Genomic DNA, 144,179 nt, shown 5'->3' with positions numbered 1-144,179 from the left:
ATAACACAACACACCAAATCCGAGGTAATCCGAAACATGATCGTAAGGAAGAATGATGATTTGGGCCTTTATACTGTCACTAAGAATGCATGTAAATATATATATATATGTATTATTTTCAAATAAAGAAACGCTCATTGGTCAATATTTATTAATTGTTAATGACCTCTTTATCCGAATATGACCCTGATCAAAGTGCATTTGCCTAGAATATCATCAACTTAATTAGACCATATCAAATTGATAATAGGAGAACTAATCCCCTTCACAGAAGCACCAACAGCTGAACCAAAAGTAGAACCAACAATGAGAGCTGTTCCAGCAATATCAATAGCTGCTGTACCACCCGCAACACCAACAGCAGCGACACCACCAGTGGCAACAGCAGCAACACAACCACCTACAACTGCTACTCCAGTCATTATATTTTTTGCCTTTTTATTTTTTTTTTTCATCTTTAATCGACGACTCGCTAACAGTTTAGCTTGTTTTCTGTCAGTCATGTTTTCAGTGTTAAGAATATGTTCCATTTCCTTTCTGAGCTCTTCATTTTCTTTATCAAACAATATATTCTTGTAATACCTTTCACCATTTTTCTGAACAAAGTCTTCTATCTTTTCAACTACCTGCTCGGTAGCTTCTTCCAGTTCAGCCCGGTTTTCAATTGCTAGATATCCGCCTTTACACGAGTTTATAAAAGCTTTGCATGTATCTGGTAGATCAGATACAAAATGATCCAGAGTAACTTCACCGAGGCATTCTTTGGCAGTAAAAACAACTATGGTATTGTCTAGAAATTCCTTACCAAACATCTTCGTTATTAGGTCAAATGTCTTTTCATCTTTTCCCCCGATGTCACGGTCTCCTATTTTCATCAGGAAAAGGAAGGCATGGACTCCAGGACATGCTAGATGGGTGCATTCTTTCAGCATAACTTCAATATCCTCATCAGACATTCCTGTATCTAATACGCCGGGAGTGTCCACCACCACCAGCCTTGTACCGAATCTGTCTACCTCAGCAACGCTACATTCTTGTGTACACGATTTCCGGGCAGCAGATGGCGCAAACTTCTTAGTACCAAGTAACGTGTTTCCTGTGGCACTCTTCCCTGTTCCAGTTGTACCAAGTAAAACAACTCTTAACTCAGGAACTGAAAAAAATAATAAGAATAACATAGACGCATCCATTTTTTCAGCAGCTGTTACAACTGCCACAATAAGGACTCGGATTCTTATAAAATAACAATGTATTTAACAACATGAAACTTTGAACAGAAATTCGCAGACGTTGGAATCAAACTTGTAAAAAAGCTTATACATGGGATAATCGAAAACCTTGGCTAGTGTAACATATGGATCGAAATCCCTATGGCTTAGGCTATCTGTAGAAGTGATGCTGATAATTGCTATGATTCCGTCTGAAACAATAATGTGTATGATTCTATTTTCAGTCGCACGATTTTGTTTATTCTGACTCAATTATTACAGGAAAAAACTGACACCTATTTACTAAGTCCAAATATATTCAGACACTCTTTATATCAAGGGAACAATGATAATAATGGTTTATGACAGCCTACAGTGAAATAGCACTGTAACATTGGTAACAGACCATATCAACAAATATATAATAGTAACATTTATTAGGAATATAGCTCTCTAGTGACCCTTTGTAAGCTCTTATCATGGATACAAGTATTGCATTGAAATATACTTGTTAACTCCAAATCCAATAGTATAAAAGATAAACTTTGAAAATAAAAGGAAAAAAGGAGATAACATAGGACAAGACTATTGATTATATACACTTTAGCTATTCGATTCTAAAATCAAAATTCTTGGCACAACAGTGACACGCACAATGCTACAGCTCATTTACACCAGATAGGAAACACTTACAATATGAAAGCAAAAGTACACGGTTCAGCTTCTGTTTTTAGTCTACTTATTCTATCTTATTACCGCTATTTTACAGAAGAAATATACCTCAAACATATATAGTCTTCCGTTGGGCCTAAGTTATATGCACATTTATTACCTCAAAAAGGACTAAAGCGTTCTACCTAATGCATTTTGGGAATGATTAGTGAACAACATGGCTGATAAGCAGCTTAAAAATCTATGTAAATATATAAGTAAATTGTTCGATTGTTTTCAAAACAACACAGTAAACAAAAACAAACAGTAAAATGCGTACCAGGTGATTTAAAGATTAATAGTGCAAGGTCGTATTTCAATTACTATATTTGTGATAAATGTTCTTTAGTACTTCTTTAAGACATATGTTTAATGCTTACTGTTTCTATGGATATATACAATTGGATATAGACATATTCAATATAGCGCGTTAGCGCTGCATGTAGAATATGTCTGTATCCCATTACGTTCATACAACCTTCATATACGGATAAAAATATAAATTAGTATTAACGAGACAATAAGTAAACACAGTGAAAAGGTATAAAAAAGTGAAAATCTTTGCAAAACCTACCGGCCTGTCGTTCATCCAGCGCTTCCCTTGTAGCAATGTCCGGTGTACGGGTATACACAGTGGTACTATCTGCCAAATTAATTATTTGTACATGTAAATCAAGACAAGCATTGTAAGTATCATAATTCTCAAAATATTGCTAACTTCTGGTGGATAATATGATATAAAAGGCCTTTTTAATTTGATAGTAAGTATGAAAATTACAGCACATATAACTTTAAAGTCGTATTTCCTGTAATTTTCTCCACCACAAACTGTCAAAATTCTTGTCACAACAGTGATACGCACAATACTACAGCCCATTTACACCAGATAGGAAACATTTATAAAATGAAAGAAAAGTACATGGTTCAGCTTCTGTTTTATTCTACCTATTCTATTTTCTTTTCATACGAAGGCACCCCCAGTTATGCATATTGAAAATAAGCATTTATTGCTCTGAACGTAAGGTCACTTCAGTTCTGTCGATTGTATTTTGGAAAGTATCAGTAACCAACACGGCTAATGAGGAGTCATCTTGGATTGGGACAATTTAACGAAAAATACAAAAAAAATATTTCTCATAATTAACTTTTATTCTGCTTAGTCCTTAGTTCTGCCTATCCCTTTTGTACCAAATTCAACCACAACATAACTGACAGTAGCCATATTGAACTTGATAATTGAAGTATGTTGCTGTTATGCAGATTTTGTTTCCCGTGTGTAAACAATCTTTAAAACGGAAAGATCATCCTATAGCGAGGGTAACGATCACACTGAGGTCTCATACAAAAATGAGGAGACATATTATGTTAAGTATTTGAGGATACATCAGTTGGAACAGTGGACTGTTGTCACTTTAATAGCAGTTGATCATGATGTCGTGGTTAACAAAACCAAATGTCGGTAGTTTGACCGTATACGCGGATTTAGGGCGGCAGCTGAAACTATTAAATGTCATTATTTATCGCTAGTAAGAATACTATTTAAATTGCTCGATTGTGTTCAAAACGACAGAGTAAAAAAGCAAACGGTATATGATGAAAATTTCAAACAGAAGGAAAATTAATATTAATAATCCTCAAAGAAGAGGTACCATATCTGTGACTTATGCTATTTTGCAATGCTTCATGTTTTGCTGATGCTATACATCAGTTATACATTTTTTATATGAGTCCAAATTCTAATATTTTTTTTTACCTTGATACGAATTCAGCGGTGCCCTTGAAGAAGTCGTTGTAGTCGCTATCTGTAACAAAACAAGTTTTGTAAATCAAAACAGTTTATTTTTTCACAAATATATGATAATACGCCGAAATGAATATAATTAACGTGTATAGGTTAATGCCTACCGGTTAAGTAAAATAAAGATATGTAAATGCTTAATTTATTACTTTAAACATGTTTATTGTCACAACAAAAGGACCAGGCAAAACAAAAATTATTTCAACTTACAAAAGCCCCTCTAACACACCATGAGAAACATAGACCTAAACAATATTAATACAAAACTTGTTTTTCCATAAAATTAAATCCCTTTACAGGACTTGATGTATTGATAAGTGTTTTTGTTTATATGAACTGCATAATGCTCACTACTACCCAATAAACTCACAAATTTGCAACATTGATGTATCTATCAAATAAAATAATTCTACCATTCACATACATATTACATTGGACAGAAAAATAATATGCACATTATATGGTAGTGTGTTTTGCTTACTCCTGAACTTTCCCTCGATACAGCACAATATTCAACAGGAAATTCCAAAATATGCAATGTGACCTCAACCGAGGTTGATATAAGATTCCAAAAGATCAAAGTCGTACCCAAACAGAACTAATCAATGTCGAAGAGAGACTACTCAAGAAGAGGAGATACATATCTGTATGTTTACTAAAAAGGGATACATCATGTAAATACCATATTATAAAAACAGATATCAACCAGTTTTCAGGTTATTACTGCGATTTATCATCCCTCGAAAATGATGTAATCCTTTGGCCTCAGGTGATACAATGTACCTTTAGTTGACAAATCACCGTATCTACATACAAAAATGTCGACATTTGTAAACTGATTATCACGAAATGAGTCAAAATTTAACTGGCTTCATCAATGTCTTAAGTATGTATGTGCAATACTTGTATATTTGTCACCACAGTTGTAATAACCTAAACATTTTTATCAGAATTAGCGTGATTTATATTTTTTTTTAATTTGCCAATGAAAATGGTGAACATATGAATAGGATTAAGGTAAAAAGGTTACAAAATGTCTTAACCGAACTAGTTCGAAACAGGTAACGTGTACATTCTTGTACAAAGTCTATTGAATGGATGCACACTTATCGTTTGAAAGAAAACTTGCTCGCTAACTTTATCATTTTGTTGTTTTACAAAAAACATATTTGTACTTATATATTCGGCCATGGATCAATAAATATAAACAGTAAGTCAATGCATCAATATACACATATGATATAACATTTCATCGGATACTAGGCCTATATCAAGATATATTCTTTCCATCACTTTGGTGAGGTTTCTACATCATCGCTAGATTTAATACAAAGAACACACAGAGGTCCATTTCGATCCTATAAATACATTTAAAATTGTAACACATCTTTGAGCTTTAACAACTTAACTTGGGCGTAACAATTATTATAAACATATAATTTTCACTCTTTGTTATTCTTATATGCCACAAGTTTCATAACCAATATCAACAAACGACATTTTTTCTATACACGTAAGTCCAGTTCAAATATAATATACATCTACAGAGCATAACTGGCAGAAAGAAACATTTAACTACGGTCTCTGTCACTCAGCTGACTGACCTTCTTCGAATTTCACCCCGGATCCCCGTGTTAGATTCTAGGGCGAGGAAATCGACGGCAACTACGATTAAAACAAACTACCCTACAGGTAATTTCAAAATGTTGGCGTTCAGATATAAACCCAATTTACACCTGGAACGGAGGGTGATGTGTTGAAACTATTTTGGCAATCGTGGCAAAACGTGTGTTTAGTTTGTTATTCAAAACTGACTTTGTGTTTTAATAGATGTTTTTTACGAATTCCCAAAAGGCATGATTTTCTATGCAGGTATTGCAAACATTTAAACAAAACCATAAAAGTCAGGTACAACTTACATGTGGTGCCTGCGTCTCCGATGATGCGAAATACCTCAACAACACCTGGACGACATTCCATAGACCATACACGGCCAGCAAGGCAAGGACAGCCTCAAACAGAACGGCCATATCTCTTTAAGATAAATACATTATTGATTTAAATTACATTTTTATATTAATTATCAAATATTATTTACTTAACGTGGAATTCCCAAAAAGTACGCATAAGGTAAATCATTTAAGGGATTAAACAGTATTTTGATTGTATAAAAGGAGGTACATTAAATGAACGCAATTGGATTTAAATATATTCAATGTAGTGCGTTAGAATACGTCTGTTTCAATTGCGTTCATACCTCCTTTAATGCATTTAAAACACTGTTCAATCTATATATTTACGTAAAGGATCTGCTTTTGTATGTTCGTCGTCAAATTAATCGATAAAATGATAACTTTTAGATGTTTTTTTAAATCAATTTTGTCAATTTCATAATTTGATCCTATATTAATTAGGTCAATTTCGAAAAGAGTTGGAGATCAACATGGAGGAACGGAAAAGTACCGTTGTCAGAGTAGTGATGCGGTTCGAAGTGAAGCGAGGCACCATGTTTAATTTTCAACTGAGGAACATTAGTATGGGATATTAATGGTATGGTCGTTGGTAACATAGTTTGAAATCCCTTCTCTCCCCGAGCTGCTAAATGCATGTCCTCGATGTATCGGTCCCTTCTCTCCCCATTTCCTTGTACGGAGGATAGAGAAATACGTTGTGTATTGTAATTGAATGCAAAAGAGGAAAATTACGTAATCCGTTACACAGCTTACCTATTGTTCGCTGGAAAGCGTTGCACCAAAAAACAGGTGCCCCGCCGTCTAATTGTATTTTGGAGTGACCCGTAACGATGTTTGAACACGTATTCTGTTTTGATATCAATAACATATTTAAGTTAAATAGAATATTATCTCTTAATTTTTAATCTGAATTATACGTCAACTTTTGATAAGAGAATATTTGCATTTCATCGTAAACATTCCTCCTTCCATTTCATAGCAAATTTGAACGCAACTCCTTTTCCGTTGTAGTCCGGAGGCTTAAGCATAAAATCTTGCATTTTATATAGTCAATATTATGGAGACTAAACCTTATTTTTGGCCGAATCGTGATTTTTTCTATACAAATACGAAATAAGGCACATTGTTACATTGACCTAATACAAGCTTTATGAGAACGGGAATTAGAATTTAAACATTCCTATATCGGCCATTTTGAAAACCAAGATGGCTGAAAACAGCATTTACCAATTACTAACGTTCATATATGCGTTCAGTATAGGTATAGAAAAAATAGGATTATAAATCAATTACTTTTCAAGATACTATAATGTTCTACATGCATATCAATAGTTTTCAAGATGTGACAATTCAAACATTTCTACGTCGGGCCATTTCCAAACACAAGATGGCCGACAGCTTTTACCAATAAATGCTCATATTTGAATTCAGTAACCATGGCATATAGGTATAGAATAACAAAGAAGATTTTACATCATTTTTAGTCTTCAAGATATTAGACTTTTAATATTCTTATGGCGGCCATTATGAAATATGGCCTTAATGGCTGTCAGGAGCAAGATCCGGTTGGGGTCCCGTTCTCACATAACTTGTATTAGGTCATACATGCAGTAATGGTGTACCAAATTTCCTACATGTATCACAAAGTGCATGATTCGGCCAAGAGTGGGGCACAAGCATCCAGACTATTTAATATATAAGGATATATGTAAATGTAACGCGTGTTAGGTTTAAAGGGTCTGACATGATGATAAAAAAAATACAATGTACCTCCACAGCACTTGGACGACATTCCACAGGCCATACCCGACCAGCAAGACCACTAGAATCTCAACCCACCTGGTCATATCTCTGGAATATAAAATATCATTATCAATTTTTTTTTAATTTTTGCTTGCTCGTCGTTAAATTTAAAGCGGTAACGGTTGCCAAATTGTGTGTAGGCTTATTTTGAATATGAATGTATTTTTAAAATATTTTGAGGATCAAAGCGGATAAGAAAATTCGGACAACGTTAGTTTTTCTGGAAATGTTTACGTGATATGTTAACAAATGTTTTGCTTTGAAACATCAAGAATTGTTCTTTAATCAGATGTCCTATTTATTGGGATGAGTCGAGTGACCGTAAGCTCACACCGACGTCACTATGAAATTCCCCGAACTTTCCACGGTGAAACCCTGGTTGTAGTCCAGACCAGCGATTCACTTTATTGTTTACTACTGTAACGGTACTTGAACACATATTCTGTTTTGATGTCAAATACATATTAAAGTTCAATCTAATAACAATTTTTTATCATTTTGTTAAATCCCGCCAACGGTTATGAATAATAAGTCGATTGTTGACGGACGACGGACGCGTTATCTAAATGTTCGTATATTACTTTGTTTATATAAACACGGAGTGTATCCTTCTGTTAAGTACAAATTAATAAATTGTTTGTGTATATTAGATTATCTTTGGAAATAGTCTATAACGCACGTCATGTATGTATATACTACAATGTTTCAGTATCTAAATCGATCTATTCAAGCCATTGTATTAAGGGCGGATAGATATTGGAAGCCGTCCTGACAGTGATCACTGTTGAGATACACTTTGGTAGACCAGCGGAGATATAGGAATACCAATGTTTAAAATACTATGATATTTCCGTACTGTAAACCACTTTATTTACGCGATTCTGATGTTTCTATGTAATGTTTTATAATTATATTATCATGTATATATGAATATATGGTTATCAATACGAGTCTGTCGTCGCGAAATTATGTACTCGCGAATACGTTTGAAATTATCGAAGACGAGAACTGGTTTATATATGCGACATTACAGTGATTCAGCCATTACAAACTCATGGAGATCTTCTTTGGGGTGTAGGTGATACCGCGTTGCCATTGGATTGTACGCCCTGTAGACTCACCTCACCGGTAATCTCAGTAAAAAGGGCAACAGTTCCACTATACAAGAAGACGGAATACAAACCTACCGCAGTCCCCCAAAACACACACCCCGCACTACACGCACACTACATACACACCGCATACATGGGAGGCCGTCCTTACATGACCATAGCTGTTAATAGGACGTTAAAATAATCAAACAAACACTTTACGCATGTCTTTTATTTCAAGCTTTTTTCAAATATCGCTGTGAAATGTTCGGCTCATAGACTAATGATACTGTAAACAAATTACTCCACATATCCCCAATAATGTAGTAAGATTGATAAGTTAAAGTAAGAGTTATTACGAACATCGACATGATATCTTTACAATGCGAGTTATTATGAACATCGACATGATAGATTTACAATGAGAGTTATAACGGGAATGAACGTATTATGATTACAGTGCATGTTTGATTATTACAGGAGATGTCTACAGTCTACCTGTAGCTTAGCCTGTGTATTGTTAATGACTAGGCGTATACACCTGTTATACTTACCTGTTCCCATATGAACAGGTAAGTTCATCCAGAGGCCGTCGGTTCTGCTCTAATGACCAATGAGCCTTTGTTGTGAATGACATGCCCGAGGTCAGTCAGCAGGTTTAACAGGTTTTGAATGAATTTAAAAATACCTGTGTCGCTTCAGTACACACGATGCTGAGTATTTATATCCTACCGATGTAGTACGAGATTAATATCGTTCTCACAAATACCTTAGTTTAGTTCTGATTATTTATCTGACATTTCAAATGAATTGTTCTCATGATTTCAATTCGATACCCCTTATAAAATGCGGCTATTAATTTGTTTTTGAAAATGTGAATTTTAGCCAACTAAGCAGTGTTATGATTCATTGCAATTGGTATTGATGTAATTGAAAATATCTGGTAGTAATTTCACGATGTCCCCATAATCATTGAATATGCGCTCACGTTACAGATGGGTGCGGACGCGGTCACGTAGCGCTTAGCCGACAGTCTCACTATGCACAGGTGTTATATTATCCAAGTCAATTCACTATGTATATAAACCATTGTTTACTGTTTGTGAAAGCATATTTATTTGTTACATTTACACCATAATACACGGAAAACCCCGAGTGTTTATTGAGTCCATGTCTTTGTCAATATGCCTAACACAAGATATGAAACTAAAAATACATTTTCAATGATATATAATTGGAATAACCCCCACCCCGACATTTATAACAAAAGTCACAAAATATTGACAGTCGATTCTTCACAGTAATTAATAGCTACTCTTTCATCATATCGAGTGATATGAACTACAAATCTAATGAGAAAACATATCAGCACTATTCCTGTATTGTGTTATACCTGGTATGGCGGCCATCCCCTCAGGCCGATGATCCGCTGACCTTTAAACTACCCGTATATAAATAATGTCACCTACACAGGTATGCATGGGTTGAGTCTTAAACGACAGGTCGTCACAGGTAATATATAATAAAATACCACTTCGTCTTCATATATTTCTACTGCTGCTGTGAATTACGACTGATATTCTGAGGTGAAATTATTAGAATCGGTTTTGGGTAGTTTAGCTGATAAGATTTATCAACAAAGCATATCTTAGGTTTGTTTGATATTTACAAGTAACGGGATCCGAATATGTAGGCTAGCTATAATAGTAGGACTAAATGTTGTATGAACTATCGACAACGCCCTACCGAGATAACAATTTTACCGTTCAGGCATAACGACAGTGTTATTTAGGCCACACGGTTTACTTATTGTCACATTGCGATAATAATGCGTTTTTCTGCGTACTATTGATAAATATTATTTGCCTATTCATGAGTTTCATCAAAGAACATATTTAAACACATTGTTGAAATTACTGACAATAAAGGATTCGGCAACATTTATTATAATGTCTTCTCCCAGAATTTATAAATAGCTATTTACACACTTATCGCATTACAAATTACAAGTTACCATGCATTTTATTATACTCATTATCTTTACAATATATACTTGACAAAATCGTATGAATTAATGTTACAAAATTTTCTCACATTTAAAGATGCTCCACCGTTTTTTGAACAATAACATATATGTGTCTAGTTAACACTAAATGTATATAAGATAGCTGTAAGAACCTCAAACTTTTTCAATTGCGGTAATGGTGTAAAGGAAATATATTTCAGAGTTATAAGCAACATAAAACTAATAGTAAATAAATTAAACAGCAGACATATTGTTTTACTTACATATGTTTTGAAATATTCCATTATAGTTTTGTAATAAAATCAACAATGCAGTACGGGCGATACTTGTAATTACGTAAAAATTTTATCTCATTTAAAGATGCTCCACCGTCCAACGATACCCGTTATTTGAACTATAACATATTTATAATTGTCTTTAGGTGTCTAATTAACACAAAATGCATGTAAAATAACTCGAATTAATACAAATTGTTTTCGCTATGAGGACCTCAAACTTTACAATTGGTGTAATGATGTAAATAAAATATTTTTCAGAATTATAAGCAAAATAAAAATCAATCTGATTGAAATACAGATTCTTGGAACCATTCCGTTCAATAGAGCATCTGAGAAAATCAGATCAAATGCATGTTCCGCACGTCGCTCTGTCAATTAACAACGCCATTTCGCCCTAAGATATAAGCTTTATTGTGCTCTTTGGGCGAGATGACTACGTACACGAAAATAATTCTGACAGATTTTCAAACTATTTCGTCCCCTAAAATTCACTGTAAAAATTTTGCCAGCAGCAATTTGATTGGCCATTTCCAAAGGTCACCTGGATACGACCCCTAATGGGATTTTCTCAGATCCTCTTATCAAACGTAGTGATAATAAGGATCTGTATTTTAATCAGATTGAATAAAAATAAACTATAAGTGAAATAAATTAACAACAGATATAGCGTACAACCGTAGGACATAATAATGTTGTACTTTCACTTTTCCTTCATTTTGTTTCACTTTCATATGTTTTTAAATATTCCATTATAATTATGTAATAAATCAATAATGCGGTACTACTGGCGATACTTTTAATTACGCGTTATTCTTGTTTTTAATATTTCAAAATCTTAAAGCCCTACATAGAATCAATTAAATTAATTTTCCATCCTGTCATTGACAAAATTAGAATTCAAGAACCCATATCCATTTCATTTGATGTGAAATATGATCTATCAATCAAGCAACCAGGGATCGTTTTGGCTTACACGATGGATGCGTCATATTCAACGGTTTGACTATTGTTAGGGTTTTTTTGTTATTAATAGAAGAAATGTAAAGGAATTTTGTGGAACATACAAGCAGCATGTATGGTACTTTGCTGCCGGAAGTGACGTCATTGATTGCACAACAGGATGTAATTAAGTGTTACATATGGTAACATACTGTGTATGTAGATATTCAAGGTAAATCAACAATGTTCGCTGATCTTGCAGAATTGCCTTACAGTGTTATAATGAATGTAGTAAATGTATGTCTCATTGGTGTGATTGATTTAAAGGCAGTTCATGTAGTGACCAAAAAAAAGGTAAAATCAATACTTTCAGAGTGATCAGGGAACATTGATAGTCAAGGCGGGGAAAACATAAGACGACCTGTGTTATACAAATTAATGTTTAATTGATTTTCATTAAATTGTCTCGAAGGTGATGATTAGTGTGTTATGAACGATAATTAAGCTTAATGTGTTTTTGACAAAAAATATAAACAGCTAATGTCATATTGTGTTTTAAATTTGAATAATCTTTTATTTATTCATTCCATTTCAAGCATGTACATGTCATAAAATATAAACAAATATCAGGTATATGCTTAAATCATATTACAACTTAATTCACAATAAGGAATTTGAAGATGATGATAGTAATTATTTTCGGATTGAAAATGATTACAATATTAAGCTGCCACAGTTGAAAATTACTTCTTTTTTTCACACAATTCTTCTCCTAGACTGTTTCCAGTTGAAATGATACATGCATGCTGACATTCTGTAAAAACATAAGGAAACAATAAATGTATTAACAGAGTAATTACTGAAAAGGCTAATATCATATAATTAAACATTTTAAACATAATTAGCAATACCAGCATAAAGGAAATATTATTGAAGTTTAATTCCCGCTGTTCTTCAGTCCTCCTGGTCTTACATGTAAGAGTTTTGTCCTTCATAAACTGATTGTAATATAGCAGTTGTTATATAATGTGCACAAAGAAGTATAAATGTACACACGTATCATATGCATGGGTACAGTGATAAATTAATAAGTTATGCAGAAAATGATGGTGCTGATCATGGAAAGCGTAAAAGTGTATTTTGTTGAGTAAAAAGTTAAAAAAAACTAACATCGTTCACACCTTAAGATGTAATCGCACTACAAACAGTGATCATGTGGGATTTAGTGCGATTGCATTTGTAAGACTGTGCCAGGTGGTAGAGATTAGTTCCGCTCGAGTGATCACACAATGCAAGTGAGAGTCGGGAATATGTTTATGTAAGTTTTAATTGCTAATCTCTGATGCTTGTTGGTAAAATATAACTCAGGATAATTGCTAAACAATTAACAGTTTTCTCTACATTTTTACAGATTGAAGCAGCTTTTTAAGTGCCGTTTTACGGAAGAATTATGAAAAAGAAATCGACATTTTCGTCGATCTAGTAGTTCAAAAGATATCACTTCGAGTTATATGAACATTCCATATATGATTTATGTCATTCGGCCAAAAATTTACTTCGTATTACCTAGTTTAATTGGTATTTGCTCCGAGACAAATTTGATTCAAATTACAAAATTCATTAAGGTATCAATTTTGATGTTCGAGGTGAAATATTGATTTCATTTTTTTCCGTTGCGTGATAACTGTCACTAATAGGGAGTAAACGTCTGGGGGGAACCAGCTTCGGAGCGAAGCATTTTTTGGACGAAACGTCTTCATTCATTGTAAACACCATTTGTTTGTTTGTTTGATTAATTAACGTCCTATTAACAGCTATGGTCATATAAGGACGGCCTCCCATGTATGCAGTGAGTTGCGTGTATGTTGTGTGAGGTGCGTGTTTTGGGAGACTGCGATAATATTCATGTTGTGTCTTCTTGTATAGTGGAACTGTTGCCCTTTTTATAGTGCTATATCACTGAAGCATGCTGCCGAAGACACCAAGCACCACACCCCACCCGGTCACATTATACTGACAACGGGCGAACCAGTCGTCCCACTTCCTGTATGCTGAGCGCTACCACTGAAACTACCGCTTTTATAGACTTTGGTGTGTCTCGGCCAGGGGACAGAACCCAGAGCCTTCCACCAGAAACATATATACATAGAGATTGGCAACTTCGCCATTTTTACGATAGGCAGATGTACCTCTGTATGTCCCTAGGGCCTTTTATAAACTCTTAAATAGTTAAATACAGCAGAATAACTTCGATATATTATAAAAGTTAAGTAATTTTCAGATGGTTTGAGTACGATTTTGGAAAGAAAAAATAATATTTTAACTTATATATTAATAAAACAAAATGCACTTCCGGTTTTGAATGCCTGATTTTCGAAAAACCAGGTAAAATTGCTCATTTTCATACTTTCAAAAATCATATTAAATAACATCAATTGGGAAAACTGATCACATCAAACCATGATATAATGTTTAAACTTTGTGTTGATGCAAAAACTTCATGTTTAAAAAAAATACACTTAAAAGTAGTTAGCAAAGGGAAAATGCCTATAAACTGGAGATCCCTCTGCCTGTCAACATAGACAAAGGAGTTTCCAATCTCTATGTATATATGTTTCTGCTTCCACACAGGGGCGAACGCTCAACTCAAGGCCAAAAGTGCGGCGGTGCCAAGGAAGGCATTCGGAAAGATAAAGTGAGTTAGAAAGAAGAGAAAAGATAAGATCCGAAATTTAGTCGCCATTTACGATCATGCAATAGGGGCAGCAGGTACAATTCTAACGCCCTACCTGCAGGGCCGAAAACACCATTTTGGGGACGAAAAGTCTAGATACTTTGTAAACAATTCAGGTGAAAATTTTCAAGCAGAAGATCTTTTGTGGATAGTGTATATAGTAAGGATATGAAAGCCGTAATATACTAATCCTATTTCAACGTTACAGATACGCTTATTTCAGTGACTTTCATATTCAAAATTTGCTATTTAAAATTCCCGGTTAAATCAGAGTTGTTGAATACACTGCCGCTAGGAGCGCTAGTATCTGCGATCAATTTCTAAGCCAATCATATTGAGGAAATTGACTGAAAGAGAATTTTGCAACCACGATCACAATGGCGAGGGTCACAATAACGAGGTGACCCTCGCCAATAATGTAATATGTGTTTATATGAACACTTAATTACCTCGTCATCCAGTAAATGAAGCTTATTTTCGGTAGCCTCCTTCACGTGGCAAGGTTTTTCGTATTCAGCATAATGTATACTAATAGAGTTCCCCACCCTCTTGAAATGTGTACATAAAACTCGTTATTCCCGTCACGATAACGAGTCACTGCAATATATAGTAAAACATACATATCTAAGTGCTATAGAAGCCTATATATGATTTAAATATGAAGCTACATAAAGGTGTAATAAACTTTATTGTATGGTTGTAAAATAAAATTTAGTTTGTTACTTTTTGCATTTGTTTTTTGTTTTTGTTTGTTTTTTTTTCTTGTAAATATCTTATGTGTAGCAGGTCAAGTTTACGAGATTTTCAAATCTGCGCCAGTGACTTACGATCTTACAACTCTTTACGGCATGCCAGAGGATCGCATCCTGTTCTCCACATCTCGTATTATCCTTAAAATAGGTGGTGTTGCGGGTATTGGTGTACCCGATTCTTCAGACGGCATGTGCTGTGCTGCAGGTATCGATGTATCCGATTCTTCAGACGATGGTAGTGTTGTGCTCAACACTGCTGGATTCACTTTAACATCAACATTGGATTGGCCTGAACTGGGCACAGACTAGAAAATATATATTTTAAATCGAAACTTGTATAGAAATATATTCCTTCAATTGTATACAACACATTGAAATGGAGGATGTTATGTTACAAAGTATTTACCCATAAATCTATGTATGTACATAGATATATATCTAATGCTTTAAAATGCACATTTAATATAAAACACTTACCATGTCTAACAAGTGAAGCTTTTTATCGAATGCCTCTTTTACAAGGCATAGCTCCTCAAATTCGTAATAGTGTAAGCTTACGCTTACTCCCCATCCTTTGGAAATGTGTATATACACCTCATTATCACCCGTGCGATATTTCGTCACTGCAGCCTACAGTTAGAAATAGTGTCAAACTTTATACATGCATACAAGTAGAATATATATAGGAAAACCGTTTACAAGAATATAAGTAGCAATTAATAAATTAAGCCTAGGTTTATATATAGGATTAAAACTATGATGTAACGTAAATGCTTCAAATAGAATTTAATAAAAAAAAGTATAAGTATAATGTTTGAAAATATATTATAGATCAAAAATTAAATATAACGTATAATGTACAAACACAATTTCGTTTAATACTCCTTAATAAAAGACAAAATCATCCAGCTGCGACTGTGGCAGCTGTGGTTGTGGCTGTTGTGGCAGCTTTTGTTGCTGTAGCTGCTGTGGCTGGTGTTGCTGCAACAGCGGTCTCTTGTATGGATGCATTCTCTATATATACAGAAGAAGTGAAAAGAAAGAATAGAGTAATATGTACAAAGAGATAACAATCAATAAAAATAATATATACATCTACTTGTATTATTCGAATAAGAAGACTATAAGTTAAACTTACCAATTCCTGCTTGACTGGCTATAATAAGAGATTATGATTAATAATAAGATATAAGAATAATATATAAGATTAAGGTTATGATATATATATATTGATATATAATAGGATTAATAAGATACATAAGAAATAATATTATGATAGATCAACTTACCGCTTCCTGCTCTTGTTTAACCTGTACAAACAATATATATTGATATATAATATAAAGTAATACATAGTATGATATTATGTACAATATAAATGATTGATGATTTAAATACTTACATTTTCCTTTAACCATTCCAAGTCTTTTTCTGTAAACTTGGCTTTTAATGGAGAGACGATGTTGTCCGCCTCCCCCCATGACAGGGGGAGGTAGTACGTTTTTTCATTCTTTTTTTTAATGTGAATAAAAAAATCGTCACTCTTTTTAAAGTAAGTAAAATTAACACCTAACACGCTTCTTAGTGTGAGAGCAAGCTTCCTCACTTTTTCACCGTCTGTTTTTTCGTATTCGAATCTTTCTATAATGTTAAACAGACTAGCTTGTGCTATGATGCCCGCCAAAAAGTACCCAAGTGCGATAGAGCCGCACTTAGCGCCGAATTTATAAGACCATGTTAATTTGCATATTACCTCGTCAGCATCATACCACGGTTCATGGGATGTTCACGTGACACATCTACCTCTGTCTGACCTTATGATGATATGACAAGTAATGCATGATTAGTTAGTTGATAATGAAAGTTACAACGATATGAAAAGTAGTATATCAAATTGACGCTAATCAATGTAATACTCACAGGTACCTGTAGAGCAAAAGTAAAACTGGTCAATTGCCTTTGTTGGTCGTTTTTTGATAGATATTCCTCCACATGCACATTTACCAAGAGTCCGGTTCTTTAAGTGTAATTGCACTATAAATGGCACAATCTTGATTTAATCTATTTTCAAATGCAAACTTTTGTTCGCCACCATCGTTTAGTATCAGATTCATTTTCAGGTTTTTTTCAACAATGATATATCAATGTCTAGTATTTCGTAATTGACCAAAATGATTCAGGTAGAAAACAACCTTTACGTGAACATATAACAGAAATGGGTCGTTACCAAATTTGGTAATGATGACAATTATAAAATGTAACCTGACAATGAACTTTCTGTTTCGTAATTGGCCAAAATGATACAGCTAGAAAACAACCTTTATGTGAACTAAGTATTCTATCACAAAAATGGGGAATCGTCAAATTTGGTAATGATGACAATTATAAAATGTAACCTGGCATTGAACTTTCTGTTTCATAATTGATCAAAATGATACAGCTAGAAAACAACCTTTACGTGAACTCATAACAGAAATGGGTCATCGTCGGATTTGAGAACGATGACAAATACAAAAATGTAACCTGGTGATGAATTTTTGTTTGGTAATTGGTTGAAATAATACGGAAAGAAAACAACCTTTATCTGAACTTAAATCACAGAAATGGGTCAGCATCAGCTTTAATACTGATGACAATTACAAAATGTGGCCCAGACGTGAACTTTCTACAACACTGTATTTTCGCATGATATGTTTTGCTTGGTTACATGTCTGAGTGTTTTAACTTTCATCCTCTCGGATGTACCACCATGGCTCATTCAAACACCTGATATCAATTTATCTCTACATGAGAGGGCAAAATCCAGTGCATTACCCGAAGAACACAAATCCTCCTTTCGGGAATGCATTAGGGCTTTCCCTGACCATGTTCAGATCTACACTGACGGATCAAAAGATGGTGATAATGTTGCGGCAGCATGCTGTACATCTAATCACTGCTCCTCTATCCGACTCCCGGATATTGCCTCCATTTTCTCTGCGGAAGCATGTGCTATCGGCCTGGGTTTGACCATATCGAAGAACACCGCATTGAAAAGGCAATCATCTGTTCAGACTCTCTTTCGGTTCTTCAGGCTTTGTAATCAAGAAGCCCTAGAAATACTCTAATCCAAAATCTTTTAATCCGAACATTTCGATTATCTTCTAAAACTCAAATTACTTATCTCTGGATTCCCAGTCATGTGGGTATAAAGGGGAATGAACAGGCTGATAAAGCAGCTAAGACTGCTCTTCGCCTAGCACAAACAGATTTGAAACTACCATACACCGACATCAAACCTTCCATTCAGTCAGCCATCAAACACCATTGGCAACAAAGGTGGTCTACCGAAACAAACAATAAACTGTTTAAAATTCAACCTACACTTAATCCTTAACTGTCCAGTCGGAGAGACCGCAGAGAGGAAGTTGTTCTCTCTCGGCTCCGAACTGGACACACATATTTTACACATTCCTATCTATTGAGAGGGGGGATCCTCCTACATGCCATGCATGTGATTCTCCTCTCACAGTGGAGCATATTTTATTGCATTGTATTGATTTTAAACACATACGAGATAAATACTACGATGTCTCCGACATGTACACTTTGTTTCATGCCGTGAGACATAATCGTATTTTTAATTATCTCAAAGAGATCGGTATTGTAAGCAAAATATGAACGTTTTCTCATCATATATCGTATCAACTCAACATTTCATCGTTTCATCAACATTGTGCATGAGTTTTCTCATGTGTTTTAGCCAAATTTATTTTATCCCATGCAAACCTTTTTTTTATCAAATAAACGTTTACAATCTGTGTTTTAATCCTTACTTGCCTTTTCTTACCCTGATCTTTTATCCTGATATTAATGCCTGACTTGTAGTTTGGCCCTAAATGACCTTAGTTGTCGATGGGCCGTAAAACTCAAACAAACAAACAAACAAACAAACAAAATCCATCTAGACTTTCCGACGGCAAAATTGTAAAGCAACACTAAGGATGGGTACATTCTATTGTTGGATTCAGATATAAAAACGAACAGAGTGTTATATGACACTAACATCTTAACACTCACATCTTAACACTCACTAACATCCTAACACTGTCGCGTCTATCGGAATAGCAGCACGATACCTGACACCATTAAATCTATTTTGGGTACGTCCTATTGTTCCATCTAGACTTGCCGGCGGTGAAATTGTAAAGCAATATACTCATGCTATTGTCTGATATTGTAATTTGATCTAACAGGCATCTATACAACATTTCCACACATTCCGAAACATCAGTTAACAACAAGTTTTGTGCTTAATTTTACACCATTAAATCTATTTTTTAGATACGTTCTATTGTTCCATCTAGACTTTCCGACGGCAAAATTGTAAAACAACACTAAGGATTGGTACATTCTATTGTTGGATTCAGATATAAAAACGAACAGAGTGTTATATGACACTAACATCTTGTATCAAAATCTACGAATATTCTTCGTATGACTTATCTAGCTAAACAGGATACCGACTATTTATCTGAAAGGTCTATGTACATCCATGCTATTCTTCAATTTAGACTTGCTAGCACCTGGTAGTATATCGTAACACTGTTGCGTCTGTAGGAATAGCAGTATGATGCCTTGACTACAATATAAGCTCGTTTTACCTATAATTAGCGTTTGAGCATCAGAACTGAAACGTGTTACTAGAGTTGGACTTTAAACACTTAACGAATATGTGTTAGAAAATGGAAACCTGCATGCACTCCGTTTTAGCACATTGATCTAAAAGTGTCCCGTACGTAATTGTCTCCTATCGTTTCCCATCTCCGAACCAGGTAGGGCGTTAGAATTGTGCCTGCTGTCCCTATTGCATGATCGTAAAAGGCGACTAAATTTAGGATCTTATCTTTTCTCTTCTTCCTAATTGACTTTATCTTTCCTAATGCCTACCTTGGCACCGCCTCACTTTTGGCCTTGAGTTGAGCGTTCGCCCCTGTGAGGAAGGCTCTGGGTTCTGTCCCCTGGCCGAGACACACCAAGTCTATAAAAGTGGTAGTTTCTACTCCTGCTTGGCGTTCAGCATACAGGGAGTCGGACGACTGGTTCGCACGTTGTCAGTATAATTGTGACCGGGTGGGATGTGTTGCTTGATGTCTTCGGCGGCATGCTTCAGTGATATAGCACTATAAAAAGGGCAACAGTTCCACTATACAAGAAGACACAACACGAACATACCGCAGTCTCCCAGTACACTCACCTCGCACAACATACACGCAACATACCGCATACATGGGAGGCCGTCCTTACATGACCATAGCTGTTAATAGGACGTTAATAAATCAAACAAACAAACAAACAAACCGAACCAAATAGATCAAACCCCTGTCCTTTATACGCTACGTCATTTAAATCATGAAAATTATCGTTCACTGCTAAATTGTTCTGTAAATGCTTACTGTATGATCTAAAAGTTTCTTATTGCTACAAAGAATAGCTGTTTTAGCTCAATCTGACCAGTTTAACTTAATCAAAAGTGGACTTTAACGTACATGTTAACACCACCACCACGACCGTTGGGAAATTGAAATCTAAATCGAACTTTCCCTTCCGAAACTCACTCAACAAAAATGACAAAGGGGAAAATAGAAATCTGAAAATAGATGTATGGGATAAAGGACCCTTCTGACCAGGCTGACTAAGAAATGGCACTTTTTACTACTGATCAGAACTCAGCGTATTAAAAACAATTACCCTTACCTTATTAAATGACTGGTAGTAGTAGCACCCGCTTTGAAAGGACTCTTCTATTTGTACTCGTCACTTGATCCGTCCCTCGTAAGATTTATAACAAGACGAGTTACACAGAAATAGATAATTGGTCTTTTGTTAGTTTCCTCTGATATTTTAACTTGGATCCCGAACTTGGTTCCGTTCCTGCCTCCAACTTACAAGTTTTTTTCAATTTTATAATTTAAATCCAACACAGGTTGTCTCCCATGCTGAATGTCCACAAACTTCATCTCTCTATACATATGTTTTCGGAAAATTCATCCCTGTTCAATATGTTTTCGAATAAATCGCAATCCAATTTTACAAGGCTTTTCCTTGTGTTGTAGTCTATTTTCACTCTCAATTCGCAACTTTCTCCACAAATAGTAAACGATAACTTAACATTTCCGTATGCTTCCATTGTTCTGCTCATCTATATTCTAATAAAAAGTACAGCCACCGCCCTAAGAATGCTTTGAGCCGTGACAAAAGGTTACATACTGACAAAAGGTTATATACCCTAAATGTAACGATCTAGGTCAAGATTTTTCTTTCATTTATGTTAAAATCGCGTTTTTTTTTATTATTATAGTAACGAGCTTAGGGTTACAACGAATGCTATGTATAGCCTACAATTTGGTCATGGTACACCAAGTCGTTTAAGTGATCTTTTTTTTTATGTTTATATTTTCTTACCATCACATTACATTTGTAATTATAATTGTACAAATAAAGTGAATTAAGTAATTAATAACTGTCGAAAACACGGGTGTTAATATCTATGATCAATTCTTTATTTGTTCTTTTAAACTTTATATGTATGATAAATATCGACTTAGTATCGTTGCATTGAACACCGAATTATTCCCGCGCTTTACAGCCAACCTGGTACAGATTACACCGGGTATCTAATTTCACATGCACCGTTTCTCTCATGCTTAAAATTTATGATCGATGTTTTATTTGTTCTTTTAAACTACGTTTGTATGATATATATTTATACATCGACAATTAATTACTATTGCATTGAATACCGAATGATTCCGAGCGAACTCGTTTTCAGTCAACATGGTACAAATTGCATCGGGTATCTAATTACACGTGCACCGTTCCTCGTGCTACTTCCTGTTACAAACTGCGTCGTTTCATGAGAAGACACAAGGCAAGATGAACTCTTTAGGCTTAATATTGTTTGTCTTGAGTGGAGTTACATGCGAATCGCACATCGTAAGCTTATGGTGGGCATGTGATTTTCAGGATGGCGATTCTTCATTTACAGACTCTTATGTATGCCGAATGAATGATGATTTCATTTCGAGACTAGATGTCGCACCGTCGTTTTCTGCATGTTCCAATCAAGTACCGAATCAACCACATGTCGTTGTGAAAGGGTGGAAATGGGGCTATTCCCTTATAACCAATTGTCTTCCCGAGCTTCATCATTCTGTTCTTCTACTCCCGAAAGACATGGCTGATTGTCGGAAGATAGACCTTACTCAACTTCGAACCAATGTTGTTAATTGTCAGGTTTGTTATTTACCTTTGAGTGTGTTTTAAAACAGAATAATTTGTCTGGTCTGGAAAGTAGCCTTCTAGACCCGCAGCCATGGAGGTTATTCTCACGCAATATGATTAGTTTGTTTGTTGATGTTTAATGTTATGTTGACAATAATTGTTATTAAAATGGCTTGGAGAGAAGGTGGACGAATTGTCTTTCTAGCATTGCTCTAGGTCCCTTTATTTATTATGAAAATTCTTGTGCCCTTTTATAATTTAGACCCTGCATCAGTGTTATGGTAGAACTTGCAAAACCAAGAATTTATTTATTATGATTAGAAGGATGATTCAACTGGTATACTGAAATAGTGGACAAATCAACATTTGTTGAAGTAGATATATAATCTATAGGTTTGCATTTGACATATCATTATTTATCAATTGATAGTTCATTGTCATTAGTCATTGTCTTTCAACAACATTGAAATTTGATGATTATAATTAAGGATTTTTTTTTTATTTAATTTCTTGAAACCACATCATTTGCTTCTTTTATTCTATTTATAGAAACAGGCCATGGTGTCCATGCAACAGACTACCCCCACAACAGACAACAGCTCAACAGACCATGGGCGCAGCAGGCAACAGTGCAACAGACCACAGCGCAGCAGACAAAGGTGCAACAGACCACAGCGCAGCAGACAAAGGCACAACAGACCACAGCGCAGCATACAACGGTGTGCAACAGACCATGGTGCAGGCGCAACAGACCACAGCGCAGCAGACGACAGTGCAACAGACCACAGCGCAGCAGACAACGGTGCAACAGACCAAAGCGCAGCAGACCACGGTGCAGGCGCGACAGATCATGATACAGCCTACAGCTACAACACTAGCAGTGAGCATATCTGGTAGGTATTAAAAGGAAGTATACTTTGCTTGGCATGAGTTAATATTTTGAAAACTGGACTATAAATTGATAATGTAACTGAAGTTTAAAAATGGTCAATTTTCTTAATAGACTGCATGACTTGATGATGAATCTGTATTTGTTTTTATTTTTATTTTTATTTTTTTTTTTAATTATTAAGTAATAGCACACCATGAGTTCAATATTATGTCTTTTACTTTTAGAACAAATACAGTATATGTATACACCTGCAATGCTTCATCAACATTAATGTATCAATCTGAAATGTTGTTTTCTGTTTCCCATTAAAGGTACTGCCTGCTTTCTGTTTCTCTGTGACCGATTCGTTTTACGACTTCATATCCAATGCATTCCCATGTCATGTTAAATCTTATCCACAAAATCAGAATTGTTGTTCTGTAAATAAATACATTAAATAGTCAAGACTTTTGTGTGTGTCGTCATTTTCCATTTGAGCAATGGCGTGGTATGACAAAGAGAGCTTGATCAAGTTTCACTCGCCATGCAGAATCATGGTGTGTGGAGCGAGTGGAAGCGGTAAGACATTTTTGACTAAACAGATATTAGAACATGCCGATGGTATGTTTAGCGAATCGCCCATCAAAATCATTTTATGTTACGATACTTGGCAGCCCATGTTTGACGAGTTACGACACAGTCTAAAGGAAATCACATTTCACCAAGGATTGCCAAACGAAGATCAATTTGAGGAATGGGGAGAAATAGCAGGTCACAAGTTATTAGTGATCGACGATTGTATGGCTGAGGGTGTAGATAGTCCACATCTAATGAAGATGTTCTGTGTGAAATCTCACCATCAAAATGTTACTGTTTTGTTTCTAGTACAAAACGTTTTTCAAAAGGGTAAGGTCATGCGAACACTCAGTCTAAACACACAATATTTCATCTTGTTTAAAAATTATAGAGATCAGTCGCAAGTGGAAGCTCTAGGAAGACAAATATTTCCGAGACAAAACGCCTATTTTAGAGAAGCCTATCAACTAGCAACATCGAAAAGATATGGCTATTTGCTAATCGATGTCTCACCTTCGCCACCCGACGTACATATAACCAACGTTTCATCGTCATTACCCCCACTTCGGAGTAAAATCTTACCAGGAGAGGACGCGATATTGTATTATCCTAGATAATGAAAAGTTTAATCGAATTTTGGTTGGTCACCTCGGACAAACAACAGAAGGCGATTTTGTTAACGCTAAACGACCAACAACTCAAGTTTTTGATCGAAATAATCTATAACATAGCAGCAGATAACATTGTAATATCTGAAGAGGATAAAACGAAGCTGACCAAACACAAATTGAGCATACGTAAAGTCTTAAGTGAAGGAATAAGTCGACGTCAGCGACGGCAGAGATTGTTATCGCTACAAAAAGTGTTACCGATTTTTTTTCACGAACTACTTGAAATGGCAAGAGAATTAGTTTTAATAGCAAAAGCAAAGTACGAGCAACTTTTATCAAAGGAAATAAAAGACAACGATATGAAAACAGACAACAATAGTAAACCAAAGACTATTAGTGAAAAGGATTAAAGAAGGAGAAAATACAAAGGACATCATGGAAAAGGGTCAGACAGAGGACGACCAAACAAAGAACGCCATAGAAAACGATCAGGTAGAGAGAGAAAAGCCGCCAAGTCAAACAAAGGGTCAAGAAAAGGTCAGACGCAGCTCACGTCGAAACAAAGGACAACACAGAGGTCAAAAGGGTGGGCGACTGTACATAAGCGAGACACCGGGACAATTCATGCAGAACACTAAGCGTAAATGGTTGTCTTTTAAAATCTAAGACTGAGCATGCGTCGACGAAAAGGCGCAACATATAAATCCAGGTGTATGAACAATAGATATAAAGCAGACAGAAACTCGACCATGGAGGGTGGATTTTTTATCCAATCTACTAGATAAATTTGCGCGCGGGGAGACGAAAGCGCCAAAAAACAACTCACGGAATTGAAACGAAAAATTGGACAGTATCGATGTTTCACCGAGCAAAAAACAAAAGAAGTCGAACAAAAAAGAAGAAAAGGAAAACAAACAAAAAAGTGAATTATCACGCAAGGAGCTAACAAAGGATGAGACTCATCAGTGTAGCGAATGTGGACGAAAATTTTCTAACCGGAGTACATACAGGAAACGCTGCAAAGGAAACATATTTAATTCAGGGGAGTTTGCCGTGTGATAGTGTTCATGTGTGTGGGAAAAATATTTAAAAAAGAAGAACGACTCATTTACAAGCGCCACAAAAAATGTCCGTCCACGGTAATACACCAATATTTCCTTGTGACGATTGTTGTGCTACATTTACGTCAAGGGGAGTTTAACCTAAAAACGCCATCGCAAAAGAATCCACGAGCAATCAACTCACCATTCACCGATTGCTGGAACCGGCACACATCCATCTCCCGCGCCACCAATCATCACACGATCCAACAAACAACCCAAACGGGTCTAGCTCGGTCCTCTGTTATCATCAAGATCCGCGAGCCCTAGGATGTAGGGAGGACTCTGTCGGATTGTACGAAGTAGAACCGTCCATGAACTCGTCACATGATAGAACCGCTCCACGACATCCTTCCGCAAAAGATGCGGGAATCCACCCGTTAGAGTGTCGGATGTGGAACCGCCCGCAGTGTCGGATGTGGAACCGTCCGCAGTGTCCGATGTGGATCCGCCTGCAGTGTCGGATGTGGATCCGCCCGCGGCATCTCCGCCGGATGTGGATCCGCCCACAACGTCGGATGGGGAACAGTTTCCGGTATCTCCGCCGGATGTGGAACCGTCTGTAAGAAATGACACGCATCAGTTTTCGGACGAGAGCAGTTTCAATGGAACGGCAAACGTGAGAAGTATTTTTCCCAACGAGGACGATCGTATGGATTTATTGACATTTTTCTCCAACACTCGAGCAAAAATTAGGGAACATTTAAAACAGACATGCCAAACTTTGAGCGGAATCAAGTGGTATTTGTGTATTCAGGTGGAATTTGAAAAGACGGACAAGGATGGTAACAGACAACAATCTTTTCCCCATTTTAGAAGTAACAATTACATTTACATGCCCAGTGACGACTTTTCAAACAGTGAATTAAATAAGGCATTTCAGATATCATCAACAACGATCAGAAATGTTTTTTGTGGTCCGTTCTGGCTTCGCTGCATCCCGTCTGTGACTTTCCCGAGCGCGTATCCCATTACGAAACATATCGAAATGACCTTGACATGACTGACATAGCCTATCTCGTCTCACTCTCTCACATTACTAAATGTGAAAAGCAAAACGGCATTTCTGTAAATGTGTTTGGGTGTGAGGATAAAGAAATATTCCCTTTACACGTAACAAAAATCAGGCAAGTTCGTCATACAGTCAATTTACTTTATATTCAGAAAGACGAAAATACCCATTATTGTCTCATCCCCAACTTAGACTCTTTTTTGTCGAGAACGAAAAAACTGAGAACTAAAACCCATTTCTGCCATTACTGCCTTCAAGGTTTCGTCAGAGAAGATCTGCTACAAAATCACGTAGAGCACTGCTCTAAACACGTTCCACAAAACGTGGAATTACCCGACGAAAAACACAACGAATTAGAGTTTAAAGATTATGCAAAGCAACTACCAGTCCCCTTTGTCATATATGCAGATTTCGAGGCCTTTGCACAAAAAATGGATATGTGCCTTCCCAATCCCAAATCCTCTAGTACCACAAAACAAATAAAATTCGAACCGTGTGGGTTTGGCTATCAAGTCGTTTGTACTAACGATGCCTATAGCAAGGCTCCCGTCATTTATAGGGGTCCGAATGTCAGCAAGACATTTTTAGAGCAAATCATCCAAGAAGAGAAACATATCAAAGATATCTTACAAAATCACAAGGAACCGCTAAACATGTCACGCGAGGATGAGAGAGCGTTTCAATCGAGTCATAAATGCCACATTTGTAACATACCTTTTACCGCGTCATACCGTAAAGTGCGCGATCATTGTCACATCACGGGAAAATTTCGAGGGGCAGCACACAACAAATGCAACCTCGAATTCAGATACCCATCTTTCGTTCCCGTCATATTTCACAACCTGAAAGGGTTCGACGCTCACATTTTGTGTGAAGCGGTAGGTTTATTTAAAGACCATAACATCACGTGCATACCCAACAACATGGAAAAATACATTTCGTTTAGTCTGGGTGATCTTCGCTTCATCGACTCCTTTCAATTCATGTCTCAGAGCTTAGAATCTCTTACCGAAAACCTTGCCAAGGAAGGGTTGACTAAGTTCAAGCATTTTGCAAAATATTTCGACAGACCGGAAGCGGAAATATTGCTTAGAAAGGGTGTTTATCCGTACGAATACGTCGATCGTAGCGAGAAATTTAACGAAACGCAGTTACCGTCCTTGGGATGCTTTTACAGTCAGTTGAGTAAATCTCACATATCACAAAAAGACTACGAGCATGCGCAAAACGTTTGGAAACGATTAAACATTCAAAATTTAGGTCAATACCACGACCTGTATCTCAAAACGGACGTGCTACTCTTAGCCGATGTATTTGAAAATTTCCGAAGCATGTGTCTAAATCATTACGGATTAGATGCCACCCACTTTTACACCGCTCCCGGTCTTGCATGGCAGGCAGCCCTAAAAATAACTTAGGTTTGATTGGAATTACTCACAGATCCGGACATGTACCTCTTTTTTGAGAGTGGAGTGCGGGGAGGTATATCGATGGTTTCGAACAAGTATGCAAAAGCCAACAATCCTTACATTCCCGAATCGTACGATCCCTCCCAGCCCGACTCGTATATCATGTATACAGATTGCAACAATCTATATGGCAAGGCCATGTCTAAACCATTACCCGTGGGGGATTTTCGATGGGTCGAAGAAGAGTTTGACGTATTATCCATACCTAAAGAGGGTGATCTAGGATACATTTTAGAAGTCGATTTAGAGGTGGACGAAAGCGATCACGATTTGATGAGTGATTACCCTTTAGCCCCCGAACCCAAAACCGTCTCAGACGAGGAGTTATCTCCCCTTAGCAAAGCACTGTGGAGAGAGCTTAACCCGAGCGAAAAACACAGTCTAGATTGCACGGTCGCGTGAAAACGGAAAAGCTAATACCCAACCTAGAAAACAAAACAAAATGCATCTGTCACTATAGGAATGTACAGTTGTACGTAGAGCTAGGAATGACAGTCACAAAAGTTCACAGAGTGTTAGAATTTAGACAAGTCCCATGGTTAAAGAAATACATCGACTTTAACACTATCAAAAGAACGCTCTCCAAAAACGATTTTGAAAAAGATATCTTTAAATTGATGAACAACGCCGTGTTTGGCAAGACCATGGAGAACGTTCGCAACATCGTCGACATTAAACTTGCTCATACAGCCAAAAAACTAAAAAAGTACTGTTCTAGACCCTCATTTCAAAGATTCACCATTTTTAATGAGGACTTGACAGGTGTAGAAAACGTCAAACTAAAACTGGTGTTAAACAAACCCGTTTACGTAGGTCAAGCTATCTTAGATTTATCGAAATGCATTATGTACGAGTTCTACTACAAATATCTCAAGCCGAAATATGGGGATGGGATGAAGTTATTATTCACAGACACCGACAGTTTTTGTTATCACGTGCAATGCAGTGATATCTATGTCGACATGTCAGAAGACAGACACCTGTTTGACCTGTCGAATTACCCCATGGAACACTTCTGTCACGACTCGACCAATAAAAAGATACCAGGCTTTTTCAAAGACGAGACCGGAGGCAATCCCATCGCAGAGTTTGTAGGACTCCTTGCTAAAATGTATAGTTTTCGATATGCAACACCTGAAAGTTTTACGTTTGAAAACATGAGAATCACTACTAATGTTTTTAAAGAAAAACAAGTAGCCAAAGGAATCTCTAAAGCTACCATTAAGCGTGACCTGCGTCACGAGATGTACAGAGAATGCATCTTTCACAAACAAAACAAAATGTGTGAAATGCACTCCATTAGAAGCGACAGACATCAGTTGTATGTATATAAAATTAACAAATCCGGATTGTGTGCTTTTGACGATAAACGATGGATCCTACCAAATCTTTGCGATAGCTATGCCTTTGGACATTACAAAACAAAGAAGACATCATAAAGCTTTCACCAGTTTAATATAGAAGAGCAATATAGAGTGTAAAGTTAACATATATAGATTTCATGTGTATATATAGTTGACAACTGTGTTAGATTTTGTATAATTTAGTGAATGATTAAGTTTACAATTTCATTTAGTTATGTTTGATATGAAAACATATATCAATTGTAAAACAGATAACATTTCTCATGTGTACAGTATCAGAACATTATTAACATTTTGTATAATTTAGTGAATGATTAAGTTTACAATTTCATTTAGTTATGTTTGATATGAAAAGATATATCAACTGTAAAACAGATAACATTTCTCATGTGTACAGTATCAGAACATTATTAACATTTTGTATAATTTAGTGAATGATTAAGTTTACAATTTCATTTAGTTATGTTTGATATGAAAAGATATATCAATTGTAAAACAGATAACATTTCTCATGTGTACAGTATCAGAACATTATTAACATTTTGTATAATTTAGTGAATGATTAAGTTTACAATTTCATTTAGTTATGTTTGATATGAAAAGATATATCAATTGTAAAACAGATAACATTTCTCATGTGTACAGTATCAATACATTATTAACATTTTGTATAATTATGTAAATGATTAAGCTATAATTTCTTATGTATATATCAGACAGCTATGTTAGCACATTTTTTTTAAATATAGACAGGTATGATTATCTTATAAAATATAGAGAAGTAAAGTTGTTTATTTTCAATTCTGTTAAACATTCCACATACGTATCTATCTAAATATATATATATATCAATTAGGAAGTCGATTTGCCAGTTTTACACCTATAATAAAACATATTTTAAAAGTAGCCTAAAAATATGTAGATAGACACGTATGCGAAGTTTATTTCTTATGCATATATCCGACACCTATGTTAGGATTTTTTTTTTTAAATGTAGACAGCTATGATTATATAGTAAATTATTTAATAAAATATAAAGTCATTCAGTTGTGATGGCAATTGTTGCTGCATCACATTTTTTTGTTGCGCTTGTTGTGTCTGTTGCTGCGCCTGCTGCTGGGCCTGCTGTTGGGCCTGCTGCTGTTGGTGTATCTGACTTCGTTTTTGATATGGATGCATCCGCTATGTAAATATACACATATAACGTGAAACGAAAGAATAAGGAAAATCATAAAAGAAGTTAATAAGGAAATATGATATAATTCTTTCCATTTTTGTTTATTCTAAAAACATGTTAGTTCCAACTTGTTCACTAATGCTAACTGAAGTGGGATATCAATTAAAAAAAGAGATTTAGAGGTACACTTCTAAGGAGAAGGATACAATTGTGATGAATAAGTATACTTGTTCAACTTACCACTTCCTGCTCCTGCTTAACCTGTTTATATACATTGATGCACCATGTGTGTATGCAACGTGAATCAAAAGAATAGATAAATGAACAAAGAAAGTAGAACCATTATAGAAATAAGATATAATTTCTATGGTTAAAGACGTATCATGTTAGTTTTAACTCACCATTTTTGGCTCCTGTTTTTCCTGTGTTGATAATAAAAAATATGATATATTTCGATAACACTAGTGATAAATGAAGACAACATGTAATTTTAAAGTTGTATATGTACTTACGTCTTCTTTTAACCATCTCAGATGGTCCTCGAATTTATCTTTCACAATCTCAAATCCAGGTATGTCGTCTATCTCCCCCCAAGACAGGGGGAGATAATATATCTTTTCAGCTTTTTTTTCATTCATGTGGAGGTAGAATTCCTCATGAAAGAAGGTTACATTAAACCCCACTGTATTAGACATAGGCATAGTCAGTTTTCTTACTTTCACTCCGTCTGGTTTTTCGTATTCTATTTTTTCAACTTGCCTAAAGAGACTTGCCTGAGCCATGGCGCCAAAAACTGCCAAGTGTGGCAAAGCCGCTCTTACCGCCAAATTTATAGGACTACCCTAACCATCACTTTCCATGTGATAATTTCTGGTCAAAAGAATTTTTGCTTAGTCGACATTAAGTAACATCGTCTTTAGTGTTAAAAGTCAATCTTTATGGAATTTTGCATAGTCAGCATTAAGTAATAGTATGACGTGGTTTACAACCTTGACCAACATTACCCCAAGTGGAATTTTTGCTTAGTCAGTATTAAGTAGCATCATCATGACGTGAAGAGGTCATTATTTTTAGGCAACCTTAGCCTCCACGTGATTTCGTGTTAAAGGTTCATCTTTATGGAATTTTGCATAGTCAGCATTAAGTAATAGTATGAAGTGGTTTACAACCTTGACCAACATTACCCCAAGTGGAATTTTTGCTTAGTCAGTATTAAGTAGCATCATCATGACGTGAAGAGGTCATTATTTTTAGGCAACCTTAGCCTCCACGTGATTTCGTGTTAAAGGTTCATCTTTATGGAATTTTGCATAGTCAGCATTAAGTAATAGTATGAAGTGGTTTACAACCTTGACCAACATTACCCCAAGTGGAATTTTTGCTTAGTCAGTATTAAGTAGCATCATCATGACGTGAAGAGGTCATTATTTTTAGGCAACCTTAGCCTCCACGTGATTTCGTGTTAAAGGTTCATCTTTATGGAATTTTGCATAGTCAGCATTAAGTAATAGTATGAAGTGGTTTACAACCTTGACCAACATTACCCAAAGTGGAATTTTGCTAAACCCAGCATTAAGGAAAAGATTAAAACAAATCACCTGAATAATTCGACAAACTGCTTGTTTGACCCCTTGCCTTCACTGGTGGGTTTGGTAGTAGGTAAATATAATGTGCGTAAATCTGAAATAGATGTTGCAATCACCGGGAACTGCTTATAAAAATTAAATTTATCATTAATGCAAATAGATGTTGCACTCACCGGTTGCTGCATATAGAAATTAAAACCAGTTAGTTTTCTCTTTTCCATCTTTTTAAAGAGATATTCTTCAACAGATACATTCACCGTAAACCCATTTCTGCTAACACTTAATATACCACACTCGTTGTTAATTCGATTTTCAAATGCAAATCTTTGCACTTCGTTATCATTTAAAAGGAGATTCATATTAGATTAAAATCCGTGCTAAGCCAGTAAATATTTGTTGAAGTAACAACAAGTCCAATCCGATGTGTGCTTTTTACTCGTGCATAAAAAATATATAAAGAATTAGATCTGTGTCAAGGACAAAAAAGGAAGTGTTTTATAACTGAACTCTGTACAATTATGGAAGGGATTAGTAAATGATTCAGCAAGATGTGTGTTTTGTGTCTTGACCCTTCCTTTACCTATAGACCCGAGGGGTGTCATTGTAAGGTCGAAAAAAATGGATTAGCCTACTCATAGTAAGTAAACCTAATTAATATAACAGTTACCTTAAACAAAATACTGTAGTCGTGGCAAACTGGTTAGTTTTTTGCTATTTACAGTCTTATTCTTTAAATAAAATCTAATAAAGTATAACACGTTATGGAAACAATACTATAAGACATAAATTTTGCACTCTTAATCCTGTCAATAGTATAATTTTACAATCCGGTCATTAGTACGGCTTACAATCCGGTCAATATACATTTTACTTTCCTGTTATTAGTGCGACCCTTTGCATATCATACCGGAAATAGTATTCCAGTCAGTTACAATACGTGCGACTTCCAGCATTGAGAAAGGTGGCAAAATGACGCCAATAATTTGGTTATTTTGGAGTTGTTTTATTGCAGCTTATAGCAATTCCATTCCACCACAGTTAATGTGGTATTGTCAGTTTCTTAAGGATGACTCCATAGACCAGAAATATGTGTGCCGTATGGTGAAGGACACCCCAACAAAGACTTTGAACCTTTGTGACATAAGTGAATCCATGGATTCAACGCATTTAATCATAAAAAAACTGGAAAAGAGATTACTCTTTACGGATGGGAAATTTATGTGTCAACCTGGTAGACATTCAGTTTTTTCCACGGCAAGCTGTTAATTGTGCCCTTGTACCGGGAATTACACTAAACTGCGTGAGTATATCGCTATTTACATGCATATGTGTTAAGCTTACGAGACTGTAACTAGATAGCTAGATCTATGTATTGGTCACTGTTTGATATTTACGAAACTCAAATTAATTTCTCTTCATGCACAGATTTTTTTTGTTGACGTGTACCTATTATTAAATATATAATAAGATAAGCACATAGACATATATCAAGACAAAAAAAAATATTATTCGGGTATAAATTTTCATTAGCCGAAGATGCACCAAAATTCCCATAATTGTCAAAAGGATAAAATGTACAGTATGTAAACGGAATTTTTGAAAAATAAGTGACATGTGTATGTTTTCAATCCTATTATATTTGACCCGTAATATCTCCCTCTCCCGAGTCCAGGCAGGACAGGTGCGAGCAGACGCAGCATGGTCACCCCCGCAATTGACGCAGTGACGGTTGACAATGTCACATTCGTCCTTTTCATCGTGACCTTCACGGCCACAGTACTGACATACCATTTTCCGTCTACAATTGTTCTCATGATGGCCGTACCTCTGGCAGTTACGGCACCTCTATGGATTTGGAATGTAGACGGTAACAGCATAACGCTGGTAACCAACAGTTACGCTCTGCGGTAACGTTGGTGTTGCGAACGTCAATATGAAAGTGTGTGTTGGGACCAAGTTCCCACTCTTTCTGGTCATGATTCTCTTCACGTACGTGACCGGAATGCACTCCTCTTGGAAGTATGACAGTATGATACTAAGACATTTTAATAATTTCTACTAGGAAAATGAAGTAAAAAACTGTTTGCGGAAAAGGGTCTGTATTCGATGTTAGCAGATTGTTGCTATGCTTTATATAATAACTCAAACTTAAAATATCTGTGTTAATTTTAGTCTACAACAACAGCATCGGTCACAACATCAAGATCTTCGGTGGAGTCGACGCCGATAGCGCTGACAAGCTCGCACACTGGTACCATCACCATGCAATCAACCACACATGCAGCATATACCATCACATCGCCAGTTGAAACAACTACTAGTAGGCCTACTAGTTCTGTGACTGTATTAACATCTATGAAGCCTGAATCTAGCTTGCCCTCCAAGTTGTGGACTTATTTGGGTGAATATCTGTTTGTTATTAATTTAGTGACATTAGAGATTTGTAAACTATTTTAATCTGACTGATATAATTGAGGGATTTGTAAATTATGTTAATCTGACTGATATAATTGAGGGATTTGTAAATTATTTTAATCTGACTGATATAATTGAGGGATTTGTAAATTATTTTAATCTGACTGATATAATTGAGGGATTTGCCTTGAGTGTAAGAACATTTAAGAATTAATTCATGCATTTTATGTGTTGTAGGTTATAGTGTAGTAGCCATTGTGTTCCTGCTGTGTGCTATCATTGTTGTATGCAGGCAGCGCAAAAGAGGTAATTGTCCTTTATCTTTTATATAGAAAAAATTGTAGGTAGTATCATTACCACGCTGGTATTGACTCTACTGAGAAGAGCGCAGGCTGCTGTAGAGAACGAGTTAAGGCAACATACAGCCACAACCACAACAACCGCGTGTGCAAAGACGACGAAGGCAACCTCAAAACAGAGATTATAATCTGCGAAATGCTCAAATAGGTAAAGATGTTAATTTAAATTAAAAAATGACTGTGTATTCAGTCTTCGACTTTAGCCCCTATGCCTATGTCTAGTAAAGTTTGGTTCGGACTAGTAGAAAACCCCTTGAATTTCACCCTATTTGATATAACACACTCTGTATTTTTACATTGCTTGAAAAATTGAAATGTCACAGACTGAATGTATGCAATCTCAAATCCTGAAATAGATAAAGAAGTTAATTTCCCCCCAATACAAAGTTGAATAACAATTTTGAAGTATACACAATAATGTGTTAAATAACACTTAACTTAGATCATATTTTGATATAGTTTGAAATCGCATGCTAATATATGTGTTTTTTATATTTCAGGTAGAAGGGCGGCTGATCATTCAGATGTTGAAAATCCAGACGAGACGGTTGTTAAAACGATAGCCAATCCCATTTATGACGGTGGCTTTGAGTCGGTGGAACTTTCCCCACCCATCCACACGATGCAATCGGCCGTTTCGGGGGAGTCGTTAGACCTGGCAGTGTTCAATTTCAAACCCTGGGGCCAGCAACGCTCAAAGCAAGATTAAATTAATTGTTGTTAGTTTTTAGCTCTTGATTGTTCTGTGATGTTAAATACAACCATCCAAAGATATGTTCCATTTAGGTTTTTTTTTTCTAAAGCTTTAACAGATACTCAAAAACCATTCCATTTTATATTAATCGTTATTGGTGCTTTATTGGAGATTATATATAATACAGTCATAGACAATGTTCTGATGTCAGATGAAGATAAAAAGAGTGTATCCAAACAGAAACTTGCCATTCGAAAAGTTTTAGCTAAAGATATAACACCGAAGCAGAGGAGAAGGAGATTTTTAAGTATCCTTGAAGTGTTACCAATATTCATCAATAACTATCAACGATGGCAAGAGAACTCGTCCTCATAACCAAAACCAAATATGACAGATTAATTGGTGAAAATGACAAACCTGATGAAATAGATTCTATAAACAAACCTGACAAAATAGAAATTGAGAAACCTGATGAAAACAACGAACAAAAGAAAAATGACATAAACCAACCTAGTGAAGCTGAAAACGAAGAAAGGCAAACAAAACAGAAAGGAGGGAAGTTAGCATTAGAAGGTACACCGGAACGTTTTATGAATAATTTAAATAAATCAGTCAAGCGTAAATGGTTATCATTTAAGGTGTAATTTTCTATCCGTTTGTGTTCCGTCATGTATAGACACATTCCTATGACGTTGTACGTTCCACAAACTTTCACCCCAATATATTCTCCCTACTATTACAACATTTCTATATTTAACTTCTTCAAATATAAATACACCCTTTAACGGAGTAACATAGTGTAGTCGACAGCCATGGCTGAACTACCATCGATAGAGCAGCTACTGCGTGACTATCCCGATGCTGTTGTAGCAGAACAATTACGAGAACTTAAGAGGAAACTTGGGAAAGACAAAGAGAATCAACCACCTTCCAAACAACTGAGACTTGCTAGCAATAGTTATCAATGCCACATCTGTGATAAGCGTATAAGAAGAATAGACAACTACAAGAGACATCTGGTCGGTCATGAAAAACTGTTCCAGTGCTCTCTTTGCAATGCTTCATTCGCTAGGAAGGATGGTTTGAATCAACATATGACGAAAAGACATCCTAATCAAGATGGTGGGAACATTCAAACGTCAAACAATCTTATATCGACTCTCAGGCCATCTCGCTTACAATCTCCAATACCTGGACCATCTCACATACAGTCTCCCATGCCCGGATCGTCTCATATGCAGTCTCCAATACCTGGACCATCTCACACAGTCTCCCATGCCAGGACCGTCTCACGTCCAGTCTCCCATATCAGGTAGATATTCACCCATAGTTGAACCTGTCACACCCTCTGTAAATCTTCATCAATTTTCGGACGAAAGCAGCCTGAATGGTTCGGCTAACGTACGATGCATCTATCCTAACGAGACCGACAGCATCGATTTACTCACCTTCTTCAGTAATACCCAAGACGAAGTTGTGAGGCATGTCACAGAGCAATGTGATTCCTTACGTGGAATTAAGTGGTACATCTGTGTACAGGTGGAACTGGAAAAAGAAGACAAAGAGGGTAACAAGCAACAATCTTTCCCTCATTTTCGAAGTCAAAACTACGTGTTTTTTACCTAGTGAAAAATTTTCACTACATAATTTAAATGAAGCTTTCCAGAAAATGTTCGTGTCGTTTCAAGAGTACCTGAGAGAGGGATCCAATTGGAGACTTAAAAAAATAGTAAAATTGGAAATAAGCACCGTAAACTACTCACCTTTGAGTGGTTCATCCTACTTACCAATACCAACCACTTTCAGAAAGTCTGATGTGATCAACATCATCAACACTGACGAGAGATGTTTTCTCTGGTGTATCTTAGCCTCTCTCCATCCCAACCAGGAAGTTCCGGAACATGTAACTAATTACACACCGTATGAACACGAAATGGACATGTCTGGAATTTGTTATCCTGTGACAATATCGCAAGTAGAAAAGTTCGAAAAACAAAATGACATTTCTGTAAATGTGTTTGGATATGAGGATACGAATATATTCCCCATGTATGTTACGAAATTACGGCAAGTATGTCATCATGTCAATTTATTGTATTTAAAAAAGAAGGAGAAAAGTCATTATTGCCTTATTAGAGACCTCAATAAGTTTCTGTCTAGAACAAAATCGTCAAAACATAAGACTCATTTTTGTCATTATTGTCTTCAAGGGTTTACAAGAAACGATCTATTAGAAAATCACATTCAATACTGTTCGAAACATGATCCGCAACATGTAGAACTGCCAAAAGAAGGTGAAAACATATTAGAATTTAGTGATTTTGCCAAACAATTAAAAGTACCTTTTGTTATATATGCAGATTTTGAAACATTTGCTCAAAGAATGGACACATGTTTACCCAATCCAAAAGGATGAAGATCTCCTGTCAAGATGCAGACTGAGGGAAAAGAGATGTGTTTTAGATGATGGTGGTGCTAGATCGTACCGCTTAACCAGACAGTGGCCTTACGATATACTCATCATCCAGGGGTGGGATGTTGGATCAAGCCTGCAAGTTGACCCACAGAGGCGGCTTAAGATTATTCAGATGATGGGAGAGGTGGACTGCAGGCTGATGAGCGTTGGCACCACCATCACACTGCTGGACCGGTATTCTAACCAAATATGTGTAAGTATTCGTTAACGCCATGTCTATACATTTCCCGCCATGTGTCATAATGTAGGTCACGTACTACAATGCTATCCACATTGTCATGTTAGAGCGTAAACGTTAAATCGCAACCTATATTAAACGAGCGGCTTGCTAACTACTTTGATAATTGAAAAATCTAAAACCTGTTTTATTGCGAGTAAGATAGTCTTTCAGTGATAACGGTTGTCAATAATACAACAATTTTAGAGAGCTATCAAAATATTTATTTCATTAGCTGTTATCAGAAATAGGGTGCAACGTATATCTATTTAAACAAGAGTAAATAATGACACAATACATATTAAGGTAATATATGTCTTTATCAGAATACTATGCAGAGAAATGATTGAGTTTATAATGGTAAAGTTTATAATAATGAATATGATTGAATTTTAAATTTATTTATTAAATTTGCAGGAGGATGTGTCGACAGTTAGTTCGTTTCCACCATCTCGGTCCTCATCATCTGCATCATCCTCCTGGTCATCATCTACACCATCGTCTACGCCGTCCACACCATCCACACCATCCACACCATTCGTGCCATCCATGCTATCCTTGTCATCCATGCCATCCTCGCTATCCATGCCATCTTCGCTATCCATGTCATCCTCAAGCTCTTCCTCACCTTCTTTGACGTCATCCTCTTTGAAAACGTCATCCTCGTCGGACGTTGTCAAGACTTCAGCCTCCTCGCTTCACCTCGGGCTGATCCTGCCGTGGATTATTTGTAAGTTTTAATGTTGTATCATTTGAATATGAACATTTTATGGTTTTGTGACTCTTCTATGTAAGATTTCTTAATTTTCTATGTTATAAATGAGTGACATGGTTCTGAATAAGCGTTTTTATTCTTTTAGTGATTATAATGGTACTCCTTGGAATAGGAATATGTTGCCTGTATGGTAGATGGAGGAGAAGGAGGCAGCAAGGTAATTATATTTTATGTTGGTTTCAGATGTAGTAATAGCTGTCTTAATTTACCAAGTAAATGGACGTGTAGAGCCTGAGCCTGAGCCTGAGCTGGAGGTAGCGATAAGAGGGCATGGCTATAATCTTAGGCCTCGGCCTAAGGCACAGGTGGACCATGGCTATAACTTAAGGCCTAGGAATTAAGGTATTTTTGTGTAAATATCTAAAGAAGTTTATTTTGATTAATCATTGACTTGACACAACTGTCATGCATGAAATTTCATAAAACCATTTTTTTTTACATAGAAAATAAAGCTGAATGTGCTTTTTCCAGATTTGCATGAGGACATAGAGATGGGGGATGTGAGGCCGAGGCATGTGGAGGTGGCAGTGGTGCCGATAGCAGAGGGGATGTCTTTATCAGCTTCAGAAGAATCCCTGTTTACAGCGCCGCCTTACAGGAGAACGAAGCCTAAAACTGTGTGATTTTTTTAGAAAATTTTAATAGTTTTTTTTTTTTTAGTTATGTTTACTCTTGAATAGTTTGTGTATAAAGAGTTCTTAACTCTAAAACATGCCCTCATCCTCCGATTCCGAAATGTCCGAAATTTCCTCCAATTCGTTGGGAGGTGTGACATCGTTCCCAACATGAATGTTGAAGGCTCTTTTGAACCTGTGCAATTGAATCTGTGTGTCAATAACCGATTGGTTGATCATATATATGTATTTTCTCATTATATATATCTTTCGACTGTTTCTCTACAGCCTGACGCCATTCTATATTCCTTTTGGCTGTAGAGAAATGGTCTTCAGTTCTCCATCCTCTTCTTTCTTCTAATATATTTCCAATATATATATAGGTCTTGACCATAAAAATGACCATGAGGATTATTATAATAAAGAGAAGGATATCTGTCACCATTTTGATTACTTAGTATGTAGTAGCAGTAGCAGTGGTTAGAATAGTAGATGTATGTAGCAGTTAGAAAGTGTGGTGAATTATTTTCTGTTGGTCAGTTTATATATTCAGGAGTTCATGTTCAATAGAGTATGCAGTGAATTTTTAGTGGTTAGTTTGGTCACACATGGCTAGGGTGGCTAGTGGTCAAATTGCTGGGCAGTTCCAATTTACTCAGTCGGCTGTCAATCAAATTGATTCAGTCTTAGTAGTTTTATAATCATAAGGTTTTCACAGAGTAAAAATAAATACTAAATTTATAACAAATTGTTCTTGTAATACTCGGTTTATTTTATTACGGAATGTGAAAAAAGTGCATACGCCCCAAAGTATTTTTCACATATTACACATGATACTGTACTTCATTTGTATTTCGTTCATATTATAACGATGGTGCTCAGTTAAAGTTTGTTTATTAGAAATATACATTGATCATGTCAGGTTTTAGACATTTGACACTTAATTTTTGAATTCTCCAATTTCTGCTTTGGTTGTGTGATTATATATAAAGATATTCTAATGTTTAAAAGTTTGATGCAAAATATATATTAAAGAGAGAGAATGTTTGTTTTACCTGAATACTTAGGTTATGCAATATATAATCATTTAGATATATTTTTTATGTTTAAAGGTTTTTTGATTATGTTGACAAACATTGCTAGTATCAATATATAATCATTTAGATATATGTTTTATGTTTAAAGGTTTTTTGATTATGTTGACAAACATTGCTAGTATCAATATATAATCATTTAGATATATTTTTTATGTTTAAAGGTTTTTTGATTATGTTGACAAACATTGCTAGTATGTGCCTGAAAATGCTCATTTGACACTTATTGTTTTAAATACTCCATGATTATATATTCTAATGTTTAAAGTTTTTGAGAATGTTTACTATACTTAAATACTCCATGATTATAAATTCTAATGTTTAAAGTTTTTGAAAATGTTTATTATACTTAAATACCTAGGTTGTTTGATGATGCTTATTTGACAAACAAATACCTCACTATTGTTGCATTTACTTTGACGTTCCTTTGGAAGCTGGGATGTATAAACATATCATTACTGATCAGTTTATTTAGATCAATAACTACGGTTCAACCTTTTGATTAACTAATCAGATATTCTAAAAACATACTAATGAATAAAAGTTAATTTAGTTTAGAAACTTTAACCAATCTGTTATCGAGGTGTTGAATACTTTAACTATTTCATTAAAAGTATATGTACATTCTTGGTTGATGTAGATTATGACTTTTACTGATAACATCATCCACCTTCAGATTTTTGATATATGACTCAAAATTGCTTTGTGATTAATGTTGAGAAATATCCATTTAAGAGAATGTCATACACATGGATAGGTTGTGTGATGCTTCAGTGATTCTGATTGAGGTCAAATCTAGATCATGTTCCAAATGTTTTTTTCTATTTTGAAAATCAGTATTCATTCCAATAGTTTTTTTCATTCTAACACAATTTTGTAAGAAAAAGTCTGAAATAAATTCTAAAGTTAGTCTGAAACATTGATAATTTCATACATATATTTTGATGTTTAAAGTTTTTTCTATAGCAAAAAATAGGTTGCATGATGGTGCTTATTTTGTATCAACGACGCTTTATACTTTAACTATTCCATTTTTATTGACCTATAAAGAATTATATGTAAACTTTGTTGATTATTAAATTTGAAAGTTTAAAAAGTCTTGTGTTTTTATCTTATTAAACCTTTGGAGATTTTGCAAGAAATAAAAGGTTGTCAGGTTCTGCTCTACCGAGGATAAAAATATGAAATTTATGTTGATAAGATCTGTTGACATTTTTCAAATTATTTACCCCTGATGGAGGGGGTGACAAAGTCATTACCATGGCGTGAGAAAACAATGATATCGATCAATGTTTGATGGGTTCTGTCAGAACAAGAGAAGAGGCTAAATATGTATAACGTTGGCCTAGCACCTTATTCTATTGTTGGTAAGATCTGTTAGCATTTTCAAATTATTTACCTCTGATGGAGAGGTTGACAAAACGAGAGAAGAGGTTAAATATGTATGACGCTAGCCTGGTGCCCGATTCTATTCAATGGTGTGGTGGCTACTGATAAACAAGAGGCCCAGATTTCACACTGAGAATTTACATGAGACTCTCACTTGAAAATCCTTGTTTCTCACACTACCATTTTAAATTTAAAATGTAAGATGTTTTCAGATCTACGTGCACCTGAGTGGTATGTGTATAACTTAAATCAGTCTTGCATGCATTCCACTTTAGGAAATGAGAGTTCTGCGTCACCCTAGTCCCTCCCTCTATATTTATACTAAATCCCTCCCTGGTGACGTATACAGTCATCCTTGTAACATTAAACTCTGTAACCTCAGTCTCCTGGTATTCGCGTATACGTTTCTCATCCTATCCTTAGTTCACCTTTGACCCTAACCTATCTACGATCCGTTGAGCCATGTGTGTAGAGTTCGACTGACTGACGTTCTTCACTGCCGCATTGTTTGACCTAATTTACCCTCCACACATTCTTTCGCTTACAGTGATGTTGTATGTGTATACTTGTCTGTGTATAAACTGTTTACTTTCAGATTCAGTCTTGCATACCCTACGTTCTATGCATATCTAGATCAGAGGATACCTTCGACAGGTGGAGGCTATGGGTGGATTCCAAAGAATTTCGGAGGGACATTCCGCAAAGTTCAAACCTACATTCCACAAAGTTCAAACCTACATTCCACAAAGTTCAAACCTACATTCCACAAAGTTCAAACCTACATCCTGCAAAGTCCAAACCCTTTTACAGTTATCACCTCCCAAATTCCTCACCTCCAGGAATTTTGGAGGGTCCTCCAGGAATTTGGGAGGTTATGACTGTAATAGACAACTACTTAGACCCAATAAAATCATCATGGGATTGGTAAGCACACAAGCCCTTTCCGGAAGTTATTCACTGAACCCCTACAACTTTAAAAACTACGACGTGCGACAGATCACTCTACTATGCGATGGTGTACCCGTTGGTGGAGGACCATTGAAAGTGAACTATAGTAAAAACCAGGGTGAAACCATCATTCCGGCCTACATCAGTCTGTTCCAAGTCAGTGGACAATGGATGCAAAACGTAGGAAATGGAATAGACAGAGATGAAATGGGGTCTGGATATGCTCTATATGGATAGATCTACAACCGACTTTTCAACGTGAAGATTACCTCAATTTAGTCAAGCAAGGAGTCATTCGACTTGAATTACAATTTGGAACACCACTACCGGAGGGAGCCTCTATCATTGTATATAGTGAGAGATCAGGTTATTTCGAAATAGATCAATCGAGGAACATCATCACTGAAGGATGAACACCCTACAGTTAGAGTGTGTACTTCACTACGACCCATACCTACACTCTTACGCATTAGGCGTGTTCTCTAGGGATCACTTACCTATTGTTACACGCTATCCGTGTTGCTTCATTCTCAATACAGATAGATCCGGACATGATGGAACTCATTGGTTGGCCATCTTCATCGATGTACGCAGGCGTTATGGATTCTCCACCCTCATTTTATGGACTCACACTGAAACATTATAATGTAAATAGATTGCAAAGTAGTAGTAGTCTGGTTTGTGGACAATATTGTTTGATGTATCTCATGTATAGATGTAGAGGTTTTAATTTATCTGACTTCAGTCACCTATTTTATAACGATTTTCATGTCAATGATGTATTTGTGTATAATTTCATTATCCACTCTTTCCCATATTGTTTGAAATAAAATTGAAGAGCAACATGTGAGTTTGTCATTTGCTTACACGATGTCTTGGTGGGAACACGAAAGTTTGATTAAGCTCACCTGGCCCAGTAGCTTTTTAATAGCAGGGCCTAGCGGTAGTGGTAAGTCTGTGTTTACCTCTAAAATCATGAAACAATCGGGCGGGTTATTCGAGAAAGCACCTCAGAAGATAATCTATGCTTACAGCGTATGGCAACCACTTTTTGATGATATACAACGAGAAATACCCAACGTATCATTTCACGAAGGGTTACCTACTAAAGAAGATTTGGAAGAATGGTGGTCGGACAGGTTTTCATTGCTACTCATATTAGATGATTTGATGGAAGTGGTATGCAATAGTGTCTATGTTCAGCATTTATTTACGGTCGGCTGTCACCATCACAATAACACCGTCATCTTTTTAACACAAAATGTATTTTCAAAGGGGAAGTGTATGCGTACGATCTCCCTTAATAGTCACTACGAATCGTTTTATTTAAAAACAAGAGCCCAGAGGGCCTGTATCGCTCACCTGGTTTGTAATGCCAAGTAATGTTCTGAATACAGGTTCATTGTTTCTTTTCTGAAGGAATTTTAATATTAACCTCTAAATCCACTATTAGGCCCCGCCCCTCCTGCCCCAGGGGGTCAGAGCCAAAATTTATACAAGTTCTGTTCCCCTTCCCCCAAGGATGTTTGTGGCCAAATTTGGTCACAATCCAAGCAAAACTCTAGGACAAGTAGCGATTTATAGAATTTACCTCTATTTCCCCTATTGGGCCCCACCCGTCCTGCCCCTGGGGGGCCAGAGCCAAAACTTATACAAGTTCTGTTCCCCTTCCCCAAAGGATGTTTGTGGCCAAATTTGGTTACAATCCATACAGAACTCTATGACTAGTAGCGATTTAAAGAATTTACCTTCTATTTCCCCTATTGGGCCCCGCCCCTCCTGCCCCCCGGGACCAGAGCCAAAATTTATACAAGTTCTATTCCCCTTCCCCCAAGGATGTTTGTGGCTGATTTTGGTTACAATCCATGTTAAACTCTAGGACAAGTAGCGATTTAAAGGATTTACCTCTATTTCCCCTTTTGGGGCCCGCCCCTCCTGCCCCCGGGGGGTCAGAGCCAAAATTTATACAAGTTCTGTTCCCCTTCCCCAGAAGATGTTTGTGGCCAAATTAGGTTCCAATCCATGCAGAACTCTATGACTAGTAGCGATTTAAAGGATTTACCTCTATTTCCCCCTATTGGGCCCCGCCCCTCCTAGCCCCCGGGGGGTCAGAGCCAAAATTTATACAAGTTCTGTTCCCCTTCCCCCAAGGATGTTTGTGGCCAAATTTGGTTCCAATCCATGCAGAACTCTATGACAAATAGTGATTTAAAGGATTTACCTCTATTTCCCCTATTGGGCCCCGCCCCCCTCCTGCCCCGGAGGGTCAGAGCCAAAATTTATACAAGTTCTGTTCCCCTTCCCCCAAGGATGTTTGTGGCCAAATTTGGTCACAATCCAAGCAAAACTCTAGGACAAGTAGCGATTTATAGGATTTACCTCTATTTCCCCTATTGGGCCCCACCCGTCCTGCCCCTTGGGGGCCAGAGCCAAAACTTATACAAGTTCTGTTCCCCTTCCCCCAAGGATGTTTGTGGCCAAATTTGGTTACAATCCATACAGAACTCTATGACTAGTAGTGATTCAAAGAATTTACCTTCTATTTCCCCTATTGGGCCCCGCCCCTCCTGCCCCCCGGGACCAGAGCCAAAATTTATACAAGTTCTGTTCCCCTTCCACCAAGGATGTTTGTGGAAGATTTTGGTTACAATCCATGCCAAACTCTAGGACAAGTAGCGATTTAAAGGATTTACCTCTATTTCCCCTATTGGGCCCCGCCCCTCCTGCCCCGGTGGGTCAGAGCCAAAATTTATACAAGTTCTGTTCCCCTTCCCCAGAGGATGTTTGTGGCCAAATTAGGTTCCAATCCATGCAGAACTCTATGACTAGTAGCGATTTAAAGGATTTACCTCTATTTCCCCTATTGGGCCCCGCCCCCTCCTGCCCCCGGGGGGTCAGAGCCAAAATTTATACAAGTTCTGTTCCCCTTCCCCCAAGGATGTTTGTGGCCAAATTTGGTTACATTTCATTCAGAACTCTATGACTAGTAGCGATTAAAAGGATTTACCTCTATTTCCCCTATTGGGCCCCGCCCCTCCTGCCCCCGGGGGGCCAGAGCCAAAATTTATACAAGTTCTGTTTCCCCTTCCCCCAAGGATGTTTGTGGCCAAATTTGGTTACATTTCATTCAGAACTCTATGACTAGTAGCGATTTAAAGGATTTACCTCTATTTCCCCTATTGGGCCCCGCCCCTCCTGCCCCTGGGGGCCAGAGCCAAAATTTATACAAGTTCTGTTCCCCTTCCCCCAAGGATGTTTGTGGCCAAATTTGGTTACAATCCATGCAGAACTCTAGGACAAGTAGCGATTTATAGGAAATGTTGACGGACGGACGGACGGACGGACGACGGACGACGGACGCCGCGCCATGACATAAGCTCACCGGCCCTTCGGGCCAGTGAGCTAAAAACAAGAGAGATGAGCAGCAAGTCTACACTTTGGGTCGACAAATATTTCCTACCAAAAGTAAATTTTTCACAAAAGCTTACGACATGGCTACAGCAGAAAAGTATGGCTATCTGTTGATAGATTTAAGTCCTCATACAGATGAAAAGTATCAGTTACGTAGTCATATATTCGTGGGAGAGGACGTACGTATTTATCTACCACTATGAATCTTACACGCGAAGCCGATTATTTGAGACTCCTGCGGTACACGACGAAAGATCAGAGGATAGCCCTCATCAAAACCATTACCCCTCATCAGCTGAAAGCGGTCATAGAAGTATTTTTGAATATTTATCATATGAACGTCTCAGCTTCACCTGCATGCATAAAACAGTTGGCAAAACAGAAAAGATTCATTTTACGTTTGATTGCTAAGGAAAGTAGTCGTGATACGAGGAGAAAAATCTTGATAAGGTTGGAGAGTCTTTTACCACTGATCATCAAACAAGTACTACATTTATTATAATGGCCAAAGAACTCATACTCATACCAAAGTCAAAATATCAATCACTCTTTGATGTCAAAACCAAGAGTAAAACAGAAGTAACCGATAACAACATGGACCATGCCATAGAATTAGCTTTACCCAAAAACAGAAAGGAGAAGGGATTAAATCTATACGGATATTTAAAGAGACAGGATAAAAGTGTACTGGACTGGACACAGAATGGCAATATCATTTACAACGGTCAAATAATCCCTCATTCACACATAGCAGACCTAATAAGAGATGCGGTAGTGAATACAAAATATTCACCTGTGGGATTTAAAGAATTCTATCAGGCCTTAAACACATTTCATACGCCACGCAGACTAATCGCTAATCCCCTACGTAAACATTACGAACCAGCCTATCAACAGGGTGGTCAGTTGGTACACGATAAAAGTACTGACGTGACCCAGAAAAAAAGTATGGGAAAAGTTTCACGGAAAAACTTTAGCGAGAAAAAAGTTCGGGAAATGTTTAGCGAGAAAAAAGTACGGGAAATGTTTGGCAGAAAAACTATTTATGCCAAACCTATGTGGCGCTCTATGAAGGTATAAAATCTATTATTTTTATAAGCTTTGTCATTCTGAATTTTGTCATCATGGAGAGAGTATTCGTTTGCGATATCTGCCAGAAATCTTATACGACCAGAAAACATCTCACTCGTCATAAAAAGAATCATGAAGAGGTTTCTTATACTTGTGACATTTGTCAAGAAATCTTCACTAGACGGGACAATTTAACTCGTCATTTACGTAACGCACACAAGATCTTGAAAAGACCTGCCGATGATTACTCTGACGTTCCCGCTGCCAAAAAGATACGCTGTAACGATTGTCCAGCCTATTTCGACACACAAAAAGACTTGGAAGATCATCAGACGCTCCACATACAACAGGGAGGGAGACAACCTTTACAGAACATACCTGATTTGCAGCCACTACCTCCACCGCCACCAATACCAGAGGAGCCCATGGAAGTAGGCCAGGAAGCTATCAATGGATTGGTAAGAGAATTTCTGTAGATTTATTGCAATCATTCCAAAACTCTAGAAACATGATCAAATACATGTTAACATCGGAAATCGAACGAAGAAGACAATCCATCAAATGGTATCTGAGCGTTCAGGTGAAGTTGGAGAAGCATTCACTTGAAGGTATCGTAGACAGAGCAGAACCACATTTTAGGTCCAAGAACTATACCTACATGACCTCAAATGATGTCAACGATCACGAAGCCTACCAGAAAATGTATTGGAGTTTTGAAGAATTCATCAAACATGGTAGTAATTGGAAATTAAAGAAAGTGATGAAGTTGAAACTACACGTACTACCTTACAGACCCCTCGGTGGATCTAGTTACATCGACCTCCCCCACACTCTACGTAAATCGCAGTGTATTTTAAACATACACAACACGAATGAAAAATGTTTCCTGTGGAGTGTATTGGCTGCTTTACATCCCGTACAGCATGACCGTCATTTATTGGACCACTACAGACCGTACCAAGACGAACTCAACATGGCGGGGATTACTTACCCAGTAACGGTGCAACAGATCGACAAGATTGAGGACCAAAACAACATCTCAATCAATGTGTTTGGATTTGACAAGAACATTTATCCACTGAGAATTACCAAGAAAACCAACAAATTTCACGTGGATTTGTTATTGTTGACGGAGGGAAAGAAAACACACTATTGTTTGATCAGGGATTTAAACCGTTTCCTGTCCAGAACTAAAACTCGACAGAACGAGCATTTCTTTTGTCCCTATTGTCTACACGGACCTATTGAATGCACATAAGGAATACTGTGGGAAATTTGGTGCTCAGAAAACCACGTTACCCGCTGAAGGGAGCATGGAATCAGTTCTCCAGTTTAAAGAGTTCCACAAACAGATGAAAGTACCTTTTGTGATTTATGCCGACTTTGAATGCTATTCTGAACCTGTACACACCTGTTCTCCCGACCATTCAGAATCCAACTCGACCGTGACGACTAAATTCACACCATGCTCGTTTGGATACGTGCGTGCTTCCATCGACGAACGTTATGACAAACCACCCATCATTTACAGAGGCCCTAACGTCGTAGATACGTTTATCAACTATCTCATGGAGGAAGAAAGAGAAATCCAACAGATTTTAAGTGACATAGAACCCATGGTTATGACCCAAGAAGACCAGGAGACTTTTGACAACACAACAAAATGTTACCTTTGTAACAATTATTTCAAACACAACAAAGACAAAGTACGGGATCATTGCCACGTGACGGGAAAGTTTAGGGGAGCTGCATGCAACAAATGTAATCTGAATTTCAAGCATCCTAAACACATTCCTGTATTTCTTCACAACATGTCGCGGTTCGATGGACACATACTGTGTGAAGCCATAGGAAAATACAAAGAGCAAAATATCTCGTGCATAGCACAGAACATGGAAAACTACATCTCATTCTGGAATGGACATACACTGATATCAGACCAATTCATTCAGACTACTTGTTCTACCAAGACAGAGTGAAGTCATTCCATTGTCTTAGAAAACACGTTCTAGATTGATCAGGCGGTGGATGGTGTCGAAAATGTCGCACTGGCTGTCATCTGATTTCCATGTAGTTTCACGCCAATCTTTGGAATAAAACTTGTGCTTGTAAATGTTAAAAAAGTCTGGTGGTGTAGTGGATTTCAATACTCGTTCTTCAAATTCTGCTAACACCTTTTCTTCGTTCAGCGATTCTAATGCGTCGGTGAAATAACAGAAGAGATTATCTTCTTTGTTGTGCATAAGACAAGAGTGTTGTCTTTGGCTAGGGTGATCAATCTCACAGCCGTAGCATTTGGTGGTGGCGACTTCTTGGATCTTCTGTCTTAGTGCTTCGCAGTAGACGATCTTCCATTCGCTGTCTATGTAGTGTGCATGGTTCTGTTCCATGTCGAAAACTGGTGATGCTGGTTGAAAAGTCTTGGTTTATATGTGGTAATATGGCGGGGAAAAAAATCCGCGAATAATTTCGCGGGAAAAAAAATCCGCGAAATAAGATTAAAAGCGGGAGGCTTCAGATATGGCTGTATTGACATGTTCCCATAATGTATGCAAATAATTCCACTGTGAAACATTAAAAACAATCCCTTTGATGGTTGGTTTTCCATTGATAAATTTTCTAAGGTCGATTCTTACTTGATTTTGATAGCGACAAATACTCACATAGGATCCATGTGGTAAAGGATATTGTTTTAAATAGGTACAGAGTGTCGAATTAAACCGGGTGGGTGGTTCTATCTTTTCGCAATTGGAAGAAGAGGTTGAATTAAATCTTGTTTCGATTTTTAGCTCACCTGGCCCGAAGGGCCGGTGAGCTTATGCCATGGCGCGGCGTCCGTCGTCCGTCGTCCGTCCGTCCGTCCGTCCGTCTGTCTGTCCGTCAACATTTCCTTTAAATCGCTACTAGTCATAGAGTTCTGCATGGATTGTGACCAAATTTTGCCACAAACATCCTTGGGGGAAGGGGAACAGAACTTGTATAAATTTTGGCTCTGAGCCCCTGGGGGCAGGAGGGGCGGGGCCCAATAGGGGAAATAAAGGTAAATCCTATAAATCACTACTAGTCATAGAGTTCTGCATGGATTGTAACCAAATTTGGCCACAAACATCCTTGGGGGAAGGGGAACAGAACTTGTATAAATTTTGGCTCTGAGCCCCCGGGGGCAGGAGGGGCGGGGCCCAATAGGGGAAATAAAGGTAAGTCCTATAAATCGCTACTAGTCATAGAGTTCTGCGTGGATTGTAACCAAATTTGGCCACAAGCATTCTTGGGGAAGGGAAACAGAACTTGTATAAATTTTGGCTCTGAGCCCCCGGGGGCAGGAGGGGCGGGGCCCAATAGGGAAAATAAAAGTAAGTCCTATAAATCGCTACTAGTCATAGAGTTCTGCGTGGATTGTAACCAAATTTGGCCACAAGCATTCTTGGGGAAGGGAAACAGAACTTGTATAAATTTTGGCTCTGAGCCCCCGGGGGCAGGAGGGGCGGGGCCCAATAGGGGAAATAAAGGTAAATCCTATAAATCACTACTTGTCCTAGAGTTCTGCATGGATTGTGACCAAATTTGGCCACAAACATCCTTAGGAGAAGGTGAACAGAACTTGTATAAATTTTGGCTCTGAGCCCCTGGGGGCAGGAGGGGCGGAGCCCAATAGGGGAAATAAAGGTAAATCCTATAAATCATTACTTGTCCTAGAGTTCTGCATGGATTGTGACCGAATTTGGCCACAAACATCCTTAGGAGAAGGTGAACAGAACTTGTATAAATTTTGGCTCTGAGCCCCTGGGGGCAGGAGGGGCGGGGCCCAATAGGGGAAATAAAGGTAAATCCTATAAATCACTACTTGTCATAGAGTTCTGCATGGATTGTAACCAAATTTGACCACAAACATTCTTTGGGGAAGGGGAACAGAACCTGTATAAATTTTGACTCTGACCCCCCGGGGGCAGGAGGGGCGGGGCCCAATATGGGAAATAAAGGTAAATCCTATAAATCGCTACTTGTCCTAGAGTTCTACATGGATTGTGACCAAATTTGGCCACAAACATCCTTAGGAGAAGGTGAACAGAACTTGTATAAATTTTGGCTCTGAGCCCCTGGGGGCAGGAGGGGCGGAGCCCAATAGGGGAAATAAAGGTAAATCCTATAAATCACTACTTGTCCTAGAGTTCTGCATGGATTGTGACCGAATTTGGCCACAAACATCCTTAGGAGAAGGTGAACAGAACTTGTATAAATTTTGGCTCTGAGCCCCTGGGGGCAGGAGGGGCGGGGCCCAATAGGGGAAATAAAGGTAAATCCTATAAATCACTACTTGTCATAGAGTTCTGCATGGATTGTAACCAAATTTGACCACAAACATTCTTTGGGGAAGGGGAACAGAACCTGTATAAATTTTGACTCTGACCCCCCGGGGGCAGGAGGGGCGGGGCCCAATATGGGAAATAAAGGTAAATCCTATAAATCGCTACTTGTCCTAGAGTTCTACATGGATTGTGACCAAATTTGGCCACAAACATCCTTTGGAGAAGGGGAACAGAACTTGTATAAATTTTGGCTCTGACCCCCTGGGGGCAGGAGGGGCGGGGCCCAATAGGGGAAATAAAGGTAAATCCTATAAATCGCTACTAGTCATAGAGTTCTGCATGGATTATAACCGAATTTGGCCACAAACATCCTTGGGGGAAGGGGAACAGAGCTTGTATAAATTTTGGCTCTGGCTCCCAGGGGGCAGGAATGGTGGGGCCCAATAGGGGAATTAGAGGTAAATATTCAAATTTCTTCAGAAAATAAACAATGAACCTGTATCCAGAATATTAATGGCATTACAAACCAGGTGAGCGATACAGGCCCTCTGGCCTCTTGTTATACAATCTGATGTATTGACGTGGTGTGTATTGGTAGATATGCATAAGCTGGTAATGGTGATTGACATTAGTACGATAACTCCTGTTAGCTTCAGTATCGTAAAATGGATCTTGTTTCTGTCCGATATGCTGTCAAGACTGGTAGATAAACCTGTAGTGATCATAACACTTTCACAATCCTTCTGATCCATGTTCTCAGTAGCGGTGATACTTGTGGAATGAATCATTTACTGGTTTTATCTTCATATATAGCCGACAATATGTCGAACCATTTCAACTGTATTAAACTGTTACAAAATTCTTTAAATGCGTTTGGTCATCTACGTGGTAAAATGTCTAATAACTTTCTGGCTCTGTCGAATCGGTTGTTTTCTACGATGATATCTTCCACCATATACTTGGATAAAATTTTAGATTTAAATAAATGATCTGTCACTTCTAAAGTCGGTAGTTTTTCTACTAGCAACATGCGGTTCATTCTTAATGTCTGTCTGTGTACTTCCTCCATGGTTTTATTAATGAGCTGTAAAGAATGGATGGTAAGGTTTTTAATGTATTTGAGGTGCGGTTTGTTTTTGTTTTCGTTGAATGGTCTTTATGATTTGATTTTGTGTAATGATTTGTCTATTATAGGATCTATGTTGTTAATAAGTGTTAAGTTGATGTTGGATATTTTAAATGGTCATCGGCGGTTTGAATGAAATTGTTGACTATAAAACATTTAAATTGGTCAACGCTATGAATGGTCCCGTGTATAGATTGTTTACTTAGACCCTTTTAAAATCAGTATCTACAAGATTGATGATACACACGATGTGAATTGAATGCTCGAGGCTGTACTTAATCCCCTACATAATCCCCTGGACATACATGGACACTGAAAATTCCGCGAAATCTTTCACGAACTAAATATGGCGGGGGTGTTGGAAATGGCGGGAGGGTCGGGAAGGGCTGGTAGAATATGGCGGGAGGGTGGTCGGAATACTTCTGGCGGGGGTGTTGGAAATGGCGGGAGGGTCGGGAGGGGTTGGTAGAATATGGCGGGAGGGTGGTCGGAATACTTTCCCGCGGTTTTGGCAGGGGTTGGGAGGGGCGGGAGGGGCAGTTGCCCCATCACTTTACTACTACTGCCGAACAGTAGGCTCACTATCCAAGGGTGGAATGCTATGTCCAGCTTGACAGTGGCCGCTCAGGGGAGACTTAAGATATATTCAGATCATTGGAGATGTGAAATGCAAACTGATGAGCGTTGGCGCCATACGGTTGCAGGACCGATATTTTAAATCGATATGTGTAAGTATTCATAGTTAACGTCAAATCTATTCCCACCATGTGTCATAATGTAGGTCACGTACTAAGATGCTATCCACATTGTCATGTTATTAATCTTAGTAGAGTGTAAATGTTATATCACAACCTATATTAAACGGATAGGTTGCCAATTACTTTAATAACTGAAAAATATAAAACCTGTTTTATTGTGACCATAGCTATTAATAGGACGTTAATTAATCAAACAAACAAACAAACAACCTTTGCAACAGTAAATGTAAACATGGCGATGTCTACATTTGGTTTTTTATTTTTACGTCCTATTAACAGCCAGGGTCATATAAGGACGTGCCAGGTTTGTTGGTGGGGGAAAGCCGGAGTACCCGGAGAAAAACCACCGACCAGCGGTCAGTACCTGGCAACTGCCCCACATGGGATTCGAACCCGCATCCCAGAGGTGGAGGGCTTGTGGTAATATGTCGGGACATCTTAACCACTCGGCCACCGCGGCCCCTTAAACAAGTCTATTTGTAAGCTTATGGGTCATCATACCTCTACTACACTCACTCAGTATCTAAGCATAGAAGTATCCTCAGAGAGGATCCTGGACAGGCTTACATTCTGGACAGACAATGGCCAAACAACAGGCTCACCATCCAGGGGTGGAACGTTAGGTCTAGTCTGACATTGACCACCCAGAGGCGTCGGAGATGCATCCAGATCATAGGAGATGACAACTGTAGCCTGAAGAGTGTTGGCACATCCTCGCCGGACGTTGTTAAAGACTCCAGCCTCACTCCACCTCGGGCTGATCCTACCTTGGATTATTTGTAAGTTTTAATGTTGTATCATTTGGACATGAACATTTTATGGTTTCAATACTCTTTATTATTACAAGTGAAACTGTTTTTGAATTGTTTTTGTATTTATTTTTTAGTGGTTATGAGTATGATCTGCTGCTACGCATGTAAAAGAAAGAGACAGCAAGGTAACTATATTTTTGTTTCAATTTCAGATGTAGTAATGGCTATAATTATTTATATTCTAAATGGTGCCGATGAACTAGAGCCTGATCCAGAGGTTGAAATAAGAAGGCATGGCTACAATACAACCTCAGACCACGGCCTAGGGTACAAGTGCGTCGTGTTTACAACCTCAGGCCTAGACATTAAGGTATTCTTTTCATATGAATGACTAGAGAAGTCGATATTGCTTTAAAAACTGAGCAGACTTAACCCTTCTCTGTATAATGTGAAACTCTTTGATATCACATTATATCACATAATAATTATCTATCTTTGCTTAATAAGATAATATTTTTTTCAGATCCTACTGAGGCTATAGAGATGGCGGTAGTGGAACCCTTCTACCAATCCTCTAACTTCCGACCAGGTCTCCACGACTGTTACATCCCCCACCGATCTTCCAATTTTGGATTTAGTTTCCCTCGCATCATCATCAGAGCATTTTTTCGGCTACTTCATACAGAAGATCCAAAACCACCAATATGTCATAGACCTAGTCCTTTAGTTTAACCATAGCATACATATATAGCTAATTTTATATAAAATGTTTTTATAAACATCTACCTCATCAAACTTTTTGTTTGTTTGTTTGTTTGATTGTTTGCATGGCATGTAGGAGGATCCTCCCATCCCAATAGATAGGAATGTGTAAAAATATATGGGTCCAATTTGCAGCCGAGAGAGAACAACTTCCTCTCTGCGGTCTCTCCGACTGGACATATTAGGATTAAGTGTAGGTTGTATTTTAAATAGTTTATTGTTTGTTTCGGTAGACCATCTTTGTTGCCATTGGTGTTAAATGGCTGACTGAATGTAAGGTTTGATATCGGTGTAAGATAGTTTCAAATGTGTTTGTGCTAGGCGAAGAGCAGTCTTAGCTGCTTTATTGTCCTTTTCATTTCCCTTTATACCCACATGGCTGGGAATCCAGAGATAAGTAATTTGAGTTTTAGAAGACAATCAAGATGTTTGGATCAAAAGATTTTGGATTAGAGTATTTCTAGGACATCTTGATTTCAAAGGCCGAAGAACCGAAAGAGAGTGAACCGAAATAGAGTGGGAACAGATGATTGCCTTTTCAATGCGGTGTTCTTCGATATGGTCAAGCGCCAGACCGATAGCACATGCTTCCGCAGAGAAAATGGAGGCAACATCCGGAAATCGGATAGAGGAGCAGTGATTAGATATACAGCATGCTGCCGCAACATTATCACCACCGTCAGTGTAGATCTGAACATGGTCAGCGTCTACATCCCAAATCCATTGAGGCTCGGTAACTGCCAGGGGTACGATGTAAGGACTTCCGTGTATTTGAATGATTTCTTATATAGCGAAAATATTGCCCTTTTTATAGTATATGTAGTACATTTTATAGTAGTATATTACTGAAGCATGCCGCCGAAGAATACGATCTCAATCTCACATATGTTGAATGTTTAAAGAACTTGGCCACTTACGTATCTAAGGTCAATATCGAGATTGTCTCTATCTCTGTGAAATGTAGATTACACTTTTAAACATCTATGATAAAAATTGACTATTTTATCTATTGCACAGATTTATTGAGCACAAGTAACAAGATCAAATTTACGTCTTTCAATCCAATATGTTTTTGAGTACCCTTTTTAAAGATAATACATTACACCTTTTTACTAAAAAAAACCGACTTGGTATGAGTGAAAAACATTCGTAAGCAAAAAAAAGGGGGCGGTACAAAACTTTGACGTGTCCATCATTCCTTAAACGATGTCCCACGATCTGGTAAGAGTAAAAAAACATTTTTAAGCAGAAAGAAGGGGCGGCACAAAACTTTGACAAGTTCACCAACCGTAAACCCGAAATTTCATTGGTTTTACTCGACTTTTTTCCTTTACCTAAACAGACTATATAAAAAGCGCGCCAACGTCGTTAACCGTCACCCTGTTTTTGGCGCAAATATGGATCCTGTTTGTGGAAAGTTCGAAGCAGGCGATTACGTTAAAAAAGATGGATCTGTAGAAAGGTCCATTAACACTAGAATTAGTTTCAATCAACAAATTCAATGGAACCACATATCCACATCAATAAGAGGGAAAACAAATACTATCTTCCGCTAACGTTGGAGGAGTTCCAATGGTTGGCAGAATCGAGACAAAAAATTGAAGAAAGTATAAAGCGTCTAGAAGTAAGTACTAAACTATTATTTCATTTTGTTTTTTCTTCTACTATGTGATTGTACTACAATATGTAAAACCTTTATAAAGACAGCTGTTAATAAACATCAATTTTCTCACAGATTCAAGAGACGGGGAAACAAGGACAGCATGAAGGGAGGCAGGATGTGAGACACGCGAGTTGACTGTCAATTTCAAACATTCGTCGATATAATACGATTAGAAATAACCGTGTTCTCACTCGCATTTATTTCTTACCATAGGTCATTCGTCAACACCCTTATCGAAAAAAACCCTCCTGTAGAAGCGGAAGGGGAGGGTAGCGGGAAGTACCTCGACGAATTCGAGCAGTATTTAGCAAAAATGAATTAAAGTACAAATTAGTGTTCTAAAAAGGACTGTGTTCTAAGGGAAGTAACTCTGATAGATACTCTTTTCCGTACTAATAATCGAGGTTTCTGGCAACCACATGTTATATTTAGATGTCCAGCCTTCGAATTTAACGAACCATTCGATTTGACCGTTTCTTTTACGTTTTTTTTTAGTTTTTCCTCTATGTACCATAATGCGTTTTCGTCTTTGTCCACTCTTTGTAGTTCGGATTGATAAAAATTTCCCGTGATGGGTTCGTTCAGAAAGTCTATCAATTGATACTGTGGTATGCCTTGACGTAAGAAACGTTTCTTGACCTTGTAGATTTTTGAACTCCATTGTTGTTGATAAGCTCTCGTAAAGGGTTGCTTTATGTGCGAGATTCTCACGAGACTTCCTATCTTAAACCGAAATTTTTGTTTCTTTTGGGTTTGTTTGTTTGTTTGTTTGAGTTTTACGGCCCATCGACAACTAGGGTCATTTAGGGCCAAACTACAAGTCAGGCATTAATATCAGGATAAAAGGTCAGGGTAAGAAAAGGAGTAAGGATTAAAACACAGATTGCAAACGTTTATTTGATAAAAAAGGTTTGCATGGGATAAAATAGTTTTGGCTAAAACACACGAGAAAACTCATGCAAACTGTTGATGAAGATATGATGAGAAAAACGTTCATACAAAAACGAAAACGGACGCTTGAGTATGCGCATGCTTAGAGTACTATATAAACCAACATTTTTTCACCACCTAGCAGTCGACTCATGGCGCGGGCATACATCGAGCACATCGAGAGAGAAGACATAACCATCATTGAAGTAACACCAAAAAGAATAGTCTGCCGTTTAGGATTAGCTGTAGAATTCATCGAGAAGAAAGTGAAAGGTGAGATCAAGATTTATATCAGAGACCAACAAAAGACTGTATGTTTGAAATGAACTCTGTTTAAAAGACTGTTATTCTTATCCGAAAGTTTGTTTGTTTGTTTGTTTGAGTTTTACGGCCCATCGACAGCTAAGGTCATTTAGGGCCAAACTACAATTCAGGCATTGATATCAGGATAAAAGATCAGGGTAAGAAAAGGCAAGTAAGGATTAAAACACAGATTGTAAACGTTTATTTGATAAAAAAAGGTTTGCATGGGATAAAATAGTTTTGGCTAAAACACACGAGAAAACTCATGCAAAATGTTGATGTAACGATGAAATGTTGATGTAACGATGAAATGTTGAGCTGGTACGATGATATGATAAGAAAAACGTTAATATTTTATCTAAAATACCGATTTCTTTGAGATAATTAAAAATACTATTATGTCTCACGGCATGAAACAAAGTGCACATGTCGGAGACATCATAGTGCTTATCTCGTATGTGCTCAAAATCAATACAGTGCACTAAAATATGCTCCACTGTGAGAGGAGAATCACACGCATGGCATGTGGGAGGATCCTCCCCTCTCAATAGATAGGAATGTGTAAAATATGTGTGTCCAGTTCGGAGCCGAGAGAGAACAACTTCCTCTCTGCGGTCTCTCCGACTGGACAGTTTTGGATAAAGTGTAGGTTGAATTTTAATTTTAATTTAATTTTTAATTTGAAGTTTATTGTTTGTTTCGGTAGACCACCTTTGTTGCCAATGGTGTTTGATGGCTGTCTGAATTGAAGGTTTGATGTCGGTGTACCTGCTGCCCCTATTGCATGATCGTAAAAGGCGACTAAATTTAGAATCTTATCTTTTCTCTTCTTCCTAACTGACTTTATCCTTCCTAATGCCTCCCTTGGCACCGCCTCACTTTTGGCCTTGAGTTGAGCGTTCGCCCCTGTGAGGAAGACTCTGGGTTCTGTCCCCTGGCCGAGACACACCAAAGTCTATAAAAGTGGTAGTTTCTGCTCCTGCTTAGCGCTCAGCATACAGGGAGTGGGACGACTGGTTCGCCCGTTGTCAGTATAATGTGACCGGGTGGGGTGTGTTGCCTGGTGTCTTCGGCGGCATGCTTCAGTGATATAGCACTATAAAAAGGGCAACAGTTCCACTATACAAGAAGACACAACACGAATATACCGCAGTCTCCAAAAACACGCACCTCGCACAACATACACACAACATACCGCATACATGGGAGGCCGTCCTTACATGACCATAGCTGTTAATAGGACGCTAATTTATCAAACAAACAAAGTATGGTAGTTTCAAATCTGTTTGTGCTAGGCGAAGAGCAGTCTTAGCTGCTTTATCAGCCTGTTCATTCCCCTTTATACCCACATGACTGGGAATCCAGAGATAAGTAATTTGAGTTTTAGAAGATAATCGAAGTGTTCGGATTAAAAGATTTTGGATTAGAGTATTTCTAGGAAATCTTGATTTCAGAGCCTGAAGAACCGAAAGAGAGTCTGAACAGATGATTGCCTTTTCAATGCGGTGTTCTTCGATGTGGTCAAGAGCCAGACCGATAGCACAAGCTTCCGCAGAGAAAATGGATGCAACATCTGGAAGTCGGATAGAGGAACAGTGATTAGATGTACAGCATGCTGCCGCAACTTTATCACCATCTTTTGAGCCGTCAGTGTAGATCTTAACATGATCAGGGAAAGCTCTGATGCACTCCCGAAAGGAGGATTTATGTTCTTCGGGTAATGCACTGGACTTTGCCCTCTCATGCAATGATAAATTGATATCAGGTGTTTGAATGAGCCATGGTGGTACATCCGATATGGTGTACTCGTCAATGGCGTCGAAATTTATATTTAGTTCCTGTAAAAACTTTAAAATTCTGATGCCAAATGTTGGTATGAGCTTTTGATTTTGTCTGAATATGTCCTGGTGTTGTGGATTAAATACAAGATCGAATGCGGGGTTTTTGGGATTGGATTTCAGTTGGGCAGCATACTGTAAGGATAATTTCTTTCGTCGATCGTCTAGAGATGGCTCATTAGCTTCCACATGGAGACTCTTCACAGGTGTTGTTCGAAAAGCTCCAAGTGCCAGACGCATTCCCTGATTCTGGATAGGGTCAAGCATCTGTAGATAGGAGCTGCGAGCCGATCCATAGACAATCGAGCCGTAGTCAAGTTTTGATCTAATAAGTGCCCGGTAGATACGCAGAAGCATTTCACGGTCTGCACCCCAATCAGAATGGGACAGAACACGTAGAATGTTCAGCGCCTTCGAGCACTTATCCTTCAGGTGTTTTATGTGTGGAACAAAGGACAGTTTAGAATCAAATAGAATCAAATATTAATCCAAGAAATTTAGTTTGTTCAACTACTGGAATTTTAATTCCATTGAGTGTGAGGTCTGGATCGTTGTGTGTTTTTCGTTTTTGACAGAAATGCATGCAGACGGTTTTTGATCTTGAAAATCTAAAGCCATTTTCGTCAGCCCAATTTTGTAATTTGCCTAAACATTGTTGTAGTTGTCGTTCTATAGTGTGCATGTTTTTTGATCTGTAACAGATCAAGAAATCATCCACAAATAGAGACCCTTCTGTAGATTGACCAAGACATTTGGTTATGCTGTTTATTTTTAAGCCAAAAAGTGTGACAGACAGGATACCACCCTGAGGGACACCCATCTCCTGTTTTTGTGTTTCTGAATAAGTTGAACCCGTTCGAACTTTGAAATGCCTGTCAGATAAAAAATTTGAAATAAACTTTGGCAAATTACCACGTATACCGATATCATGAAGATCGTTCATGATTCCATATTGCCAAGTTGTGTCGTATGCCTTTTCAAGGTCAAAGAATACGGCCACAAGATGTTCTTTCTTGGCAAATGCTTCTCGTATAAATGTTTCTAGTCTAACTAAGTGGTCTACCGTTCCCCTGCGGTTTCTAAAGCCGCTTTGCAAAGGACTTAAAATATTGTTTGATTCCAGGAACCAAACTAATCTAGTATTTATCATACGTTCTAGAGTTTTAGAAATACAACTCGTCAATGAAATAGGACGATAGTTATTGGCATCAGTAGCATCTTTCCCGGGCTTCGGAAGGGGTATAATAGTAGATTCCTTCCAAGACTCGGGAATTTTGCCAGAAGAGTAAACTTGGTTAAATATAGTTAAAAGACATTTTAGTGAAGATTCTGGTAATTGTTTTAAAAACATATATGGAATTTCGTCTTGTCCAGCTGCCGAGTCCCTTGATTTCTCAAGGGACTCGAGCAATTCTGGTATCTCGAAAGGCCTATTGTAACTTTCAGTATTGGAGGATTTAAAATTTAGACGTCTCTTTTCCTTCTCTTTTTTAATTTTTTGGAATTTTTTGGAATGATTTTTGACCGATGAATGGTCAGCGAAATTTTTGGCAAAGGCGTCGGCTATTTCGGATTTAGTAGAAAAGATTTTATTTTTGTTAATGAGGTGGGATGAAGGTGTTGTTTTTCTTTTCCCACTAATTTTGCCAATCATTTCCCAAACTTTCTTCGAAGATGTATTGGAATTAATTTTTGAGACGTACTCTTTCCAAGTACTTTTCTTGTCGGACTTAATAGACCTTCGAGCTTTAGCTCTCCATATTTTAAAGTTGTTATAGTTTGAGACGGTTGGGGAAGCCAAGTACCGCCTCAGAGCTGCATTTCTACCAGATCTATTGATAAATGAATCATTTGACAGATGGAACTTTGTAGGTTTTGGCACGGATTTTGGTATGGTTTTTGTAGCGATAGAAGTGAGCGCTTCTGTGAAAATTTTAATGGGGTCATCGAGGTTCAAAAAATTATCCGCGATGAGCTCCTCGGCGCATAAGGTTTTAAACTGAGCCCAATCTGCCTTATGTAAACTCCAACGAGGAACCGGCTCCTCAAGTTTTGGTGACCCTATGTTTTTTAATATAATTGGAAAGTGATCGCTTCCACAAAGGTCATCATTGACCCTCCAATCATAATCCAGAAGAATTGATGGATGGCATAACGATAGATCAATGTGTGTAAGCGAGCCAGAGGCAGGGTGTAAATATGTTGGGGCATTGGTGTTATAAAGACATATCAATAAACTCTTCGATACGTCTACCTCTATCATCAGTACCTGGAGAGCCCCAGAGGCTATTATGACCGTTAAAGTCACCCATGATAATATAAGGCACTGGTAGTTGCGATACGAGATTACTTAGTTCATCACAACTACATGGATTTATCCGAAAGTCTAGTGTATATGCTCATTTATGGAAAGTTAAAATGTCATGTGAAATTGATAGCATCCAACATAATATATAAACATAATACAACCGCATCATCCATCGTTTGTAAAATGTTGCAATCGTCTAGATAGCTTTGTACATTGGCCTCAGACTCATCATCAGACTCCTCAACAACTAGCTACAAACGGATTCTTTTACACGAATAGAAGACCGTGTGACTTGTTTCATGTGCGGGGTTTCCCTCAAACACTGGAATCATTTCGACGATAACAAAACGGAACACTCGCGGTGGTCAAAACATTGTCTTAAGCACCGCATGTTATTCGTAATGTAGACATGGGTGGTATAGATTTTTATTATGATGATGAAAGTTCTAGCTGCTGATGAGATTTCAAAGTGAGCGCATGTAATGTTGACTCGCTCATAAGGGCAGGATGGTCATACAAGTGGGGAGAGGAGATTAAACACGAACATATCGGAGGCCTATTGAAGATATTTGTTTGATTGTTTGATTGATTAATTAACGTCCTATTAAGAGCTATGGTCATGTAAGGACGGCCTCCCATGTAAGCGATGTGTTGCGTGTATGTTGTGCGAGGTGCGTGTTTTGGGAGACTGCAGTATATTCGTGTTGTGTCTTCTTGTATAGTGGAACTGTTGCCCTTTTTATAGTGCTATATCACTGAAGCATGCCGCCGAAGACACCAAGCAACACACCCAAAACTTTGGGAAGAAGACAACTTTTGTGAAGACTACATTAATTTGTTATTCGAATTCAATGAACATATAGGCGCTAAAACTTATTAGTAATGGATGCGGATTTGTTTGTTAAAAGACTCCAGATCTATTTGATCGAACAAATCGAAGAAAAGTCGTTTTGGAAATTATTGAAAAATCTGTTGTGTCTATCTTTGTTTGTTTGTTTGTTTGAGTTTTACGGCCCATCGACAGCTAAGGTCATTTAGGGCCAAACTACAATTCAGGCATTAATATCAGGATAAAAGATCAGGGTAAGAAAAGGCAAGTAAGGATTAAAACACAGATTGTAAACGTTTATTTGATAAAAAAGGTTTGCATGGGATAAAATAGTTTTGGCTAAAACACACGAGAAAACTCATGCAAAATGTTGATGTAACGATGAAATGTTGAGCTGGTACGATGATATGATGAGAAAAACGTTCATATTTTATCTAAAATACCGATTTCTTTGAGATAATTAAAAATACGATTATGTCTCACGGCATGAAACAAAGTGTACATGTCGGAGACATTGTAGTGCTTATCTCGTATGTGCTTAAAATCAATACAGTGCACTAGAATATGCTCCACTGTGAGAGGAGAATCACATGCATGGCATGTTGGAGGATCCTCCCCTCTCAATAGATAGGAATGTGTAAAATATGTGTGTCCAGTTCGGAGCCGAGAGAGAACAACTTCCTCTCTGCGGTTGTGTCTATCTTAAGCATACGCTGTTCAATTGAAAATAACAACTTTTCGTTTGCTATGGGTGTGAGGAAGGGCTAGCTAATCAACTTGGACATTCATGTGTAATTCTTTCTGGTGGGGATGTTATTGACCTACATTTTGATGAAGCACTGACTTTTAAGAATCATGCAGATATCGAAAAGACTTGGAGAGTTTGCCATGCGATCGTGTATCCCTTCGAGAACATTGCACTATCTTATGCAAGATGAGCGCTTGCGAGATAGTGACTATATCCATGCAAACTACAGTGCAAAAATTAAGAAATATGTGAAGAAAATCGGTTATGTTGCAACACATATATTCATTTAACCGCAATCAGTTGAACTTATAGCTGTGTGAAAGAGTATTAACAACGTATCTATTCATTTAAGAATTTTTCTTCTTATAGATGGAGCTCATACCTAATTACCCAGTTCATCAACATATGTCGAGCTGTGCTGATCGGCTGGTGACGTTTAATGAGTGGGGCTACAGACTTCGTACTTATCAACTAGCCTGCGACGGATTCTTTCACGAAGGTGTCAGTGATTACATTACCTGCTACAAGTGTTGAAGAACACTGAAATATTGGAATTATAAAAACTTTTCTGTAGAGTGCAGCGATCGTCATTGTGAACTACCTTATCCACCAAGCTTAGAATAGGAAACATGGAAATGAATGGTACCCTTCTTGATGAAAATACTGAAGAATCCATCAGAATGGATAACCTTTTAAAACTGGTATATGCAAACCATCTTCGAGAAATAGTGAGTGATAGACAATGCAGCATACAAGATGCATTTAATTTCATTGATGACATTAAAGTGATTCGAGACTTTATTCGAGAAACTGTTCAATTGAAGATAAAAAGAGGTGCTAGAAATGCTTTCATATCACAATTGTGTAATGCGGAATGGAGAATTAATGAACTGAAGACAGAGAAATGGAAACAAAGAGTTTGTGAAATGGTTATGTCCATGAATCGTGTAGAAGATTGGTTTCACAAAACCTTGTAATATGTATTTTTGTAGTTATATGTAATAAAAGATTGCATGTTTGTTGTTTGATTAGTTTTACGTCCTATTAACAGCCAGGGTCATTTAAGGACGTGCCAGGTTTGTTGGTGGAGGAAAGCCGGAGTACCTGGAGAAAAACCACCGACCAGCGGTCAGTACCTGGCAACTGCCCCACATGGGATTCGAACTCGCATGTAGATATTATTGTTTCATTAACTATATTGAAAGAGGAAGAGAGACGACTTGTAGAAGAAGTCTATTACGACTTAAAGAATGGCGGTGCTTTTCTTAGTCCAGGGAAAGTACACCAAATATTGAAATCTAAGGGTTACAAGGGTTGGGAATCTGCATCGTATTGTTCGTGATATCACGAACAATGCGATGCAGATTTCCAACATATCAAAGTACAAGGACGGCATTAGATTTCTGCTCGTAGTCATTGACGTATTTAGTAGGTTCTTATGGATAGAACCTCTCGAAACCAAACAAGGGAAAGACGTACTTGAAGCCTTTAAACAAGAGGCCCAGAGGGCCTGTATCTGAAGGAATTTCAATATTTACCTCTATAATTCCCCTATTGGGCCCCACTCTTTCTGCTCCTTCGGGTCAGAGCCAAAAAATATACGAATTCTGTTAACCTCAAGGATGTTTCTGGGCCAAATTTGGTTACAATCCATGCAGAACTCTAGCACAAGTAGCGATTTATAGGATTTACCTCTATTTCCCCTATTGGGCCCCAACAACATCCGATCACAACACGACCGTACGTGTGTGTACTATGAATGCAGAGTGGGCGGCAGGTGAGCCGAAGACATTCACCCTCTGCTGCGAAGGTGAAAACGTGTATGCAGAGAAGCTGACAATAAAAGGCTGGAGGAGGGGGGATCGCTTGATAGGGGACTGTGGCTTCTACAGTCCCAATAACAGGATTTACTCAAGAGAAGCGATCATATGTAAAGATGTGGAGGGACGTGTACAGGTTTGTGCAAGTATACAATTTATGAATGTAACTACAATAATGTATAAGTAAACTAACGAAATTGTTCCCTGAACTCTTTTTAGAACACTCTAACTCTATTTTCTTTGAATAACTAATATATTTATTCTACCCATTCTTTTCCAATTAGCTTGTCAACATCCGTCCCTAATATTGATCAAATAATTGGTATAAATGTGATAATAATAATTTGCTTGTAAATAATCAGGAGTGTATATATATATAAGATATTTATATGATTTAGGACCACCTTCGAGAAGCAGCAACGATGGCGGGGACCACCACTGCCGCACGATGTTGACCTGCGCCTGGAATACGAATTCGTCCGTATTGGAGATTCAAATAGGTCAATAGTAAGGATTGCTCGATGGACTGTCCGACGACCTAGGTCGGGACCAATACCCCATTCTCTGCCGGAGTCGCAAAACCGCTAGCCATATTTTGAGGGTTGAAGTACGGGAGTGACTAGACAAATAATATTTTTTTGAATCCTGATTGGATTTCGGCTATTGGATATATGGAACAATGGACTTTTTGACGTTTAGGACACAACTTAACTTCATCCATGACTTTGTTTAAAAAACAACCACACACTAATATCAATATCAACAGTAAAAAAAATAAAGAGAGATCTCATTTGCCTGTGAAAGCCACATATATGTATATATTCAAAATATTCTTAAATTTCTAATTATCTTCATACAAAAATTCATTTTACTCCAATATTAAACACTTTCACAATTAGTTGCATTATGATCATGAACATATATAGTGTAACGGGCATTTTTGCAAACCAATTGGAATACACTGTAGGGTAATACTATTAGAAACAATTCCAGACCCATAAATATCATTTGAGCTATTTGTTAAAAAATGCCAAGATCTAGCACATAAAATTATTCCTTTTCTCTTATCCATGTATCCTAGTTTAACATCTATACCTTCATGAATTATTGATGAATTCATTTTGTAACATAAAACTGAAAAATCAATTGAAACATATGCAACAGCATGACTTTAACCAGTTCAAAGGCGATAATAAAATTAAAGTTGCCTTATTGTGTAACAAAAGAGATATTATAGCAAGAAGTCACGGTAATCCAAGAAATTGTTCACTTCGAATTCACTATCACTGATATCGATGTTGTCACCATCATTTGTCATCATCAGTAATCCAAGAAATTATTCACCAGTTCGCTATCACTCACTGTCCGTGTCGTCACCATCATGCGTAATGTCATCATCAGTGTCCTCATCACTGGTACTGTCTGTAGAAGAATAGAGTAAAGCTGCATGCCGAAACTGATCAGCAAGACAATCGGCTTCATCACAAACACAGTTCACTGAACATATATCACACAACATTTGTGTCCTTTGACATCTGACGAAAAAGTTGTTGTGTAGTTTTTCATCAAATGACTGCGACGGCATGCAGAATTGTTTAAGGAATAGTCCTTCATGTAACTGTCCACCTTTGCCAGTTGTCTTTTAGTACATATGAGAATATGATCAGAGTACGCACCATCTCGACCAGCACGTCCAACTTGCTGTACAAATGTGTCCAGTTCAATGGGGGAGCCAAAGTTGACCACATGGGATACACCTTTAAAATTTACACCCATACCTGCTGCGTTGGTACAAATAAGGATGCGGATTTGTCCTGTATTGGATCCCATGTCTGCAGTAATCGATTCCTTAATCCGGTTCAGTGTACAGGAATGATACATCTGATAAAGATGCTGGAGACCGGGAATCTGTAATCTCAGAGCATTGTAGAGGGCAGCACATTCCCTGATTGTTCTGGTAAAAACCACATGTCTTGGAAAATTGTTCCTTTCCTCCTGCAACCCTGAAATTGCCCACTGCATCATGTCCGCAACATCCATGTTAGAATTACACAGTTTCACATTTAGTTTAATGTTGGGACGATCCGGACACTGGATATATTCCATTGGTGATTTTAAACAGAGCTTTGCACATATCCCTAACCTGTTCTTTTTACTGGCTGTTGCTGTGAGTACCATCACTGGAGCATCTGGGCAAAGCGACCGAATTTCCCCTAACTTCCAGAACCATCCTCTGAACGCACTTTCTGCATGCCTTTCTTCACCCCTGTAAAACATCAGAAAAGATAAAGATATAGAGTTTGTGGGGGAAATTATTAAATTTTAATGTAACAAAACCAAATAAAAATACATATGTAGGTAAATTTAGTTAAAATCTTAACAGTAAATGTCATGATTGCTGGAGGGGGGGGGGGGGGTTAAAGTAATTGAAGAAGTGATCAAATCATCATGCATGGAATTAAAACTTTTTTATTAGAAACAATTTTCTAACATTGCATAATATCAACAACTGTTAAAACATATATTTCCACAGTTTTCAATCTAGTCATATCTGCACATGTTCTGTTCATGTTTTTTTACTCTCATGAGACTTATAATGAGATCATTTCATACACACACATACATTTTGTATAAAATATACATACCACTGCAAAACCGTGTGCGCTTCATCCACTACTACGGCCCCCAATCTCTGGCGATATACATCCGACAGCAACAAGCCTCTCCACATCTCTTCACCAAGTAACCTTTCGGGGCACGCATATACTACTGAGAAATCCCCTTTAAATATGGACGCTTTCTCCTCGTCATCTTTACCAATATAGGTGGATCTGATCCCTAATGCAGACAGAAACTCCGACTGTTCCTTCATGATGCTAATCAAAGGTGAAATTACAAGTACCAACTTTTCAGTTCAAACACTGGTATAGCCTGATAGCACAGTGACTTGCCGCTTCCAGTTGTAGTCGACAGGAAAACGTCCTTACCACGTAGGATAGTCGATAAAACTTCCTTCTGGTGTGTATGTAGGCTGTCGATAGAAAAGAAATCGCATACTCTTCGCTCATCTTGGTCGTCCATTTTACTCGCCGCCTATGCCGAACAGCGTTTGCAAGCGGGGCTGTGATTGGTCGAAGCCTTTTTTCACAGCTGGAAAATTGTTCGCGACACTTTTATAACGTAAAGCACTGATTGGCTTAGAAGGGTCACGTGACCGAGCCTCACTCCAGAAAATCTCGCAGGATATATCAGAGGTACTGACAGAGTGAAATGAAGGGAAGTAACTCTGATGGATGAGAATGGCAGCACACAGGCTGTTCCCCCAATAATACCCTAACAATGGTGTCGAGAGCCACAGCCAAGTTTTCGGAGGAGGACAGGAAAGCTTACGAGTTATTTCAAAAGGAGAGGTCCAGGTACGTCAAGGTCATCCGACGCCCTGCGAAGAGTGATGCAGAAAAGAAGGAGGTAGAGTCGAAGGATAGGCCAGCCAATAGAGACCGTAAACGTGAGGCACCCCAGATAGTATTACTTACCAGGGCACCAACAAAGCCAAGTAAACCATATGATAAGAAAAGGAAACTGCCCCAGGTGCCAGAGGTACTAGTTGAGCCACCAGTGCCGGTTCCTGCTCTTGTAGAGGAGGTCCAGGTGGCTGCCCTTGACCTCAGCACCTCAGGGGGCAAAGTGGATGATGAGCTCTCTTTGATTGCTCCCAGTACATACTCCATTGAGTCATCAGACATAGCCTACACTCCAACCAGCAAACCAAGACATGAGGTAAAGTTGAAAGGGATGGCCCTCAACCAGGCTCAGAGAGTAATCCTCAACGTCGGCGGAGTCCACTTCGAAACTAGCGCTCCAACCTTACAGAGTGACCCATCCAGTATACTGGCAAGCATGGTAAAGAATACGTCGCCCTTTCAGCCCTACGAAGTGGATCATGTGTATACTTATTTTCTAGACCGTGACCACAAACACTTCAGAGTGATTTCAAACTATCTTTAGAAATCCTAACGGACAGGATAGGCTCATTCTTGTTACCCGGTACCACCTACAAGAGTTGTTTCTCAGTTTGAAATCAAGGTTGAGTAAACCTCAGACTTCTAAGTTAATTATTTGAAAAGAATTACCAAGTATTGTTAAATTTCACTTTTCTTCTCTTTCGGTGTGGATATTTCTCTCCGATATCATGTCAGGTTCTTTCTTGGATAATACACTGTATAAAGTAATTTAAATTAGTACTTTAATTGTTCAAATAATTCAATGGAGACATAGATATATAGATCTACATATTGTATTTTTGTATACATTACCATTAAATGAATATAGATCTAGTAATAATAATAATACAATTTTTCTGATGACTTTTCAAGTAATTACCCACTTACAAAAGTAGGCTATGGTTGTAAATACAATTTTTGAAACGGAAAGTATGACCATTCATCAATTCCTTCATGCACATAAATTAGTGCATAGATACATGTATACGCGTATATATATATAAATATTTTTATCTGAGAATTGATATTCCCAAATATCCGGCTGGAATTTGGAAGGTCCAAGAATGGATAAATTAACATGTATATGTGAAGAAGCATCGACAACTAAGGTCATTTAGGCCAAACTACAGGGTAGGCATTAGAACCAGGATAAACAAGGGCTGTATCTAAAAGATCAGGATAAGAAAAAGGCAAGCAAAAACTAAAACAAAATTGTAAATGTTGATTTTGGCTAAAACACATGAGAAAACTCATGCACAATGTTGACGAAACGATGAATTTCAGGATCTGACATATTTCAGAAAAGCCAGGAAGACAATATACATCATCTAGTAGTAAGTTATATAGCATTATTTGATTAGGTTTTTTCTTCTACTATTTGATGCCATTCATCAATATCAACGTTTATTGACATTATTGTACCACCACAATACGCATTATATATGCTATGATATAATAATATAGAGCAAATTCGGCTATTATCGACACTCTCGAGTTATCGACACCTCGCATGTAATATGTACCCCTAGGGTGCCCCATTGTTGTTCTTTCGATGTGTATCTTCTGTTTTTTCTAGAGGTAATATTTATACGGAATATTTCGATGCTTTTCGTACCGCCTTTACGATCACAATCATTAACTACCCACAAGGGCAGACAACTCTGTATTGTACAACGACCCTTGTCTAGAGCGATCGCATCGCTTGTCGCCCCCGATATCACCAGGTGGTCGTAGATTCGTGACGTCATCTGAGACCAACAGATGTGACAAGAGCCGGGAAAATTCAATGGGTTTGTTTGTTTGTTTGATTAATTAACGTCCCATTAACAGCTATGGTCATGTAAGGACGGTCTCCCATGTATGCGGCGTGTTGCGTGTATGTTGTGCGAGGTGCGTGTTTTGGGAGACTGCGGTATATTCATGTTGTGTCTTCTTGTATAGTGGAACTTGTTGCCCTTTTTATAGTGCTATATCACTGAAGCATGCCGCCGAAGACACCAAGCAACACACCCCACCCGGTCACATTATACTGACAACGGGCGAACCAGTCGTCCCACTCCCTGTGTGCTGAGCGCTAAGCAGGAGCAGAAACTACCACTTTTAGAGACTTTGGTGTGTGTCTCGGCCAGGGGACAGAACCCAGAACCTTCCTCACAGGGGCGAACGCTCAACTCAAGGCCAAAAGTGAGGCGGTGCCAAGGGAGGCATTAGAAAAGATAAAGTCAGTTAGGAAGAAGAGAAAAGATAAGATCCTAAATTTAGTCGCCTTTTACGATCATGCAATAGGGGCAGCAGGTACAATTCTAACGCCCTACCTGCAGGGCCAAAATTCAATGGGGCATGTTGTGGTATTGACGATTATAGGTATTTAAAACAGTCGCGCATGTATAGTAGAAACAATACACGCACGACCGATAAAAAAGACGAGCAGGACAAAACCCAGATACTAGATACAATGACCAAATATGCATGACATTAGTCCACTAAACCTGCCTATATTATTAGGCTTTCAAAATTTTTTTTTGCCTAATATATATTGGGCAAAAAAAAAAAAAAATTAATTAAAAAAGCCTAATAATATAGACAGGTTTAGCGGACTAGCATGACATGTACTCGTGGACAAGATATGAATGTTTAATAGTTCAACTAACACAGGGCCATGAAACAACATATTTCTTATAAAACACAACCACTTCATTATATTATCTAATCGTGCGCAGTTTTGGAAATAAACTACAGCAATGATATTTTCTCCTTAAGAATGAGTGCTGCAAAGAGGTGCCAGTATGCGCCAGAGCAAATGCAGCTAGCCATTGCTGCAGTCGGAGACGAACGGCTGTCGAAGAAGTCTGCAGCAAAGGTCTACAGGGTGCCCAGGACAACCCTCTTGGACAAGTTATCTGGTAGAGTATCAGAAGAGCATATTTCTCCTAGTAGAAAACCAGTTTTAACTAGAGATGAGGTTTGTTTGTGTGTTGCGTGTATGTTTTGCGAAGCGCGTGTTTAGGGAGACTGCGGTATTTTTTTTTTATTTCCGTGTTAACATCGAGGCAAATTCATTGCAATGATCGTAAACGGGAGTATGCAAGCAAAAAATGTGTTAATAGCCGACTTTGCTCTATGCATAATTATTTATTCATAATATCAACCACTGGTTTAACTTCATTGAACATAATTATTCATCTTAACACTTTTAGATAACAGTAATAACACAATCTTATGCTAATTAATGTTAAATATTTATTTCTTAGTTCGGTATTTAAAGACAATACCTACTTCAGCTTTATTTGACATATATGTGTAACTGGAACCATTACTTTGTATTTTGCCATCATAGTATATTTGCTATGATTTGTTTTAAACTCATTTGTCATTCCAGTCATAGGTTAGTAGTTTACAAAATTAACTAGATATAGCTACACTAGCTCTCGGTACGCGGGCAGTGCTGCTGCACGTTTTCTCCGAAATAACTTTGGGTTCGAGACTAAGGCGCATTCACTTCGGCCTCTGATTGGTCACTATTTCGCATAATTTCTTGGGATTTCGTTGTGTAACCTTGGATTCTATAAAACTCCTGAATAGCAAGTACGCCGCTTTTACGATTGAATTTGTGAGCCGTCGTTCATTCTTTCCTCTTTTAATATTACTGATAATTATAGGCTAAGAATAAGCGTTACGCATATTTTATTAGGAACTAGGTGGTCATTAGCTGGGATGGGGGGCGGTCTCAAAGTTAAACCTGTAATGCCATTGTGGTGAGTGCTGTTTAGTCTTGTTTACCTGTAAGTGCCGCGGCCCTGTGCCTTGTCATGTTTTGCATACGTCCCGCTATGTCTGAATAAATATATATATTAACTGTTTATATTTGTCTGTCTAGTTATTTTCCACGTTCTGTCAAAAAAGCATTTCCTTACTAAATCGAACCTGGGTTGAAGTACTGAACGTGGAGTGGGCGTGTACCTGAGTACACCCCTCCCGTTACATATTGATTGATTGATGGGGCTTAACGTCCTTGTTTCGGTTATAACCGAGCCTACGACACAGCTGTCTCCCGTCACACATGTACGTGGCGGACAAGATATAGGACGATTTAAAATGTACACCTCGACCAATATTTTGTAATACTTTACTCACTCGGCCATTAAAATATATAAACAAATACAACATATCTCATTAAAATTAGGAAATTTATTGGTAATCATTTTCTGCAAAATTATCATTTATTTATTATTTATCCAGTAAATCATATAATATTATATATATATTGAAATTGATTTTAAGACGAAATGTCTCTAATGAACAGGTCACAAACAAGATGGTCTTGAAATAAAGGAGTTTATAATCAGAATAAGACACGACATGTATATTTATAAGGATAGAAAAGCTTGGAATGTAATGTTGTTTTGTAGATTGTACGTAGACGAATCTCACTAGTATCCCAAGTCGGGGTTATTGAAGTGTTTTATCAATCTCGGACCATTACTAACTCGGACCATATTATTCGGTTTCAATACGCCCACTGTTCCGGTCATTTGCGTGACGCTAAGCGCCCGTGCACGTGCTACAATTACCACTTCTGTCGTTAGTCCGCACGTGTTGTTGCAAATTGTATCGAATTAACCTATGACCGGAATGACAAATGAGTTGAAAAGGTTAACAAATCATAGTAAATATACTATGATGGCAAAATACCTGGATATGTCCTCCAACAAGTCTGTTTGCGCTGAACTCCATGTAAGAAGAGAATGATCATGCAGGATTTGGGGGCGACCCTTAGCTGGCATAGCTAATGTCGAACTGGCCCAGCAACAAAACACAACTGAGCTAAAGGGAAATGTCCCCTAGGGCGAAGATACAAGACTATACCGTATCACTATGTACACTAAATAGGGCCCTTCAGGCCGGCGTCACACTGGTCAGAACAATAGAGTATGCCACACCCACCTGTGGTCTAAATTGGCATGGGTTTAGTAGAGACAGATAGTGAGAAAAGTACAGGTAAGTTGTTAACTATCTTGTCCTGCAGGTAGGGCGTTAGAATCATACCTGCTGCCCCTATAGCATAATCGTCAAAGTCGACTAAATTTAGGATCTTATCTTTTCACTTCTTTCTAACTGACGTCTCTCTTGGCACCGCCTCACTTTTGGCCTTATATTGAGCGCTCGCCCCTGTGAGGTAGGCTCTGGATTTGTCCCCTGGCCGAGACACCAAAGTGTATAAAAATGGTAGCTTTTGCTCCTGCTTACAATCGGTATACTGGGAGTTGAACGACTGGTTAACCCATTGGCAGTATAATGTGACCGGGTGTGGTATCTTACATGACCATAGCTGCAAACAAACAATTATTAAGTTATTAACTATCGATACAGAAATCTCAGCGAAAATTTTAAGACATCATTGGATTTGACGAGATGAGAGTGAACTTTAAATCGAACTGGAATTACGTCACACTGTTAGCCCGGACTAATCCTACTCAGCAAAAGTATTTACTCGAGACAATCATGCTACCTCAGGTGAAAGCCCTGTGTGAAATCATCCGGAACATCTACGTTATACCTGAAGAGGTTGCGAAGATACAAGAAAGCCCTGGTTCGTTTAGCGGAGCGGGGTGTATCTATGAAAGAGAGATATATTACAAACTAGAGCCGTGCCTTTCTTGAGTTCACTACTCAAACCCGTTTTACCGAAATTGGAAATACTGGTGAAAAATGGCTAGTATTGCAGAGGGAAAAATACGAAAGTACTGTTATGCTACGATTAAAAGAAGAAGAAATCAAGAAGAAAACGAAAGAAGATCAATGACCGGTAGTAGTAACTTATGTAGGAGACGGTCCACCAGGACAACGTAACAAGTCATTTTTATCATGGATGAAATTATGAATAAATTTTTTATACATAGTCGTTTTTTTTTTCTTTTTCTCTCTCTCTGCAACTGTCTACAGCCTTAAGTTTCATTTAAAAGGTCTTTACCCTTAAGACAAAAAAAAAAAGATTTCTTTCATTTAAAGATGCTCCACTGCCGACAGAGCATAAATGATAATAATTAAATAATTACTTGAACAATAATTGATGTTTAATCGTGTATATATATTTCTATCAACACAAAAAATTACATAAAATAATTTATTTTGCCTTTTGTGAATGCACAATCAGTACTTCATTTCATATAAGATATAGTGCCACAGATTTTTTTTCGGGATGCAATTAATAATTTTTTTGTAATTTGAACTTAAAGTAAAATTAGAAGCTTAAACTTTCCAATGGTGGTAATGGTGTAAAGCAAGTAGCTTTTGTAACTGAATAAAAATACTAAATCGTCTGCTCCTGTTTTTGATAGTGAAAAAATACCATTTGTCAGCGGTGAAGCATCTAATACCCTCAAAAAAAAATGTAACAACAAAACGACGATGCAGTGGTGATTTCTTTTGGTCTTCTTGTGTGAAGAATGTCTCCTCAGGGCTCGCCTGTTTTCATGTTTGTGCTGGCCAAGTTCTTTAAACATTCAACATATACGATGCAGATTGAGATCGTATTCTTCGGCGGCATGCTTCAGTAATATACTACTATAAAATGTACTACATATACTATAAAAAGGGCAATATTTTCGCTATATAAGAAATCATTCAAATACACGGAAGTCCTTACATCTCGTACCCCTGGCAGTTACCGAGCCTCAATGGATTTGGGATGTAGACGCTGACCATGTTCAGATCTACACTGACGGTGGTGATAATGTTGCGGCAGCATGCTGTATATCTAATCACTGCTCCTCTATCCGATTTCCGGATGTTGCCTCCATTTTCTCTGCGGAAGCATGTGCTATCGGTCTGGCGCTTGACCATATCGAAGAACACCGCATTGAAAAGGCAATCATCTGTTCCCACTCTCTTTCGGTTCACTCTCTTTCGGTTCTTCGGCCTTTGAAATCAAGATGTCCTAGAAATACTCTAATCCAAAATCTTTTGATCCAAACATCTTGATTGTCTTCTAAAACTCAAATTACTTATCTCTGGATTCCCAGCCATGTGGGTATAAAGGGAAATGAAAAGGACAATAAAGCAGCTAAGACTGCTCTTCGCCTAGCACAAACACATTTGAAACTATCTTACACCGATATCAAACCTTACATTCAGTCAGCCATTTAACACCAATGGCAACAAAGATGGTCTACCGAAACAAACAATAAACTATTTAAAATACAACCTACACTTAATCCTAATATGTCCAGTCGGAGAGACCGCAGAGAGGAAGTTGTTCTCTCTCGGCTGCAAATTGGACCCATATATTTTACACATTCCTATCTATTGGAATGGGAGGATCCTCCTACATGCCATGCAAACAATCAAACAAACAAACAAACAAAAAGTTTGATGAGGTAGATGTTTATAAAAACATTTTATATAAAATTAGCTATATATGTATGCTATGGTTAAACTAAAGGACTAGGTCTATGACATATTGGTGGTTTTGGATCTTCTGTATGAAGTAGTCGGAAAAATGCTCTCTGATTATGATGTGAGGGAAACTAAATCCAAAATTGGAAGATCGGTGGGGGATGTAACAGTCGTGGAGACCTGGTCGGAAGTTAGAGGATTGGTAGAAGGTTCCACTACCGCCATCTCTATAGCCTCAGTAGGATCTGAAAAAAATATTATCTTATTAAGCAAAGATAGATAATTATGATGCGATATAATTATGATGCGATATCAAAGAGTTTCACATTATACAGAGAAGGGTTAAGTCTGCTCAGTTTTAAAGCAATATCGAATTCTCTAGTCATTCATATGAAAAGAATACCTTAATGTCTAGGCCTGAGGTTGTAAACACGACGCACTTGTACCCTAGGCCGTGGTCTGAGGTTGTATTGTAGCCATGCCTTCTTATTTCAACCTCTGGATCAGGCTCTAGTTCATCGGCACCATTTAGAATATAAATAATTATAGCCATTACTACATCTGAAATTGAAACAAAAATATAGTTACCTTGCTGTCTCTTTCTTTTACATGCGTAGCAGCAGATCATACTCATAACCACTAAAAAATAAATACAAAAACAATTCAAAAACAGTTTCACTTGTAATAATAAAGAGTATTGAAACCATAAAATGTTCATGTCCAAATGATACAACATTAAAACTTACAAATAATCCAAGGTAGGATCAGCCCGAGGTGGAGTGAGGCTGGAGTCTTAACAACGTCCGGCGAGGATGTGCCAACACTCTTCAGGCTACAGTCGACATCTCCTATGATCTTGATGCATCTCCAACGCCTCTGGGTGGTCAATGTCAGGCTAGACCTAACGTTCCACCCCTGGATGGTGAGCCTGTTGTTTGGCCATTGTCTGTCCAGAATGTAAGCCTGTCCAGGATCCTCTCGGAGGATACTTCTATGCTTAGATACTGAGTGAGTGTAGTAGAGGTATGATGACCCATAAGCTTACAAATAGACTTGTTTACCGCGGTGGCCGATAAGATGTCCCGACATATTACCAAAAGCCTCCACCTCTGACGGGTTGAATAGACATTGCCAGGTATGGTCGTGGTTTTCTTTTTCCCCACAAACTGGCACGTCCTTATATGACCTGGCTGTTAATAGACGCCAAATGTAGTTGTTTGTTTACTGTTGTTTGTTTGTTTGTTTGATTAATTAACGTCCTATTAATAGCTATGGTCACAATAAAACAGGTTTTATATTTTTCAGTTATTAAAGTAATTGGCGACCTATCCGTTTAATATAGGTTGTGATATAACATTTACACTCTACTAAGATTAATAACATGACAATGTGGATAGCATCTTAGTACGTGACCTACATTATGACACATGGTGGGAATAGATTTGACGTTAACTATGAATACTTACACATATCGATTTAAAATATCGGTCCTGCAACCGTATGGCGCCAACGCTCATCAGTTTGCATTTCACATCTCCAATGATCTGAATATATCTTAAGTCTCCTCTGAGCGGCCACTGTCAAGCTGGACATAGCATTCCATCCTTGGATAGTGAGCCTACTGTTCGGCCATTGTCTGTCCAACATGTAGTCCCGTCCAGGATCCTCCCTGAGGATACACCTATGTCTAGCTACGGTACAAAAGTTCGCCCGTTGTCAGTATAATGTGACCGGGTGGGGTGTGTTGCTTGGTGTCTTCGGCGGCATGCTTCAGTGATATAGCACTATAAAAAGGGCAACAGTTCCACTATAAAAGAAGACACAACACAAACATACCGCAGTCTCCCAGTACACTCACCTCGCGCAACATACACGCAACACACCGCATACATGGGAGGCCGTCCTTACATGACCATAGCTGTTAATAGGACGTTAATAAATCAAACAAACAAACAAACAAGTTAACAAATTCATGCTATCCCCCCTAGCTAGGTGTATTAGGGGTACAATGATGCATAAGATGATCAATTGACTTGTAGCCATCGCCATGTTTACATAAGTTGCAAAGGTTGTGTCATGCGCATTGAATACAAGGGAGACAACTCGTATACAATTTATATTACTTGCCATTGACATTGTGACTAACTGATTGTATATTTATCACTACTATTTTTTCCCAAAATCTGTAGAATCAATCAAAAACTATAAAACATGAGTAACTTGGTCATGTATTCTTTAATTATAATATTGGAATAAAATGTCAACATCAAAGATACAAGGGTTGAACTCTATGTGAAAGAAGTAGAGTTGTAAGTTTCTGTAATGACATATATACTTCGTTTTATTTTCTAGATTGGGGACAAGTTTATGGGCGGCAACACGTCCCCATAGTTTGTTGTCTGTATGTTTTGAACTTGGATGCAATTTTTTCCATAATTCTTTACTGTATGAAGATAGCATTTCGTCAGATATAACTCTAGTCTCCGGGCATAATGGCATATCAGAGTGAAGATTATGGATCGCGATGCCGTAAAGAAGGTCGGCTTCTAAGACGTATCCATCATCGTCTGTAGGTATGCTTTTAGCATCGAAATGTGCCACATCGTCAACCCATTGAAAATCGCCTACTGGTAATGGTTCGGTCATAGCTTTTCCGTATAGAGAATGTACTTGTTAGGTTTGAAGGGATCGTACGTCTCAGATATATAGGGATTGTTAGCCTTGGAGTATTGTTTGATATCGTAGACACACCACCACTCTTTAAAAACAAGTACATCTCAGGATCAGTCAGTAATTCTAAACTCCTGTCATTTTAAGTGCAGCACTCCACGCGAGTCCGGGACTCGTATAAAAATGAGCTGGATCTAACTTGTAATAATTCATACACATTCTCCTAAAATTTTCAAACATGTCTGTCAAGAGTAAAACGTCTGTTTTTAAATAGAGATCGTGGTATTCTCCCAAATTTCTAATGACCGGGTGGGGTGTGTTGCTTGGTGTCTTCGGCGGCATGCTTCAGTGATATAGCACTATAAAAAGGGCAATAGTTCCACTATACAAGAAGACACAACACGAATATACCGCAGTCTCCCGAAACACGCACCTCGCACAACATACACGCAACACTACGCATACATGGGAGGCCGTCCTTACATGACCATAGCTGTTAATAGGACGTTAATAAATCAAACAAACAAACAAACAAAATCTAATGTCAAGTGTATTCCAAACTTTTTGCGCATGTTCGTAATCTGCTTTACTAATGTTTGATTTGCTTAACTGGCTGTAAAATGTTTACTTTAGCGGTAAACATGTTTCGTTAAATTTGTCCTCCTTGTCTACATACTCATAAGGGTAAACCCCCTTTCTCAAATTGCAATAAAAGCGTAGCATGTTCCTCACCGAATTCTTTGGATAGATGCTTGAAGGAATCCACTCCTTCCCGAGCTAAATTTTTGACAAGCGATTCTAAACTCTGAGACATGAATTGAAACGAATCTATGAAAGGTAAATTTCCTGAACTAAATGAAATATATTTTTCCATATTGTTTGGAATGCACTTGATGTCTGAATCTTTGAATGAACCCATACTTCCACAAAGCACACACATATGCACCATAGACTGTGTTTTGATTGTTCAGTTGTGACTATGATTTTTGTATCACTACGCGTCATCTTGACTCCCAAAAATCATGAACAACGCCTTCTTTGTCTTTCAACGCGCCACACACTTACGGTTGATTTTGGATTGTGTATTCAGGAACAGCGATCTAAACCAGTGCTCTGCTATTTCTTCAGTCATCCAAGCCCTTTCTTGGAATGTCCAGATGGTATCTGCAGGGGCCTCGGCACAATTGTAGCCGTAAACACATGTTGGTGTTTTGCCAAGGACAATAAGCAGGGGAGGCATTTTATCGCCATTTGTAGCATTCCCACATGCCATAACTGTTATGTTTGTTCGGTCGTTTCTGGTCCTACCGACAATGTTCTTTGAGCTGTTCTGAGCAACAACAGGAGTGGTGGTATGTTGTATGAAGATAGCATGAAGTATTATTAAATAAGATAGCATAAAGTATTAAAAATTGTATAATACCAACATTTGATATACAGAGGTAAACAGAAATACTCACCATTTGAACCACCTGTGGCACCGATACTGCTGGTAAAATGGTATCAGAGTCCACATTTTATGAAAATAATAAAAAAAAACATATTACTGTAGTGTGTAAAAGTGTCTGATATCGATATTAGATGTTATAGTAGAAAGAAGAAATATTCACCACCCAAACCGGTGGTAAAACTGACACCGCCGTCTTCGCGTCAGGCCATTTAGTCTGGTGATGGTGATGGCGGTAGTGGTGTAACAGTTGTTGATGGGGCATACAACTCATAAACATAGAAATAGTATAAACATTATTTGTTTATATTGTTGAGATATACCATACAGAATAAACGACATAACTTGTCAATGAGAAAATGATAGGAGCATTCACACTTACCTGATCCATCCTTTTTTAACCTCTGCAATGAGGTTGTTGTTCGTGGCTAAATCCAGGTATTCAGCCACACTCACTCACACATACCTATCATTGCGTCCATTTATGTGGACATATGTTTTCCCTCTGTAATTTGACAGTTGGGCGTACAACCCAGAAAACAAAACATTCTGCCATTTTAAGATAAAAGATCAAGATAAAAATCTTCATCAGATTTACATTAATAGTTAGAATAAAATTCCCACATGAAATATAGACATAGTGTTTATCAAAATTTCGAAAATCCGAAACTGGAATGAGCTTATTGTTGTTTACTTTGTGAAATCATTTGTATGGTTTAAAACTGAAGAGACTGTCCTGGGAAGCAGATCATCATAGTTCTTCTCTACAGGTGGCGCATAGCCCACATCCACGTCGTGATAGATAGCATCTGTTTTGCTTGGTGTATCCGGAAACAAATGTTTATATTCAAGGTCAGATCTTTCAGTTCATTTCGGTCCTTTCCCGATAGATGGCACAGTTTCTTGTCAAGTTCGCGAGCACATCTGAGTTCCGAAACTTAACTGCACAGTCTAAACCTATATCTAAGCTGGAGTATACCGTATTTTCCCTAATGAGGGCGCCGGGCGCGGGTAAATGGCCAAAGGGGGCGCCGTAATTTGAGACCATTTTAGATGTTTTTTCTGAAACAGACTATAGTCATCTTGCTTTTAGTTTCGTATTTTTCTGAAACTTACTATAACCAACTTACGTTTTGAAGTCAAATAAGTGTTGAAATTACATAATTATGAAGAAATGTATGCACCAGAATTATCAAACATTGGTTAAATATGTCTGTTTCACGGATTTTTTGCATTTCATGCCAGCCTGTTTGTTTACCATGCGTACACAAAATGGCGGACGGTGCTTTCGATCGCTACTTTCGTTTTGTGGCAGATGGGAATTATCGACAAGAGCACACAATAAAATGCTTAGAAATGATAACATTCCTGTTATTTAGGAACCTTTATCATAGATATACAGTAAGTAATCATAAAACCTATATAGACATCGTTAAAATGTTGTTGCCAGTTAGTCTTCATCCATACACGTGTGTGGGGCATTCAGGTGACACGTTTTATTTTGAACATGGCGTTTTCGCTGTTTAAACACTTGGCAAAGATGTCCTAAGTTGTCCAATGCAATAAATTTAGTGCTTATAAAAGCTGATCAGATATCTGTTAAGCATCAGATTGATGTGAAACAGTATTTTTTTAGCGTCTGCAAAGACAAATCGTCACAATCTGGCACAAAAATTGTATGAAATTAGTTGATTTTTTTCAGCAAAAAACGTGGGGGCGCCCTTATTAGAGGAGGCGCTCTTAATAGGGAAAATACGGTATATAGCTAAACCCTAATTCAAGAATATTGGAGAAAACTTCTATTTCTAGAAATATCTAACTCAGAACCCTCTGGAAAAAGATCATTCTAGATCCCTACTTATAATCAACATGTTTACAAACATGAATGCTTATATATATATATATATATATAATATCCTAGAAAGTTATAGAACCTTAATTTGCTTGTTTGTTTGTTTGATTAACGTCCTATTAACAGCCAGGGTCATGTAAGGATGGCCTACCATGTATGCAGTGTGTAGCGTGTGTAATATTAAAGCGATCTGTCTCAATTTTCTTTATGCAGGTTCCCCTTTGGACTTAGTTGTTCATATTGCATTTTCAAACCAATCTGTCAACAAAATGACCGACAGGTAGCCATCTTGGATTTTGAAAATTGAAGTTTGTTAGTGTTATATATCTCAGAAAGTACTGAAAGGATCTTTCTCAAATTTCATATGTAGTATTAAATATGAAGTAAAAGTTTGATAAGCAGAGAAAAGATCCCTCTTTCCATTATCAGACGTAGATCATTCTTTGGTGGGCGCCAAGATCCCTCTGGGATCTCTTGTTTTATGTATATGCAGATATTTATAAGTAGTAGTAAAGTGATGGGGCAACTGCCCCTCCCGCCCCTCCCAACCCCTGTCAAAACCACGGGAAAGTATTCCGACCACCCTCCCGCCATATTCTACCAACCCCTGCCGACCCTCCCGCCATTTCCAACACCCCCGCCAGAAGTATTCCGACCACCCTCCCGCCATATTCTACCAGCCCCTCCCGACCCTCCCGCCATTTCCAACACCCTCGCCATATTTAGTTCGGGAAAGATTTCGCGGAATTTTCAGTGTCCATGTATGTCCAGGGGATTATGTAGGGGATTAAGTACAGCCTCGAGAATTCAATTCACATCGTGTGTATCATCAATCTTGTAGATACTGATTTTAAAAGGGTCTAAGTAAACAATCTATACACGGGACCATTCATAGCGTTGACCAATTTAAATGTCCGAGGAATTAACTTTATTGTCAAGAGGACATCAACTATCTCAATCTATTCATCAGCATTTTGAATTTCAAGAATGATCGTTTGATTCAAATAATACTCTCGTAATAATCTCGGTAATAAATTATGGAATCTCAGCAACAGGTTTCGTTTTTTTGCCAAGCTTGCTATTGGGTTAACAAGCTGTCTCAGGACATCGATTCGGCCCCTCAGTATTTCAGAATCTCTAAGTAATATTTGAAGGGAACCATTTAACATGAATTGTATGATTTTTCAGAAAGCTTCCATCTGTTCCATGTTCATACTTCGTATCATGACTTTCCTATATCGTACTCTGGTAATTCCGAGTTCTCTGAGAAAATAGATCCGCCTATGGACTAGCGAGTGTTCCATTCTCTCGACCTGGTGATAATGGGTAATTATATTATTTGTCCACATTTTTTAAAGCTCCAATAATATAGACATGTCATATACGTGTGTATATAACCAAGATTTTTTTAGAAGAGGAAAAAAATTATGGCGTTCCTCTTTTCGTTGTGTATTTTAAGGATTATACATGTGTAAGAAGTGACTGATGCATGTGTAAAATGCTAAATAGACAAAACTTTTTCATAAATAACTTTGTATTTCCTAATATATGAGATATGGTTTTTGGACTGATGCTTTGAAAGCTAGTAAAATGTCTTTCAAAATGAAAAATTCTTGGGATCAATCCCAAAATCTGTCTCTGTTCCATGAGTGTTTCTGACAAAATGATTTTTGGGATCGATCCCAAAATCTGTCTCTGTCCCATGAGTGTTTCTGCCAAAATGATTTTTGGGATCAATCCCAAAAATCTTTTCTCTGTCCCATGAGTATTTCTGCCAAAATGATTTTCGGGATCGATCCCAAAAATCTGTCTTAGTCCTAGGAGTGTTTCTGCCAAAATGATTTTTGGGATCAATCCCAAAAATCTTTTCTCTGTCCCATGAGTATTTCTGCCAAAATGATTTTCGGGATCGATCCCAAAAATCTGTCTTAGTCCTAGGAGTGTTTCTGCCAAAATGATTTTTGGGATCAATCCCAAAAATCTTTTCTCTGTCCCATGAGTATTTCTGCCAAAATGATTTTCGGGATTGATCCCAAAAATCTGTCTTAGTCCATGTCAGTGTTTTTGTGAAAATGATTTTCGGGATCGATCCCAAAAATTTGTATCTCGCTGTTTATATGTAAGATGGAATATATTTAAGTTGTCTGGAACTGAATAATAAACCTTATTCAGGATTCCATAATAGATCAAATACATTTGATATTCTATTATATTTCGGTAGGTTATGATCTTTTTTACTTTGACATAGTTATATAATCCTGATGTGTGGTAAATATTCTGTATAGAATAAAGTAAACCATATTAATTTGAAAAAGAAATGAACAACAAACAAATAAATATCATTCCAATAGAAGTAATTAACTGAACATGCCCTTGAATATTTTGATACAAATTGCTTTTGAAAAGGCATATCATGTAAATTGACAAAAAAGTGACAAAACACAGTGTTTGAATCATTACTGTTATTTCCTTATTTTTGTCAGCATTGAATAGAAATACTGATATTAAGATGTAAAAAATAAATTACTTAAGGTTTAACTTTCCAAATATTCTGTATACTGAACAAATATATACAAAACCAACTATCTATCTACCTGTGTATATATTTCTTCATTACGAAATTAGAATAGAGTAAAAACAAATGCTTAAAATGAGAAATCCATTCTTAACTCAGTGTGTATAATGCATATACAAAAGTAAATAAAACTTATACAATGAATTCCTATTTCATGATAAGGAATTAATTTGTTATTGATTAATTAATTTAAAATATAAATATAAACTTTATTTCTTTTACATCGATTGAGAAACAAGTTATACAACTTATATTATGTAGATCACTTTCGATGGCCCGGATGTAAGCGCGGGAGGGGTCTTAGTGTGGGAGGAAACCGGAGTGCCCGGAGAAAACCCACGTGATCGGGCAGGTGACCCCTGACCTTTTCACGTCCGTGTTGGGATCGAACCCCGGCCGGCTAGGTGAAAGGCGAGCGGCTTAACCACTACACCACCCGATCACCCAATTAATTTAAACTGATTTATATCAATTTAAATTCAATTTAATCATACAAAAACTAATTATTTTTAAAATATTTGTAGAAGTTTAATGGTTTTTATATCACAGAGAAATCGGATTACCTGTAGATATTTTGTAACCTGTAATCATTATTGAAAGTGTTTATGTTATAGCTATAATTTGACAATTATGAAGAAATTAGTAAATTTGATTAACACAATTAACATATCATTAAAAAAATGCTAATTAATGTAATATAATGTCTCGGGACATGAGAAAGTTTTAAACATTTTCAACATTATATCGAAAAAAATATTCCCTCCAATTTCTATGAATTATATTAATAACACCTGTATGATAAATTTCATTCACTTTTAAAACCCATTTCTTTAGGATTTTTACCTAAATAAACAATATTTATGACTCAAAATTATTATCTATTTGTTTCTCTCTTATGTAAGAATTATTTGATAAAGTAAGGTATCTGTAAATCAAAGTTTAATTTTTTTGTTTGCATTAATTTTTCTTTACAGGCAGATGGAAACAGGTTTACAGCCATGGCCTATGTGTTATGTGTATTACCTTATTTCAGGTTTGACTGCAAAATCCAAAACTCACACATACATATCTTTTTAATCCAAGAACCAGAATAAATATCACATGATATGCATTATATATAATCCAATAAGGACGGTGACTGGCACAAATCATAACACGACACAAACATTCTAGTTCACATGCTCCATTTGTCCACTACTATCAGGGCTAATGTTCAACTGTGAACATGTATTTAACACAAAACAAATATCCGTGTGTTATGTAAATTCCTTAAAATGTGATGAGTTTTAAAGAGCCATCCACATACTTTACCATTTTGAGGTCCAAGAGAGTTATTTATCATTATTTGTGATTGATAAATGTCTAACACAATCCACTGTATTCTTTGCTTGTTGTGTAATGTGCTTTCCCGCCACATCTACTTTTGTTTAAACATTGCACCCTGGCTCATTTATGTCGAGTCAACTAGAGATGACTTCATTATGTCATAGTCACCCACATTCAGTGTCCATTAATCCTTCCAATTTACAAATCCCCATAGGCTTCTAATTTTTTCCCTCCAGTTTGTGTTGAAACATCAGAATCTAACCTGTTCAGTAGTGTCAGCCTTGCATGCCCTAGTTTTCATATCTATAATTAACCTCTGAGGGAAAGGGATGGTCAGTCATCTCATGGGGCTTGAAAGTATAAACAGAGCTAGGGGCTAAGACTGTCCACCAGACCCTATAAGTTGCTGATAAGACTTTTCAGAAGAGTTCTTTACTAGATTATCTCCCCCTAGTTTAAAACTCACTCCCCGGAATAATGGTGAGTACAGAAAGGTCAAACCCCTATTACATTACCATGACTATGAGGAGTTGATCTGGTGATTAGGCTGTGGTCAATGCGTAGCCCTGGGGCAGATTTTACGACCCCCTCAACACACAGCTGGGGTGGGAGGAGGTCATGAGAGGGGGTTTCTTTACTGCGTATACATTTTCAATATGTACTCAACATATAACAAGAGCTGTTGAGAACAGCAAAGTTCGCCTCTGGGATATTTTTATTTAAATCAGCTTCCTTGTAATTTACCAGTATTATAAAATATAGCAGTGTCATTACATAACTTCTCAGTAATTGTCCATACACATGACAACAATAATAATCCAAAATGATTGTAGAAATCAATGTCAGTTGTGACAGGTAACAGTATTACAACACTCCTCAAAATCCTGAAAATTCAGCATTTGGCTCCTTTAAATGATTATCAACACCCATACCAACAATTATAATCCAAAACGATTGTAGAAATAAATGTCAGTTGTGATAGATTAGTTTTTCAACACTTACATCAAAACCTTAACCTGGCTATTTCGGCCTATTGGGCCTCTTGAAATTCTCAAAATCCAGCATTTAGGTCCTTTAAATGATTGTTCAGACTCATAGCAACACAATTATAATCCAAAATGATTGTAGAAGTTAAGGTCAGTTGTGTCAGATAAGAGTTTTTCAACACTTACATCAAAACCTTAACCTGTGATTTCCAACGCCAATGCCGGAGTGATTTTTAGAAATTTGAAATTCCAGGTACATGCTTTTCCATTTCTTAAACTTCTTGCTAAAAAAATTATATAAATTGTTGACATGAATATGGGTGAAAGAAGTAATATGATATCAAAGGTTGTTTTCCATGTAACACTGACATGATCGACCAGCTTTGAAGGTTCCTGTTCGTTTGTATCATGTGAATGCATGGTTTTATATGCAATGATACTAGACACAAGGTTATATTTGAAGAATCTAATCACAAACTATTTTGTTTAGAGTGAAATATTAGTATTTTTTGTATCTGAAGAGGGCTTAAATGTTAAAATTACGATGCTCCAAAACATATTTTACCACTTTGATTTCGCAATGATTAATCGTTTAATTAATTAATTCTCTCCATTTTAGCTTATATGTACTAAACTTAAGTTGAAATCCACATACAGTTAATTTTTTACCCGCAGTATTACAAATGAGGCAGACATCACTCTTGAAAAATTGTCATTTGTGTGAATTTCCCTATTTTCCTGATCTTGTGATCGGCGAAACAAATATTTTCATAGATTTGGATTTTCCAATATTTTTTCCCTGTCAGTGTTTTAGTACTGAGAACTAATCCTAAAAGCTAAAAAAACCCACAGTTATCGCAATTATATCTAAGTTAGGCTAAAATTTTGGCTGAATTGACTGGACTACAAACAGGTTATCTGTGACCTACCAGTTTTCTCCAGCTGTGTGGTCAGTAACTTGAGGGAGTGGGGGTTACACCATATCATCAGATAACACTATGGCTAGCGAGTGTTAATGAGGGACCTATAAGCCAGACTAATTGTCCTACTGAGTTTGTGGTTTCACACCTTGCCAAACCTTGTGTATCAAATTACAAACCTCATCCGGACATGTAGTAGAGACAAAAATAATCAAGCCAATTTTTAGTGATTTGTTAAATATTCTAGAGTGTTGATAATCATTTAAAGGAGCCAAATGCTGAATTTTCAGGATTTTGAGGAGTGTTGTAATACTGTTACCTGTCACAACTGACATTGATTTCTACAATCATTTTGGATTATTATTGTTGTGATGTGTATGGACAATTACTGAGAAGTTATGTAATGACACTGCTATATTTTATAATACTGGTAAATTACAAGGAAGCTGATTTAAATAAAAATATCCCAGAGGCGAACTTTGCTGTTCTCAACAGCTCTTGTTATATGTTGAGTACATATTGAAAATGTATACACAGTAAAGAAACCCCCTCTCATGACCTCCTCCCACCCCAGCTGTGTGTTGAGGGGGTCGTAAAATCTGCCCCAGGGCTACGCATTGACCACAGCCTAATCACCAGATCAACTCCTCATAGTCATGGTAATGTAATAGGGGTTTGACCTTTCTGTACTCACCATTATTCCGGGGAGTGAGTTTTAAACTAGGGGGAGATAATCTAGTAAAGAACTCTTCTGAGAAAGTCTTATCAGCAACTTAGGGTCTGGTGGCCAGTCTAACAATGATTGTATACAAGCTTCTTTCATACTAACAGAAATATCTTTAAAATATAGACAAACATTATCTAGACTTTTCCAACAGTTAAAGGCAACTATATCTAGAAAGTAGATCTAAATCAAATTTCATAGATAGACTGGCCTTGTGATTTGGTTATGTATTTTGGAAATGATCTGTCAACATGACATGCAGCTAAATTTGGATTTTGATTTTTGAAATTTGTTACTTCCTTTTCTCAGAAAGTACTAACCGATCTATCTCAAATTTTATATGTAGATTATCAATGCCTTTATGCAGCCATCCTGGATTTTGATTGTAATGTTTAAGGGATATTTCTCATTATTACATACATGTGTACATATATCTATCTTAATGTTTTGATATTTTTTTAAGTATATTATTTTTTTATATGTGTTAACTTTAAAACGCTTTTCAGATTTTAATGGAAAAGCAAAACCAAAACAAAATATGCCTTTTTCATTTGATTAATAAAGGTCTAGCAATGGTGGGTGTAAAGATACTTATTCATTTTTACTCTTTTCGTTCTAGAGTTAACATGGCACATTGCCTGCAAATTATAGAAAAAAGATGCATATTTTACATAAGGACTAGTGATTTTTTTCTGAGGAAAATTTTCTATCAGATTTTTTACTTTCTAGTTTATTTAAGTGATATCACTTTTAATCAAAATATTTGAAATTTCTATCAAAAATGACAAAAATAAAAAGATGTCTTTTGCTTGTCAAAATGAAAGTAAAACAGAAAAATGGTGTAGAGTCGAACTCTAATCTTCCGAAGTCAGTGCAGTGACGACTCAACCACATGAGCTACAGACATAAAAGCTGTATCCCAGTCTTGTCATATCCAGCTGCAAATTTCCTCAAAACATTTTAGTCATTTCTGTTCAGTTATCTTTTATATTCCAAGTTACCCGAGCATATGATGGATTTATAAATAGATTTAACATAACCCCAGTATATGATTTAAGTTATCTGGTCCACAGTCCAACAAGGGACATGGACCGAACACAAGACATGCAGCGCCTTCATATGCTGTCTTTGAGATTATCTATAATCAAGAGCAGAGGGGATGGGTTGGTGGGGGTGTAGGAGGGGGATCGTTGGGGAGGGGGTGTAAGGAAACTGCATGAGATTGTCCTGGTGTCTCAAGAGGTCAATCAGAGTGTATCTCTAGTGGCCACAGTAATAACTTATCTTTAACAAAGACCATTTATATAAAGTCAGTGATTGCCTTATCAGTTTGAGTACAGAACACCAGGACCTCCACAATTGGTGATACCTGTAGTGATAGTACCTTTATATATCTGGTAGTGAATAGTAGTAATTGTTAAAATAAGGGATGCTTAACAAAGAAACTTAAAAAAAAAAAATGACATGTGTCAGAAGGATGGGTTGGGGTCGTTGCCATGGTTATCAGGTCATTATACAAACTCGGTAATTGCAGAAAGGGTTTGTCTGAACAACTCCTTCTTAAACTGCTTTGGCAAATTCAACTGAACTTTACAGAAATGTTTGGAACTACGGTGTATATGTAGATGGTTTTTTTTTGGTTACTTAGTAAATTGGGCATACCAGGTATATTAATTTATTGCAGTTGGTCAATATTGCCGAAATTCATTGTGTACTTGTATCTAAACCTATATGTTGGCTTTCAAACCTTCTTATTCTTAAAATACTAACATTCCTATTCTCAAAATATTGATATTGTTTAGATGTGAATAATGTGTAAAACGTTCTTGATTCAATATCCGCATATAATTTACGGAGCATATATCGGTATAATATAACTTTGATCTAAATGAAAATGACTCAAATAAAGAATTGTTATATATTTCATTGGGAGCATTATTTTGAGATAAAAAAACTGAAATTGAAGAAATTTTCGGGTCTATAGCTTGCAAAATAAAGCATATGATCCTATATTTAAACAGCTGTGATATATATTGGGTATAGCTGAAGGTGCTTTAAACATTCTCCTGAAACATGATACTGACAGCCCCTCTAGATTTGTTTACTTTCCAGCTTCATGTAATTTCCAGTGACTGACCACCACTTCCCCTTGGAGGTTAGTTATAGATAAGAAATCTAGGGCATGCAAGGCTGGCACTATGGAACAGTTTATTAGTATGTCAGATTCTGATGTTTCAACATTTTAACTGAAGGGAAAAAATTAGAAGTCAAGGGATATGTAGAAATCGGAAGGGATAATGATCCAGCACAGAATGTGTGTGACTATGATTAATGAAACAGTCAACTAGGGTGTTGGCTTTACAATAGGTGGGAAAGCAAATTACACAACAAGAATCATCAAGTAAGCAAGTGATTTCACAAAGAATACAGTGGATTGGACATTAAGGAGTCACAAATAATGATAAATAACGCTATCAGACTTCACTATTATGGTAAAGTATGTGGATGGCTCTTTAAAACTCATCACATTTTAAGGAAATGACCATTCTACATAATACAAGGATATTTGTTTTGTGTTAAATACATGTTCACAGTTGAACATTAGCCCTGATGGTAGTGAACAAATGGAGCATGTGAACTAGAATATTTGTGTTGTGATTTGTGTCAATCACATTCATTATTGGATTATATATAATGCATATCATGTGATATTTATTCTGGTTCTTGGATAAAAAGATATGTATGTGTGAGCTTCGGATTTTGCAGTCAAACCTGAGATAAGGTAATACACATAACACATAGGCCATGGCTGTAAACCTGTTTCCATCTGCCTGTAAAGCAAAATTCATGCGCACAAAAAAATGAAACTTTGATTTACAGATACCTTATTTTATCAAATAATTCTTACATAAGAGGGAAACAAATAGATTATAATTTTAAGCCACAAATATTGTTTATTTAGGTAGCAATCCTAAAGAAAACGGATTCAAAAGTGAATGGAATTCATCATATGGATGTTATAAATATAATTCAAAGAAATTGGAGGGAAAACTTTTTGGTATATTAATGTTTAAACTATTAAAAACTGTTAATTATCTCATGCTTCAAGACATTATATTACATGAAGTTTTTAGACCCTGTTTAAACTAGTGATTACTTGTTTGCCTATATATCATTTCATAGGTGTACTTGAACCTAACATGGTACGCATCTGTCCTAATCTTAGATATTACTGTTGACTCGTAAATTGTTGTAAATTTTGGCAACAGTATGCAGAAAATTAAATTGTACAATTCAGTTTAGTAAGTCCATAGGGTAGGGTTCATTACAAATTTCTATCACCAAATAACCATGCCGTTATGTTTACACTCCTGCCACTAAGAACAAATTTTTGGGATCGATCTCAAAAATCATTTTGGCAGAAACACTCCTGAGACTAAGACAGATTTTTGGGATCGATCCCGAAAATCATTTTGGCAGAAACACTCATGGGACAGAGACAGATTTTTGGGATTGATCCCAAAAAATCTTTCATTTTGGAAGACATTTTCGCTGGCTTTCAAGGTATCAGTCCGAAAACCATAAGTCATATATTAGGAAATAAAAAGTTATTACTGAAAAAGTTTTGTCAATTTAGCATTTTACACAAAGCATCAGTCACTTCTTACACATGTATAGTCATTAAAATACACAACGAAAAGAGGAACACCATAATTTTTTCCTCTTCTAAAAAAATCTTGGTTATATGTACTTTCACATCGCGTACAGGTGTCAAATGAATAGTCGAGTCAATCTTAAGGTATTAGATTCAAGGTCAAATACACATTCATTTGCTCAGGAGATTAAGTTCGTCCACCATTATCGCCATCTTTAAAACCACACAGAGATTGAGATCATTTAACGGTCGAAAGGATTTAGTCCGAACACTTGTCATCTTTTCTACAATTATCGATCATACAATTTACCCAAGATCAACCACTTTTTATGCACCAAACAAATCAAATATAAAGCAAAACGTATTTTAAACTTCAACAATTTTATTAGAACAATTAAAATAATTAAAAAATATACATATGATTCTTCACTCTCACTTTGATCAAACCATTCATTACATACTTTCAAATACAATTTTTATGAAATGTAAATTCTAACCACTACAAAATTTTAAACTTCAACAATTTTATTAGAACAATTAAAATAATTAAAAAATATACATATGATTCTTCACTCTCACTTTGATCAAACCATTCATTACATACTTTCAAATACAATTTTTATGAAATGTAAATTCTAACCACTATAAAATTTTAAACTTCAACAATTTTATTAGAACAATTAAAATAATTAAAAAATATACATATGATTCTTCACTCTCACTTTTATCAAACCATTCATTACATACTTTCAAATATAATTTTTATGGAATGTACTAACCACTATATTAAACTTTAACAATTAAACAAATTAAAAATATACAAAAACTTGCCTCCTGTTTTGTTCTACAACAATGTACACCAACGTATACACACTTTCAAACATATTCTCTAAACTTGGACTATCAAACAAAACACAGTGATCATTCATACCCATAGCGCACAGGGGTTTTTCGAATCCTTCCTGATCGTCGTCGCGGTGGTTGAGAAGAAGAAGGAGCAGGAAGACGGTAGTACGGATATCTATTGAAGTGTTCGTTCACATCTCTAACGACTGCATTAATGAGATACTCGCAGTAAAGAATTCCTCCCACCATGAAAATGGACACCACAGCTAGAGGGGGAAAAATTAGTCAATCTTTACATTGAATAGCGATTCTTCATCATCATTTAACACAGTTTTCGGTAGGGTACGCATTTGTATTTCTTGTATGATATTGTTCCGCTTTTTACACGTTTTTCTTAGACAAATCACACAGATGACTATCACCGCGAAAATCACAGAAGATGAGATGACGTAAAAAGCGATCCTCCATTTATCATCTGAAATTAAAATGAAATTTTTTGTAGGACATATGTTAATCATTCCTACGCTGCGATAAAATCAAAACTTGGATATTTTACTTTGATAAATTTAATTGAAGGATAAACATACCAAATATGGAGATAGTCGCGGTGTTGATGGGTAAGGTGGTGGTTGTTTCACTAGAAGTAACGGTGTTGGGTGAGACGGTCGGTAAGGTGGTGGTTGTTTCAATGGAAGTTGGAGTGGTAACATCATCCTAGAAACAATGAAACAATTATAACTTTTAACAAAATAACCGCAGTATATTGGTAATACGATACAGATGATATACGTATTCACACTTTCACCAAATCGAATCTATTCTGTTTTAAATTACATTAAATTGGATTAAAATCAACTCACCTGATCACATGCCTTCCCATTCAACATGATGTTGATTTTGTCACAGAGATGGAAATTAGTACACAGCAAGACAGTCTGTTCAATCCGCAGATACGCGACATCCGGAAACTGGTTGCAGGTTAGCTGGAACTGTGACACCTCTCTAAAGTACAACCTTTGAATCCCTAAGAATATCCTGTCTTTAACGAGATGCACATTATGCATATGTACAGCACGACAGTCAATGCTGTTCTGCCCTCTCTCACAAATCTCTTGGAAACTCGTTCCCATTCACCACAATGAAGAAAACAACCAGCAGCAACATGGTGACATGAAGATGGTGAGGCTGACTGTATCAGTATCAAACTTACGCAGGTCTTTAGTGATAGGAAGAACGGGGTGCACAAGGGGTTGGATTTTTTTGTACAAAATATCATCATTAGTATTTACTAAACGATAATGTTTTAAAAATCGTATTTAATTATGTTTTCATATTAAAGAAATATTGATGATCATGTGTACAACGTTTAGATTATTTTTCTCATTTATACAGTTTTAATCCCCGTCCGTGCCCCAGGCTTCACTGACCGAGCACGTGTTCACTGTTTTTGTCGGTCAGCATCGTTATGTAATAATTTGACCTCAACGTCTCTGAGGTTTCTGACCTGATGTACATACATTCAACCTCAGCATCTCGGCCACACCTCCACTGACCTTATAGGCGTACACAAAATTTATCGGTCAGCACCGTTATGTAAGAATCTGACCTCGGTGGACGGTGAAGCACATGTCGTAGCCCCACGTTGTTTAACTAAATATAGTCACACATCGTACGCATACACTTCCCCTTTGAAAATACATTTTGTGTTAAAAAGATGACGGTGGTATTGTGATGGTGACAGCCGACCGTAAATAAATGCTGAACATCGACACTATTGCATACCACTTCCATCAAATCATCTAATATGAGTAGCAATGATAACCTGTCCGACCACCATTCTTCTAAATCTTCTTTAGTAGGTAACCCTTCGTGAAATGATACGTTGGGTATTTCTCGTTGTATATCATCAAAAAGTGGTTGCCATACGCTGTAAGCATAGATTATCTTCTGAGGTGCTTTCTCGAATAACCCGCCCGATTGTTTCATGATTTTAGAGGTAAACACAGACTTACCACTACCGCTAGGCCCTGCTATTAAAAAGCTACTGGGCCAGGTGAGCTTAATCAAACTTTCGTGTTCCCACCAAGACATCGTGTAAGCAAATGACAAACTCACATGTTGCTCTTCAATTTTATTTCAAACAATATGGGAAAGAGTGGATAATGAAATTATACACAAATACATCATTGACATGAAAATCGTTATAAAATAGGTGACTGAAGTCAGATAAATTAAAACCTCTACATCTATACATGAGATACATCAAACAATATTGTCCACAAACCAGACTACTACTACTTTGCAATCTATTTACATTATAATGTTTCAGTGTGAGTCCATAAAATGAGGGTGGATATCCATAACTGTCAAAGAATTCCCAGCGCCTGCGTACATCGATGAAGATGGCCAACCAATGAGTTCCATCATGTCCGGATCTATCTGTATTGAGAATGAAGCAACACGGATAGCGTGTAACAATAGGTAAGTGATCCCTAGAGAACACGCCTAATGCGTAAGAGTGTAGGTATGGGTCGTAGTGAAGTACACACTCTAACTGTAGGGTGTTCATCCTTCAGTGATGATGTTCCTCGATTGATCTATTTCGAAATAACCTGATCTCTCACTATATACAATGATAGAGGCTCCCTCCGGTAGTGGTGTTCCAAATTGTAATTCAAGTCGAATGACTCCTTGCTTGACTAAATTGAGGTAATCTTCACGTTGAAAAGTCGGTTGTAGATCTATCCATATAGAGCATATCCAGACCCCATTTCATCTCTGTCTATTCCATTTCCTACGTTTTGCATCCATTGTCCACTGACTTGGAACAGACTGATGAACATACATGGGAGGCCGTCCTTACACCATAGCTGTTAATAGGACGTTAATTAATCAAACAAACAAACAAAGACTGATGTAGGCCGGAATGATGGTTTCACCCTGGTTTTTACTATAGTTCACTTTCAATGGTCCTCCACCCACGGGTACACCATCGCATAGTAGAGTGATCTGTCGCACGTCGTAGTTTTTAAAGTTGTAGGGATTCAGTGAATAACTTCCGGAAAGGGCTTGTGTGCTTACCAATCCCATGATGATTTTATTGGGTCTACCCCCTTGAAAAATGTTGTCCCAGGATACACTCAATTGTCCTTGTGGTACAGACATGACTTTGATTTCCGATTTGTCGTACGGGTACTTGGCATTCATCTTTTGCAATGCTTCGGCATGACCGTAAATGATGGCTGGGTTCGATCTGACTTTGCAAGCTCTCAGTACGATATTTTCGATGATGACTTCGTAGTTAGGGTTCAATTCCTCGGATAAGAGGCAGAAACTTGAAGAACTCCTATATAATTTTAATCCTACATCGACTTGATTCAAAATGTAGCGATTAATCTTGAATATATCCTGAAACAAAGTTCCCTCCATGTCGACAGATTTGCTTTGGTTAGTAAAAGTACTGCGCTCGTAAAATCCACTATTTGCTCCATTGGGGTTGGTCTCTTCCATAGATCCTGGTGTGTCTTTGGAGAATAGTTGTGAGGTAAGCTGAGTCTGTTTACAGTCATCACCATAATTCAGTAGAGTTTGCATCATAGCTTTGTAGGGATAATGGTTATTGGTGGAAGTAATGAGTTTTCCTTGTAATGTGACATCGATCTGACTCCAGAGACTCTGCAGAAATAAATTGATGGGTCCCACTTTTTCGTCTGCTATGAGATCACTACCATCACTTGCTCTGATTTTACATCTCACGTATAAACGAGAGCGGGATAAATCTAAATATTCCATCCCATTCTGTCCAGATAGATGAAATTCAATCGGAGACTGGCCGGACACTTGAGATATGGATCGACAATCCTGATAAAAAATCTCTTCAACGGCAGTCTGTGTGTGAGGAATCGTAAACAGATCTAACTCTTTAGGCTGCATTTCTTGAAAGGTTGTCGTAGATAGCAATGCCATATTCAAAATGCTGTAGTTTTCGGTGAGCTCTTATTCTTCGTCTTACCCTTACCAGTGACTTTCTTGATACTGCCATTTTTATTGAGGCGACCTCCTTTTATCTTCTTTTCTCGTTCCAGTTCCGATTTAGCTTGTTCCACCACCTGCTGAGCGGGAGATACCATGGTGACCTTGACATCGTCCGGCGTTTTCTGGAGGTCTTCCTTAGTCAGGTAATCGTCTATACAAATACCCGATCCACACCTGCCGTTACCTCCTAGGTTACCTCCTGATTGTACGTCTCTGTAGTTATCATACTTCAACTTGATCTCCCCGTTGGCTAGTTTTCTGTAGAATGTAACCCACTTGTTGATATCGGGGACGTAGAGTTTGTTCATCGTAAAAAGGGATAACGTTTAAGGTGAAGTGTCAGGTAGCTCGTCCCACTCAAGAATGAAGTAAATTCACCATTCGTGGTCTTTATATCGATACCTATGTTGGATACTTGTTGTAAGTTGATACGTCGGTAATAGGGGTTCTCGAATGAATTCTCGTTATGAAATATACGCCTTAAAATTGGTAATTGTAGACTTCCAATGATACTCACGTCACATCTGTCACAATATACATCTAATGGTAGGTCCGTCACGTCATGGTTGTGAAATTCGGTAAGAGCTATCATCCATAATCCGCTTAAATTCAGCGGGGTATTGAACTGGACTTTAAATGACCACGGTGTGTTATTTGGATAAATGTCTAGACATTGTGTGCTATCTAAGTACAGGTAGAGATCCATGGTTGAAATGGCGTTATTTAGCTTAGTCGAGTGTTTTTATTTCCTCCTCGGGTACGTATTGATTGAATTGTTTAGGCCACCCTTCGAACTGTACTAGGTACTCTATTTTTCCGTTCCGTTTGCGTTTCTTTAAAACTTTAGAGATCTTCCATAGTTCATCCTCTTCCTTTTGTACCTTCTGTAATTCTGATTGGTAAAAGGTCCCTTCAATAGATTTGTCTTGGAAGTCTTTGACCGTGTACATGGGAATACCCTGTTGTCGAAATCTTTGGCTGATTTTAAACAACTCCGTCGTCCACTGTTCTTGATAGGATCTCCTGAAGGGATGTTTTACGTGGGTTAGTCTTACCGTATCCCCCACTTTGAATTTATATTGGATGTACCTCCTCTTAATGTGTTTAGAGCGCAAATATTGAAATGCCCACAAGTCTGCTTCGTTTTCATGAGAGACTTGTGTTGGACTTAGACCATTGAGTGATCTGTGAGGTGTAATATTGTAGTTGTTGACTAACTCTTGTAAGCGATTGATGTACCTGTAGGTATGATTCTTGGTAAGATAGCGAAACAGTTTGTCGCGGAATGTGCGATTCACCCTTTCAACTACTGATGATTTTACCTCCGTATTTTGTGAGGTGATTTTACCTCCGTATTTTGTGAGGTAAAAAAACGCACATTTTGTGAATCGAGATAACCTTTGACCCATCTGTTTTCAAATTCACTCCCTTTATCCGAATAAAACTTCTCAGGAATACGTCCATCGGCAAATATCTTTTTTAAGGCCTCAACGATACTCTTTGACTTTTTATCTGATAATGGTTGTATCCAAAGAAACTTGGAAAAGATATCGATGACCACTAACAAATACTGAATTTTATCATTGTGTTTTGCCAGGTTCCGGACGTCTAGGAGATCGGCTTGGCATTCTTCGTCGATGTGAGTGACAATGACCCGTTGCCTTCTATATTTGTGTCGGACTGGTTTCTGTAATGAATACGCATCCTCGTTCTGAAGAAACTGTTTGATCTGCCCGTAACTATATGAACCTTTAAGTGCCTTATACAATTTCCGTGGACCACTGAAAGCTGCTGGATTGTCTAAAGTGTAATAAAATTGTCTCAGATATTCTACATCGTCTTTTGTCAACTGTCTCGTCATCGTGTCTAAAGTCAAATGAGAGATAAATTTCAAACAACATCTGTTATAAAATAACAACAATGAAATATCACACTACATTTTTTATTTACAACATAAGCAGAATATATACAACATTATAATCATGTACATTATTGGTGCAGATAAATTGATAGTACTTGTTCCTGTAAGTACGTAGAGTATTCATCAAAGTTAAATGAAACATTATTCCAAAATGTACACAAAACATCTATTCTTAACGAGTCCTTTTCGGGATACATGCGTGTCCATGCACTTATAACATCATCGTAATCAATTGCTGATAAGGCTGAATCGAAGTAAACGTCTATATGTTCCTCTCTTGTTAATACATGACAGCTCACAGAGTTCGAAATGTTCATAATGATTTTTTCAACAGTTAATGAAATTAGGGAGTGCCACATGTCCTTCAACACATCTTCACGTTCTACTTCATCACACACTATCTCCATCATGATCCGATGATTTTCAGGTAGATACAGTTTGGTGAAAAATGTCTTGTGTTGTACGTAGGGGGCGTGGTAAGGTGACCACTGTGATATTTGCACACCACAGTAAAAACAAACCACGTTATCACAGATCCCAGAGTAGAAAAACCCTGCAGATGCTAAGTCCGTGGAGTGTTGTCGTACTTGGGGAGGCCAGTGTTGGAATGACTTCACTCTGTCTTGGTAGAACAAGTAGTCTGAATGAATTGGTCTGATATCAGTGTATGTCCATTCCATTGTCTTAGAAAACACGTTCTAGATTGATCAGGCGGTGGATGGTGTCGAAAATGTCGCACTGGCTGTCATCTGATTTCCATGTAGTTTCACGCCAATCTTTGGAATAAAACTTGTGCTTGTAAATGTTAAAAAAGTCTGGTGGTGTAGTGGATTTCAATACTCGTTCTTCAAATTCTGCTAACACCTTTTCTTCGTTCAGCGATTCTAATGCGTCGGTGAAATAACAGAAGAGATTATCTTCTTCGTTGTGCATAAGACAAGAGTGTTGTCTTTGGCTAGGGTGATCAATCTCACAGCCGTAGCATTTGGTGGTGGCGACTTCTTGGATCTTCTGTCTTAGTGCTTCGCAGTAGACGATCTTCCATTCGCTGTCTATGTAGTGTGCATGGTTCTGTTCCATGTCGAAAACTGGTGATGCTGGTTGAAAAGTCTCGGTTTATATGTGGTAATATGGCGGGAAAAAAATCTAGTATTAAATCGCCCCGTCTACGTTGGATTTACTGTTCTCGACCTCTCCAAGATTATCATGTATGACTTTCATTACAATTATATGAAAAGAAAACTTCGGACAGAATACATAATTGTTTATTCGAGACTCGGTAAATCAAAGAACCAACTGTACTGCAACGGTTGACATACTAACGCATGACTTGTAAGTTAACTAGGACCATGTATGACCACCTCAACTCTTACCCAACTGATGACATAGTTATACAAGTTCAAAAAATAGAACAAGACACCATGACAATTATAAAAAATAAGAAAAATAGACTCCCATAGTTTAAAATGAATTCACAACCATACAATATATGCTTATTGGTTACCAATACAAAGTCTGCAAACCGAATACAATTGGAACAGAGACAAAGTCAATTTATAAAGTAAATAGTTAGCACTAATTGACCTTTTGGACCTCGCAATCTATTGCCTGTCCTATAGGTGCTCGGTGTGTCAGCCCTATCAATTGTACACAATTTCAAATCCCAACCCTATAAGGATGCTACCATTGCATTATAAGTGCTCTTCCATTCTTAGTTGCAGAGAAGAAGTCGTTTATATGGAAATAGCTAAATTGACCCCTTTTGACCCCACCCTTCAGGCCCCCGGGGGGTCAGCCCCATTATTTGCAAAATTTTGAATTCAAACCCTATAAGGATGTAACCATTGCATTATGAGCGTAATCCCATGTTAAGTTGCAGAGAAAAAGTTATTTATATGGAAATTGACCACTTTTGACCCCGCCCCTCAGGCCCCGGGGGGTCAGCCCTATCATTTGCACAATTTTGAATTCCCACACTATAAGGATACTACCATTGTATTATGGGTGCTATAACGTGCTTAGTTTCAGAGAAGAAGTCGTTTATATGGAAATAGCCAAATTGGCCCCTTTTGACCCCGCCCCTCAGGCCCCCTGGGGGTCAGCCCCATCATTTGTACAATTTTGAATCCCCATCCTATAAGGATGCTACCATTGCATTATGGGTGCTATCCCATGCTTGGTTTGAGAGAAGAAGTCGTTTATATGGAAATAGCCAAATTGAACCCTTTTGACCCGCCCCTCAGGCCCCCGGGGGGTCAGCCACATCATTTGTACAATTTTGAATCTCTACCCTATAACGATACTACCATTGCATTATGAGTGCTATCTCATGCTTAGTTTCAGAGAAGAAGTCGTTTATATGGAAATAGCCAAATTGACCCCATTTGACCCCGCCCCTCAGGCCCCCGGGGGGTCAGCCCCATCATTTGTACAATTTTGAATCCCCACCCTATAAGGATGCTACCATTGCATTATGGGTGCTATCCCATGCTTGGTTTCAGAGAAGAAGTCGTTTATATGGAAATAGCCAAATGGACCCTATTTGACCCCGCCCCTCAGGCCCCCGGGGGTCAGCCCCATCATTTGTACAATTTTGATTCCCCACCCTATAAGGATGCTACCCTGCAGGTAGGGCGTTAGAATTGTACCTGCTGCCCCTATTGCATGATCGTAAAAGGCGACTAAATTTAGGATCTTATCTTTTCTCGTCTTCCTAAATGACTTTATCTTTCCTAATGCCTCCCTTGGCACCGCCTCACTTTTGGCCTTGAGTTGAGCGTTCGCCCCTGTGAGGTAGGCTCTGGGTTCTGTCCCCTGGCCGAGACACACCAAAGTCTATAAAAGTGGTAGTTTCTGCTCCTGTTTGGCGCTCAGCATACAGGGAGTGGGACGACTGGTTCGCCCGTTGTCAGTATAAATGTGACGGCGGGTGGGGTGAGTGTTGCTTGGTGTGCTTCGGTGGCATGCTTCTGTGTTATGAGCACTGATAAAAAGGGAAATAGTTCCACTATACAAGAGGACACAACATAAATATACCGCAGTCTCCCAAAACACACCACCTCCCACAACATACACGCAACACATCGCATACATGGGAGGCCACGTCCTTACATGACCATAGCTGTTAATAGGACGTTAATAAATCAAACAAACAAACAAACAAACAAAACCATTGCATTATGGTGCTATCCCATGCTTGGTTTCAGAGAAGAAGTCGTTATATCATGGAAATAGCCAAATGGACCCCATTTGACCCCCGCCCCTCAGGCCCCGGGGGGTCAGCCCCATCATTTGTACAATTTTGAATCCCCACCCTATAAGGATGCTACCATTGCATTATGGGTGCTATCCCATGCTTGGTTTCAAATGAAGAAGTCGTTTATATGGAAATAGCCAAATTGACCCCCTTTTGGCCCCGCCCCTCAGGCCCCTGGGTGGTCAGCCCCATAATTTGTACAATTTTCAGTTAGTAGCCCATAAGGATGCTACCAGCCAAATTTTGTTGAAATCCGACCAGCGGTTATGGAGAAGAAGTCGGATTGTTGACGGACGGACGGACGGACGGACGGACGACGGACGACGGACGACGGACGCCGACGCCCACGGTATGGCATAAGCTCACCTTGGTCCTAACGGACCAGGTGAGCTAAAAAGTGCTCGGGAAAATGAAAGATGAAACTGGAGGGAAGCCCATCAAGGAATTCGTCGGTCTAAGAGCTAAAATGTACTCGTATATCTACGGAGTTGCAGAAAAAAGGACGGCAAAGGGTGTTTCTCTCGCAGTCATAAAACACGACCTAAATCATCAACTTTATAAGGAATGTTTATTTGACCAGACTGTGTTTTACGCCAACATGCACCGCATTCAATCCACGAAACACCAACTCCATATCCTGAGCCAGAACAAAGTAACTCTAAACAGTTTTGACGATAAGAGATATGTCTTAGACGGAATCAACACTCTACCCTACGGACATTACAAAATCGGAAAATAATTTATTGACTTTAAATTCTTCAACACTTTTGTAAATATTTCAGTGAAAAGGATTGTTATGCTTGTATATTTTAGTGTGGAAGTTTGCCGAATATGTAAATACTACGTAGTACTTTGTGTAATAAAATGTAAAAAGAAAAACTTACCTTTGTTATGAACTATACTTCATTCTGACAGCGTGGACTGACCGCGTGGTGGAAGACTGCGCATGCTTCGACGTGAGCGCCACCTAGCGATCCTTCCTTTTGTATTGACACGATCAAAAGTCATAGTCATTGGTCGTTGAGTCAAGAATAGTCTATTGACAAAAGTACTGAAGGTTAACGTGGTCAGCATTAGTCTGAATAGTCTGTCAACAGTAGTATTTAACAGTCATCAATACTTTACCTGGTTATTACTACAGATAGAACAAACACATCTTTTAGAGTTCGTTTCATTTATTTTGGATATCTGAAAAAGACAAAATAAAAAATGTTTGTTACATATTTAGCTCACCTGGCCCGAAGGGCCGGTGAGCTTATGTCATGGCGCGGCGTCCGTCGTCCGTCGTCCGTCCGTCCGTCCGTCGTCCGTCTGTCCGTCAACATTTCCTTTAAATCGCTACTAGTCATAGAGTTCTGCATGGACTGTAACCAAATTTGGCCACAAACATCCTTGGGGGAAGGGGAACAGAACTTGTATAAATTTTGGCTCTGACCCCCCGGGGGCAGGAGGGGCGGGGCCCAATAGGGGAAATAGAGGTAAATCCTATAAATCGCTACTTGTCCTAGAGTTCTGCATGGATTGTAACCAAATTTGGCCACAAACATCCTTGGGGGAAGGGGAACAGAACTTGTATAAATTTTGGCTCTGACCCCCGGGGGCAGGAGGGGCGGGTCCCAATAGGGGAAATAGAGGTAAATCCTATAAATCGCTACTTGTCCTAGAGTTCTGCATGGATTGTAACCAAATTTGGCCACAAACATCCTTGGGGGAAGGGGAACAGAACTTGTATAAATTTTGGCTCTGACCCCCTGGGGGCAGGAGGGGCGGGGCCCAATAGGGAAAATAGAGGTAAATCCTATAAAACACTACTTGTCCTAGAGTTCTGCATGGATTGTAACCAAATTTGGCCACAAACATCCTTGGGGGAAGGGGAACAGAACTTGTATAAATTTTGGCTCTGACCCCCCGGGGGCAGGAGGGGCGGGGCCCAATAGGGGAAATAGAGGTAAATCCTATAAATCGCTACTTGTCCTAGAGTTCTGCATGGATTGTAACCAAATTTGGCCACAAACATCCTTGGGGGAAGGGGAACAGAACTTGTATAAATTTTGGCTCTGACCCCCCGGGGGCAGGAGGGGCGGGGCCCAATAGGGAAAATAAAGGTAAATCCTATAAAATGCTACTTGTCCTAGAGTTCTGCATGGATTGTAACCAAATTTGGCCACAAACATCCTTGGGGGAAGGGGAACAGAACTTGTATAAATTTTGGCTCTGACCCCCCGGGGGCAGGAGGGGCGGGGCCCAATAGGGGAAATAGAGGTAAATCCTATAAATCGCTACTTGTCCTAGAGTTCTGCATGGATTGTAACCAAATTTGGCCACAAACATCCTTGGGGGAAGGGGAACAGAACTTGTATAAATTTTGGCTCTGACCCCCCAGGGGCAGGAGTGGCGGGGCCCAATAGGGGAAATAGAGGTAAATCCTATAAATCGCTACTTGTCCTAGAGTTCTGCATGGATTGTAACAAAATTTGGCCACAAATATCCTTGGGGGAAGGGGAACAGAACTTGTATAAATTTTGGCTCTGACCCCCCGGGGGCAGGAGGGGCGGGGCCCAATAGGGAAATAAGAGGTAAATATTCAAATTCCTTCAGAAAAGAAACAATGAACCTGTCTTCAGAACATGACTTGACATTACAAACCAGGTGAGCGATACAGGCCCTCTGGGCCTCTTGTTTTCAATAAAAGAAATTTTGAATCAGAATGGGATATATATAAATAAAATCGTTTATTCAAAATGAACAGTTTAAAAATCGGTTACTCACTTTACAAGGCGAGAAGGGCCTTGAGTACCTCTTCATCCACCTCGATTTCATGGAAGTCAGAGGTTAGCTAAAATGGGAAATCAATAAATTCTTAATTTTCACTGAATATAAAACAAACTGTTGCTTTTATCTTTTATGAGAACTTTTAAATCTTTAGAAATAATAGCTACAAACTCATTCATCGCGGTAAATTAAAACTTACCACAGTGTTTGATGAGGTGGGGAATGGTGTCGGGGAGGCTACCCGCATTCTTTTCGTCACCTCTTCTTCTTCGTCATCATCTCTTTTCCTTTTCTGAAACAAATGGAAATCATTATTTAAGCTACCATGCACCAGTAAAAGCGTATAACATCAACATTAGGTGTTACAGAGGTAAACAAAAATACTCACCATCTGAACTGCTTGCGGTACCGCAGGCGGTGGTCCCACAGGCACCAGTACCGCAGGCGGTGGTCCCACAGGCGGTGCCTGTGGCGGTGTGGTGGCTGTAGCTGTAGTTGTTGGTTTGGACAATTCCTAAGCACAGAAATAGTTTAAGCATTAATAGTACCAGCATATACAGAATAAACAACAGGACTTGTTAATGAAAAATGATAGTAGCATTCACACTTACCTGCTGCATCCTTTTTTGAACCTCGGTGAGGAGGTGATAGCTGCTGGCGAGGTCCAGGAATTCAGGTGCGCTCACGGTAGCGCACCTCCCGTTTCTTCCATTTATGTGAACATATGTTATCCCCCTATATGTTGATAACTGGGCATATAGCCCAGAACCAAAAAAAAACGTTCTGCCATATTGATTTTAAGATGAAAATCTGTATTGTAGCGTGTGGAATAGGACTCTTTTATAGGGGGCGAATCTGGAAAACGATTGGTTGGGAGGTGGGGAATATTAAAATTTTGGTAAATAGAATCATCGAAAAAGGTAGGAATGGTTTCTAATTTACATTTTGAAAGATATGAATAACGCCTCCAGAAAATCTTGTGGAAAAAAACGATCTTTCATGATCCGTCAAAACTGGTTACACAGTAATGTACTCTTATCGTAGTCAACAGTCAATGTTTTGTTCGATGTTCACACCTCTTTCTCGATCATAATTATGGCCCCAGGCGAATGAAAAGTCATTTAAGACAGACTTTTAATGATGTGTGGGTTGTAAAAACATGCTCGCTTGTCACGTAAGACAGGGAGTCGCTGAAAACAGACCCATTATATAGCAAAATACGTTGGGGGGTCTCAAGTAAGGTCACACAAGACAGGGAGTCGCTACATACAGGGGGTCGCTCAGACAGTCTCGACTGTACATACCTGAGCGGTAGTGGTATACACTGATGGCTGAATGGTAGATGAGGAAGACAACCAGTCATGAGGAGACGTGGTCAGAAGATTAGGAGAGGCGAGTGGTAGTTTAGGAGAGGTGGACAGCACATCTTGAGAGGTGGAGAGTAGTTCCGGAGAGAGATATGAAGCGGTTTCAGAAATCTGCAAACTATAAATTTATGTTAATTACTAAGTAATCTATTTGTTCACAAATATTTATTTTATAATTCCATCCTTATTAATTATTGAATTCGTTGTAACCTATTTACGTATTTCTTGATCTAAGATTGTATCGAGGTCTATATCTGAAATTATATTGTCGTTGGTTTTGCTGCTGTCTTTGTTGCTGCTGTCCTTGTCTTTGTTGCTGCTGTCCTTGTTGCTGATGTTGCCGGCGTAGACGTCTTCTTTCATCTTTTATTCTATCATTTAATGTCTTCAAGATGAGCAATTCGAAGTAGGTAAGAATGCCACCTATAATTTTTTCTATATAAAACATAAAGAAAATGTACAATCAACAGCAGCACAGCACACCACCAAACACACGCACTAATATAACAACTATTGCACTGTAACCTACAACATATAAAGCATGCATTTACCAAAGGGTATAATCAACGTCACAAAATCAAATTTTAAAATGATTGAAGGTATTTTCATGAAAATGAATATATGTAAATACCTATATACATCCAAAGATTAGATGATGTACTAGCGGTAGTTTTAGGTCTAGATGTGGTAGTTGCTTCTGCATTTCTTTTTTTCTTTTTTTTTTTTTTTTATAATTATCTTTTTATTCATGATTTTCATTCAGTACAATTAAATATACAAATACACTCAATAGACTCTCAAATACATACATACTTACGTAAAAAACATACACTCATATATTTAACACATGCATATACATTCACATACATATAAATACGAAGCTTAAATTTCTAGTACATACGTAGAAAAAATTATACGAATTAGGAGTTTGGAGATGAGGGGGAAAATTATATTGTACTGAATATTAAGGAAAGGAATCAAAGACAGGATTAGAAGAAAAAGAAAAAAAGTGATAGAGTTATAAAGAAAGAAAAAGGAAAATGAAAAGAAAGAAAAAAGAAAAAAAAAGTTAAAAGAGTCTAGGTAGGATGGAGACGGAGGAACAATTATAACTGTATAAAAAATCATTAATCAAAAAAAAAAAAAGAAAAAAAAATGCAATTTCAGCTTTGTGCAGGGAAAGGGGAAAGGGGGGGGGGATAAGATGAAATAAAATAAACAAATTATAAATATGGATTTAAAAAGTTTAATAAAGTAAATGTGTGACAAAGTGCAATTATAACTTGATTAGTTTTTTTCCCCATTTTTCTCCCATTCATTTTCAAATTTAAGTTTTACTTTTTCATCTTTACTATTTGAAATATATTTTTCAATTGTATAATGGTCTTTAATTGTGTTGATAAGAGCGTTGATGCTTAATGAGTTGTGTAAACATCTCATTCTGTAAATGTATTGCTTTATAATTATGATAATTTCATTGTCCACTCTATTACTATGGAGATAATTTTCATGCAAGAGTCCAAAAAGAAAGGATTTTTTATTAACAGAAAAGGGAATTAAGAGAGCTTGTAATAATGTGTCAAAACTTTCAAGTAATTCTTGCACTTCGTCACACTCCCATAACAAATGTGTAATAGTTTCAGGCTCAGTATTGCAGAGTACACAAAGAGGGGAGATAACTACTCTGATTTTAAACAAAAATGAATTTGTTGCCAAAATATAATGGATTAATCTATATTGGAACCACTGTAGTTTAGTATTTGTTGTAACATTAAATGGAATTTTATATATTTTACACCAAGTTTCATGATCAATATTGTTAAAAATTGCATTCCATTTTCTAGGACCGGACGGTATTATATCGGACTTGTTTAAAAAGTTATAAAACAGTTTTGATCCTTTTCTATCTTTGAGAAAGAGTTGCAGATTAATAGGCATATATGGATAATGAATTTGTTTTCTTTGTAAATCATATGAAGAAAGTAGTTTTTTGGTAGCTGAAACAAGACCTTGGTACTGTAAAAAATTTGTGTTAACTTGGTAAATCTGAATAAATTCTTGATATGTGTAAAATAAACTTCCTTCTACACTCTTAACAATGTCATTTATGATACACACACCTTTCTGTTAATAGTTTTTATAGAATATTATCTTCCTATCCACCTTAATATCACTGTGATACCAAATAGGAGCCATCAAAATGTTTTCCTGACAGATTTTCTCGTTATATTTTGAGCTTAACATATACCACGATTTAAAAACATCACTCCAGAATTTATTTTTACATTTATTTTCACACATCTTTATATATTCCGAACCACAATTTGAAAGAAGATCAATATTGATAAAAGTTTTTAGAATTGTCTGCCATTTCTCTTTAGTCTGATAAAGTCTTCTTACCCATGTAAGTTTAAGAGAATTTATAAAAGCTATGGTATTTATCATTTTCAATCCTCCATTTGCATAATTTTGTGTGGTTGTCTCCCTTTTAATTTTGTCAGGTTTCCCATTCCATAAATAGTCAAATAATACTGAATTAAGTTTGCTTATAAATTTATTATCTGGATTGGGAAGAGATATAAAAAGATGGTTGAATTGTGAGGTAAGTAGGGATTTAATAATGTGAATTTTTCCTATTGGTGTTAAAGATCTTCTTTTCCATACTTTTAACAAAGATTTTAGTCTGATTAGTTTTTTGTCAAAGTTAAGTTTTGGCATTTCATGGAGATTTACACTAAAAACAATACCTAGCAATTCAAATTTTTCTTCCCCCCACTGTAATTTAAGTTAATGACTTCTGCATTTCTTGTTGATTTGCTGTTTGTTGCAGTCATCAGAGCCGGTGTTTTAGAGTCTTTTGTTGACAATGTGATTGAGTCTATTGTTGATTCAGCTGTTATTGTTGGTGTTGATTCTGTTGATGTTGACGTTCGTTATTGGTGAGATACTTGATGATCTAGAGGTCGATAACTAAAATAAACAATGGAGAAATACTAGTCTAAACAGTATCAATATATTTATTATCATTGATACGTCTTGTATTCTATACAATCACATGTTTATCATTATGAAATTTCTTGAAATTAACTTAACTAAATAGAATATATATAAATGCTAATTTCAAACATCTTTATGTGTACAATGGGTAAATATAATGGACATCTGTAGATCGAGACATTTGATTATGTATCTGTCAGATCTCCGGCAAGATAAAACATCAGACTTTTCGACATTCCTGCTACAATGTTATGTAATTGAAATATTAGCATAAAAAATATCCTAAATACACGATTACTTACGCAATTGGTTACAATCGGTGGAAGATGATCGCAATTTGCTTCCTTTCGCGGTAGCAACAGGATTTCTTTCAGATTCGAACACTGATTCCCAATGGTTAGGGTATATGTTGACCGCCATTCCTTTACAATCAGATGCGTGATCTTCGGACCTAGTAGTAGATGTAAACTACCGGTATTCAGCCAACGCTTTTATTGAGGTAAAATAAGGTATAGTGAGTGAGGTATATTGAGGCAACTGTATATATAATTATGAAAGTATTAAGGTATATTGAGGTAGCACACACTTCAGTCTAGTTTCACCCAACCAATTATCATCTATTTAAGTGAATGTGCTCTTCTACAACATGAAGACAATTACAATTGAGTTACCCATCAATAGACATTGACTGGAGCAACGTCATTAGAATCCATGTCCATTTAAAAAATCAAGCAAATTCATTTGCAAGTCACTTTCACACATGCGCACAAAAGTCCAAGGTAAATTTATATCACTCAAACCAATTATCTCCTATTAAAGTGTCACTGTTAACACTCGAAATTCAATAGACATTGTTCGAAGCAACCTGAATAGAATCCGTATCCATTCAAAAATTAAAGCAGCTCCCACACCCACGAGTAGTGTATTACTTGTACATACACACATGAAAATTACTAATTACTTTGTCCAATGTTCAACATGTGCTAATGACTCATGTCATGAAAGTTTTCTGAAACTAGAGGAATCTGCATGTCCTTATTGAAATTTGATTCATACCTTTACAGCATCGATAATGTTACTATCGCTGTTAAAGTACTGTCATAGTGTATAAGATGTCTCAATGACTACACCAAACAACAGCAAATAATATATATACAAACTTTAAATTTAATTTTGAATGTAAATTGGTTTATTGAACAAAGTCAACAAGTCAGTTTAAAAAGCATGATTGTAATTAATATGACTATATCAGACTTCACATTTTGTCAGTTCACAGTTTGTATGCATTCACAATTTTAGATGTTTAAACCTTTAATAAAAAACTGGAGTTTTTAGTTGATTGACTACAGTACAAAAATAAATGACCATTTACACACTCAACAACACAATAGCCAGCAAATGTTATTGTCAGAAAAGGACAAAGCATGATATTGTCCAAAGCATGACTAATCATCCCACCACGACACCTAAGCCATCAAAAGAGTAGGCACAAGGTGAAAACTGCATTACCGAATCAAAATTGTAGCAGTTAAAACGTGAAAAAGTATATCAACATGATCAAAATTTGTAACAAGGATAACAAAGTTCATCAACTACATCAGGAAGATGATAGTCAAATTGAATATAGGCAAAGTATCAAAACAGCATTAGACTTGAATTATGTCCATGTGAATGTGTCATATAACAAAATTACTAGGCAACTTAATGTTCAAACTATTTATGGGATATAGTAAAATTACTAGAAGAGGATGTTTTCGGGTGATAATTCAGAAAATTCAGAATCATTTCTCGATGTGAAAGAAGTGGAGATCGAAAAGGCAATCACATTAGGACAGCCAAGACACGAGTACAACCTCCGTAGTGGAAAAGGTCAGTATGATGTTTTCACTTTATAGCATCCTATGCATACAATATTATAGAAAATAGAATTATTTCCTCAGATCAGTTTTAAAGCTATAGAAAAAGTATTCTTAAGCAGACTGATTTTAAAAGTTTACAATCAACACCAAGTTGTATAGCAAATTGTAGTTTAGTAATATAATGACAGGAATGTAACTTCATAAAAAAATATTGGCAAACCTGAGCATCCAACCTGAGTATTAAATTGGTACATGAAAATGAGCAACAACCTCGAGTATTAAATTGGCACATAAAAAACACATTTGTCTAGACTAGAAAAAAACTAACTACATGGCTATGATATGAAAAGTCCAACCTCAAAACATCTCGTCGGTGTCATAATAAAATTTTGAACAATATTTAACTTTATCAAATAAAATATGCAATCGATCTAATGCGTATCCAATCAAATAACGATTAATATAAAATGGAATGGTTTTTGAGTATCTGTTTAAAGCTTTAGAAAAAAAAACCTAAATGGAACATATTTTGGATGGTATTTTAATCACAGAACAATCAAGAGCTAAAAACAATTAATTTAATCTTGCTTTGAGCGTTGCTGGCCCCAGGGTTTGAAATTGAACACTGCCAGGTCTAACGACTCCCCCGAAACGGCCGATTGCATCGTGTGGATGGGTGGGGAAAGTTCCACCGACTCAAAGCCACCGTCATAAATGGGATTGGCTATCGTTTTAACAACCGTCTCGTCTGGATTTTCAACATCTGAATGATCAGCCGCCCTTCTACCTGAAATAATATATGTTCATTGAATTTCGAATAACAAATTAATGTAGTCTTCACAAAAGTTGTCTTCTTCCCAAAGTTTTGGGTGTGTTGCTTGGTGTCTTCGGCGGCATGCTTCAGTGATATAGCACTATAAAAAGGGCAACAGTTCCACTATACAAGAAGACACAACACAAATATACTGCAGTCTCCCAAAACACGCACCTCGCACAACATACACGCAACACATCGCTTACATGGGAGGCCGTCCTTACATGACCATAGCTCTTAATAGGACGTTAATTAATCAATCAAACAATCAAACAAATATCTTCAATAGGCCTCCGATATGTTCGTGTTTAATCTCCTCTCCCCACTTGTATGACCATCCTGCCCTTATGAGCGAGTCAACATTACATGCGCTCACTTTGAAATCTCATCAGCAGCTAGAACTTTCATCATCATAATAAAAATCTATACCACCCATGTCTACATTACGAATAACATGCGGTGCTTAAGACAATGTTTTGACCACCGCGAGTGTTCCGTTTTGTTATCGTCGAAATGATTCCAGTGTTTGAGGGAAACCCCGCACATGAAACAAGTCACACGGTCTTCTATTCGTGTAAAAGAATCCGTTTGTAGCTAGTTGTTGAGGAGTCTGATGATGAGTCTGAGGCCAATGTACAAAGCTATCTAGACGATTGCAACATTTTACAAACGATGGATGATGCGGTTGTATTATGTTTATATATTATGTTGGATGCTATCAATTTCACATGACATTTTAACTTTCCATAAATGAGCATATACACTAGACTTTCGGATAAATCCATTTAGTTGTGATGAACTAAGTAATCTCGTATCGCAACTACCAGTGCCTTATATTATCATGGGTGACTTTAACGGTCATAATAGCCTCTGGGGCTCTCCAGGTACTGATGATAGAGGTAGACGTATCGAAGAGTTTATTGATATGTCTTTATAAACACCAATGCCCCAACATATTTACACCCTGCCTCTGGCTCGCTTACACACATTGATCTATCGTTATGCCATCCATCAATTCTTCTGGATTATGATTGGAGGGTCAATGATGACCTTTGTGGAAGCGATCACTTTCCAATTATATTAAAAAAACATAGGGTCACCAAAACTTGAGGAGCCGGTTCCTCGTTGGAGTTTACATAAGGCAGATTGGGCTCAGTTTAAAACCTTATGCGCCGAGAGCTCATCGCGGATAATTTTTTGAACCTCGATGACCCCATTAAAATTTTCACAGAAGCGCTCACTTCTATCGCTACAAAAACCATACCAAAATCCGTGCCAAAACCTACAAAGTTCCATCTGTCAAATAATTCATTTATCAATAGATCTGGTAGAAATGCAGCTCTGAGGCGGTACTTGGCTTCCCCAACCGTCTCAAACTATAACAACTTTAAAATATGGAGAGCTAAAGCTCGACGGTCTATTAAGTCCGACAAGAAAAGTACTTGGAAAGAGTACGTCTCAAAAATTAATTCCAATACATCTTCGAAGAAAGTTTGGGAAATGATTGGCAAAATAGTGGGAAAAGAAAAACAACACCTTCATCCCACCTCATTAACAAAAATAAAATCTTTTCTACTAAATCCGAAATAGCCGACGCCTTTGCCAAAAATTTCGCTGACCATTCATCGGTCAAAAATCATTCCAAAAAATTCCAAAAAAATTAAAAAAGAGAAGGAAAAGAGATGTCTAAATTTTAAATCCTCCAATACTGAAAGTTACAATAGGCCTTTCGAGATACCAGAATTGCTCGAGTCCCTTGAGAAATCAAGGGACTCGGCAGCTGGACAAGACGAAATTCCATATATGTTTTTAAAACAATTACCAGAATCTTCACTAAAATGTCTTTTAACTATATTTAACCAAGTTTACTCTTCTGGCAAAATTCCCGAGTCTTGGAAGGAATCTACTATTATACCCCTTCCGAAGCCCGGGAAAGATGCTACTGATGCCAATAACTATCGTCCTATTTCATTGACGAGTTGTATTTCTAAAACTCTAGAACGTATGATAAATACTAGATTAGTTTGGTTCCTGGAATCAAACAATATTTTAAGTCCTTTGCAAAGCGGCTTTAGAAACCGCAGGGGAACGGTAGACCACTTAGTTAGACTAGAAACATTTATACGAGAAGCATTTGCCAAGAAAGAACATCTTGTGGCCGTATTCTTTGACCTTGAAAAGGCATACGACACAACTTGGCAATATGGAATCATGAACGATCTTCATGATATCGGTATACGTGGTAATTTGCCAAAGTTTATTTCAAATTTTATATCTGACAGGCATTTCAAAGTTCGAACGGGTTCAACTTATTCAGAAACACAAAAACAGGAGATGGGTGTCCCTCAGGGTGGTATCCTGTCTGTCACACTTTTTGGCTTAAAAATAAACAGCATAACCAAATGTCTTGGTCAATCTACAGAAGGGTCTCTATTTGTGGATGATTTCTTGATCTGTTACAGATCAAAAAACATGCACACTATAGAACGACAACTACAACAATGTTTAGGCAAATTACAAAATTGGGCTGACGAAAATGGCTTTAGATTTTCAAGATCAAAAACTGTCTGCATGCATTTCTGTCAAAAACGAAAAACACACAACGATCCAGACCTCACACTCAATGGAATTAAAATTCCAGTAGTTGAACAAACTAAATTTCTTGGATTAATATTTGATTCTATTTGATTCTAAACTGTCCTTTGTTCCACACATAAAACACCTGAAGGATAAGTGCTCGAAGGCGCTGAACATTCTACGTGTTCTGTCCCATTCTGATTGGGGTGCAGACCGTGAAATGCTTCTGCGTATCTACCGGGCACTTATTAGATCAAAACTTGACTACGGCTCGATTGTCTATGGATCGGCTCGCAGCTCCTATCTACAGATGCTTGACCCTATCCAGAATCAGGGAATGCGTCTGGCACTTGGAGCTTTTCGAACAACACCTGTGAAGAGTCTCCATGTGGAAGCTAATGAGCCATCTCTAGACGATCGACGAAAGAAATTATCCTTACAGTATGCTGCCCAACTGAAATCCAATCCCAAAAACCCCGCATTCGATCTTGTATTTAATCCACAACACCAGGACATATTCAGACAAAATCAAAAGCTCATACCAACATTTGGCATCAGAATTTTAAAGTTTTTGCAGGAACTAAATATAAATTTCGACGCCATTGACGAGTACACCATATCGGATGTACCACCATGGCTCATTCAAACACCTGATATCAATTTATCATTGCATGAGAGGGCAAAGTCCAGTGCATTACCCGAAGAACATAAATCCTCCTTTCGGGAGTGCATCAGAGCTTTCCCTGATCATGTTAAGATCTACACTGACGGCTCAAAAGATGGTGATAAAGTTGCGGCAGCATGCTGTACATCTAATCACTGTTCCTCTATCCGACTTCCAGATGTTGCATCCATTTTCTCTGCGGAAGCTTGTGCTATCGGTCTGGCTCTTGACCACATCGAAGAACACCGCATTGAAAAGGCAATCATCTGTTCAGACTCTCTTTCGGTTCTTCAGGCTCTGAAATCAAGATTTCCTAGAAATACTCTAATCCAAAATCTTTAATCCGAACACTTCGATTATCTTCTAAAACTCAAATTACTTATCTCTGGATTCCCAGTCATGTGGGTATAAAGGGGAATGAACAGGCTGATAAAGCAGCTAAGACTGCTCTTCGCCTAGCACAAACAGATTTGAAACTACCATACTTTGTTTGTTTGTTTGTTTGATAAATTAGCGTCCTCTTAACAGCTATGGTCATGTAAGGACGGCCTCCCATGTATGCGGTATGTTGTGTGTATGTTGTGCGAGGTGCGTGTTTTTGGAGACTGCGGTATATTCGTGTTGTGTCTTCTTGTATAGTGGAACTGTTGCCCTTTTTATAGTGCTATATCACTGAAGCATGCCGCCGAAGACACCAAGCAACACACCCCACCCGGTCACATTATACTGACAACGGGCGAACCAGTCGTCCCACTCCCTGTATGCTGAGCGCTAAGCAGGAGCAGAAACTACCACTTTTATAGACTTTGGTGTGTCTCGGCCAGGGGACAGAACCCAGAGCCTTCCTCACAGGGGCGAACGCTCAACTCAAGGCCAAAAGTGAGGCGGTGCCAAGGGAGGCATTAGGAAGGATAAAGTCAGTTAGGAAGAAGAGAAAAGATAAGATTCTAAATTTAGTCGCCTTTTACGATCATGCAATAGGGGCAGCAGGTACACCGACATCAAACCTTCAATTCAGACAGCCATCAAACACCATTGGCAACAAAGGTGGTCTACCGAAACAAACAATAAACTTCAAATTAAAAATTAAATTAAAATTAAAATTCAACCTACACTTAATCCAAAACTGTCCAGTCGGAGAGACCGCAGAGAGGAAGTTGTTCTCTCTCGGCTCCGAACTGGACACACATATTTTACACATTCCTATCTATTGAGAGGGGAGGATCCTCCCACATGCCATGCGTGTGATTCTCCTCTCACAGTGGAGCATATTTTAGTGCACTGTATTGATTTTGAGCACATACGAGATAAGCACTATGATGTCTCCGACATGTGCACTTTGTTTCATGCCGTGAGACATAATAGTATTTTTAATTATCTCAAAGAAATCGGTATTTTAGATAAAATATGAACGTTTTTCTTATCATATCATCGTACCAGCTCAACATTTCATCGTTACATCAACATTTCATCGTTACATCAACATTTTGCATGAGTTTTCTCGTGTGTTTTAGCCAAAACTATTTTATCCCATGCAAACCTTTTTTTATCAAATAAACGTTTACAATCTGTGTTTTAATCCTTACTTGCCTTTTCTTACCCTGATCTTTTATCCTGATATCAATGCCTGAATTGTAGTTTGGCCCTATATGACCTTAGCTGTCGATGGGCCGTAAAACTCAAACAAACAAACAAACAAACTTTCGGATAAGAATAACAGTCTTTTAAACAGAGTTCATTTCAAACATACAGTCTTTTGTTGGTCTCTGATATAAATCTTGATCTCACCTTTCACTTTCTTCTCGATGAATTCTACAGCTAATCCTAAACGGCAGACTATTCTTTTTGGTGTGACTTCAATGATGGTTATGTCTTCTCTCTCGATGTGCTCGATGTATGCCCGCGCCATGAGTCGACTGCTAGGTGGTGAAAAAATGTTGGTTTATATAGTACTCTAAGCATGCACATACTCAAGCGTCCGTTTTCGTTTTTGTATGAACGTTTTTCTCATCATATCTTCATCAACATTTTGCATGAGTTTTCTCGTGTGTTTTAGCCAAAACTATTTTATCCCATGCAAACCTTTTTTATCAAATAAACGTTTGCAATCTGTGTTTTAATCCTTACTCCTTTTCTTACCCTGACCTTTTATCCTGATATTAATGCCTGACTTGTAGTTTGGCCCTAAATGACCCTAGTTGTCGATGGGCCGTAAAACTCAAACAAACAAACAAACAAACAAACCCAAAAGAAACAAAAATTTCGGTTTAAGATAGGAAGTCTCGTGAGAATCTCGCACATAAAGCAACCCTTTACGAGAGCTTATCAACAACAATGGAGTTCAAAAATCTACAAGGTCAAGAAACGTTTCTTACGTCAAGGCATACCACAGTATCAACTGATAGACTTTCTGAACGAACCCATCACGGGAAATTTTTATCAATCCGAACTACAAAGAGTGGACAAAGACGAAAACGCATTATGGTACATAGAGGAAAAACTAAAAAAAAACGTAAAAGAAACGGTCAAATCGAATGGTTCGTTAAATTCGAAGGCTGGACATCTAAATATAACATGTGGTTGCCAGAAACCTCGATTATTAGTACGGAAAAGAGTATCTATCAGAGTTACTTCCCTTAGAACACAGTCCTTTTTAGAACACTAATTTGTACTTTAATTCATTTTTGCTAAATACTGCTCGAATTCGTCGAGGTACTTCCCGCTACCCTCCCCTTCCGCTTCTACAGGAGGGTTTTTTCGATAAGGGTGTTGACGAATGACCTATGGTAAGAAATAAATGCGAGTGAGAACACGGTTATTTCTAATCGTATTATATCGACGAATGTTTGAAATTGACAGTCAACTCGCGTGTCTCACATCCTGCCTCCCTTCATGCTGTCCTTGTTTCCCCGTCTCTTGAATCTGTGAGAAAATTGTTGTTTATTAACAGCTGTCTTTATAAAGGTTTTACATATTGTAGTACAATCACATAGTAGAAGAAAAAACAAAATGAAATAATAGTTTAGTACTTACTTCTAGACGCTTTATACTTTCTTCAATTTTTTGTCTCGATTCTGCCAACCATTGGAACTCCTCCAACGTTAGCGGAAGATAGTATTTGTTTTCCCTCTTATTGATGTGGATATGTGGTTCCATTGAATTTGTTGATTGAAACTAATTCTAGTGTTAATGGACCTCTCTACAGATCCATCTTTTTTAACGTAATCGCCTACTTCGAACTTTCCACAAACAGGATCCATATTTGCGCCAAAAACAGAGTGACGGTTAACGACGTTGGCGCGCTTTTTATATAGTCTGTTTAGGTAAAGGAAAAAAGTCGAGTAAAACCAATGAAATTTCGGGTTTACGGTTGGTGAACATGTCAAAGTTTTGTGCCGCCCCTTCTTTCTGCTTAAAAATGTTTTTTTACTCTTACCAGATCGTGGGACATCGTTTAAGGAATGATGAACACGTCAAAGTTTTGTACCGCCCCCTTTTTTTTTGCTTACGAATGTTTTTCACTCATACCAAGTCGGGTTTTTTTTAGTAAAAAGGTGTAATGTATTATCTTTAAAAAGGGTACTGTTGTAACATATTGGATTGAAAGACGTAAATTTGATCTTGTTACTTGTGCTCAATAAATCTGTGCAATAGATAAAATAGTCAATTTTATCATAGATGTTTAAAAGTGTAATCTACATTTCACAGAGATAGAGACAATCTCGATATTGACCTTAGATACGTAAGTGTGTGAAACCAGCATCTTCACTCCAGTTCTCGATCTATATCAGATCACAATGATATTGGCTTAAAATCTAAAAAAAAAATGGGAAAACATGCTACCCTGTACTGAAAAAAGAAAGAACAAGAGGCCCATGGGCCTTAGCGGTCACCTGAGTTAGAATATATAATGAAACAAATAATGAAACAAATTAAAGACATACAAACACTATATGCTGGGCCTTGGAGTTAGTCAGTGATTTATAAATTTGACTTTTTAGACTATGAAGAGTATTTGCTTCCATCAAACCTGTGAACTTAGAGGTATTTTTTGAAATTTTAATCATTTTGACCCAGTTTGGTCCTGCCCCTCTGGTACCCCAGGGGGTCATCGAGGACGGATGTGGATGTTAAAATGCTATATCTTAGGCTAACAATTGTAATCAAGTTCGACTAATTTCCTACAAAAATTGGGCAAATAATGTTCACAAATATGTTTTTCCTATATAAACTAAAGTAAACTGGACCCCTCCCCAGGGGGTAACGTGAGACCCCAAGGTCATATAATTCACAATTTTTATAAAACACCTTAAGACCTTTCCATCTATAATTATTTGATTCTACAATATCCAGAATTTTTAGAAGATTTTTGAAGTTTTAGCCTATTTGACCCTTTTTTAGCCCCGCCCCTCTGCCCCCAGGGGGTCGGCCAGGACCAATGTGGATATGATATTGAAATGCTATCTCAGGCTAATAATTCTAACCAAGTTTGACTCATTTCCTATGGAAATTGAGCAAAAAATGCTCATTAATGTGTTTTTCCTATATAAACTATAGTAAACTTGACCCCCTCCCAAAGGGGAAACAGGAGACCCCAGGGTCATATAATTTGCAATTTTTATAAACAATTTTTAAGACCTTTTCATCTATAAAGTGTATTTGATTATACCATTTCCAGAATTTTAAAAGAATATTTTTGAAGTTTTAGCCTATTTGACCTTTATTGGCCCCGCCCCTCTGCCCCCGGGGGTCAGCCTGGACCAATATGGATATGATATTAAAATGCTATCTCAGACTAATAATTCTAACCAAGCTTGACTCGTTTCCAATGAAAATTGAGCAATGAAAATTGAGCAAAACATGCTCATAAATGTGTTTTCCCTATATAGACTATAGTAAACTTGACCCCCTCCCCAGGGGGAAACGTGAGACTCCAGGGTCATATAATTCACATTTTTTGTAAAGGACCTTAAGACCTTTCTATTTATGAAAAGGATTTGATTCTATCATTCCCAGAACTTCAGAAGAAGATTTTTGAAGTTTTAGCCTATTTGACCCCTTTTTAGCCCCGCCCCTCTGCCCTCAGGGGGTCGGCCAGGACCAAATTTGAATATGATATTAAAATGCTATCTCAGGCTAATAATTCTAACCAAGTTTGACTCGTTTCCAATGAAAATTGAGCAAAACATGCTCAAAAATGTGTTTTCCCTATATAAACTATAGTAAACTTGACCCCCTCCCCAGGGGGAAACGTGAGACCCCAGGGTCATATAATTCACAATTTTTGTAAAGGACCATAAGACCTTTCTATTTATGAAAAGTATTTGATTCTATCATTTCCAGAACTTCAGAAGAAGATTTTTGAAGTTTTAGCCTATTTGACCCCTTTTTAGCCCCGCCCCTCTGCCCTCAGGGGGTCGGCCAGGACCAAATTTTAATATGATATTAAAATGCTATCTCAGGCTAATAATTCTAACCAAGTTTGACTCGTTTCCAATGAAAATTGAGCAAAACATGCTCAAAAATGTGTTTTCCCTATATAAACTATAGTAAACTTGACCCCCTCCCTAGGGGGAAACGTGAGACCCCAGGGTCATATAATTCACAATTTTGGTAAAGGACCTTAAGACCTTTCTATTTATGAAAAGTATTTTATTCTACCATTACCAGAATTTCAGAAGAAGATTTTTGAAGTTTTAGCCTATTTGACCCCTTTTGACCCCGCACCTAAGGCCCCTGGGGGTCAGTCATAAAAAATTTGTTAATAGGATTAAATGGCCATCTCATAATGATAATTCTGACAACTTTTCACTCATTTCCTATAACAAATGACCAAATAATGCGCAAAAATTTGTTTTCCCAATATAAACTATAGTAAACTTAACCCCCTCCCCACGGGGAAACTAGAGACCCCAGGGTCATATAATTCACAATATTTGTAAAGGACCTTAAGACCTTTCTATCTATGAAGAGTATTTGATTCTACCACATCTGTGAGTAGAGAAGAAGATTTTTGAAATTTTACTCAATTTTACCCCTTTTGGCCCCTCCCACAGTCCCCTGGGGGGTGGGGACCATATAATTCACAATTTTGATTGGCCTTATACCTTAGAAGGTTTGTGCAAAATTTCATTGAAATTGCTTCAGCAGTTTTGGAGAAGAAGTCGAAAATGTAAATTGTTTACGGACATACGACGCACGACGGACGACGACGGACAAAAGGCGATTAGAATAGGTCACTTGAGACTTCGTCTCAGGTGACCTAAAAAACGATATAGGATTCGAATGTTTTTCACTCATACCAAGTCGGTTTTTTTTAGTAAAAAGGTGTAATGTATTATCTTTAAAAAGGGTACTGTTGTAACATATTGGATTGAAAGACGTAAATTTGATCTTGTTACTTGTGCTCAATAAATCTGTGCAATAGATAAAATAGTCAATTTTATCATAGATGTTTAAAAGTGTAATCTACATTTCACAGAGATAGAGACAATCTCGATATTGACCTTAGATACGTAAGTGTGTGAAACCAGCATCTTCACTCCAGTTCTCGATCTATATCAGATCACAATGATATTGGCTTAAAATCTAAAAAAAAAAATGGGAAAACATGCTACCCTGTACTGAAAAAAGAAAGAACAAGAGGCCCATGGGCCTTAGCGGTCACCTGAGTTAGAATATATAATGAAACAAATAATGAAACAAATTAAAGACATACAAACACTATATGCTGGGCCTTGGAGTTAGTCAGTGATTTATAAATTTGACTTTTTAGACTATGAAGAGTATTTGCTTCCATCAAACCTGTGAACTTAGAGGTATTTTTTGAAATTTTAATCATTTTGACCCAGTTTGGTCCTGCCCCTCTGGTACCCCAGGGGGTCATCGAGGACGGATGTGGATGTTAAAATGCTATATCTTAGGCTAACAATTGTAATCAAGTTCGACTAATTTCCTACAAAAATTGGGCAAATAATGTTCACAAATATGTTTTTCCTATATAAACTAAAGTAAACTGGACCCCTCCCCAGGGGGTAACGTGAGACCCCAAGGTCATATAATTCACAATTTTTATAAAACACCTTAAGACCTTTCCATCTATAATTATTTGATTCTACAATATCCAGAATTTTTAGAAGATTTTTGAAGTTTTAGCCTATTTGACCCTTTTTTAGCCCCGCCCCTCTGCCCCCAGGGGGTCGGCCAGGACCAATGTGGATATGATATTGAAATGCTATCTCAGGCTAATAATTCTAACCAAGTTTGACTCATTTCCTATGGAAATTGAGCAAAAAATGCTCATTAATGTGTTTTTCCTATATAAACTATAGTAAACTTGACCCCCTCCCAAAGGGGAAACAGGAGACCCCAGGGTCATATAATTTGCAATTTTTATAAACAATTTTTAAGACCTTTTCATCTATAAAGTGTATTTGATTATACCATTTCCAGAATTTTAAAAGAATATTTTTGAAGTTTTAGCCTATTTGACCTTTATTGGCCCCGCCCCTCTGCCCCCGGGGGTCAGCCTGGACCAATATGGATATGATATTAAAATGCTATCTCAGACTAATAATTCTAACCAAGCTTGACTCGTTTCCAATGAAAATTGAGCAAAACATGCTCATAAATGTGTTTTCCCTATATAGACTATAGTAAACTTGACCCCCTCCCCAGGGGGAAACGTGAGACTCCAGGGTCATATAATTCACATTTTTTGTAAAGGACCTTAAGACCTTTCTATTTATGAAAAGGATTTGATTCTATCATTCCCAGAACTTCAGAAGAAGATTTTTGAAGTTTTAGCCTATTTGACCCCTTTTTAGCCCCGCCCCTCTGCCCTCAGGGGGTCGGCCAGGACCAAATTTGAATATGATATTAAAATGCTATCTCAGGCTAATAATTCTAACCAAGTTTGACTCGTTTCCAATGAAAATTGAGCAAAACATGCTCAAAAATGTGTTTTCCCTATATAAACTATAGTAAACTTGACCCCCTCCCCAGGGGGAAACGTGAGACCCCAGGGTCATATAATTCACAATTTTTGTAAAGGACCATAAGACCTTTCTATTTATGAAAAGTATTTGATTCTATCATTTCCAGAACTTCAGAAGAAGATTTTTGAAGTTTTAGCCTATTTGACCCCTTTTTAGCCCCGCCCCTCTGCCCTCAGGGGGTCGGCCAGGACCAAATTTTAATATGATATTAAAATGCTATCTCAGGCTAATAATTCTAACCAAGTTTGACTCGTTTCCAATGAAAATTGAGCAAAACATGCTCAAAAATGTGTTTTCCCTATATAAACTATAGTAAACTTGACCCCCTCCCTAGGGGGAAACGTGAGACCCCAGGGTCATATAATTCACAATTTTGGTAAAGGACCTTAAGACCTTTCTATTTATGAAAAGTATTTTATTCTACCATTACCAGAATTTCAGAAGAAGATTTTTGAAGTTTTAGCCTATTTGACCCCTTTTGACCCCGCACCTAAGGCCCCTGGGGGTCAGTCATAAAAAATTTGTTAATAGGATTAAATGGCCATCTCATAATGATAATTCTGACAACTTTTCACTCATTTCCTATAACAAATGACCAAATAATGCGCAAAAATTTGTTTTCCCAATATAAACTATAGTAAACTTAACCCCCTCCCCACGGGGAAACTAGAGACCCCAGGGTCATATAATTCACAATATTTGTAAAGGACCTTAAGACCTTTCTATCTATGAAGAGTATTTGATTCTACCACATCTGTGAGTAGAGAAGAAGATTTTTGAAATTTTACTCAATTTTACCCCTTTTGGCCCCTCCCACAGTCCCCTGGGGGGTGGGGACCATATAATTCTCAATTTTGATTGGCCTTATACCTTAGAAGGTTTGTGCAAAATTTCATTGAAATTGCTTCAGCAGTTTTGGAGAAGAAGTCGAAAATGTAAATTGTTTACGGACATACGACGCACGACGGACGACGACGGACAAAAGGCGATTAGAATAGGTCACTTGAGACTTCGTCTCAGGTGACCTAAAAAACGATATAGGATTCGAATGTTTTTCACTCATACCAAGTCGGTTTTTTTTAGTAAAAAGGTGTAATGTATTATCTTTAAAAAGGGTACTGTTGTAACATATTGGATTGAAAGACGTAAATTTGATCTTGTTACTTGTGCTCAATAAATCTGTGCAATAGATAAAATAGTCAATTTTATCATAGATGTTTAAAAGTGTAATCTACATTTCACAGAGATAGAGACAATCTCGATATTGACCTTAGATACGTAAGTGTGTGAAACCAGCATCTTCACTCCAGTTCTCGATCTATATCAGATCACAATGATATTGGCTTAAAATCTAAAAAAAAATGGGAAAACATGCTACCCTGTACTGAAAAAAAAGAAAGAAAAAACGATATAGGATTCGAACTTCGAACCTTCGTGACAAAAGACGGGTACTCTACAGATTGAGCTATCGTGTACTTCATTCTCAGCATCATTTTAATATTATACATCAATGTGGTAGAATTGAACATTCGTTTAGCAATAGTAAGTCACTACTGAAAATTGTTCAAATACGTATTTACATCACATGATGACATAATGATACTTCCTCGTGCATGTTAAAAAAAAATCTTTGTAGCGGTACCCCGTGCACGTGCTGAAAAAAAAGCCCCACAGCTACAACACGATGAACGTGTCCTGCATGACACTTCTACTTGCGAGTAGTATTTGGACAATACTAGTTAACGGGTGTATAAATACGCCTTTATTATTCGCATGTAATGCGAATAGAGATTATATCACATTGGATCATTACAGTTGCACTATGATGGTGGAGTGGGCAACAGGACCGAACAAAACTTTCACCCTGTGTTGTGGACCGGCGCCGCCCCATCAACCATCAATTATCATCAAAGGTTGGAGGGGGCAAGATAGGTTGTTGGGGGGCTGTATCGATTACAACCCCTCGATAGATATACATCCGCCTACAGACTGTCATCAATTCGAGGGCGAGGTGACCAATTGCGTAAGTAAACAACTTATAACGAAAATAATTCTGAAAAAAAAAAATATATATATATCTAGTCAATCCTAATCCAACTTTAAATGGATGCTAAAAACTTTTTATATCAATACTCAAAACGGCACTCTCAATCATACATATCACAACGTAATGCAATCATTACCCTAAACAGATACCACCGCCCTCCACTGAGTCACCGTCCTCGGAGCCGCTGTCCTCCACTGAGTCACTGTCCTCGGAGCCACCTTCCTCCACTGAACCACCGTCCTCGGAGCCGCCGTCCTCCACTGAACCACCGTCCTCGGAGCCGCTGTCCTCCACTGAGTCACCGTCCTCGGAGCCACCGTCCTCGGAGTCGCCGTCCTCCACTGAATCACCGTCCTCCACTGAATCACCGTCCTCGGAGTCACCATCCACCAAATTGACATCCATCCAAAAAATGGTTATAAGTCTTATAGTGTTTGGGGTGCTCTTTGCAGTATTGACAGGTATTTATAAATGTTGTGTTACATTTTCTTCAACACTTAAGTATGACATGATTTGTAACTTGTAAAGATTAATTAATATGATATGTCTTAATGATTAAAGTATATATTCCTTCAATGTAAGAATGTAGACAACTATGTATTTCTATTCACATTAATACATATAACTATTTAATTCAATTTACAGCAACTGGCTGTTGTTTTAAAATTGCGTAGACTTGGTAGACGGAGAGGATACAGGGTAGGCGAAGACACAGAGCTCTGTAAGTTTTGACACAAGATTGTACTGATATTCTCATTTTTGTCATTTTATTGAATTATCTCCCTTGGATTAATGATGAAGAATACTAATATTTTTGTTTTGATTTACAGTCAGCATGGACGATGAGGAGAATGGAGGTTAGTTCTAATGTTTCTTTCACTACATCACCAGTTATTAATCAAATACCTAAAGGCTTCCACTTCAGAAGTGTTCTATATATAATATAAGAGCAGCTCTCCCTCACATCAGTTTGATTATTATGAAGACAATGTAAATGGGAATTATTGTATCTAATATTGTAGATGATATAGAAATGGGCCGAATGGACCCAATTCTAAGAGCAACAACGGCATCCACAGCCACATCCACAGTCGCATCCACAGCAACAACGGCACCCACTGCAACGACGGTACCCACTGTAACGACGTTATCCACAGCAACAGCCACACCCACTGCAACGACGGTAACCACTGTAACGACGGTATCCACAGCAACAGCCACACCCACTGCAACGACGGTACCCACTGTAACGACGGTATTCAAAGCAACAGCCACACCCACTGCAACCACGGTACCCACTGTAACGACGGTATCCACAGCAACAGCCACACCCACAGCTGCATCCACAGATGTGGTGGCAGCATCAGCTCCAACAACTGTATCATCAGGTAATCTAGACTACAATAAGTATCTAATGCAGCTTTGCTCCTCAGATGATACAGTTGTAACTTTTCAGATATATTTATATCAGAACGACATGATCTTGATCAAGTTTGAAATGTTTGTCTCTACTTTCATTATAATTATAGATGAAGCTGGTCAGATTAAAGTACATGTAGATATTCATGAGGAGGATATCCATGAGGAGGAAGAAGACCTCTTTGAAGGTATGTAGAAAGAACAAATTATTTGATGCATATTTACGTTGGATATCAATAACAGTCTTCAGAGGGTTGAATTTTTGTAATTACTTCCTATACCGAATTTATTTTTTTTAATTGTAGACTCCAAAGATGACTTGATTCCCCTCGAGAAAAGCACTTCTGACAGTTCCACAGGTAGGATTATATATAGTTCAAGCAATGTATATATTTGTTCTGTATGGTAGGGATAACAACATTTCTTCCAACTTATTTACATACGTTTTTGTCAGATGACTGTTAAGGTCCGTTGGACCTCTTGTTTCATAACACTCCAATTTTGAACTTCATAATTAAAATATGCATATGTGTTGTATAACAGTGGAGATGGAAGAAGCAAAGACTAGGGATCCATACCTATTAAGAAGTCGAAAAAATTAGAATGATGAGTGTGTGAAGTTTCCAGATGTTTATGACTTTATAGTTTTCTAATGTTTGATTGCGCTATAGTTATCTACTAATGCTTAACTTTTTATAGTGATTATATGAATGTTTAACTGTTTAAACAGATCTTTTTAGTGATTCACCAATGTTTAACTGTTTAAATATATCTTTTTTGTGATTTACATCTTTTTTTTTTCTTTTTTTTAACATGCACGAGGAAGTACCGTTATGTCATCATATGATGTAAATACCTATTTGAACAATTTTCAGTAGTGATTTACCAATGTTTTACTTGTTGCAGTGATTATTTACCAATGTTTAACTGTTTAAATATATCTTTTTTTGTGATTTACATCATCTTTTTTTTTTTTTACCAATGTTTAACTTTTTATAATAATAATTATGGTTTTCTAGTGATTTACCAATGTTTTACTTCTTGCAGTGATTATATATATTTTTTCTAATGTATAAACCATTGTTCTACAGTGATTATTTACCAATGTTTAACTTTTATAGAGATTGTTAATGTTTCTAATGATTATATCAATGGTTAACTTTTATATGGTGATTACATGGATGTTATATAGGGATTATATAAATGTTTAAATGTGATTGTAATACTCCATGTGTTGTGCGTCGTTCTTTGTGATGAATAAATGTTTGATTTGTTTACTTCTGTGTTTGTTGACTTCTGTTTTTGTTTGAAGGCCATACTTCTAAACATGAAATAATGCGGTTCGCTATGTAAACGCTGATTCATCACCTTTTACATCACATCGATGGTTTTCTGTGGAATTCTCGTTTCTGATGAATTGAATCCTACGATTTTGCTTTCTTTGACCGGAAGAGATTGGTATTCATTGACCGGAACTATACGAGTGCAATATTGTATGCCGCGCCCGATCCAGAGTCGGTCATCTTCAATGAGCTATCGTTGTAAATATAGGATATTTATTAAAAAGTGGAATGCGTTTTATTTTACTAGTTAGTAACATGGGAATCGGATACATTGAGAAATACACAGCTATGGTTTAAAGACATCTCCCCTCTTCGATTTATTAACAGGCACTACAGTCACGGTTCACTTATCTGCTCTCTCTGGTCACACCGACATATTTTTATTATCGAAAGCTTAAAAAGTGTAATGATATTTCAATATCTTTATGAAATACGAAACACTCTTATTACCATAAATATATTTGTCAGAGTAATGATATTACTGATTTCTGGGATAGATTTTATTTATTCGTAGTTATCTAGCATTAATTAGCATGATGTTAGGACATGCTGGTTTAAAGTCAAATCGCTCGCCCGTCTACATGTCCCTGTATTCGATCCGCCAAATCCATTTTTCCCCCACAATTTTAATGCCTCTTCATACACCATCTCTGTAGAACGACCGGTAAGGTCTACATTTTTGTTTAACAGTTCAGTCACAACTGTAAGTTTTTTTTTCTCTCGACTTTATCATAATGGATCGAACGTCGTAATTTTGTATCACCACGTTGTTTATCAATGTTCACATAATTATCAACAGGCGTTTTCCTAATTCTAATCTCTTCCATGATTAGCAATGTAGTACTTTTTCTATAATACTACACCAAGTCGTACGTTAGCGGCGCACATATTCCTCGACATCAATTTAAGAATTAAAGGTGAACATTGCTATGATGTCTATGTAACACGGTCAGCTCTCAGCTCAAAATAATAAGACGAGACATCTCCAGACGATTACTAACAAGGATTTATTGCAATGGAGCAACCTACAGGACAAAATAAACAAATATAACTCTCTCTCACACATCGCATAAGACACTGATACCGGATATTAACACAATATTATTAGTTACTTTATATATACCATAACATGTAACATGTTGCACTTATAAATACATACCGAGAACGGCTGGTTCTGGTCATAGTTGATGTAGTTTCCGCAAGTTATCAATGCTTTGTAGCAAGTTGTAAGCTAGATATATATGTATCATAGCGACTCCTGCGAGTGTTATTATAATATATATCCGAATCCTCACAAAGGGTTGTGGGGTCTCTTAAACGGCTAAAGTGGCGGAAGTAAACGTGAGATGTCCGTACAGTAAACGATTGGTCAGCGGTCAGTCGGGAGTCCAATGGTCAGATACAGACACTTATGTGGAACAGAGTATAGACATAGAGTACGACAAGTGACGTCACAGACAACTACATTCATATATATGTACAAACGATACAAACACCGGGTTACATCTATAAAACTTAAACATCAATAAATAACAGTAAAACATTGCAATGAAGAACATGACAAAAAGAAAGTTTTATGTAAGCATATTGAAGATATTAGCTGAGTAATAAAGAGACTCCGTATAAGTAATTCAAAAGTCTAATTTCCATACATGAGAAATGTTAAAAGCTTTCACACGCTTGACACTATGACTTTAGCTAAAAGTTAAATAAATTTCAACGGGTGACAGGCAGATGCCGTCACTGTAAAATCGGGTTTTGTTTTCGAAGAAAAAAAAATCAACAGCGATACCAGTCAACTCCCATACCTGATGGCTCTTGGCGTGTAAGATTACCGCTGCTATCTTTTTTATCATTATTCTCATTGACTAATGACCATAATGTGTGAGGTTACTGTCGCTACCTTTTTATCGTTATTTGCCATCTTCTCAACGGGACACATATCCAAGGGTTCCTCTTTGTTTGATAAGTGACATACATAATACAGACTATAAGGTCGAATGGTTATCAAAACATCAGTTTATAGTAATGTAAGTAACGATATAGACTCATACCTGTCACTACAGTACTTAATGCGTCTAACATTCCCTCAAACGCGTTTTAGATTCGTTTGCGTTTCTTTCGTTTAGTTTCGTTTGCGTTTTGTTTCGTCGAGCGTTTTTCGTTTGCGTTTCGCGTTTTCGTTCGTTTGCGTTTTGATTCGATTTCGTTTGCGTTCGTTTGCGTTTTGATTCGTTTTGGCTTTCGTTCGTTTTCGTTTGCGTGCGTTTGCGTTCCAATTCGTTTACCGGATGTTATTCATTGATATTTGATTAAGAATGGTTGACTGCGCATGTGTTGGCTAAACTAAGAGTGGAGTCAAATGACGGTGTAGGCCGATAAGTTTACGTGTTCAAAACAATGTAGCAAACATACACAAATATTTTTTTTTAAAAATCCTTTTGTATCTAGACATTAATTACATTTAGTACGTGTAACGTACACACATTGTTTGATAGTAAGGATCATTTGTATACCTTTCTGCAAGGACTTGTATACTGTAGCACTAGCTATACACGTGTATGTGCTACAGGGGGACAGGTACAATGTACACTTGTAACACCCGCGGGGCTCGATAAATTGGACTGAAGGATTACAGACAGGTGTGAACTCACACTACAGGACGTCGTACTGCTGGTCATACATGTGTAACTCATGTCATCACTGGTGCATGCATTATAAAAAAAATATATCCGACTCATCACTGTTAGCATTGAATCACGTTATTTTCTAGTGATACACACTATTCTAATAATAAAGTAACACAATTAATAATATCTCAACCATCGCTTAACACAGTATTTAAAAAGAATACTTTTTAACATATTTTATGTAAAATTAAATGTACCGAAGTCAATAGATATCGAATCATAATTGACATATATATATTACATAATCGTCCAACACGAACTGACAGTTGATACATTCAAATGCATCTCTGCATTTACACGTAATGTCATTGATATAATTGATCATGTATTTTATTGATATGCTGATGTAAGAAAACACATGAGGACTAAATTAAAATCACCATAGACCTGGTTTTCTGTAATGAATTGTTGTTTTCGTTGTATGCTTTGGTACATGTACAGGGTCACGTATTATACAGCGTAGCCTAAATAAACATGTGAGGGGCCGTGCGCGTCTGAGGCTATGATCAGTGAGCCATTGTTCATGGGTGACTGCACTTGACCAGGTGTGATACAAGTTGAAACAAAATCAAAATATGCCGCTGTCAAATAACAAATGGTATAAATGACAGCAGGTAAATCGAGAGGGGAGTGGGGATGGGGAGGGGTAGGGTGTGGTGTGTATATCCGTGAATTATAAAGCAAATATATAATAAGACCTCCCAATGGGTCGGGTAAATGGCTACAGGTGAGTGTCCACATTGATATCTCTATAACAGGTCCGGGGACCTCCTGTGGAGTCATATGTATACATGTAATACATAACTACCTAACCACTAGACCTTGTGTTTTATACTTTGCTTGTAGTCAAACGTACATGTACACAATATATAGCCTACACTAAAATAAGAAATTCTTCTGAAGTGTTTTTCTTTCTGAAACTAATAATTTCTATAAAAACAATGTGTGTGACGAATTCAGAGCAGGACTTATAGATACTAGCATTGATTGAAGACTATTTGTACACATGCCAGTGTTTTCATTATTTTTAAAATCTCGCTTTATAAGTTAAAAAATGTAATAATGCTTGGATACATATGCGTAACCACATACTTATCTGGTAATATATTTATAACAATTGCATATTTTCTAAGACACGTATATTTTTTCATAATGATGAATCGTACTAAATCAAAATTGCGAACGTAAAATAGACATCGCTTTCAGAATCCGGATCACTAAGCTACCGTAGTCCCGATCGACATTTATGATTGCATTCTGGTCTTCCGGTCACGCTTTCACTTCGTTTACGTTTTCGTTTTTCGTTTGCGTTTTTTCGTTTTGCGTTTAGTGCTTGACGAAACGCGTTTTTCGTTTTACGCTATTCGTTTTTCGTTTGCGTTTTTCGTTTTTCGTTTGCGTTTTCGTTCGTTTTCGTTTAACATTTCGTTTGCGTTTTGCGTTTCGCGCTCGTTTCGAGGGAATGTTAGACGCATTAAGTACTGTACCATACTAGCGTCAACAGTACCCGCTCTTAATAGTTTCGAAAAACTTAATGTATTTTTTTGAAAGCGGGTCTTGCACAACGAGCTGAAGTGGTGTGCTAGGAGGCATGACTTGGACATGACTGCTACCCCATTAATTTATGATGGGGATAACCTAGTACCTCGGATGATGGAGAGTAAGCAAATGCTCTCTCCATCCATGATAAAGGAGACTCGTCGATGGGTGAAGCTGAGGAGTCTCCGGTACAATGTACCATACGAGGAAGAAGTCAATTTCTTGCTGGTTCTGCACCGTTAGCAAGAATTTGACTCACGGACGGACAGAAGACTGAGACATTGACGGACTGACAGACGGACTCTAACCCGGCCTGGCATTATATGTCAGAGAGTCCAAAGCCTGCATTAAACGGGGATGGGAGTCCGGACATTTTCACTACCGCAATATTCATACAGAGTCGCTCAAGTACGCCCTCGGAAACCCAGTGCCAAAACTCCACTATGTTCTGTTTATCCACCCACGGTATCAGACGATATTAAGAATGAAACAAATTGTATTTTTAATAAAAAAAATCACTTTTTTATACCACTTAGATGTACATATTCCTTGACATCAATTTAAAAAGGTTTGAACTTTTATACTGTTGAACATTTCGCGTTCACGCGCACAGCAGTAACACCATATACCTCGACTATATATTTTAGAATACACCCAAAGGATAGGTCACCACTGATGGTTTTTTAATGCTAATTGTGAATTATGATACATTCTTAATATGATAAAAAATGAGACAGTCGGGTCCTGTCGCCATAGTGCCCCGTTCCGCTATTATCGGAAAACTTCATCAGTGTCTGATTGTATACCTTCTCGGTAGGTGACAGTCGGGCCTTTCCCGTTCCGCTATTATCGGAAATCTTGATAGGTGATACCTACCGACTCGTATACCTGATGGTTCATAATGCATATGATTACCACGTAGATTTTTGCATGTAAGAGTCGGGTCTTTTCGCTGTATCCTGTTCTGATGTTATGAGAAAACTTATATCCGTTTTCATATTAAAACTCTTTTCCCCAGAGTATACGCTTTCATCTCTTTTTCGTCCATTTTCATCTGTGTTGTTTGACCCTAATGACCTTCATAGGGACAGGGGGACATACAGGAGGACAGGGGGACATACAAGCGGACATAGAGGGGACAGGGGGGACATACAGGAGGACAGGGGGGACATACAGGAGGACATAGAGGGGACAGGGGGACATAGGGGGACATAGATGGGACCATTTTATACCCTCAAAATATAACTACTACTGGCTCTTTTATACAGAAAAAAATTATACATTTCAGCCTAAATGAGTTTAAACATATTTTTATTCGAAATAAATTCAAAAAGGAGTTGGGTACAAGGTATACAACTTAGGATCACCCTTTCCTATATACATTTATTAGATGTTATACAGTAAAATATATAGGGATTGGATTTCGTTTTTATGTTAACCATGCTTGTATGGAGCAATTCCTCTAAGTATATATAGCGCCCCATATTGAATATATTCTTAGAGGAATTGCTCCATACAAGCATGTTTAGCATAAAAACGAAATCCAATCCCTATATTTACACTCACACGACTTTTCATTTATATTTTATGCAATAAAATCGTCATTTGAAAGTGACGTAATTATTCAATAAAAGTCGGTCAAAAGTGGGAGGAGCTTACTCAATTGAACAGCGAATGATGACGCTTCACGTAAGGTAGAATTATTCATCCGCGACGACAAAAAAGTTCAATATTTTAGTGTAAAATAAACATGACAAACAAAGTAAATTTCAGAGATAATTTTATATTTAATCAGATCAGAACTTTAAATATATATTCAATTTTGCTAAAAGTTAATATATAGCGTAATAACATAAAGAATTTGTACACGGCCACATGTGTGAACTCGGTGACCGTTATTGTGCAGCGAGGCGAAGCTGACGCACGCTTACACACTTTAGTTTGCGGAAGTTGTGAAAACACCGATTTTCAAGTAGCTCAATGTGTTTGAGATGTCGTCTGACTTGACGATATTACATCCTTGGGAGCCATGTGATTATATGATCTACGTTTAGATCCATATCGCCATCGATAGATGAAACAAATTCACTTGTGTTCGATGGATACAATGTATTTGTGGTGACGCGGAACTGTCAACACGTGGATTATTAGCGGTGCATGTTTTTATAATACACATGATTAAATACTCAAAGAACAAAGACAAGAGGATATGTTTATAACTGACCTCTATCAGAGGGTCTCACACCCGTCCACCCCAAAGGCTCGATCGTAGGACGAACATAGGCACAGAGGTAATGTTTACATTTGACACCCATCATTTTTAACAAAAATGAAAGCACGTCGCCCCCGGTCGGGATATTTTTCCGTTTTCTTTATACAATTGTTAATTTAAAAATTGTTTGAATCATATATAAAATATAAAACATGTATATATTGTTTACATTTTTCCAAAATTCTATGAAAAACAACAATATTACACGTAATGTTTCGTCAAAATGTAAACAAAGCCACGTGTTTCTTTTAAAAAAAGTAGTCCTTTTACGTTGCACAGAACATTTCCTTACGCAAGTTCAAAGTTCAATGTTACCATGCAGTTATGGTAAACAAAATCGGCTAGTATTAGCGTATAGTGACCAAGCCTAGCAAGTGTAAATATATGGAAATAATGTAAATGGAAGCATTAATGACGATATAATAAATATATATAAACTTCTTTGAAAGTAGGAAAAACCGACAAAAAGGTTTCGATTATGAACATTATGTATGAGATGATGATATGACCATCTTTGTAATGTTTTAAAGTCCTTGAGCTGAATCAAATTTTATTTTTGATACTTTTATTTTTCAGTATTTGCTAAATGTACAAACTGTTTGCAAGTGATTATTTACGAGTAGTCTACCATTGTATCGATATTCAGTACTTATCGACTAATTAAACCTGACTTCTACAAAATGGCGGTTGTTATGATGTTGTTGTTATTCGGCCTTGCCAATGTTAATGCCAGAAGTCTATTCAGCATGGCACAGTGTGAGATTGTGGATGAAATGACATGCAGGATTTCGAAGACCATTCAACCTAACGAAATCATAACTATTGACCCCGCTAGATTCCCCATCCGTCACCTAGTAATTCTATGTGTGACGAGGGGCATGCAGTTCTCCTGTAACACTGGTGATTGTTCGCCGATATCAACCATAACAATGCGCGGGATTGTTAACTGTATGGTAATCAATCTGCCTAATACCTTGGTAGAGCCTTGTGAAAGTTTGTTTGTTTGTGTTTTACGGCCCATCGACAACTAAGGTCATTTAGGGCCAAACTACTAGTCAGGCATTAATATCAGGATAAAAGGTCAGGGTAAGAAAAGGCAAGTAAGGATTAAAACACAGATTGTAAACGTTTATTTGATAAAAAAAGGTTTGCATGGGATAAAATAGTTTTGGCTAAAATACACGAGAAAACTCATGCAAAATGTTGATGAAACGATGAAATGTTGAGTTGATCCGATGATATGATGAGAAAAACGTTCATATTTTATCTAAAATACCGATTTCTTCGAGATAATTAAGAATACGATTATGTCTCACGACATGAAACAAAGTGTACATGTCGGAGACATCGTAGTGCTTATCTCGTATGTGCTTAAAATCAATCCTTGTGAAAGTAACTGAAAGTCATCGACACTAATACAAAATGAAAGATCTAAGGGTACATTCTGTCAGATGTGTCTAATCAAAATTGAAATAACATACTGTAGTAGTCTAATATCATATTACAGACGACAAGGACTTGTGATTTAAGCGCGTGTCCCCCTAACTCTCCTTGGCAAATAAAAATACTTTATAAGTCTAAGCTTTGCATTTTTAACCAATATCATGTAATCATAGCATGATTACTGTGAAATATTTCTAATTGCATTTTCTTACATTGATTAATTAACGTCCTATCAACAGCTAAGCAAACAAACAAATTTCTTAGAGACAACAATAGGCCTTATAGTAAAATGATAAAGATATCAGTACAAAATATTGTAAAATATATTTGTGAAATCTTCAGGGGATATCTGAAGTAGTATGATGAAGAATGCAGGTTAACAAATATATTATTTTGCAAACTTACACAACTCATCAATGTAGCTTTTTATCAAAAAGTAAATTGTTGTTTTAGACTTCATCAAACTACCATCCCTATGACCACCCCAACCGCCTCTGGAACCACATTTGCCTCCTCAACACTGGCATCCCGAACTATATTTGCCACCTCCATCTGAAGGATAAGTGCTCGAAGGCGCTGAACATTCTACGAGTTCTTTCCCATTCTGATTGGGGTGCAGACCGTGAAATGCATCTACGGTGGTGGCTAAATCTTGTATCCCGTGCCGCGCCCGCGCCGAAGACCCGCGCCGGAGCTGTGGTTATTTTCACTTTTCTCCTTAACGACTGCATACATTCAAATAATATTTTGCACAATTAGTCTTTGTGTTAATCTTTATCTTTCCGTGTAAGTTATGTTGTTTGAGATGATTCGAAACTTTGTAAAATCGACGATTTCAGTTGGCGAGTCGAGTTTGTTTACCCCGCGCTCAAGCGTTGAGTTTCAAGGTTTTATGCAGATTATTTCAAAAGTAAGCTTTTATTGTAATAATTGTTAGCATTCGAACATCAAGTAAACCCAGCTGATTACAAATATGTATATTTCAACATAAAGTACAAATCTTTTCATAACAAATTCTGCCTTTTTATTAACCATGTCTACTAGCGCGGGCCTCGCCGATCTCATTTGTTTACCCGAGCCCGAGCCCGCGCTAAGGGCAGACAACTCGAAGTCTATACTCCCGAGCTTTTAGTAAAAGTAGAACATTTAGCCATTCTTTCGAGAATGTTACCGGGCTCTGCGACGGGGACGCAGTTCTACAAAGAGCCCATATATTTTATTATTATTATTTTAGATTATTTATACTTATGAACATATTCTTTAACTATGTAACTTCTATAACGATATACTTACATGTATTTTACAAACTATTAGCTTTATTTAATCTATTATATGCAGAAATGCCTTAAAAACCAAAAACAATACAAAAAACTATTCTAATTTAATAATTATATAATTTCCTATTTAACTGTTCCAAAATATGTATTTATTATTTATTTAATAGCTAAGATTTCATTTGTAATTGCTAACATGTAACTTCTTTTTGTGTTTTTTTAGCTGGACTGTTGTAAAACTCAGGAGCACTTATCACAATTCCAAATAAAACTATCCCTTGAAAAATTGAAACTTGACTTGTCACAAACACATCTTTTATGAAACCATCGGTTACAGCCAGCATCGCAGGTTACCATATCATCAAAAACATTAGAAATGTGACACCCATCTGACTCACAATCGATAAAGATATCATATGTAAGGGCCTTAACAACTTTCTTTTTCCTATGCCTAGTCAACTTCTTCCTTGGAAATTTAGTAAAAACCCCATTCGAAATGCAAGAAACTAGATGCTGTCTCATACAATCTATATCGAATTCCAAATCGTCATTACCTTTAAAGCCATTGAAACAAAACTCTACTAAATTAGCTATTGCAAAAACCCCACAGTCAACCCCGTTTGTCTGTTGTTGTACACTTGGTAAAATTGCCTGTAACATTTTCCTATTTTTCCCATAAGTAGATGATAACTGTATTTCTAATGATGCTGACAAATGATCCTTCTGCCTAGTTATACCTATCAAGCTATCAAGTATATATACCTCACCACAATCTTCCTCTTGAACTGACACTACCCAATGGTCCTCACCTGTATGATGGATCTGTGCTGCTGATGCTGAAGTCGGTTTCAATCTTAACGCATAATCCCACTTACTATTTTTCAAAACTGGAGCATAGCCCGTATCTTGCATACCATTTATATTCGAAAATTGCCTCTTTAAAATGTCCTGAACGTAACACATAGTATTTCCACAAAGTTTCCTATCCATTAAAATATCATTCTTTTCTTTAAAACTGATTGTACTCTTACCATTATCCATCCAAATACGTTTTGTTTCTACTGGTTTAACGTTTGACGGCCTATCATATGAAAGATCATCTAAAATACCACTTACCTTTAGTTTGTGTTTTTTGGGTAGCGATAGTCTCTTTCTATTTGGTTTTACCTTAGGACTACTGATTATAATACACTCAATATTACTTACTTGGTTATCAGCACATGTGTTTTCTTCTGACTTTTCAATAATTACGTTTTCGAGGCCATCTAACTGTTTCATACTTACATCATTTAAGGTATTTTCCTCTGACTGTTTTATACTTACCTCTTTTGTGACGTCTTCTTTTTCTTCCATAATTTTTGACAATCTACGAGTTAAGGATAATCTAGACCTAGGCTTTGGTTTTTTGGGGGTACCGATGTCTGAAATGTCATGGAGAGGAGAGGTGGGAACCGACTTAACTGGAGAAACTATAGTTGTATTAGGTGTAGAACAAACAAGTAAAGATTCACTTAGTTTAGTTAACTTACTGTCTGGTGCGGGAACAATATCACTTTCATCTCTATCACAAGGTCGTGGCCTTTTCCTACCTGCTTTCTTATCTACTTTTTTTCTAGAATTACGCCTAAGTTGAGCCATATGTAGTTTCCTCTTACCTACCGAGTCATCTATTCCTATGCTTAACTTTGCAGCTATAATATGGTAACACGTACTTACCGAGGGACACTGACATTTCTCTTTGGGATGTAATTGAACTGCATACTTATCTCCTTGTGACCCTTCAACTATAAACGTCCTAGCTGACGGAACATGAGTTACCCTATTATCATTAATTGCGGCTAGTGCTAACGATTTCTGAGAAGTATGCTTACCTGTTTGTGGAACATCCGACACAGCGGTATCAGTTACGGCACCATCATCACTTACCTCTTCGTCAGCCTGCTCGTCCGGGACACTTGTCTCTCTTTCACTAATCTTACCCTTGACTAAATCTAATACATCGTCAGGATGGCAAACCTTATTTGAAAATTCTACATCATCTGGATCTAACTGAGCACTTTTATGCATAGCCTTCAGCTGGTATGTACCTACTCCTATCAACCCCCGTTTGATCTCATTGCTATAGTAATTTTGGAGATAATAAAATGACAAAACTGCACTATCTAAAGGTATCTCTTTCCATGTATTTAAAGATTTTATCAAACTATTCGTACCTTCAACTATATTATTTGTAATACCCATGTACTTGTTACCTATACCTAATTCAGCTAGTACCCACCAACCTGTATATTTCACTATATCTCCCTTGATATTAGAATTAAAATAATCTACAAATGGTTCACTCCACTTCTCAGAGACCTTATCTAACATAGCTAAAAAATCGTTTTCACTATCACACCTCAATAATTGCAAAATATCCTCCATATAGATAGATATATCACTACTTCCCTTATGCTGATTTAACCAAAACCTGATGTCCCTACGAATGTGATTCCAGCAAAAAACTAACTTAACGTTTGGAAAAACTTCTTCTATAGAGTTTTTGATGGCTAATTCTCTATCTACAACAATAACATGACTACCCTTAGATAAGTTTGGTACAAGTGATTTGATGGTCCTCCAAAAGAATTCGTGAATCTTGGTCGATTTCTTATCATGTATGTAAAAAGCTACTGGAATGGTTTTGTTATCTTTGAATAAAACGTGCCTAAAAACTAAGACTGAAACATAAAAATCTCCTACTTTGAAGGTTGCGTCATAAGACATATATAACTTATCGTCAGACTCAACTTGAAGTACTAAATTTAACTCATTTAGTAAGTCCTTAACACCAAAATGACCCTAAGATCTGGACTTATAGCCAACTCATGAATATAACCCTCTAAGTGATACGTTAACTCTAAAGTACTATATATCTCGTCATGACTTAGCCGTTTCTCGTCTCTTGAGACCTTTAACTGATGCTTAGCCTGTTGGGGACACCTAAGATTAGCCCTACCCTGTAAATTACCCTTAACTGGATTATCAGTTTGATTACGCTTAAACACAGAAGAAGGATTACTATCAGTTGTACTAGACTCCTTAATTTGTTTTAAAACAGAGGGAAAAGTTCTCCTGTAATCATTCCCATCAATACTATTCCCATGGGCCCTGGGGACAAAAATTGTCTCGTCACCTATATACTGAACAAACCTGTAAGTAACGTTTCCCTTCTTAAACATATACATTCTACGCTGAAAGTTCTTCGACCCTTTACTATCACCCTTATTTAAACTAATATAATAAGATCGTTTCCACATCTTTGGCCCTTGTCTAGGAATCCCCTGACCTCCCCTATTAATCCAAAAATAACCATCACATGACCAATCATCGACCCTACGATTATCTCCACTATCGGTTATCAAAAAAGCATCCCCTCCCTTTGGCCTTAACGTCGGAACATCTGATAATCTATCCTTATTCTTATCTGCATTATTAAGAATTGACAATATTTTATCACTCCCTAAAAACGATTTTAAACCAGATGAATACACTACACTAGGGTACGATAACCCACCACCCCCTCCTATTTGTATACCTGATAGCGATTCCTGTTCTTTAGGTGCTGGAGTAGGTGGTATCGACGAACGTGGTGCTGGAGTAGGTGGTATCGACGTACGTGGTGCTGGAGTAGGTGGTATCGACGTACGTGGTGCTGGAGTAGGTGGTGTCGACGTACGTGGTGTTGGAGTAGGTGGTGTCGACGTACGTGGTGTTGGAGTAGGTGGTGTCGACGTACGTGGTGATGGCGTAGTTGTTTTCCTTCTCCTGTTCTTCCGCTGACGTCTACTTAATTTACTAATCGGTCTCGGTACTGGAGTGGTAGTTGTCGGTCTCGGTGCTGGAGTAGTAGTTGTCGGTCTCGGTGCTGGAGTAGTAGTTGTTGGTCTCGGTGCTGGAGTAGTAGTTGTCGGTCTCGGTGCTGGAGTAGTAGTTGTCGGTCTCGGTGCTGGAGTAGTAGTTGTCGGTCTCGGTGCTGGAGTAGTGGTTGTCGGTGCTGTCGCGGTAAGTGGTCTGCATACTGGTGTGGTCTTCATCGGTAACTCTGGCCATGAGTCGGGATCGTTGCTGGGTATAAAGGATGGTTCAATAACTATCGGCGATATGTCCAGCTCTAGGGTTGAGTTAAGTACATCAGCGTATGAAAAGGTCGTCGGTGGTGCTGGCGTGGTGGTCGTCGGTGGTGCTGGCGTGGTGGTCGTCGGTGGTACTGGCGTGGTGGTCGTCGGTGGTACTGGCGTGGTGGTCGTCGGTGGTGCTGGCGTGGTGGTCGTAGGTGGTGCTGGAGTGGTGGTCGTCGGTGGTGCTGGCGTGGTGGTCGTCGGTGGTGTTGGCGTGGTGGTCGTCGGTGGTGCTGGCGTGGTGGTCGTCGGTGGTGCTGGCGTGGTGGTCGTCGGTGGTGCTGGCGTGGTGGTCGTCGGTGGTGTGGTGGCGTGGTGGTCGGTGGTGGTCGTGAACGTAGAGTTGATATCGCAGTCAATAGATCGTTCACAACCCGATCTGTTCCCTTGAAACTCAGGTGAAGACCGTCTCTGCTGAGGAGAAAATCCTGGTCCTGCTTCCTGGCGAATGCTGGGTGTGGAATGAAAGTGAGTCGTGGGTTGGTCTCGGCGATCTTCTGGAGGGTGGTGTTGATCTCTCTAGCCTTGTCGTTGACGGTCTTCAGGAAATTTGGTCTGGGGGTGGCGTCTTCAAATCTGGAGTCAATCCTAGGGAGAATAGCTGAAATTGCGATCTGCGTGCGTGCCGACACTGACCAGATCTGCTGACACAGTCGCTGAAACCGTTTCAGTATCATTGGAGCGGAATCTCGACCGAGGTTGTTCGCGCCGCAATGTATGACACAAATGTCATACATGGGCACCAACTCCTCTATCTCGATCCACATCTCCTTCACACGGTAGCCGCTTCTAGAGACAACAAAAATGTCATCACTAGGGCGCAAGTACTTATGGAAGTACTTGGCCTGTGAATGTCCAACAATAAGAGTTGACATGGTGCGTAATGCGTAAAGAGAGCGTAATTTTCGAGCTTGATACGATATAATCAATATCAGTTTCTGATATCAGAATCAGTGACAGAGACTGAAAAAAACACTCAATATATAGCCAAGATTGTTTAATTGGTGCGATTTCATTGGTTGTTCATGACAAATATTCACTTAATTTATTAATGATTAAATGATAAGTAGTCATACGTACTCTAATTAGCATGAAGCCAATAACCAGCTTAAGACGATGGCTGTGAGCGATTTCTTTGTTCGTTCAATTAATTATGCGGATTAAAGAAGCTGGGGTTGCTAAACCGATGTTTGTATAATGACTCCACCAGCTCTAACCTAATTATCGCTTTACACTTCACACCTTGGATTAGCTTACTATCCATGGAAAAAACTCATCATCCTTTGGTAATTAGCATTAAAAAAACATTTACTGTAGAGCGATTAAAAAAAAAAAAATTATTCTACATTTTATAAGATGTATACTTTATATAAAATATAAATTAATATACATGTATACGTGTATATGAATAAAAGATATATATATACATAATTGGTAATAGTATTGATTAAATACATATGCATATATATGTAATTCATATTTTAAAATGTGGTTATAAATTACAACAACTTCAAATAAGCAATGAAACGGTTTAATTTTGTTACTGTTTGGCAATACACGAATATGTACGCATATATAGCTAGCTTAGTGTATAAGGTCAATAGAGTTGTCTGCCCTTAGCGCGGGCGCGGGCTCGGGTAAACAAATGAGATCGGCGAGGCCCGCGCCAGTGGACACGGTTAATAAAAAGGCAGAATTTGTTATGAAAAGATTTGTACTTTATGTTGAAATATACCTATTTGTAATCAGCTAGGTTTACTTGTTGTTGGGATTATAACAATTCATGCAATAAATGCTTAAATTTTAAATGATCTGCATAAAACCTTGAAACCTAACGCTTGAGCGCGGGGTAAACAAACTCGACTCGCCAACTGAAATCGTCGAT

The 144,179-nt window shown here is 37.6% G+C and overlaps 7 protein-coding genes and 1 long non-coding RNA gene across 13 annotated transcripts in view; 2 read left to right on the top strand and 6 right to left on the bottom strand.

Moving 5' to 3' along the window:
• The window catches only part of LOC138306145 (GTPase IMAP family member 9-like), a 9,449-nt gene extending 1,914 nt beyond the window's left edge, over positions 1-7,535 (bottom strand). The window contains exons 1-5 of one of the 2 annotated variants that reach the window (XM_069246531.1): positions 7,461-7,535; positions 5,637-5,751; positions 3,673-3,721; positions 2,494-2,562; positions 806-1,153 (exon numbers count right to left, since the gene is read on the bottom strand). In XM_069246531.1, the coding sequence (XP_069102632.1) occupies positions 806-1,153; positions 2,494-2,562; positions 3,673-3,721; positions 5,637-5,747 (577 nt within the window). In that variant the 5' untranslated portion in view covers positions 5,748-5,751; positions 7,461-7,535. Of the gene's footprint in view, positions 1,154-2,493; positions 2,563-3,672; positions 3,722-5,636; positions 5,752-7,460 lie in introns of both variants that reach the window. The other variant, XM_069246530.1, reaches the window with a different exon arrangement.
• A 21,168-nt stretch (positions 7,536-28,703) lies between these two features.
• On the top strand, positions 28,704-29,654 carry LOC138305777 (uncharacterized). The gene has a single exon (XM_069246047.1). The coding sequence runs from the start codon at positions 28,704-28,706 to the stop codon at positions 29,652-29,654; it is 951 nt and encodes a 316-aa protein (XP_069102148.1).
• Positions 29,655-66,569: 36,915 nt separating this feature from the next.
• LOC138306189 (ATP-dependent DNA helicase RecQ-like) lies at positions 66,570-71,274 on the bottom strand. The gene is made up of 2 exons (XM_069246585.1): positions 68,595-71,274; positions 66,570-68,215 (listed from the first exon to the last, which is right to left on the bottom strand). The coding sequence occupies exons 1-2, from the start codon at positions 68,819-68,821 to the stop codon at positions 67,444-67,446; spliced, it is 999 nt and encodes a 332-aa protein (XP_069102686.1). The 5' UTR covers positions 68,822-71,274; the 3' UTR covers positions 66,570-67,443.
• A 23,200-nt stretch (positions 71,275-94,474) lies between these two features.
• On the bottom strand, positions 94,475-94,843 carry LOC138306620 (uncharacterized). Its single transcript, XR_011205887.1, has 2 exons — positions 94,709-94,843; positions 94,475-94,562 (listed from the first exon to the last, which is right to left on the bottom strand). It is a non-coding gene; the product is annotated as an uncharacterized lncRNA (long non-coding RNA).
• Positions 94,844-96,740: 1,897 nt separating this feature from the next.
• LOC138305776 (uncharacterized protein F54H12.2-like) lies at positions 96,741-97,814 on the bottom strand. The gene has a single exon (XM_069246046.1). The coding sequence runs from the start codon at positions 97,812-97,814 to the stop codon at positions 96,741-96,743; it is 1,074 nt and encodes a 357-aa protein (XP_069102147.1).
• A 797-nt stretch (positions 97,815-98,611) lies between these two features.
• Positions 98,612-99,744, bottom strand: LOC138305775 (uncharacterized). The gene is made up of 2 exons (XM_069246045.1): positions 99,206-99,744; positions 98,612-98,906 (listed from the first exon to the last, which is right to left on the bottom strand). The coding sequence occupies exons 1-2, from the start codon at positions 99,742-99,744 to the stop codon at positions 98,612-98,614; spliced, it is 834 nt and encodes a 277-aa protein (XP_069102146.1).
• Positions 99,745-120,962: 21,218 nt separating this feature from the next.
• Positions 120,963-128,867, top strand: LOC138306129 (integumentary mucin C.1-like). Of its 5 annotated transcripts, XM_069246499.1 has the most exons (7): positions 120,963-126,130; positions 126,300-126,615; positions 126,800-126,875; positions 126,985-127,011; positions 127,177-127,761; positions 127,879-127,932; positions 128,117-128,867. In XM_069246499.1, exons 4-7 carry the CDS (start codon positions 126,990-126,992, stop codon positions 128,173-128,175), a joined length of 720 nt encoding a protein of 239 aa, XP_069102600.1. In that variant the 5' UTR covers positions 120,963-126,130; positions 126,300-126,615; positions 126,800-126,875; positions 126,985-126,989; the 3' UTR covers positions 128,176-128,867. The 5 variants fall into 5 exon arrangements, with proteins under 5 accessions (XP_069102600.1, XP_069102599.1, XP_069102601.1 ...); XM_069246498.1 differs by having other exon boundaries at positions 120,963-126,615; XM_069246500.1 differs by lacking the exons at positions 120,963-126,130; positions 126,300-126,615 and having other exon boundaries at positions 126,721-126,875.
• A 9,105-nt stretch (positions 128,868-137,972) lies between these two features.
• LOC138305774 (proteoglycan 4-like) lies at positions 137,973-143,169 on the bottom strand. The gene is made up of 6 exons (XM_069246044.1): positions 142,931-143,169; positions 141,712-142,745; positions 140,644-140,695; positions 140,006-140,253; positions 139,458-139,603; positions 137,973-138,056 (listed from the first exon to the last, which is right to left on the bottom strand). Exons 1-6 carry the CDS (start codon positions 143,167-143,169, stop codon positions 137,973-137,975), a joined length of 1,803 nt encoding a protein of 600 aa, XP_069102145.1.
• Positions 143,170-144,179: the final 1,010 nt, after the last annotated feature.

This window comes from Argopecten irradians, chromosome 13 (genome assembly GCF_041381155.1).
Source record: "Argopecten irradians isolate NY chromosome 13, Ai_NY, whole genome shotgun sequence".
NCBI lineage: Eukaryota > Metazoa > Mollusca > Bivalvia > Pectinida > Pectinidae > Argopecten > Argopecten irradians.
The sequence above is the reverse complement of the archived record's forward strand: the minus strand, read 5'-3'. Positions and strand labels throughout refer to the sequence as shown.

Bases quoted from the DNA above. Each gene is read 5' to 3' on its own strand.
- LOC138305777 (XM_069246047.1), top strand. From the start codon at position 28,704: ATGACAGTCACAAAAGTTCACAGAGTGTTAGAATTTAGACAAGTCCCA.
- LOC138306189 (XM_069246585.1), bottom strand. From the start codon at position 68,821: ATGAAGGAACAGTCGGAGTTTCTGTCTGCATTAGGGATCAGATCCACC. The intron at 68,216-68,594 runs GTATGTATATTT...GATGTTTTACAG, and splicing joins GCGCACACGGTTTTGCAGTG to GGGTGAAGAAAGGCATGCAG.
- LOC138305776 (XM_069246046.1), bottom strand. From the start codon at position 97,814: ATGGCATTGCTATCTACGACAACCTTTCAAGAAATGCAGCCTAAAGAG.
- LOC138305775 (XM_069246045.1), bottom strand. From the start codon at position 99,744: ATGACGAGACAGTTGACAAAAGACGATGTAGAATATCTGAGACAATTT. The intron at 98,907-99,205 runs GTAAAATCATCA...ACATCCCTTCAG, and splicing joins TCACCTCACAAAATACGGAG to GAGATCCTATCAAGAACAGT.
- LOC138306129 (XM_069246497.1), top strand. From the start codon at position 127,149: ATGGGAATTATTGTATCTAATATTGTAGATGATATAGAAATGGGCCGA. The intron at 127,762-127,878 runs GTATGTAGAAAG...TTTTAATTGTAG, and splicing joins GGAAGAAGACCTCTTTGAAG to ACTCCAAAGATGACTTGATT. The intron at 127,933-128,116 runs GTAGGATTATAT...GTTGTATAACAG, and splicing joins CACTTCTGACAGTTCCACAG to TGGAGATGGAAGAAGCAAAG.
- LOC138305774 (XM_069246044.1), bottom strand. From the start codon at position 143,169: ATGTCAACTCTTATTGTTGGACATTCACAGGCCAAGTACTTCCATAAG. The intron at 142,746-142,930 runs GTCAGTGTCGGC...TTCCACACCCAG, and splicing joins CGACTGTGTCAGCAGATCTG to CATTCGCCAGGAAGCAGGAC. The intron at 140,254-140,643 runs GTTAGTTTTTTG...AAATTACTATAG, and splicing joins GAAGTTTTTCCAAACGTTAA to CAATGAGATCAAACGGGGGT.